Source organism: Chelonia mydas, chromosome 20, assembly GCF_015237465.2.
Source record: "Chelonia mydas isolate rCheMyd1 chromosome 20, rCheMyd1.pri.v2, whole genome shotgun sequence".
NCBI classification, from domain to species: Eukaryota; Metazoa; Chordata; order Testudines; family Cheloniidae; genus Chelonia; species Chelonia mydas.
In genome coordinates, this window is record NC_051260.2 from 10,591,382 (window position 1) to 10,724,883 (window position 133,502).

At 51.0% G+C, this 133,502-nt stretch overlaps 3 protein-coding genes across 23 annotated transcripts; 1 reads left to right on the forward strand and 2 right to left on the reverse strand.

The window, feature by feature from the left end:
• Nucleotides 1-26,224: 26,224 nt before the first annotated feature.
• CBX5 (chromobox 5) lies at nucleotides 26,225-86,880 on the reverse strand. Of its 3 annotated transcripts, none has more exons than XM_007065805.4 (5): nucleotides 86,520-86,880; nucleotides 50,701-50,879; nucleotides 49,354-49,540; nucleotides 44,906-45,003; nucleotides 26,225-35,745 (listed from the first exon to the last, which is right to left on the reverse strand). In XM_007065805.4, exons 1-5 carry the CDS (start codon nucleotides 86,658-86,660, stop codon nucleotides 35,595-35,597), a joined length of 756 nt encoding a protein of 251 aa, XP_007065867.1. In that variant the 5' UTR covers nucleotides 86,661-86,880; the 3' UTR covers nucleotides 26,225-35,594. The 3 variants fall into 3 exon arrangements, with proteins under 3 accessions (XP_007065867.1, XP_037740055.1, XP_037740056.1); XM_037884127.2 differs by lacking the exon at nucleotides 86,520-86,880 and adding an exon at nucleotides 86,020-86,157; XM_037884128.2 differs by lacking the exon at nucleotides 26,225-35,745 and adding an exon at nucleotides 39,972-40,364.
• HNRNPA1 (heterogeneous nuclear ribonucleoprotein A1) lies at nucleotides 86,724-97,055 on the forward strand. 15 transcript variants are annotated; one of them, XR_006286639.1, is made up of 12 exons: nucleotides 86,732-87,396; nucleotides 88,098-88,214; nucleotides 88,868-89,014; nucleotides 90,143-90,353; nucleotides 90,508-90,600; nucleotides 90,695-90,790; nucleotides 91,149-91,220; nucleotides 91,582-91,701; nucleotides 92,113-92,238; nucleotides 93,042-93,104; nucleotides 96,573-96,647; nucleotides 96,940-97,055. XR_006286639.1 is itself a non-coding variant. In XM_007065807.4 (11 exons), exons 1-10 carry the CDS (start codon nucleotides 87,382-87,384, stop codon nucleotides 93,095-93,097), a joined length of 1,053 nt encoding a protein of 350 aa, XP_007065869.2. In that variant the 5' UTR covers nucleotides 86,724-87,381; the 3' UTR covers nucleotides 93,098-93,104; nucleotides 93,335-93,663. The 15 variants fall into 15 exon arrangements, 10 of the variants coding, with proteins under 10 accessions (XP_007065869.2, XP_007065868.2, XP_043388427.1 ...); XR_005223126.2 differs by lacking the exon at nucleotides 86,732-87,396 and adding an exon at nucleotides 87,673-87,748; XR_003565577.2 differs by lacking the exon at nucleotides 86,732-87,396 and adding an exon at nucleotides 87,698-87,748 and having other exon boundaries at nucleotides 92,946-93,104.
• A 6,869-nt stretch (nucleotides 97,056-103,924) lies between these two features.
• NFE2 (nuclear factor, erythroid 2) lies at nucleotides 103,925-124,495 on the reverse strand. Of its 5 annotated transcripts, none has more exons than XM_037883987.2 (4): nucleotides 124,173-124,495; nucleotides 113,059-113,140; nucleotides 111,527-111,730; nucleotides 103,925-106,134 (listed from the first exon to the last, which is right to left on the reverse strand). In XM_037883987.2, the coding sequence occupies exons 2-4, from the start codon at nucleotides 113,107-113,109 to the stop codon at nucleotides 105,022-105,024; spliced, it is 1,368 nt and encodes a 455-aa protein (XP_037739915.1). In that variant the 5' UTR covers nucleotides 113,110-113,140; nucleotides 124,173-124,495; the 3' UTR covers nucleotides 103,925-105,021. The 5 variants fall into 5 exon arrangements, with proteins under 5 accessions (XP_037739915.1, XP_037739914.1, XP_037739916.1 ...); XM_037883986.2 differs by having other exon boundaries at nucleotides 124,169-124,492; XM_037883988.2 differs by lacking the exon at nucleotides 124,173-124,495 and adding an exon at nucleotides 113,578-113,704.
• Between the last annotated feature and the right edge of the window lie 9,007 nt (nucleotides 124,496-133,502).

Below are 133,502 nucleotides of genomic sequence, written 5' to 3' on the forward strand. Positions count from 1 at the left end.
TCTATTCCTAGCTCTGCCCCAAGCCTCTTAGGTGATATTCTCCTCTCCATGCCTCAGTTTCCCTCCCACCCTGGTCTGGTCAGACTGGGAGCTCTCTGGGGCAGGGACTGCCCCTCGGACCCCAGCTGCCTAGCAGGAGAGGGGTCTCAGCCCGGTTTCCCGTAAGGGAGCTACTCCATGGTGCCATTCGGCTCCTCCGACAGGGGCTAGGCACCGGCCGGGGACCCACTGAGTCCCCAAGGGTTTCCAGCTGCGCCTCAGCACCCAGGGCGGGACGGGGCCCTGTGAGAGGGACCCAGCAGGGGGCGCTGTGTCTGAGCACATGTCTCCCCCACAGGCTGCAGGGGAAGCTGGCTCTGGATGCACTCCGCAGGGTAGACGGGCCCCTCTAGGGCCAGATGGCGTCGGGACGCCGGCCAAGGGAGAGGCTGCAATGAAGCTGGGTGTGTCAAGCTGACGGTCTCTGGCCAGGTCTCTCTGTGGGGCAGACGTGGCCCCCGGGCCAGGCCCCAAAGTGCCCCCACGGCTCCGGGGACGGGGAGGGTCTGTGCCTGCATTCAGCCAGCTGGAATCAGTCACTGCAGGGTGGGGCCTGGGCGGGGAGGCTGGGGACTCGGCTGGGCCTGGGCTTGGGGCTGGAGAAAGGGGGCTGGAGTGGGGGAGCAGGGAGGGCAGCAGGGGAACCTGTCCCAGCCATGCACCCAGAGACGCACACACACACACACACCTACACACACCCGGAGTCTGGAGACACACATGCACATACACCCAGAGACACAGGTACCCTGAGACACACCCAGAGCTGCACACGTGTGCACACACAGGGCACCTGTACACCATCTCCCTCCAGCACATGCCTCCAAACACCCCCCCACACCCACCCGGTCCCCCCAAACACTCCCCCGCGGTCTCCCTTGTTGCACACCCTCCACTCCCTCTCATCCCCTCAGTGTCTTTCCCCGGCTTATGCCCTTCTCCCGCAGGCCTGCCCCCGGACGGCCCTGAGCTCGGTGCACTGTCTCTTTAACGGGAGAGGAGCCTGGGAGATGAACGGCTTCTCCAGTGGCTCCATTCATCTCATTTTAATTTTATGAGCAATATTTTGCATGGAGCGGCCTTTACCCGCGAATAGCAACATAATGTGGGCATCAATCACGCGCCCCGGCGGGATTGCTCTTTCAGCAAGGATGAGCTGCGGGTTGATGAGCTGCCCGGCCCTCACCCCTCCTGCCCGGAATCACCCTCAGCCCCAGGGAGAAGCTGAGCGCCTGCTCTGATCCAGGGGTCTCCCCCCCGCCCCGGAATCGCTGCATCTCTGCAAAGCCCCAGCAGGGCTGGGAACGGGCAGGGAGTTCAGGGGAGGGCAGCGCAGAAATGTCCCCACGTCCTGCCATTGGGTTGTGAGCCGGGTTAGTGCATGAACAGATGCAGGTGTGTGTGTGCACACACGCGTGTGGAGGGCGTATGTGAGTCTGTTTGTCAGGCAGTGTGGTTGTGTTGCTGTGTGTGTCCTGGAGGGAGTGGGATGATGACAGGAGAGGCTGGGGCCATGCATAGGGGCATGCACAAGAGAGCATGTGTGAGCAGACGGGCGTGTCGAAGTCTCTGAGTGTGGCAGGGGGGCAGCTGTGCATGTGAGAAGGGGGGGATGTGACTCATGAGGCTGGGTCCCTGCCAAGAGTTCAAACCACGGGGTGCTCGCGGCAGAACATACAGATTTTGCTCTGTGCTACCCAGACAGAGCCACCTGCCTCCGGCCGGCCCGAGGCCCCTCCCAGACTTGGGGTTGCCAACTTTCTGATAACATAAAACTGAACACCTTTGCCCCGCCCCCTGCCCTGAGGCCCTGCCCCTGACTTGCCCCTTCTCTGAGGCCCCGCCCCACTCACTCCATCCCCCCTCCCTCCGTCGCTCACTCTCCCCCATCCTCCCTCACTCATTTTCACCAGGCTGGGACAGGGATGGGGGAGGGGGTGAGGGCTCCAGCTGGGGGTGCGGGCTTTGGGGTGGGGCCAGGGATGAGGGGTGCAGGAGGGTGAGGGCTCTGGCTGGGAGTGTGGGCTCTGGGGTGGAACTTGAGATGAGGGGTTTTGGGTGCAGGAGAGGGGTCTGGGCTGGGGGGTGGAGCCGAGGGGTTCGGAGTGTGGGAGGGGGCTCCAGGCTAGGGCAGGGAGTTAGGATGCGGGAGGGGGCTCAGGGATGGGGGTTGAGGTGCAGGAGAGGGTGTGGGCTCTGGGAGGGAGTTTGGGTGTGGGAGGGGGCTCAGGGCTGGGGCAGTCGGTTGGGGTGGGGGGGGAGGGTTCTGGCTGGGGGTGAGGGCTGTGGTGTTGGGGTGCAGATGAGGGAGTTGGGATGGGGGGGGCTCTGGGTTGGGTCCGAGGGGTTCAGAGTGCTGAAGGGGGCTCAGGGATGGGGGTTGGGGTGTGGGAGGGGGTGCGGGCTTTGGAAGGGAGTTTGGGTGTGGGAGGGGGTTCACGGCTGGAGCAGGTGGATGGGGTGTGGGAGGGGGTGCGGGCTCCCGGAGGGGACTCAGCGCTGGGGCAGAGGGTTGGGGTGCAGGAGGGGGTGCAGTGTGGGCTCCAGGCAGTGCTTACCTGAGGCAGCTCCCGGGACCAGCGACATGTCCCTCTGGCCCCTAGGCCAATGAGAGCTGCAGAGCTGGGACTCGGGGCAGGGTCAGCGTGCGGAGCCTCCCTGGCTGTCCCTGCACCTAGGGGCCGCAGGGACACACCGGCCACTTCCAGGAGCCGCACTGAGCCAGGGCAGGCAGGGAGCCCTCCATGGGGAGGCCATGCGGATACAGCAGGGGGCGCTCTTCCTTCAGACAAGTTCCATGGCTAATCCCACCCTCAGACCTAATGCTACTTTTTGCCTCCCCAAATCCACCCCCAGATACAGCAGCCTTCTTTGGCTTCCTGTCCTGACCTGGTAGGTCGGACTGGGCACAATTATAAGTCAATGCAGCTCTAACCCTCGGGACTCACTGCCACTAGAAATTACTGAGAGCAAGAGTTTAGTACAGTAAAAAACAAGGATTCAGCACAGATGGCGCATCTTATCTCAGGACTGTATTTTCACCCCCCTGCTCCCACACAACATTCAGAGCAGAGATCGTCCCCTCCAGCAGGGGGCATCTCACACACACACACACACACACACACACACACACACACAGAGCAAGGCTCATCCCCTCCAGCAGGGGGCAGCAGGGACACAAACATACATACGTTTTACAGAGTTGCTTTAACAAAAACAACAAGGAGTCCAGTGGCACCTTAAAGACTAACAGATTTATTTGGGCCACTGGACTCCTTGTTGTTTTTGTGGATATAGACTAACACAGCTACCCCCTGATGCTTTAACAAAGGGAAGCTCCACCACCCCGGACGCCGTTCCTCCCATCCCCGCGTTGTTCTGAGCGGAGCTGAAACCCAGTGCCAGGTCTAGACGCTGTATCCCTGCAAAGGGGCATGACCCCAGATCCAAGACCCAAGCTCTCCCCAAGGGCAGGGTGTTCGGCTCAGCCCCTTCGGGAGCTGACTGTGGGTCCGAAGGCAGAGGGGAGGTTCTGGCTCTGGCCCCCTCTGCCATCACACCTCTTCTGTAGCTAACTCCCCCTTTGTGCCAGGTGTTGCAGACAAACCCCTTCCCCCACAGCCCTCCGCTGCTGGCCCACCGTGCCCCAAAGTTCCCCTTTAAACACCCTGTCCCCGGTAATTAGCAGGCAAGGCTAAAAGCCTCCGATGGGCCCTAGCCATCCCAGACGTACTGGAAAGGGCCTTTCTCTGCCAGGCTGGCAGCGCCGGGAGCTGCTGGCTGGGGCAGAAGGAGGCGGGGGGAGGAAGGCATGAATATAATGAATCCAGGTGCTGCAGACACCAAGCGTGACTAGCAGATAAATCACACCCAGGGAGCTCGGAGCAGAGCCTCGTCCAAAGTCACAGCCCTTAGCGCCTGGTGCGGGGTGGGGGGGAGCTGCGGTCACCATGGGAGGCACTACAGGGCTGCTGAGCCTGTCTCAGCTCACTCGCTAAAGGGTGACATGTCATGCACACGCACGTTCACACACAAGCATGCATGTTCACACAAGTACACATGAATTCACACGCATGCACACAACCCCACACACCTGCATGATCACACACACACACACCTGATTCTCCCCCATCCAAGCTCTGCAGCTCCTCCTCACTGACAAAGCAGGTCTCCTGCAGCTTTGCCCCCCCCCACCCCACCCACTTCCACTCCCACCCCACTCCCTGCCTCAGCCTAGCAGGAGGGAAGTTCACTCAGGCCGGGGAGCCCCTTCACTCAGCGCTGAGACCCCAGCAGCCTCCCCTCAGGGTGAGCCAGTCCCAGCTTCCATGCTGCTCAGTGCAAAGCCCCCCAGGTCCAAGCTGCTCTGGCCAGGTCCCCTCAGCAGGGAAAAGTCTTTGCTGAGGGCAGCGTCGCTGCTCCCGAAGGTTAGCGGAAGGTTAAAATGCTGGGGTGGCTCTATCTGAAGGGGCCTTTGTGTGTCCAGCATAGAGGGATCTGGGCTCCCGGGGGAGCCCAGGGCTGGGAGATCCGGGTTGGGATCGGGGCAGGGGTGAAATCTGCCTCCATGGCAATCCCTCCTGGCAACACTACAATGACCCCACGGCAATTGCCCCCAGCAATGCTGCAGTGACCGTGCGGATATCGCCCCAGCAAGGCTTCAATGGCTCTGTTGTAACTGACCCAGCAACACCACAGTGACACCACGGCAACCACCTCCAGCAACACTGCAGCAACAACATGACGATTGCCTACGCAACACCACAGCAGTCGCCCCTGACAACGCTGCAGTGACACCATGGCGATGGCCTTAGCTACGCTGCAGCGACACAATTGCCCCCAGCACTATTGCAATGATGCCATGGCAATCGCCCTGGCAACGCTGCAGTGACGCCATGGCAATCGCCCCAGCAACGCTGCAGTGACGCCATGGTGACACTGCAGCACAACTCTTCTCAGCGGCTTCGCTGGAGGCCCAGGCTCTGCAGTGCTCCTGCCGCCTCATTTATTCGTGCTGCAAAGAGAAAGAGATTCTCTCTACGAAACCAAGTCCCTGAGTCAATCAGACCCACCCCAGCCAGACAACCCGATGCCGGGGGGGGGTGCACAAAATCCTGACACAGCTACCCCCCAGGCAGTGTAAGCACCCCCTTCCCCCACTTCCAGCCCACCTCTCTTGCTAGTTAGCGCCAGTGCAGGGCGATAAACAGCCCCCTTGGCTGCCCAAGCCCCTGGCAATGTTTCTTTGTTAGGGTGAGTTTACACGCGGTTGAGCCCAGGGCGGGTGCCGGTGACTCCAGCCTTCGTTAGCACTAATGAAGCAGAGCCAAACATTCAAGCAAGGCCCGAAATGTTATTTGAAAATCTCTGACAGGGAAAGTAGCTTTTAACACAGCCAGACGCAGCTCCATGAAGCCCTGTGGAGGGAGCCCGGGCAACAAGAATTCCCTTGCAGAGGCGGCCCTGGGGCCTTGGTGTCAAGCAGCAACCCCCGGCAGGCTACCACAGCTGGGGCATGAGCCAGCCCCCACATGTGCGTACACACACACACACGCACTGTCAGCTCCCAGGGGCTGGGGCTTGTGCAGAAGGGCCCTGCTCACCAGGAGATGGGACTAAAGGGGACAGCTGGAGCTCCTCCACTCAAGCTCGGGCTCTACTTCCCCCCTCCCCTCATTCCCTCACTGCGGGGAGAGGAGTGGCAGCCTGGGCTCAGGCTCTTTCCCCCAGAATCCCTCACCTGGAGGCGGTGGGGCTCCGGCTGTCAGCCGCAGGGTGGCAGCACCAGTGCAGAAGTAAGGGTGGAAATGGGGCAACAAGTCTGCTGTGAAAAGTGATATTGACAAATATATTTCATGTTGCCTCCCTTACTTCAGAGCTGGGCGCCCGGCCAGCAGCCGCTGCTCTCCGCTCTGCCTTCAGACCTGGGCACCCAGCCAGCATCCACTGCTCTCCGCTCTGCCTTCAGACCTGGGCACCCAGCCAGCATCCACTGCTCTCCGTTCTGCCTTCGGAGCTGGGTGCCCAGAAAGCAGCCGCTGCTCTCCGCTCTGCCTTCGGAGCTGGGCGCCCGGCCATCAGCTGCTGCTCTCCTCTCTGCCTTCAGACCTGGGCACCCAGCCAGCATCCACTGCTCTCCTCTCTGCCTTCAGAGCTGGGTGCCCAGCCAGCATTCGCTGCTCTCCGCTCTGCCTTCAGAGCTGGGCGCCCGGCCATCAGCCACTGCTCTCTGCTCTGCCTTCAGAGCTGGGCGCCCGGCCATCAGCCACTGCTCTCTGCTCTGCCTTCAGAGCTGGGTGCCCGGCCAGCAGCCGCTGCTCTCCGCTCTGCCTTCAGACCTGGGTGCCCAGCCATCAGCCGCTGCTCTCCACTTTGCCTTCAGAGCTGGGTGCCCAGAAAGCAGCCGCTGCTCTCCGCTCTGCCTTCAGACCTCGGTGCCCAGAAAGCAGCCGCTGCTCTCCGCTCTGCCTTCGGAGCTGGGCACCCAGCCAGCATCCACTGCTCTCCGCTCTGCCTTCAGAGCTGGGCTGGACAAGATGACCTCCTGAGGTCTCTTCCAACCCTGATATTCTATAATTCTATGTGTACTTGGTGGGTGGGAGGCCTATGTGACTACAGACACAAAGAAGGGGCCCAGTCAAATAAGTTTGAGAACTACTGATCTAGTGGTCCCAGCTGAGCTCAGGGCCCTCAGCCCTGCCTAGACCCAGAGCGAGAGACAGTCCCTACCCCAGAGAGCTGACAGTCTGAACAAACACAGGGTTGGGGGAAATTGAGGCACAGAGAGGCAAAGGGACTTGCCCAATATCACTCAGGGTCCAGAGCAGGTCTCTTAGAGCCATGCATAGAACCCAGGGGTCCTGGCTCCCAGGCCCCTTGCCCTAACCACTAGCCCCCACTCCCATCCCAGAGCTACGAATAGAACCAGGTGGCCTAACCACCCCTCCCAGACTCCCATTCTAACCACTAGACTGAACTGCCGCTCCTTATCAGCAGGCATCTGAAGGTTCAATGAGGGCTATCTCTAGAAAACCCCTGTCATGGTGAGAGTCGGGGGCATGAGCTGCCAGGGAAGGGGGAAGATTGAATAATTTGGGGTGGTGACCCCACTTCCCCACTGAGAGATGGCATAGGCCCAGACCCTAGACCCTGCCATGGAGCTGGGTATAAACTTATGTCTTTCCCACCCCCCAGCCCCAACAAAGCATCAGGGGTGGGTGATTATCCATTGACAGGATCTGATACCAGCAGGCAAATGGGTTTCCCCTGATCCAGGGCTCCCCCCCAAATCCAGCCCCCCGATTCAGGGCCTCCAGTCCAGGCCTCTGCACTTCAGATGCTCATTATGGTGTCAGTGAAGAGGCTGCTGCTGACACCATTGTGCCCCCCGCCTCCCATCGAAGACCCCCCCCATTCAATAGCACCTCGCTCTATCATGACACTGCCAGACCCTCCCACGACACAGGGCGGGGATCTAGACCAAGGCCGTTTTGTCCCTGTATCAACACCCCCCACCCCCACCCCACATTGGTGCTAACAGCCTGGCAGCTTCAAGGGCTAGGTAATTTGCAGCCTATATAGCCCATTGCTTCCCTCCTCTCCCTTCTGAAGGGGGGGGGAATGAGATGCCAGCACAGGCAGCTTCCCTGCCCCCCTCCCCCCCCCGCCCCGCTGTCCCCCAGCCACAGCTGGGAGAGATGGACTCCAGAATCAGGACCAGGGCCCATCAGTCGCAGGGAGATTACTGTGCCAAGGGAGCCGTAGAGTTGGGTTAATGGGGCACCGGGGAGAGCAAGGAGTCCCCTCCCACCGACCCCACACCCTCCAGGCTCTGCCACTGTGGGGAGATACGGACAAAACCGAGAACAGCCCTTTCAAGTCGCTGCTCTCACCTAGTGCTAGGGAATCAGCTGGGCTCCGGGACTGGGGGATGGAAAGGCCACAGGGTGGGGGACTCTAGGGGTGGATAGAGGCATTGCAGGACTGGCCCTACATGTTCCCACCCTGGTACTGCAGCGTCTATGGGGGCGGGGGGAGGGGCACTGTATTTGTAGGGTTTTGTCGGAAACCCTCTCAGCGTTGCAGCCAACCTAGAAAACACTCTGCTTTGTCCCCCCATCAGAACCCCTGCAGCAGGGCCGGGAAGAGAACCCAGGTGTCCTGACCCCGCCTCCAGCACCCTAGCCATTAGGCTACCTGTCCTGTCCCCGATGGAATAAACAGGTGCCATGGCAAATTCCACACTCCCTGGCCACAAAACACCCTCAAACAGGGGCTTCAAATCCCCCGCCCGCCTCATCCCTTTCCTCCAAAGCTCTCAGGCAGCCCCAGATAATTGGCAACTGCAAAGAGAGGCTCCTTCCATGGGCAATATCCTGATCACGTCCCACCCCAGGCTCTGCTCCTCTGGGTCTGAGCACAAGCCCCCCCCCACAACACACACACACCCCTTTGCTGCTGCACAATGCTTCACTCGCCTCCCCCAGCTTTGCAAGCCCAGCTCATTCCTCTACAGCGGTCGGCTAACTCCTGCCGAAACAGTCACCACCGGGCTGGAGGGGGGCTGGGGCCACCACGGCTGGGGTGGAGACTCAAGGAGATAAATGTGGAGCACTCATCCAAGTGACGATGGGACAGATTGGTGGAGAAGGAGGCCACGGGGCAGGGAAGGATGGCACAGGGACCATTGGCATAAAGGGAAATTCACCTAGAATGGCAGGGGATGGGGAGAGCTCCTGGAATTATGCATTTTTGGGTTGCAGTAGGAGCCCCTGTCACAGACTAGGATCCCATTCTGCTGGGTGCTGTACATTGTGTATTACGGTAGTACCTAGGAGCCCCACTCATGGCCCAGCACCACAGTGTGCTAGGCAGTGTGCGTTATTTATTAGGTGTATTATGGTAGCACCTGGGAGCCCCAGTCACAGGCCAGGACCCCACAGTGGTAGGCGCTGTACAAACCCAGAACCAAATGACAGGCCCTGCCCCAAAGAGCTCCCCCCCACATCACGGAGCCGGCATGGGCTATGACACTGCAGGGGAATTAACTCTACCCCTTGTGGCCCGGCCAGCAGAACAGCAGAGGACACAAGCCCAGGGCACAAGTCCCGGTGCCCAGACACTGCTAAGATAGCACAATGCGGGACCCGACCGTATTTACCCCAAAGAGGAAGACAGGCCCGAGACGCCTTGGAGCCCACTGGGGATTTTGCTGTTACTGTGGATTTTACATGGGAGATGCCCAGATACTATGGTGATGGGCAGCAAAATGAACCCCTGAGATAAACAGGCAGAGGGGAGTGTGTGGGGACACGTAGCTAGAGACTTTCTTTCTGTGGGAATCCCCACCCGAGGATCAGGGCCTTAGTTCCTCCAGCCCGCTCAGCATCCTGGGCATCCATGGAGGAGTGGGAGGCACCCAGGGGAATACCTGAGAAGGAAATTTAATTAAAGGGGCCCAAACTCAGGCCCCTTTTCCCCCAGGGCAGAGGTGGGTGGGCACCTGTCAGCCACACAGACTCAGCTGTATAGGCGCCGACTTCCCCTCTGCCCGGTGGGTGCTTGGACCCCCCCTACCCCATCCCATCCCGCCCCTGCGTCGCCCTTGCCACGCCCCCATTCCACCCCTTCCCCAAAGTCCCCAAGCCCTGCCCCTTCTCCGCCTCCTCCCCTGAGCGTGCGGCGTCCCTGCTCCTCCCCCTCCCTCTGGGGAAGTCCCTAAGCCCCCACAAAAGCTGTTAGGGGCCGGGAAGCGCTGGGAGGAGGCGCGCTTGGGCAGGGAGAGCTTGGCTGCCACTGGGCGCCGAGCACCCGCTCATTTTCCCCCAGCCCCGGAGCACCCACAGGGTCGGCGCCTATGCTCAGTTGTGATTTTCAGGGTCAGACCAGAGCCCAAGAAGAGGGGGCAGCTCTGTCTCCACAGCCTGTTCGCACCCTGCTCAGCAGAGCTGCAGGGGCAACGAGGCATCTAAAGACCTTTGTGAATCTGGGGCGAAGGGACTTATGCAAGAAGCCTGTGGCAGAGCAGGGATTTGAACCCAGGTCCACCAATAGCTAGGCTAGCCCCCTCTCACTGGGCCTTCCTTCCTTCCCCTCAGCAGCAACAGGCTACAGATGCATCAGGCCGCAGCTGAGATCTCCACACCTGGGTGTGCAGCACCTTCCCCGCACCACTAAACCGACCCCCCTCACCTGCTGCCAGGCTCTGTGTCTGAGCCATGCCAGCGCAGGGTAATTAACGTAAACCAGAAGCAATTCATGGCTGGCGTTCCCAGAACATTAAGCCGGGGAAGGCTCCTGAGTTCTTGGCTCTGACATTTAATACCTTTTAGCCAGTTAAATACCAATTGCTTATTAAAAACTCATGCTGATGTTTAGTGCCCGTGCTGATGGATGGCTCGCCAGACGCAGCCGGTTGGTGGTTGGTTTTGGGACGGTGCCAAGCAGCAGCGCTCGTGTTTCCATCCCCCATCAAGCTGTCAGTCTGATGTGCTCACCACCTTTATCAGGGGGATAATTCCAGATCTGGTTACGGGGCGCAGCACCCGCCTCGTTAGGCCTTGGCTGGGACATTCAGGTCAGGGGAATGCTTTTGGGGAGCCAGCCAGGAGGTGTCCCTGGTTCGGAGAGAAACCTGGGGGTTTGGTGTGGGTGGATAGAGGGTCTGGTAGGGGATGGGTTGGAGTTTGCCATGGGAGTTCGGGGGGCTAGCCCCAGATCCTCAAAGGTATTTGGACTCCTAACGTCCATTGTAATCAATGGTTCTTGGCCTGGGTGGTTTGATAGGGGGCTGGGGGCTCCATGCTGGGTTCCTGCGCAGCCTGACGGGCCTTCCTGGGCTCTCAGACCCATGTCCACTCAAGTCACCAGCTTTTTCCTCCTAGGAACCCATTTCCCAGAATTCTTGGCATTGTCTCCCAGGATCCTTTGCACCTCTGCAACCTTGTTTGGAGGGGTTGTTACTAACTGGAAAGTTGGGATGAGCCCCCCCCCTCCCCCCCCAGAGTGTCACAAACCAGGGGGCTGGGGCAAGCCTGGGATCTGGCTTAAGGGCTTTTGAAAGAGCCTGGCTCTGACATTGGGGGTTTGCTCAGATGTGGGTGGGAATCCAGGGGATGGCCCAGATCTCACTGGAGGCAGCTGGGAGTCGGGACCACCTCAAAAGCCACCTCAAACCGTGGCCACACTGTGCCGTGGCTCTGTGAGCATGGATCAGGGCGTGCCCCACCACAGCAGCTGGGAATACCCAACCTGGTGGCAACTCTACCCAGAACCCTACTGGCCCAGTTCCCAGAATCCTTTGCTCCATTTTGGGGAGTCAAATGAAAAGAGGGAGGAGTGGGGAGTGCAGGGTGGAGTGGTGGGTAGGGCAGGAGGAGGTGGGGAGTCAGGGGGATGTGAGGGCTACAGGGCAGCGGGGGGGACTTTTATCTTGGAGACTTTTTTTATGCTCCCATCACCGGGGTATCAGGGCTGGAATGGTGAAAAGGAGCAGAGCAAACTCCCTGTTGAGTCCCTGCCACCACGCTGCCCCCTCCTGCTACCAGAAATGCTGCCCCAGCTGCCATTCCTGGTCAGAACCAGCCGGACCTAGATCGACATCCCTTTGGCAAAGGGAAAGCGGGGAGTGCTGGATCTGGGGCTCTGGTTCCATTTCTAGAGAAGCTGTGTCTATGGGGTGCTTCAGATGCCGGCCCGATACCCTCTTTGGTAGAAGTGAGAGATGCTTCTCTCCCTCCTCCCCCCCCCCCCCCCGCCCCCGAGAGCGGAGCTGGAAGCGATGCTATGACCTGGCACCACATCCTTAGTGCTAAATGAGAGTGTCAGACCCAGATGCTCACAAAGGTGATGGGAAAGGGGGTGAAATGGGGAGACTGAGGCACAGGGCGGTGAAGTGACCTGCTTATGGCAGCAAAGTAGCCAGGGATGTAACCCGGGGCTCCTGCCCGTCCACCTAAGCCCTAGCTGACCCTGCTAGGTGAGGGTGCTTCCCAGCGCTGGGAACGGAACGTAGCTACATACAGCTCTAACCATTAGACCCCTCTCCCCCTCTCTGAGCTAGGGCTAGAACTCAGGCGTCCTGATTCCCAGCCCCCCACTGATCCTCCCAGAGCTGGGAAGAGAACCCAGGAATGCTGATTCTCAGCCACCCCTCGCTGTCTAAAGCCAGAAATAAAACCCAGGAGTCCTGGCTCCTAGTCCCTGCCTGATCTTACCACTGGACTCCACTCCCTTCCCAGAGCCAGGGATCTAACCCAGGAGTCGTGTCCCAATCCGCCCTGCTCTAACCACTAGGTTCTCCTCTCAGGCCCTGGTAACTGGGGGCCCCAGGCCCTCCCCATCCCCTTCAGCCAGCAGCATGGTCCTGGGAGGGTTAACGGTGCCAGAGCAAACAACCCCAGAGAAAACTGGTTCCCCAAAGCAGGCCCTGGGCAGGAGGGATGATTTGTGGGAGCAATTCCTGCTCCCACTTCCCTCCGCCACCCACCCCCTCACCCATCTACCCAACGTTGCCATAGCAACGGCTGCCACCATCAAGTGCACTGAGCTTGTACAGATCAGGGCTGCAGATCAGGGTTGGCCCAGCTGATCTGAGAAATGCACCAAATCCCAGGGGTGATAAAAGCCTGCCGGTCCCATAGGGCACAGCGAGTGGGGCAGGTAGGCCAGGGGGCACGGGATGGAAGAGCTCTGAAGGGAGGAAAGGAAGGAGGGAAGGTGCAGGAAAGGGAGAGGGAGAGAGAAGCTGGGGCACATAGAGCAGCCGTGGGGGTAGGGGGTGGGAGGAATCTCACCTGGGCTCTGACCATCCCCCAGCCAGGACCAGGGCCCCGCCGGCTGGCCATGCTCCGCTGTGATCCTCAAACACCGTATTAAGGGGCAAAGCCAAGCCCTCAAAGCAGGGAATGGCCGTGTGAGGGGGGCTTCCAGCCTCGGCTCCAGCCCCTTGTGCAGCTCCATTAGACAGTCTTTAACGACAAGGCCCCCCCGCCTCCTCCTGGGGGGCCCACGCCTGGCTCTGGAGGGGCGTCGCGCTGGTGAACACCGACCCTTCTGCCCATCCCCCCAGGCGTGATCCAATCTCTCTCTTCTCCTCCACACCCCCCCCGTCCCCCTGCCCCTCCACACACACATTTCCCATCCCCCCTGGCTCCTGTCCAAATTTACCTCCCTAAACTCTTCATCCCCACCCACCTCTCTGTCATAGTCTCTTTGCTCAGGCTGGCTCAATTCTCCCTTTGCACCATCCCGCTCGGTCAGATCTCTCCCAGTCCCAGGCTCCGTATCCTCAACGTCCACTTTCCTTCCCCCTCTGCCAGCCTCCAGTCCCAGCCTTCACCCCCACCCAGGTTCCTTGGTCCGATCTCTTCCACTCCGTCCCCAGGTCCATCTCTTGTCCCCTCTGCATTCGAATCAGGCAGTTGCAGGGAAAGTCGTGCTCAGCTGGAGCATGCTCAGCGTGGATGGACTCTTCAGAGACTTCAGCTGCTAAAATCTAAGTCTCTACTGAGCATGTGCAAGCTGTGATTTTTTCAAAGGCTTACAGTTTAGCCAAATTTGGGTGGATTCTCCCAGGGATGGCAAAAGGCACATCCCTGATGGATTGGCCACCCCCCTGCCAAATTTCAAGTCCCTGCCCCAGCCCAGGGGGGCACTCAAGCTGTTCAAAGAAAAGGGCACCAGAATTGTTTTAACCTGGGCAAAACAGTGTCCGGTTCCCTAGTCTTATTCTCAGAACCCACGTTAGCTGAAATTCTCCAGACAAATCCCACCTGAAGCAGGCACCCAGTGTGGGAAAATCCAGCCTGAATGGCTAACGTGTGGCAAAGTTATAAGAGACTGAAAATAGGGTTGTGTAATGGGATTCATTGGGTAACCGTAATAGTTGGCAACGCCGCCAGCCCTGCCTATTGGTGGCCTCAGGGGTCAAACTGGAGACCCATGGATCTAAACACCTGAGTCTCTCCTGCCTGACCTAAAAGTCACCTTTGTGAGTCAGGGCTGCAGCTCACTCCCCAACTTCTACATATGGCCCAGCCACTACAGGGGGCCAAAGCAGCACCTTGAGTGGGTGCAGGGTACAGTAATATGTGAGAGGCCAGTCCTGCCCCATAGAGCTCACAGCTCAATGGGTGGGAGGGGAAACTGAGGCACGGGGGGAAGCAGGGACTTGTCCAAGTTCTCCCCTCAGGGCAGTGGCAAAGCAGAGAAGGCCAGGCCTCCTGAGTCCCGGTCCATGGCACAAGGCAACTAGCACTACACACTTCCCTCCTCTCACTCACTGCTCACGGGGGCTGGATTTGAACTGGTGCCCAAGGGTACAGGGGAAGGGTCCTTGATACACTTGCCCCACCGTCAATACCCTTGAGCACCTAAGTGCGAGCATCACAGGCAGAGTTCCAGCTGTGTGTGTGCATGTGTCTGGGTCTCTGCTGTCGTGTCTGGCTGTGTCCTCTCCTTTCGCCACACTCCAGCCCAGCAGCACCGGGGCTGGGAATGTGCTGCTCCGTGCGCCCATCAGGCTCTGCTTGTCCAGCTGTCCGGCCCTGCCTCAGCTTGTCCGTCTGTGCAGCCGTGGACACCTGTCCCTAGAAGGGAGGCCCGGCGCTGTGCATCAGGAAAGTGGCTGTTGCCTTTTCATTAAAATAGTTGTTGTGAGGTTTGTAAAGGGGAAGCCATGGGGGGGTAGGGTGAGGGGCCACCGTGCCACCCGCTCCCCCTCCAGCACCACACACAGACTCCACAGCAGGGGAGGCAGTGTGGCCTAGTGAATAGTGCACAGGCCTGGGACACTGGCCTGCTGGGCAACTTGGGCAAGTCCCCACCATGCACCTCAGTTTCCCCATCTCTATAGCAGGGAGAATGATACTGACCTCCTTTATAAGGCACACTTTAACTAGCCCCCTCCATGACCGGGAACCCAGCCCCAGGGTTCCTAGCCTGCACAGGAAAGCCACGTCTCTGCGAGATCCTGGCTGGACACCTCGGAGCGAAGCTGCCTTGTCCTCCACCCAACCTTGCAGCCAGCAGGGATGTGTGTGTGGGGGTCTGCTTCCCAGCCTGGCTACCTCCCCCCCAGAACTGGGCTCGCATGGAGGGTTGTGAGGCTTGCAGCCAGAGGCCAGTTCACGCCAAGGCCGCCGTGTCTCCGCGGGACACTGACAGGGACGTAGCTGGGATCTGTCCGGCTCACTGATGCGTTGATGGCAATAGAATCGGTATTCAGTGTGTAGACTCTTGTCACTGGATTCATCTCACGCGTCATGTCTGTGCTCCGCGTGGGGGTGTGGTATCGGAGCGGCTGTATTTGGAGCCTTTGTGACTGAGTCACGGTACAGAGGAGGGCCATTGACAGAAACTATCCTGCCCCACGCCAGGGGAGACCCAGCCAGGCCCTGCGTGGCCCTTACAGCTGGAAACACCCCACATCTGGATGGAGAATCCATTGGCAGAAGAGCTGAAGACTCCTGTTGTTGAGGTGAGTCGTGCACCGTGGATTCCTCCCGTCAGCTGAGTTTGCCGCTCAGGGCACATGGCAGGAGGGGGATCAAAACCTCAGCAAAGGAACTGAGCATCTCTACGCTGCTTAGACACGGCGGGGGGAGGGAGAGGCCAGGTGTTTCTAGGCACAAGCAAGAGATCCCCGGCTGCTTGGCCTGGGTTAGCTCTAACGGTTGAATAGGGCTTGCTGGTTAAAGAAGCCCCTGTTCCCTGGGAGGCGACCCAGCCCGGAGAGCCCAAGGTGACTGTCTGTGACTCTGGGCTAAGGCTGTTAAAGCACCTAAGGAGTTTGCACCCAGTGCAGTTGGCTGGTGAAAGCGATGTGGAGAAGTCACAGCTGACGTGGGGATGGACCCTGGGGTTTAACAGTCAGCCCTGGGGTTGGTACTCACGTCCCGGTGTCACCGTCACCATAGGGAGCGTTACCAGGATGATGACACATCGAGGTCAGGGGAGGGGCAGCTGGGGCAGCTGCTCTAAGGCCCCATCTGCCCCCACGGCAGCCTGCAGCCACGTCTGTATGCAGTGTCACAGCTAGTGACCCTGGCGGATGACAGCACTTGGCCCCTGGCAGAGACAAATCCCAAGGGAATCCCAGCTCCCTCCAATGAGCACAGGACACCTGGGTTCTAGACCCAGCTCTGGGAGGGGCGTGGGGCCTTACCGGTTAGAGCGGGGTCTGGGAGTCAGGGCTCCTAGGTTCTGTATTCAGCCCTTGGAGAGAGTAATGGCTCATTGTTAGATCAGTAGGACTGTGAATCAGGATTCCTGGGATTTAATCTCTGCCACTGACGCCCTGGATGACTCTGGGCCAATCCCTTCCCCGCTCTGTGCCTCAGTTTCCCCTTAGTAGACTGGGGGTGTTGCTATTTTCCTGGCCCACAGCAGGGGCAGGGGTTTTTGGAGACTCATGACTCAGCCTGTTACATGAACTCATTCTGGTGCTTCGAGACCCTTGGCCAAAACATGCCCAAGCTGGGGGAAGAGGGTCATTTTTCTGAGGGCCCATTGGCCCTGCCCAAACTCAGCTGAACAGTGAGTCTCTCTCACCTGGGAGGTACCCTGCCGCCCGGTTTTCCACTAGGGACCCCAGGCCTGGCTCGGCACTGGGGCAGGGGTCAGGGCTACACCCTCCCTGAAGGTTGTTCCCACCCACAGCAGCCTGGTGAGATGAGCTTGCTGGGTCTCAGTCTTCTGGTTATTATTATTCCCATGTGTGTTACAACAGCCCTGGGCCCTGTTGCACCAGGCACTGCGCAGACCCAGTGTGACAGTCCCTGCCCAAAGCACCCAGCCTGAAGAGACACAGGGCGGGAGGGGAAACTGAGGCACAGCACGGGGATGAGTTGCTCACAGTCACCCAGCAGGCCCTGGCAGAGCCGGGAATAGAGCTCAGGTGTCCCGAGGGCCAGTTCAGTGCTCTACCCACTAGAACATGCTACCTCCCTGCCACACAACCCCCCACGCCCCCAAGATGGCACTGACGGTGCCCTCATCAGCAGAGACCGAGGAGTGAATGAGCCATGGGGCCTGAGCACCACACGCAGCGGGGAGGAGGGTCTGGGGGATGGGGGGGAGCCCACAATGATGGGGCCATCCCTGGGGGGGGCCCTCAGGCCCATCGGGCTCCTGGAACAGTAAGACAGCGGCATTGGTTTGTGAATGAAAAAACGAAAGGCTCAGCTGTGTGTGCACAGCCCGGTCACGGATATACACTTGTGCACATACACCCCCGACTGCACACATCGACACATGCACACCCCAGGTGCACACGCGTGCCCCTTCCACACTGCAGACAGAATCTCCTTCTCTTTGTCCTTCCTCCTCTGCCTTCACCTTCCTTGGTGGTCTCTCCTACAAGGGACAGTGCCCCCTGATGGCCGACCACCCCTGGAGCCGGGCAGATCACGCCCTGCAACTGACAGGAGTGACAGATGCACCCGCTTTCTGGCCAGCGACGCGTCTGTGGCTGGATTCCCCCATCAGCCGCCCCCCTGCACACACCCCCCCAAATGCCACGAGTTACCAAACATGCAAAGGCTCTGCCGTGACGCTTCCTGCTCCATGACCGGACGACCACACGCACAATCCGAGGGCCGGGACCAGCGGCTGACGGCCGGAGCCTGAGGCCACGTCCGCCCTGCAGGGCTATAGCAGCAGGGCTAAGCTGGCCAAACCCCCCAGGGTAGTCACAGCCTCCGCCACCGGCCGGGTGGGGTTTCCCCTCACAGTAGGAACACCTTTGACCTCGCTGCGTCTCTGCGGGCAAGCCTGGTTTGCCCCACACCCCGACCCATGTACCCTGTGGACTGACGACCTTTTAAGTGTAGGCCAAGCCCGACAGTGCTTGAGTGGGTCAGCTGATCCAGAGGTGACTTGATCAGTGTCTAAGGCCCTTCCGGGGATGTCAGCCCCGCATACTAACGGGTGCTTTAATTCAGCAGCTAATGGCAGAATCAGAGCCAGCGGCTGGCAGCCAGACACTCTCAGCCGAGAAATACAGCACAGGGGGCTTCCAGGGAGGGGATTAATGAGGGGAACGAATGTCCGAGCGAAGCGGAGTCTCCATCCCTGGATGGCTCCCCGAGGCCCTTCCAGACAATGCTTTGGCCCAGGTAAGTTACGGGGCTCAGTACAAGGTAAGTGGGTGAAATCCTCAGGCCTGGGTTCTGCTGGGGGACAGACTAGACGATCTTCTGGCCTATGACGGCATGAACAAGGCCTGTTCTGGATGAACTGGCAGTGCTGAGATGGGAAGTGCTTGCACCAGTATTTTCACGAATCCTTGTGACTAGCAAATAACCCAGCCTCCGTGAGACACAGCCCGCGGAGCAGGGGGCTGCAGCTGGGGAAGTGGTTGCCGATCAGTTATTAATTATTTGTGTGACAACAGCATCTACAGATCCCAGCTGAACTTGGGGCAGGGTCGGTGGCAGGGCCAGAAACAGAACCCAGGTGTCCTGACGCTGGTCTCACCCACTCTTCTGGCTATTTGACCTGCTCTTCCCCAGGCCTTTCCCAAAAGGAAACTGGGTCCAATAGCTTTGCCGACAGGTTTGCGGCACCCGAGAGGATTCAGGAAGAATCAAGGCCCCGATCCCGGCGTGAGCTCTGGGCAAGAGGCCCCAGGCATTGGCCCCACCTGGATCCAGCAGCAGGGTCCTGGGCAATTCTCATGGACAGGACAGTTCTGTGTGTTCAGAATTCTGCCAAGGCCAATTACCACTGACTAACGAGCCCCGTTTAATTCCTAATAAATATACATATAAATAAAGAGATCGATGCACAAATTAGCTCCTATTTCATGAGCAGGAGGGACTCCCCCTCACAGGATGTGACTCTGTCTCGTTCGTAGACTGGACAAGATGTTTTCCTGCTAACGGACAATAGGAGGGGAGAGGCCATATCAGGGGGTGGTGGACGGGCCTGAGAGTCAGGACTCCTGGGTTCTCTCTCTGGCTGTAGGAGAGGAGTAGCGTCTAGTGGGATAGAATGGTGGGGCGGGGGTTGGGAGTCAGGACTCCTGGGTTCCAACTCCCTCTTGGGAAGGCAAAGTCTGTGACAGAAGCGGGTCTTGCACCTTCCTTCAAAGCAGCTGGTACTAGGGTGACCAGATGTCCCGATTTTATAGGGACAGTCCTGATTTTTGGAGCTTTTTCTTACATAGGCACCTATTAGCCCCCACCCCATCCCGATTTTCCACACTTGCTGTCTGGTCACCCTAGCTGGTACCAGAGACTGGGGGAATGGTGTGGACAGACCCCAGGGCTGATCAGTCACCAGGATGTCGGAATTGCTGGGCAGGGAGTGCGGGTGACCCGGCCTCTGGCTCTGTGAGGCTGCTTCGTGCATGCACATGGACTGTCCCCTGCACGCTCACACACAGTCCCCTGCATGCTCACACACAGACTGCTCCATGCACACTCCCCGCTCACACCAGGACTCTGTTCCTGTGGTGTATGTCACTAGGGCAGGCTCCTTTCAACCCCCTGGGAGCCCTCAAGTGGCAGTGGCCGAGGCGTCTTGTCTCTGATGCCAGCAGAGCGACCATGTAGGTGGAGCTGACCTGGTGTCTGTGGGTGCAGGCCGTGAATATGGATATCGGGCTGGGGCGGGAGAGGGTGTCTTTGTGGGGCCGTGAGCGCACAAGGCCGGGTGAGCGCCAATTGGAGCTCAGGTGACCCAGGGCCACGGACGCAGGGTATGAAACTGACTCGGTCTCACTGGAATGGGGAGAATCTCCAGAAGCCCCACTATCCTTCTGATAGGAAATACCCCAAATTCCCCCAGCCCCGCCCCAGATGGGTCTCAGCTCAGGGGCCACAGGGAGCTGCCAGCAGCTGGGACAAGGGACAAGCAATGGATCAAAGAGGGGGAAAGGGCTGTGATACTGAATTATCGATAATTAATGCATCATGGATCCTGATTAGTAAAGGGGTGTGGCCACGGGCAGAGCTGGGCAGTGCCCGATGGGGCTGGCCTGTCATCTCCATCCCAGCAGCTGCCTCCCTGGCCACGGTAAGGGATAGACGGGATCCGGAGCATCTCTCTGTAGCGTTCCCCGTGGACGGCAGACAGATGGCGGCCCTGGCTGCGCCCTGACGGGGTTTACAACGTGCCAGCAAGGGTCACGTCTCATAAACCCGCCCGGCGCTACAGATGTCTTCATAATATTTTATGATGCCGCTCGCTGTTTCCCATAATTCAACAGGGAGAGGAGAGGGGAGGGCCAGGGAGCGGTGGCCAGGGAGGTGCAAGGAGAGTGAGAGGACGGAAGAGAAGCGGGAGCTGATGGATAAAAGGGGGAGAGGTAGAGGAGAGGAGAAAGAATTGGGAGAACTGTTGGGTTCGAGTCCACAGCTGGGATAGCAGGGTGCTGCAGGTTGGGATTGAGGGACACTGGCAGAGCTGGGGCGGGGGGGGAGCCCAGGCTGGGACAATGCAGGGATGGGGGGGGCCCAATGCCAGTACAGCCCTTGCCCTCACTGTGCCATTGGGCTCCTACATGCACAGCTCTGCTAGTTCCCCTCAGTCCCGTTTGGGTGACTCCCTGCGGCCTGGCTGCATCTCTCGGGGGGGGGGACACGGCCTTGGATCCGCAGCTTCCCCACACTGGGTCGGAGCAGCGATCTGTTACCAACTGGTTCCTCTGCAGAGACAGGCCCTGGGAGGCTATAAAATCGCCCAGCCTCCAGCAGGGACAGGCGCCACCCAGTGGCCATTCTAGGGACAGCAATGCCAAAAACGCACAGCTATAAAAGGTCAGAGCAAATGGTTTAATTATAGTAAAATCAGTAAATCTAATAACTCCAATACATGTAGAGTATGACACAAGTAACAATTAAAATACCCTCTAAATATAAATTGCATTAAAATATCATATACAGAAATGTGGGCCTATATTCATGATTATTACTACATTATTTGATTATTAATATACTATTATTACTGCTAAATATGTAGACTACAATAGTACCTTAAATATGTAGAGTACAATAGCCACTTGGGCATTGTCCTGTATGAACACAGAGAGTCCTGTTCTAATAAGAAATATAAAATATCAATAATAAAAGAGGTGCTAAGAAATGAATGAATGAATCCAATAATGTGTAAATATTAAGTAAATCTTATGTAAAATATGAAATATCACAAAATCAGAACATATTTTCCCTGGGTACATGGGGGTGTTATTGATTATTTTCATGTGGTTATTCTACTATGTAATGAAACACCTCTTGCAGTCTGAGTGTGCAGGATAAAGGCCTTTTGATGGCTTTTGGCAGAGAAAGGGAACAGATGTGCGGGTTTTAGTTCAATGAAACTGTTTCAAAGTTCATTCAATTGTCAGTAAAACAACAACACACCAAGGTGGCTGTTCCCTGGCACCTCCCCCCTTTTTTGGGCCCCCTTTTTTCTTCCACGGCCTCTGAAGTAGATTGAGGTGCATTCAGAAGATGGGAAAACTGAGGCACAGAGAGAGGAGGGGATCTGTCCACAGTCACACAGCACAAGTCCATGGCAGAGCTCAGGATAGAGCACACTTGTCCCGACTCCCAGCCCGCCCTGCTCTGAGCCGCTGGATTAGTTGTTTTCAGCGTGGGGCCCACAGACCACTGGGGTCCACAGAGGGTGTCTGAGATTTCCAAAGGGGTCCCACCCCTCCATTCAAAATATTTTTTAGGGGCTCACAAATGAAAAGAGCTTGAAAATCACTGCACTAGACTCGCCTCCCCTCCCAGGGCTGGGGATAGAACCCAGGCGTTCAGGCCTGCACCAGCATTTGAACCAGGGCCTTGTAGGCCCCTTGGGGGGCACTGAACTGCACTGGCCACTGCCCTTTGCCAGCCCGCTCCGTTCCAACTCATGCCCAGGGCAGCACGGATGATGCCTGCTCCCTTCCCAAGCACAAGGCCCAGCTCGGCCACCAGGTGTCGCTGGAGGACAGGGTTAGGGAGCCACCTGGCCTGCGGACTGCACAGGGCTCTGGGATGACTCCTGTGTGCAGGAAAGTAGGGGGGAGGGTGGGGGTGGGATAATGGAGCCTCTACAGGAGCCCAGCAAGGGGGGGCTGGAGCCGGAGGGGCGAGGTGAGCTGAGGACCAAGTCCTGGCGAGCTAGCACACAGCTAATGAATGGATGGCAGGGGCAAGAAGAGAACCCAGGGGTCTTGGCTCCTAGCCACGCATCCCTTGAGCCCCCCCCCCCCCCCCCAAGCTGGGGTTAGAACCCAGGAATCCTGACTCTTAGACCCCTTGACCCCACTCCGCTCCCCGAGCCGGGGATAGACCCAGGAGTCCTGGCTCCCAGCCCCTGCAGTTAATGGTGTCGCAGCGTCTGTCTGTGCAAACTGCTCTGTGAAAGAAGCTCTGCCCCACCCCAATTTGCTTCAAACCCCACAGCCAATCACCCCCCCCACCCGCTTCCCTGAAGTCTCTCCCCTTCTCCACTCCAGTTCCCACCCCATGGCCTGCTGCCCCCTCCAATGCCCTGGCCCCGCTTCCCAGTCTGCCCCCTTCCTCCAAACAGCCCCACGAAGAAACCACAGAGCTGAACTCCGACAGCCTTCCATGTTCTGCCAGCCACCCTCGCGGCCCCATCATCCCCCTGGCACCAGCCACAGCACTGCCGGCCCCACAGCAAGGCAGGGGAGCAGCACGCAGACCTGTCTGAGCCCACGGGCAAGTCCTCGCCAAAGCCACTGCAGCCAGGGCCCACATGCCCACAGACACGCTCAGGGGTGCAGGCTGGTGCTCCAGGTTGGACTCCCAGATTCTCTCCCCAGCTCTGAGGGAGGAATGAGGTCAGGACTCCTGGGTCCCACTGCAGACTAAGCAAGCCATTCAGTGTCCGTGCTTGGGCAGGGGCCTGAGGGACAGAGGTGCTGGGACCTGCAACCCATGGGGTTTGGGTGCTGGGAGCAATCAGGCCACACACCCTCAAACTGGGCAGCCCCAGCAGAGGCCACTTGTGAAAGCTGCAGCTTGTCCCCTGAGTGGCTCCATTTGCTCCCCTGCAGCAGAGCCAATGTGAACTTGCCTTTGCAAAGCCCTGAGTGCCGCCAGCACAGCGTGCTCCTAGCTCCGCCACTGACCCGCTGGGCACAGCAGGAAGAAAAGAACCCAGGAATCCTGGCTCCCAGCCCCCGCTGCTCTAACCACTAGAGTCCACTCCATGCTCTGCACTAGGACTGGAACCCAGGAGTCCGGCCAGCCAGATGCCCCGAGGTAGGAAGTGTTGCATCAGATTTAGCACCCGTGGGACTAAGCCTGCATTGGGGGTCACATGGCTGCAGCCCCCTCTAGGGAACATGCCACCCCGAAGAATTGAAGCTTGCAGTGTAATCACCCTTTCAGGTTGCCCAGGGAACCACCCATCTGCAACCCCATGGGACTGACTGCCTGAGTCTACACTGCAAACTGGCATTGGCCAATAACTCCACCTCCGCGAGAGGCAGCGGGAGAAGCCCTACACAGGGAGTTAGTTGGTGTAACTGCTTCGCTTGGGGGAGTGGATTTTTCACAACCCTGAGCGATCTAATTACACCAAACTGCGTAGCACAGACCTGGCTGCTGCGTTGACACTGGAATTTAGTGACACCACTGACATTTTGAAGCATTAACTCCCACTGCTGACCATCTAGCAGTCACACCAGCCGGCTGTGCCGGGATTGTGGGGCCAGCATGGGCACAGGGGGGTGACTTGTCCATAGGCCCCTCTTGTGGGAGGAGCCTAAGGGAGCGGTGAAAGGAATCTCCATGGGAAGCCCCCAACGCAGGAGAGAGATCAGGTCAGAATGGGACACGGCAAAGGAAAGGGACAGTCCTGTTTGAGGGCAGGACTGAGGCACATGAGGGGGGGCCAGGTGTGTGGGAGATCACCCCATAACTGCCTGCCCCTTATATCCTCACAGGACATTAGTCTGCGGGGCTGAGAAACAGCAGCTTGCACCAGCCTTGACTTCACCGCAGGTTTAAGCGGGGGAATAGTCACGCTCTTGGGGGGAACTTTCCTGGCTTCTGCACTACCCCGGTGAAGTGGGCTAGTGAAAGGATCTGAGTCCTCACTCCCACACTTCCTTTACCCAGTGGCCTTTCTGCCCTTGAGGACTCCCCTTCCACTCTCCTGTCTGGCAGAGTCCTCGTAACCCCAACAAGGCTGGGCCCAGGATTCCTGGGGGGCTCGACCCCCAACCCTGCTGTGGTCATCTAGGACAGGGGCTAGGGTGTCCCCACTCCGGGGTACTCTCTCTGCACTGGGCACTCCTCTGACCCACTGACCATTACATACAAGTTAAAGCAAATGCAGGTTATTTAATCAACAATTAATTTTAAAAAGAATAAGGAAAACTGGGAAAGGTTAAAGGAAACACATCACCCCGCTCTGTGGCAGGGAACATCACAAACAGTGCCTCTGGAATGTCCGGGCAGATCACAGCCTGTTCCTTGGAAGTCCCAGGCCTCCTGCTCAGGCCCCGGCTGTGCTGCAGGGATGCTGTGGGTTGGACACTTGCTCTGGTGGTGGCCACACGCTCTCAGGCTCTAAGTGGTAGGACCCTTCTTCCCAGTGTCGCCCCCGCCCTGTCGGGGTTACGATCCAAGCCTGGCCTGCAGAGCCTCTTAACTGAGGCGTCTCCCTGTGCTGGGCCCACTGCCCAGGGTCCCCTTCGGTCTCCCCAGCTGCTCACCGCACCCAGCTCCGGACTGCTCCAGCCCCAGCTCCACCACTCGGTCTCTGCACTGCTGCTGCTGCTCTGCCTCCAGCACCCTGGGCTGCTTCTCTGGCCTCTCTGGCTCTGGTTGCTGCAGCTCTGCTCCCAGCACAGGTCTGCTCTGCAGCCTGTGACACTGCTCCCAGCACTGACCTGCTTCCTGGGCTGCTTTTCGGGCCCCTCTGGCTCTGGTTGCTGCAGCTCTGCTCCCAGGGCACGTCTGCTCTCTCTGGGCTGTGCCTCTGGCTTTGGGGCTGCAGCTCTGCTCCCAGGACAGGGTCTGCTCTCTCTGGGCTGCTTTTCTGGCCCCTCTGGATCTGGCCCAGCTCTGCTCCCCAGCTCAGCTTGGGCCCCTGCTTTCTCCTTAGCTCGGCCCCCCTCTGTCTGACCCAGGCAAATCCAGCTCACACGGAGGACGGGACCTCCCTGGCCTCCTGACTGCCTGATTAGCCTGCCTGCCCCATCATTCAGGCTGACCTGGAGCATTCACCTCTCCCCATTGTTCCTGGGGGCTGTCAGTCTCAGGGTCCTGATTCCCCATCGACCCTTCCCCCTTTTTAGTACTGGGAGCTAGCAACTAAAACACCCCCACTGAACGTTAGTAAGGGGGCAACAGTCCCCTTACACAGGGAAGAATTTCCCGCTCTGACTGTGCCTGAAAGGACGTTGGTTAAATCGGCGTAGCTTCCATGGCTCTATGACAGGGGTGGGCAAACTTTTTGGCCCAAGGGCTACATCGGGGTGCAAAACTGTATGTAGGGCTGGGTAGGGAAGGCTGTGCCTCCCCAAACAGTATGGCCCCTGCCCCCTATTTGCCCCCTCCCACTTCCGCCCCCTGACTGCCCCCCTCAGAACCCCCCACCCATCCAACACCCCCCTGCTCCTTGTCCCCTGACCGCCCCTTCCCGGGACCCCCCCCCATCTAATTCCCCCCCCCGTTCCCTTCCCTGTCCCCTGACCACCCCACCACAGAACCTCCACCCCATCCAACCGCCCCCTGTTCCCTGTCCCCTGACTGCCCCCTGGGACCTCCTGGCTCTTATTCAACCCCCCTTACCATGCCGCTCAGAGCAGCATGTCCAGAGCCACACCGCCCAGCCGGAGCCAGACACGCTGCTGCGCTGCCCTGCATGACCGGGCAGCCCTGCTGCCCAGAGCGCTGCCCGCGCAGCGGTGTGGCTACGGGGGAAGGAGGACAGGAGGGGAGGGGCCAGGGGCTAGCCTCCTGGGCCAGGAGCTCAGGGGCCGGGCAGGACAGTCCCATGGGCTGGATGTGGCCCGCGCGCCGTAGTTTGCCCACCTCTGCTCTAGGGTGCTTTGCACCAGCTTAGAATCTGGCCTGATGTGTCTGTTTCACCCACATGACTGAGTGATGCACCAAGAGCAGGGTGTGCGTGGTGGGGGTGTCTATGCAGGACAATTATATCCACACGCACAGAGACAAGAGCAGGGGAGGAAAAATCACACAGGATACTGTACTGAAAAGTAACCATTTATTAGAACCAATACAAGAGTATGAAAGAGTGCGAAGGGACAGGGGGCCTTTGTAACATGTCAGTCTCATGATGGGACAAAAATCCCTAGTTTAAAAACATCACTATTTAAAAAAAGCATAACATACATTAGCGGAGAGACGGGCTACGCTACTGAACATCACACGGGAGAGGGGAGAGCCGTGAGCCACACGCCGGCTCAGACAGACACTTTGTGCCACACAGTAGCACCTGGCTAAGGTCTGGAGGACAGAGTCCCACTCTTCCCTAGCAAGTCAGTTCTAACAGGGAGATGGGTTTGAATGCTGCCCACGGCCCCCACACTAACAGTGCTGTGCCACCTACTGCCTAGGCAACACAGCGGTGACACAGCAAGGAAACACACACACCTGGCACGTGGCGGGAGCAGCCATGGGTTTTTCTCAAGTCTCTTCCAATCGCGCTTCATCTTGCAGCCCTTACTCACGCCAAGCAGTGATTGGATGGCTGGCGGAAGCGGAGGTTGGGCCCATAGATTAAAGTAACACTGTCAAAATAATTTAGGACTAAAATGTGTCAGACCTTGAAATGATCCAGCCTGCTGAGCAATGGCTTCTGAACTCTCCAGGGGAAGAGTCTCATTTTGTCAGAGATGTACTTTTTTAAAAAACGGGGTTCACCCCCTGTTCAGGGGAGGGGGGAACATCAAAAATGTGGGAGCTGAACCCCTAAAAGCTCAGATTGGCTAGGAAGGAAAGATGCCCCCAAATGGAATGGCAGGACCTAGCCCCCTGGAATACCAGAAACTGACAAGTAGAAAGTAGCCCTGTATTTTGCTGATTCACCCTTATAGGAGCATGGACTCTACATTTGTTCGAAAGGAGGCATGTATGCTACAACAAAACAACTGCGCTAGGAGACTCAACACTAGGCTGAACTAAGGCTCTGTCTTGCCTCTACGTGTGGGATCAGAGCACGTTTTAATCATTAGCAAATCATGCCTCACCAATGGACTTTTAATCAGGGGGAGTCCAATTTATAAGAGGAGGAAGACAATCATCATGTTCCAGCTTAGAGAAGGCTCAGCTGTGATCCCTGATAAAATTAGAACATCTGTGACAAAAATTCATGTGTTTAATTAAAATGCAATTAATTTCCCCACTTCACTTGCAAGTTACCAGTCCTTGCAAGTGGCAATGTCCATGGAACAGACAGAGAGGACAGACTGGAACTAGACTCTCTAAAAGTTAATAGTTGTTTAAACGCAGGCCGGATCCAACCTTTAGCACAAAAGACTTGAAATCGTTGGCAATTGGCTTTGAGAACTGACTCGGCCTAAAAAGTGTCCACACAGAAGTGCTCAGTATATAAAAGAAAGATTTTTAAAAAAACACACTAGTTACAAAGTTGGCCAGAGACCACGCCCATATCTCAGAACGATCCCTCCCCAGATCCCTTCTATGTAACAACAACAAAAGAAATTTGACAAAAAATTAGCGTTCTGCTTTGCCATAAAAAAAAAAACCACCAACAACACCAGGAACAGCAACTTGACAGAGGGAGGAGATTGGCCAAGGGGACCGTTTCCCACAAAGGGGAGTGTGGATACGTATCGGAGGACTGCCCAGTGCAGCAGGGCTGGGGAGCGTTGAGTTGGCACAGGGAGTTCTAGCTGCCTTGACTGCACTGGGTTACAGCCACTTACAAGGGATTAAAATAAAGAGCAAGAGAGGTCAGAAAAGCATTTTACCCACCCACAGCCCTGGATTCTGGGTGTTCCTCCTTGGGAGAGTTGGAGATAAGAGTCCCCCTCAAAATGGCATTTTTAAACAGGTGCAACAGCTGTGGCCTGTCCCCCAGTTTTATTGAAAACGAGCCCCACACGACCAGTGTTTGAATGTGGGTCTTGTTCAGTGACAACTGCACGTCAGGAGACCAGGAGCCTCAACCTGGGTCTTGGCAGATATGGAAGAGTGACTTCCATCTGCAGTGCAGCTTCCTTATTGTGATGTGGGCATCCTGCACCCCCAGCCATTCCTTTGGGCGGGTTCTCACTCAGAGGCTCGCTCCTTTGCCTTTGGTCAGGTTTGTCTGAGCAGTGTGAGTGGGGAGGGGGGGCAGATTTAGGATCCAAGATTAAATGCTTTTCAGTTCCCCTTCCACGTGCCACATGCCAGCCCCGTCCCAGTCGCAGCCGACCCCGCTTTGTGTTTGAAAATTACCCTGGTCCCCCCACCACTACAAACCGAGCGCTGAAGTGGCAGCTGGCTGGGGAATCGCTTTGACCTCCCTAGCTAGCATCAGACTTCAACTTGAAAACTATGGTGCAACAAGAGGATCCCAATCCTGGTGTCCATCCCCCCCCAAAACGTAGCACACACAGGGGGGAATCAGACCGCATGTGACAACGGGAGGCATGCAGTACGTACTGCATTCTCGGGGCTTCCCTCAGTCTGGCTTTAGCCTTTCTCAATTTATTTTGCAGAACCAGTGTGAACACTTGTGTGGACAATTATCTCAGGTTGGCTTAAGCTAATTCTTAACAAGCTAAATAAGTGCAGCATCCACACAGCCTTTCACACTCGTTTAATTAGGTTAGTTTCAAACCGCGCCATTACGGGCAGCTTGTTCACAGACACTAAGCTGTTTTCTTGAGCAAGGGACAATTTGAGAGAGCTGTTTGCGATAAATGGGGCCAAGGAAAAGGGTTGAGTTTTGGTTCCCAATAGATGCCACAAGGAAAATGTCTCCTCTTTCAGATGGTACATGCCATTCCAGGAACTTAGTCTGGCACTTAACCTCCTGCCCCGAACACCCTGTGAGAAGAGGATTAGGACCAGGGTACTGCTCACAGCTAGACATGCAGGCTGGGACACAAAATAAACAATGCCCGGAGAGCTTTTCAGTCTAGCATTAAGTATTTGGTTTTGGCCACAAACACCGAAAACCTCCCCCGACCTACTCAGAGTTTGCTAAGGGGTTTCTGACATCACTTCTTTACCCACCCCCTTCCTCCCATGCCAGCTGCTGCATCTACTTTTCGAGCAACACTGATACCAGAAATTAGCAAAACAAAATCTAGCCAGAAGGGAAGGTGGCTGGCCAGCTGCAGAGAAGCTTCCTCTCTGCAATAGGAAAAGCAGCAGGACTGAGCATTCAAGAGCAGTTAAAAGGGAGCGACTGGGGAGGGATCTGGGGCAGACTCAATAGGCAGAGATCTGTCTGGCGCACGAGCTTGCAGGGAGGTCCAGGACAGCCCTATTGACAGGAGATGACACCACATACTACGCTGCCTGAGGCTGCAACCAACACAATCTATTACTCTGTCTAGAAGCCACTTTGAATGCTGAAGCAACTTAAGAACCATTTTGCATCTCCCAAAGGGGCATAATTCAGGCTGGAAGGGAGAAGACTAACAGCTACCCTCAAGACTGACTGCTGAAACAGCACCTGACATACCAAGCCTGCTGAGCCATGTGGCTCTAATCTGATTCATATCAGGCTTTTTATCCAGAGCCATTTTACTGCTTCTATTAGAACACGCAGCACAGCTAAAATGAGAGTCCAATAGGATCATGGGGAGTGTATTTGCAACCAGCTCTGGTCACAACCAGTGTTCCCTCTAATTTTTTCCACACGTGCAGAATGAATTTTGTTATGTGCACCAATATGTAAGTGATGTTGTACCATATTGGTGCACATAACAAAATTCATGTGGTGGGGGTGGGGCTGAGGGGTTCAGAGTGTGGGAGGGGGCTCAGGGCTGGGGCAGAGAGTTTAGAGTGTGCAGTCTCCGGCTAGGGGTGTGGGCTCTGGGGTGGGGCCAGAGATGAGGGGTTTGGGTGTAGGAGGGGGCTGGGGCAGGGGGGTGAGGGCTCCGGCTGGGGGTGCAGGCTTTGGGGTGGGCCAGAGATGAGGGGTTTGGGGTGTAAGGACTCCGGCTGGGGGTGCGGGCTGGGGATGAGGGGTTTGGGGTGCAGGCTGCCTCAGGGCTATGCAGGGAGAGAAGGTTTTGCAGGGTTTTGTTCAATATCTTCATTAACAATCTGGAGGATGGCGTGGATTGCACCCTCAGCAAGTTTGCAGATGACACTAAACTGGGAGGAGAGGTAGATACGCTGGCCGGTAAGGATAGGATACAGAGGGACCCCAGACAAATTAGAGGATTGTGCCAAAAGAAATCTGATGAGGTTCAACAAGGGGCTCTTAGGATGGAAGTATCCCATGCACCGCTACAGACTAGGGACCGAATGGCTAGGCAGCAGTTCTGCAGAAAAGGACCTAGGGGTGACAGTGGACGAGAAGCTGGATATGAGTCAGTGTGCCCTTGTTGCCAAGAAGGCTAACGGCATTTTGGGCTGTATAAGTAAGAGCATTGCCAGCAGATCGAGGGAAGTGATCATTCCCCTTTATCTGGTATTGGTGAAGCCTCATCTGGAGTACTGTGTCCAGTTTTGGGCCTCACACTACAAGAAGGATGTGGAAAAATGGGAAAGAGTCCAGCAAAGGGCAACAAAAATGATTAGGGGGCTGGAGCACATGACTTATGAGGAGAGGCTGAGGGAATTGGGGTTATTTAGTCTGCAGAAGAGAAGAATGAGGCGGGATTTGATAGCTGCTTTCAACTACCTGAAAGGAGGTTCCAAAGAGGATGGATCTAGACTGTTCTCAGCGGTACCAGATGACAGAACGAGGAGTAATGGTCTCAAGTTGCAGTGGGGGAGGTTTAGGCTGGGTACTAGGAAAAACTTTTTCACTAGGAGGGTGGTGAAGCACTGGAATGGATTACCTGGAAGGGAGGTGGTGGAATCTCCTTCCTTAAAGGTTTTTAAGGCCCAGCTTGACAAAGCCCTGGCTGGGATGATTTAGTTGGGGTTGGTCCTGCTTTGAGCAAGGGGTTGGACTAGATGACCTCCTGAGGTCCCTTCTAAGCCTGATATTCTATGATTCTATTAACTCCCCCCAGCTCTCTCTCCCCACAGCAGCACTTGGGCTGCGGGGGAGAGGCGCCTTTCCCCACCGCAGCAGCTCCGGGGCTGGGGCCATGGTATAGGCACCTCTTCCCTGTCCACAGCAGGTCCTTCCACAGTCCGGGCCGCCAGCGATGGTCCGCCGATTCGGGCTTCCCATCCCTCACCAGCGGCCTGGAGGAGCAGCAGTGGCTGTGGGCTCCTTTCTGCCTCCCGCCCCGTCACTGCCTGCTGGTGACGGAGGGCGGGGACGGAGAGAGAAGTCCTGGGATGGCAGGCGAGGCCCCTACTTAGCATGGGTCGGGCGCCATTATAAACCTGGTACTGTCTGGGCTGGGCTGGGTCGGGGCTAGGAGAGAGGCATCTCTCCCCACCACAGCCCCGAGCGTCTGTGCGGTGTTTAATAGGCTGCTGAGCAGCCACGCAGCTTAGAGGGAACTTAGGTCACAACACAATCAATGGTGGATTTCGCTTAGATTTGCTTCCAGAGAGCAAAGAGTTAAAGAGAGACAGTCTGTGCGGGAAGAAGGGGCCGGTCTCCTGTTAACAGTGCCTGTCCTCTGCGTGCTGCTCCATGTTCTATAGCATTTCACACTAGCTCAGAGATCGCCAGCAGGCTTATCCACTCCCATCTGCAGCAGACACAGAGGCACAGAAAGAGCATTAATCCATCTTTATTTGCAACTCCTGCAGTGGTTCTCAACCTTTCCAGATTACTGTACCCCTTTCAAGGATCTGCTTTCAGCCCAGGGAGGCGGGACTCATGCTTTGGCTTCAGCATGTACCTGTTTCGCAGCTCTCCTGCTTGCCACCCCCGTAATGACGGCCCTGCACTTGCAATCCCCCATAACCCATCCTGTCAGACCCAGGTTGAGAAACACTGATACAGTATATAGGGCAGTATAAACAAATGATTGTCTGTATGAAATTTTAGTTTGTACTGACGTGTACCCCTAATTGAGAAGCACTGCTGTACAGCAGCTGCCTTGCTCCCTCTGAGTTTGGTGCAAAGGGCTGTAGGAGGTTGGGGGCTGCGGGGGGGGGAAGAGGAAAACAGAGTTGGCAAAGATCAAGACTCCAGCAAATCACGGGAAGACTAGCTGACTCCCTTCAGAGAAAAGAAATCCATGCAGAGGCAGGGATAAAGCAACAGCAGCAAGTCTGCCTGCTGGAACGGCTGGAGAGGAAGGGGAAGAACAAGGAGCATGTGATGCTGGGAGAATGGGGGCCAGAGAAGAAGTGGAAGCCACAGGTTGACATGCCAGCAGCTTTTTCTATACCTGAGCTAATACCTGAAAGCAGCGCACCAAGTGGTACAGACTGCAGCCAGGCTATGCTCTTGCATCCCGCCCTGTAAAAGCTTCTTTCGATATCCCCACCTCCCCCCACATTACAGGTGGGGAAGCCCCTAAACTAATGCAGTTGGAAGGTAGCCAGCTGTTGCCATTACCTATTGTACCAACTACATCCTACAGCAATTCACATACTAGCATCAATGTTTGCTAACATGCTACACAGCAAGGAGCCCATGCTACCCAGCTCAGATCCAAATACAGATGCATCAGGCTTAGCCCTAAACCTACGCAAATCCTAACCAAGTGAGAATGACGGGAATCCCCAAACTCCTCCCAAAGCGTCATCACCACATGCCCTGGCTCTGGGAGCGCTCTCTGACTAGCCCAAGGTCACTCAAAGTAAATTAAAAAATGTCATAACCCCATAAAAACACACTCAATCTCTGTGGATTGTGCTTCTGCCAGAGGTACCTGTGCAAGCCCCACAGTTATTGGAACAAGAGGCTGTAAGACCACAGGCGCTTAATGATGAGCAAAGTCAGTTACAGAGATGCCCGGAACGCTGCTAAGCAGAAGCCTTGGAAGGGTGCCAGGGCCAGGAGCACTTCCCAGCACATATGAAAAAGTGTGCAGCATTAGGAACATCAGCATTTCTACTCTGTGTGCTGGCAGCTGCAGCTTGGCTGGCCTGTTTGGCAGTGTGGCTCAGAAGGCAGATTTTTTAATTTCAAATCACTCTCAACATCAGCCAGGACAATGCAACTAGAAATACTGACCGTACCAACGGGAACTTTCAAAAGTAAATGATGTATTGAGTATGCTGCTCTAAGCAATGGCCATGCTAACCCTTTGCCTGCACGCACCTCCAAAAGGCACAGAAGACGATGGCAGGTGCGTCAGTGAAGTGGAAATACTGCTTAGTGATATGTGCTCAACTAGAAGTTGTGTTAGAGACAGAGTGAAATCCTGGCCCCACGGAAGTCAATGAGAGCTCTGGCATTGATTTCCAGGGCGCCTGGATTTCCCCCACAGCATCTGAACCGCTTGCAAGCAGAATTCATCCAACAGTGTGAATATTATACTGAAAGGGCTTGTGCCCACAAGAGAGACAGACAGACACAAAGGCTGAGAACAAACTGCGTCACGTGCTCTAGAAAAGCAGAACAAGCAAAATTCTCTGTGCCCACAACAAAGACTAACCAGAGTTCAAGGGCCAGGAAGGGAGTCAGCACTGATAAAACTCCCTCTGTACCCAGTCTACAGGTATGCCCCAACGCCATTCAAGATTTCCAAGCTCACTATAAAGGGAGAGAATCGGGGTAGCAAAGGGGTGGGAATGACGGAAGATAAACAAGAACAGGACCAGGCCTTTGGACTGAGGAAAGTCAGGATGCAACAAGGATATTTTCATTCGAGAGAATAAACCCACAACCCCTTTCCAATTCATCCACTTGCAGGTCCCCACTTTATGCAATAAGCCTTTCCAAGCCACAGTGAAGGCCACAAAACCAACTAGCTCATTCTTGCAGAAGCTTTGCACAGGGAATGAGCCAACCAGAAACCAGTGTCGACACCGCAATACCATAATTTTATTACTTCTAGTCATCAAGGAGGACTCTGTTTGCAACATTAGGAGCAGGGAGCTTAAGACATCCATCAGCTCCTGCGGGCAAGGAGACTGCCACAGGCAAGAGAGCCCAAGTCCAGCTAAACTACACAGGACGTAGGAGCAGCATGAAGAGTGAACATGATGCTGGAAAGCAAAAGAGGGCTGTGCCGAGATGCTAAGGAGCAGATCTTGCAACCAGCCCTGGGTCAGTTCTCCACTCCGGCCTCACCATACTCAGGGAGGGAAAGAAAAAGGAACCCCCAAGAGCAGTGCCTAATGCTGTAGCGGCTCAGTTCTGCACCACCTTACTGTACTGCCAGCTCTCTTGGGCAGCAGAGCGACTGTCCCAGATACCCATGCCTTGCAAAACGAGCATTCATCCCCCTGGGAAACAGCAATGCCCTCTCTGCTCCACTGGCAGGTCCTACAGCCTGGGGCATATTTTCCAGGGAGAAGTGCTGTGCACACCAGACCAGATCAGCTGTCCACGTTTCCAAGGCAGAGCTCATGGGGGAGGGAAGGAGAGGTCCTCAAGGGGGAAGCCACTTTGGTAACACAATGCTTGTGGCCTTTGAAGCAACAGCCAATGACAGAAATGGATCAGGTGCCTTGGCACAAAGCCAGGCCACCTGATACGCTCACACTATGGAAATACACAGCCCAAATGAGAAACGAATATATACATACATACTGTATAAGATCATACAAAAGCAGTGGCAGGCCTCCACCTGCGCCTGACAGGGGATACACAATCGTATTTAAAGTTAAGAAGGCTCTGCTTTTCCTATCTCCCACACATTAGACTCCTCCTGGAGGAAGGGGGCTCGCTCTGCATCTGGGAACCAATACTAATGCAGGCTGGGCTTGCAAAGAGAACACAACTAGCCTGGAAACTATCCCAGGCACGAGACAGGCTGGAAGGCATCACAACCCAGGACAACTGGTGTCCCCCAGCATGGAGTCCAGATGCATAGTCCCAACAAGACTTTGCCAGTTATGTAACAACACACAAGCCAGCATACAAAGGCCACATTGACCATCTCAGGATGTTGCCCTGTGTAGCATTAGCAGGAGGGACAGGAGGGATTTCCCAAATGCAGACAGCTCCTATTGCTTTTCCAGCCAACAGCCATTTGTGCACCTGGACAGGATAACTCCACTTAGTTCTGTTTAGGAAGAGCATCGCTGCCATTCTCGGCATTTAAAGCGGCAAAAAGGGATGGAACCAAAGGGAACCAACAACTCTGTAAACCCCTGGAGGCTCTAAGAGGATGTGAGAAGTCAAAACCGTTTTCTGGAGGGTGGGGGGAAGAGAGAGGAGACACAGCACATAAATCTCGTGGGTTTCACTAGAGATGAAGCCGAACATGAAGCAAACCATTTATGTTATGACTGAACCAATAACAGGTTTCTCCTGGGAACACAGTAATAAGCACATTTCAATGGATGTGGTCGGGTCAGGTGGATGTGTATGTACAGCTAAGGATGGCCCAGGATGGCACTTTAGCTTTTCGCTGCTTCTCTCTCTTTGTTTTCCGTGTCCTCTGGATACGCGTGCCAGGTCAGTCTCTCCTCATAAAACGCTATCACAATCTGCGGGCATTTCACGTTGGCTTCCTTTGCTAGGACCAGGTCTGCTTCATCTGTGTCTTTCCTGAAGATTCAAAGAGAGAGTATTACTAGGTTCCTTGTTAGCTCTGGGCTCCCACTGGCCAGCTTTCAACATTACCTTAGAACCTCAGAGTTACAAACACCTTGGGAATGGAGGTTGTTCATAACTCTGAAATGTTCATAATTCTCAACAAAACATTATAATTGTTCTTTCAAAAGTTGACAAGTGAACACTGACTTAATACAGCTTTGAAATTTTACTATGCAGAAGAAAAATGCTTGATTTAACCATGTTGATTTAAATGAAACAAGCACAGAAACAGTTTCCTTATCTTGTCAAATATTTTTTTAAAACTTTCCTTTTATATTTTTAGTATAACACAGTACTGTACAGTGTTTGCTTTTATTTTCTGTCTCTACTGCTGCCTGATTGTGTGCTTCCGGTTCCAAAGGAGGTGTGCGGTTGACTAGTCAGTTTGTAACTCTGGTGTTCGTAACTCTGAGGTTCTACTGTAATAGGACTATAAAACTCTGCTGTGAGCAACAGCGTGAACATGCGCGCGGACACACACACACACACACTCACACTTCCCTCCTTCACAGGATGTGTGTCTGTCTCTTTATGTATACACATAGCTCTTCTCACCACAATCCCTGAGCACTTTCCAGACATTAATGGGTGTGATCTCCACAGCTCCCTTGTGAGGAAGGGAAGCATCGTACCCATTTCACAGATGGGAACCTGCGGGGCAGAGAGACTAAGTGACTTGCCCAAGGACACAAAGGGAGTCTGGGAGTAACTGAACCCAGGTCTCCTAAATTCCTGTCCACTAGATTATCCTTCTCACTCAGTGTGCAGATTAGTTTTGGACAGTGCCTTGAAAGCACATAGCACTGTGAATGCGGCTCACAGAAACAACTTTAGTCAGATGTCAATGCTAGACTATTAAGCAGCTTCAGTTTCTATGGAATGCTTTCCATTCCCAAAAATCACTTTAGCATGTGACTAAACACTGACCACCCCAGCTACCATTGGTGTTAGCGAGTTATAGCATTCCTTAGGAACTCTCCACAGACCTGCACTAGCTTGGGGACCAATACAGCGCCCTTTCAATTTCTTGTTTTGTGCAGCACAAGCAATCGTCTCTGGGGTGGAACAGCCAACACAACGATACCCATATACGTAAGGCAAGAAATTTCCTGTTAAACTGTACGTTCACCATAAACGTAAAAGAAGTTACTCATTTGTCCAGTAACAATGACTCTTTGAGATGTGTGTCCCTATGGGTGCTCCACTGTAGGTGTGCTTGTGTCCCTGCACTGCTGATCAGAGAACTTTGGTAGCAGTGTCTGCTGGGCCCACGCGTGCTGTTTCTCCTCATGCTGAGCCATGAGGCTAGTCAGCGTGCACGGGCTAAGCCCCCTCAGTTCCTTCTCTACCGCGGTCATTGACAAGAACTCTGAAGTAGAGGGGAGGAGGGCGGGTCATTACTGCACAGGTGAGTAACTTCTTCTTCAAGTAGTGTCCCTATGGGCATTCCACTGTAGGTGACTCCCGAGCAGTACCCGTTCTGGAGGGCTGGAACTTCAGAGTCGGGTCAGTTACAGATGACAGTATTATGGAGCTGAAGATGGCATTGGAGGCAGAGTCCCCAGTGATCGCATAATGTTCTGCGAAAGTGTGGACTGACGCCCATGTGACATTATCTGATTAGAGTATAATAATGCAAATCATTGTTGCTAGCACTGTTATATAATTGCAACAAATCTTATACAAAGTGTAATGCATGGCCAGAAAGGGTTAAGCAGCTCGCAGGCTAAATGACCCAGAGCCAACCTTTAGAGACATGTAGAAAAGTATGCGAATGGTAATTAGGGCCATTCCATGGTGGTTAGGCTAGAAATTTGAAATGCAAACCTATACAGTTAGAAATCAGAGGTGATACTAATTGTATGTGTGTACTCATATCGTTAGATGTTAGTTATGTAAACAGACAGTTCAAAGGGAAATATTAACATTTAAATGAACCGTAATCATTGTATTCATCTCTCTTTGAAATGTACAGCAAATCACCTGAGAATGGTGGAAAACGGGCAACTGCCTCATGATAATCTGTGTAGCTAATTACCGGTGATGCTTAGGAAGTAGGTCAACGTCAAAAGCTCCATAATTGCCTATTGTTTGCCTAAGGACTCCGAGTTGCCGAAGAAGACCTGGAACTGTATAAAAACCCTTTGGATCCTGATCCTTTTTATCTCAGATGTGCTTAATGCTTCATGAAGGGGAAGTTTAAGCCATAAGACTGAGATCTCCAGTCCTAATCTGGATCACCCTGAATATGAACATTGGACTATAACCTATGGACTAATTCTGAAAGAACTCTTTGCAACTACAAAACTCACTATCTATACTATGAATCTGATCTCACAACTGTATTCATGTCTTTTAACCAATACTCACTCTTTTCTTTTTTAATAAATTTTAGTTTAGTTAATAAGAATTGGCTGTAAGCGCATAATTCGGTAAGATCTGAAATATTCATTAACCTGGGAGGTAATGTGTCCTATCATTTGGGATTGGTAGAACTTTTTAATATGATGAATAAGATCCTCATCATATTTCACTTGGGTGTCTCGGTGCAGGCCTGAGGCTGGGTTGCTTTAAGTGAACTGTGTTGTTGGCTTCTGGGTAACCAGTGAGGTATTATAGAAGCTGTTTTGTGCTGGCTTGGTAAATCTAAGTACTGGAATATCCACCAGCTTTGGGGACTGTCTGCCCCATTCTTTGCAGTTCACCCTAACTGAGTAACTTCATCGTGACTCCCCAGGACTCCAGTCACAGCCCATGTCACACTTCTATAGATCTCTGAGATAGGAACATTCTTGAAAAAGGCGATATATGAGGAGATCAACCTTGTGGAGTGTGTAAGAGTAGTATCTGGAGGGGTCATACTGCGAACTTGGTAACATTGTCTGATGCAGTTCGAGACCCACTTGGAGAGTCTTTGGGCTGATACTGGTGAGCCCCTGGATCTGTCCACAATGGAAAGGAAAAGCTTGGGGAACTTTCTGAAAGCTTTCATCCTGCCCAGGTAGAAGGCTAGGGCTCTCCTGCCATTTGGAGTGTGTAATTTAGCCTCCCTGTTGTCTTGGTGAGGCTTGGGATAGAAGGTTGAAAGACGAATCAACCTTAGGTTATCTTTGGAATGAATTTTGGATGCAGCCTGAGCGTAACCTTGTCCTAAAAGGATACCATTGAAGGGGGGGATGTGCCAGCAGAGCCACTATTTCTCCTATTCTCCTGGCCGAGGTAATTGCTATCAAGAAGGCCGTTGTCACTGACAGGTATGTAAGCGAACAGGTGGCCCTGGGTTCGAAGGGAGGCCTAGTCAGTCCCTAGTCATATTTAAGTCCCATGTGGGAGTAGGAAGTTGAAGTTGTGGGAAAAGGTTCACTGTACCCTTGAGGATCCTTTGGTGGTTGGGTGTGACAGCACTGAGCACCCCTCTACTGGACAGTGGAAGGCTGTTAGCGCTGCTAGGTGGACTCAGAGAGAGCTCAGAGACAGCCCCAATATTTTTAGGGCCAGAACATAGTCTAAGATGCGTGGAATAGTCACGGATGTTGGGGAGATTTGTTGTGAAGTATACCAAATCCGAAACCTGGACCATTTTTGGAGTTAAGTACCTTGTGTTGAGGACTTTCTACTGTGTAATAATATCTCTTGCACATCGTTCAAACAGGAGCTTTCTAGGCGTTTGAACCAAGGATCCATGCCTTAAGGCAGAGAACCCCCAAGCCAGGATGTAGGTCCTGGGAGAGGAGGTACGGAGTGACAGGGAGAGGGATCGGCAGGCACGTTATGCATTGTGATAGCTAAGGGACCACGGTGTGTCTCAGCCAAGTAGGAGCAATCAGAATGACGTGTGCTCCATTTCTTTTTATTTTCAGCAGAACCTTCAATAGTAGGGGAAAAGGAGGAAAGGCATAAAGAAGGTCCCCATCCCAGGGGAGGAGGAGGAGAGCATCACCTTGGGAGTGTTGTCTTATCCCTGCTCTGGAGCAGCAGCATGTACATTTCGTGTACAGGTAAGTGGCAAACAAGACTGTGGTCGGTGTTCCCAGCGACCAAATAGACTGTGAAGTACTACTGGGTTTAGCTCTCACTTGTGGTCGTGTGGGTGTGACATTACACCCATATTCTTCATAGAAATATTGTTGTGATATGAATGTAGCATAACTAAGATATGTTCTATGCAAGATGGATCATGTGAGGCATCATTGAAAAGGTTATGATCTACTGAATGTGTTTATCCAATTTGCATACATGTATAATTTCTGTATCTGAAGTTAGGAATATTGACTATGTAACAATTACAACTGTGTGTACACGAGGGGGAACACCCACCAGACAGTAAGCAATCAGCCTGAATGAGCAATTTAAGGACAATAGAACTTTGAAGATACTAATCTCCCACCTTTCTGAGGAGCTTCCTGGGATGTTGCTTTGACATTGCAGGGTCATCTGATGAGGTCACCTGATATGGAGTACCACCGTGGACACTGCTGGTATTTTTCCAGTGGAAACAAAAGATTCCCGCCTTATGTAATTCTATTTATGGCTGGGAAGTAATGCCATCAGGACTCTTCTCCATTGCCTCCCTATCCAAGAAGGAAGATTGCTAAAAACACCTGAAGGGAAAGGCTGAGACAGGGGTCCAGTCTGTAAAGAAATAACTGGAACCCTAAGCTACAGAAACTCTGCAACCTGCCTAAAACAACATTTAGGGTGAAAAATTACATTTTGTAGCCTGTTTCTTGAGTGTGTTAAGCTTAGTTTGCATATTTTATTTGCTCAGTAATCTGCTTTGTTCTGTTTTCTATCCCTTATAAACCTTTTGTAGTTAATAAACTTATTTCTTGTTTATTTCAAAACCCAGTTTGTGCAGATCTTTCTATTCAGTACAAGACATTATTATTTTGGGTTTATATCCCAAAGGAGGTGTGCATGTGAGGGCTGGCCATTCTCCTAGCTACGTCCTCCCACATAGAGCGGATTTCAGTCTGTGTCTGCAGCAGGTTATGGCCTTACCTATGTGTGTGCTGGAGAAGGCTTGAGAGCCTAGCACAGCAAGAACAGGGTGAGGAAACCCAGGCTGGTGGAAAGGGCAGGCTCAGTGAGACCCCAGCACATCAGGTAGCACCCCAAAAGGGAGGTCCAACCTGTCACAGTGGGAATTTGCAACTAAGACTGTCCACTATTGAGTTTTATGTGCCCAGGAGGTAGGCTGCTGCCAGTGTGACGTTGCGGGAGTTCCACAGTCTCATTGCCTCCATGCAGAGGGAGGGTGACCAGGCTTCCCCTTGTCAATCTATGTAGTACATGCAGGCTACATTGTCTGTTAGGACTCATCCGTGGTCCTTTGATCAGCAGGAGGAAGTGGGCGCAGGCATTCCTGACTGCTCTTAGTTTGAGGAGGTTGATGTGAAGGGATATCTTTGTGAGTGACCATTTGCCTTGTGTCGTAAGGCTGGTGGAAAGGGCAGGCTCAGTGAGACCCCAGCACATCAGGTGGCAACATGCACCACCCTATGAGCAATGTGTTGGTGGTGAAAAGCAACACACTGTGGAGATGGACCTGGCCGCAGTGTCAGTTGTGTCAAAGGCAGATGATAGCGCTGTCTTTGCTTCTAGCTGTCCCTCCTGAACGATGACCTTAAATTGGTCACAATGTGACTCGGGCAGCTGTTCAATAAAATCATTCAGTTTTGAATAGTTTACGTAGTTGTATTTCACCATGAGGGCTTGGTAATTGGCGATTCAATTGGAGGGTGGCCAAGAAGTACTCCTTCCTCCCAAAAAGATCCAAACGCTTCCAGTCCGTCATAGGGAGTGGACCTCATCTGGTGTTGACAGCCATGGGAGTTAACAGTATCCACCACAATGGAGTTGAGTGGAGGGTGGGAAAAGAGGAATTCGGTCTCCCTTGCTAGGACATCTTGCTAGGTCCTGGAAGAGGAAAAATTGTATGCCAGAAACAGCGGGGGAGGCATAACGGCATCATCCGGGGAAGAGGAGGAAATGGTCCTCAGGGTCACTTCTTCGTTAATGCCACCCTCCTATTCCTCCACGATTTCTTCCAGTGGTTCTGAGGCCTGGGACATCGCGGCCGAAGGGGTGTAACTCATGGGTTCTCGAGTGGGGCTAGAGGTTCAAAAGGCATGGTGGTGATATGCAGCCCAACGGTCCCAGTATGGCCACTGGGTGGTGGCACAGACATCAGTGGTGGTGCTCATGGATTGCCATACCAAGGTGGTGGTGGTGGGGCCATCTGAGGGTATCCTTGAGGGCTCTTCTGATATTGGGCACCACAAGGAGCCTGTGAGGAGTATTGAGATGTCATCTCCTCAGCTTCACTGTCCGAGCCCTCACTGGAGAGCGGGGGAGCATGGCAGGACAGCGGGGAAGACTCCTGTGCCGAACGAAAACTCTGTGTGGCGGTACCGGCACTAAAGAGGAGACCACCTCAGCATGTCTATTACAGAGGTCCCTGGAGCGTCGGAATTCGGCAGTGCCGGGGGGGGGGGGACGGGACGGGACAGGGACGGGATCTAGGCAGTACCAGTCACTCTGGTGCTGGATGAAGCACCAAGTATGGTACCAATGCAGGATCGCGTACCAGTAACGCCTTTTTGGAGGAGTGCTTACTCCTGCATTTGTTCCTCGGTGCCACTGACTCAGCGCCCATGCCCATCGGGTCCAAAGGCTTATCAACGGTACCTGCCACTGAGGACTTCCATGAGCCATAGGAACAGGACTGAAAAGGTCTTGGTGCTAGCAGTACTGAGGATACTGAGTTTGCCAGAGAATGTTTACAGCTATCTCGGTGCTCACTGTGGGGACTTCTTACTCTCTTTTTTGATGATTTGTGAGAAGCAGCTTTTTTCTTTGATCCACAGTCTTTAAGTGTTAAGGGTTGTCGAGAAGACTCACATCTGCCAGGTGACTTGTGGTGCAGGTCTGGAGAGGGTCGGAGAGCTGACTCCATGCAGATAACCTGCCTGAGCTCTCTATTCTTAGAAGACGGGGGCCTGAGTTGCTGGCAAAGACCATGCTTTTGTTGGGGGTATCCTTCCCCAAGGCAGCGAATACATTGGGAGTGCTTGTCTGCGATAGGGACAGCCACTTTACAAAGGAGGGACTTCTTGAAGCCTGGTGAGCCGGGCACACCCCACTGGAGGAAGGGAGAGACAGTTCATGTGAAGTTCTCTGATCGGCAGCGCAGGGACGCAAGCACACCTACAGTGGAGCACGCGCCGGGACGCTACTTGAAGAAGAACTGAATAGTGGAGCAACAGCTGCCCCAGCGCTACCATCAAGTAAAACTGCCAGATAAATTCAATTCATGTACTGGATTATAGGAAACTTCATTTCCTGCTCCCCACGATCACCTTCCACCCCAATCAGTCTAACGCTGTCCACTTTGGTAATGTTAAGAACAACATTAGTTTAGTATCCACCCCTCACCAGGGAGCTCTCTCTCCCTGCCTCTCTCATCTACCAAGATTTTGCCATCTTCATCTTGTGGGATCACTTGCAGTTTCCACCTCTGTTCCATAAACATAGTCCATTTATATAGGATACTTTTATGCACACCTTCTTCCTGGAGTATCACCATTCCTACACCGGGTGTAATCTGTGCTGTGCAAGTGAGGTGGCAGGATGAGACCTGTCAATCACCATGTCAGGGGCTGGCTCTACCTTCAGGAACACAACCCAGTGAGAAGGTATCCAAACCTGAAAGCCCACTTAATTATTAACTTCCCCAATTAAATCCATCTGCAGAACACAGCAGTGTAACTCTTCTACTGATCTGACCCAAAACTTAGAAGGGTAACGGTGAATTAGGACAAGACTGAACAGTCAAAGTGCAGATGTTCTCCCCCCAGTGCAGAAAAGGCAGCAGCAAAACCCCCTGGCTGAGCTCAGAGTGAATGTTTTAGAGGCAAAACTTTTGTTTTCCATTTGTAAAGACAATATCCCAGGACCAGAGAGGCCTCTGCAGATGTTGCCTTCACTCCTTGTTTGCAGCATCTGGCAAAAGCCTGCAAGATGACCAAGTTGCTGCCTTACACATTTCTTCATACAGCACGTGAATTTACAATGTAGAAGTGTGCTCACTCTTAATAAGCTTTTATCGTTACACTCCTCTAATACAACATCTTTAGCCACCTGGTAATGTATGCGTAAGGTGCTTTTTCACCTTTAACTAGCGAGTACAGAACAAAGAGAACTATTGGATTTCTATATGCACAAGAGCCTACCAGAAGATAGGCTCAATTAACAACTGTAAGGGCAACACCCAGTGTGTGTCACTTTGTCCTTATAATGTTTAGATTTGGTGCATATTGCGGGCAGAGGACCCGGAGACCTGTGGGAAGTACAAGACTCTGCCTGCTGATGTGAGGGAATTGAGGGAATCTGCTTCTGTCCTGCTGGGTTTCAGGGAAGCCAAAGCAGAGCCAGGGCTCACTCTGTGCTGGACTCTGGGCCAACGAGGGCAGGTGCCACGAGCCAGGGAGCTATTTACGGCAGGGCTGGGAACTGGAGCAGGCAGGCCAAACAAAGCTGCAGCCTTCTCCTGCCTAGCAAAGCTGCAGGATTGCTGTGCCTGAAGCGCCCAGCTCTTTGTCTTTGCAGAGGGTGGGGGAGGGGCCACTAGCTGCCTGCTACATCGGCCCAGCAAGATACCAACCCAGCTGAGAAAAGCAAAGGAACCAAGAAAGCCAAATGGGAATCTCTTTCAAAGGATTTCCTGTGCGCTATCACTGGGGGGGGTGGGGGGTCGTCAGGAGGAGCAGAGTTGGAAACTGCCTAGTTGCTGGTTCCAGGAAGAAGCTTGAACTTGATTGTGTCCTGGGACAGGGGAGCGAGCCTCTGAACCAGTGAACACCAGGTCAGTGGCACAGCAGAGGTAAAACCTAAGACAGGAGGGGCAAGCCTGAATGAGAGAGAATGAAGCCACACAAAAGAAAGTAGAGCTACCTAGCTGCCCTAGTCCTGTTTACTACAGTGGCTCACTTGGGACCATTCCTTCCCTGGGTGTGTTAGACGAGAGCACAGACCAGAAAACCATCCAAGCTACTAATCTGAAAGAGGGGGAGGGTGGGGGGGGGGAAGATGACGACACTCCAGGACTTACCATTTCATTAAGAACATTAAATCTCCACAGGAGTCTGTGGCACCGATGATCTTTTCTGGCTCTAATCCTCTTTCAAAGCCCCTGGCAATATCGTTGCTCTGGCAAGGATAGAATGGGTTGAAAAAAAATTATAATGATTTACATTATCTTTGGCTGTTTCTTTACATCCTGACAATTTAGAATGAAGCAGGCTTAAAAGGGCACTGGCAACCCTCTGTAGAAATATGGTGAGGTTATAAAAAGATGGCTAGACTCCTTAACTTCTCCAACTCATTGTTTGGAATCTACAATTCATGAGTCAATAATAATGAACACGGAGACATGGGAAAACAAGGAAATCCATAAAGCCAAGCCCCTATTTTAGGGCAGTCAGTTTAAATTTACAGCTGGTGAGAGGTCCTGGATTGATAACAGACATCCCCAAAGATCAAAGTCTGCTCTCCCCAGAAGAGGTATAGCTCTGGCTGCAGGGACGCTAGCTTCTCGAGCCTACCACCAACTCCAAAGGAAGAGGGGAGTTTGATTCTGTCCATGAGGTCTCTGGGCTGAGGCCGCCAACAATGGGACAATTTGTACATTTTTACTAACAGTCTGAGATGGGGCTTGTGAGCGCGTGCGGGAGGCAGGGGTGATGCAGCTCCTTGCACATACCATCAGATGGCTGTTAGGTGGCCTGACAGCTTTCAGTCACCACAGGCCATAGTATCTGGGGCGAGGGTTCTCTCTTTCATTGCAGGAGCATGTTATTCTCAGATACGCATGTTTGCTGCTTGCCATGCTGTACAACAGATGCTGCTATGCAGATCAAGAGGCAAACAAAGAGGCAGCCAGTTTGGCTTTGGATGCACTAAAAACATTTGCCAAATGAAGAAACGCTCAGAGGGTAATGAGAGAATACAGACCCAAGCAAAATCTGGCTACTTCACTAGTGACTAGGAGACCCACTGGGAATGCACCAATTTCAGTAAATGAATAAAATACAAAAAACCTAAGCTACTGCATCACAATTTGCACTGCAATTTGGAGACAACAGGCGTTTAGTTTTTATATTAGAAATAGGTCTAAACCAAAGAACAGACCTGAACACTGTACAACTTTAGAAGAGTGTGGGTCTGGAGGAGAACTTCATGGCTGGAACTCATCACTATCTTCAGCTGCAATACTTCAGTGTTGGGGCTAAATTTTCAAAAGAGCTCAGCACCCAAACAACTGCCTTTGAGAACAATGGGAGCTGGGCGCATTTGAAAGTCTCTCCACTTCATTTAGGTGCCTACACAGCAGCTGAGCACATTCAAAAATATATGTTTGACCCCAAACAGGGGTACTCAGCGCTTTCTAAAAATCTAACCCTAAACATTCTGTGGTATATTTGGTTAAAACAGGGAAGTCTTATCAATGACAGCTCAGCTACTAGATCTAGCTGAGATGTGGAGGGTAGAGGAGCATTTTGGGGGTAAACAAAGATGTGTACCTCAAGGATGTTTTACTGCAGGTGCCACACAAGAGATCACATGGTGTAAGGGGCACAGCTTAACAAACAAATCATATTGCTGTTTGAAATAGTGGCCCTAGTATTGTTACATGCAATAACTGAGATTACCATCACTGAAAGATTAGAGGGGGGGAAATTTCCCAAGAGTATATTTTGTGCATTTCACAACACTTTGTGTATCATCAGTTTCACTGTTTCTCCTATAAATTACCCAGCTTCCCCTTTTGTCTTTACACAAGAAAGGAGAGGAAAAAAACATTTTTTAGAAAGTGTGACTAAACCACAGAAATTGACAGGGGACTTGGGGACAGGTACATTATCTCAAACTACTTTCAATTCTTTTTTTTTAAATTATCTAGATTTCAAAACAATGTCCCTTGTAACAATGATTAAGAAATATCTGCTATTCCTTTTTTGCCCCAAGAAGATGTATGCAAGTCTCCAGCCTTTTAATGTTCGATCATGGACTATCATGGCTGATGTAACACAGCAGGGGAGACTCCAGCTTCAGATACATGGCAATTGCCATGAAAAGTACTGGTGGATGCAAGCATGGCATGGATTTTTAAGACCCATACCAGTGTTTGTTGATATTTGCATCATCTCTTTGGGAAACTGTGCCAAGCTAGAACATTGGAATCAGAAGACAAGATGCTTCAGCTAAGCTGCAGAAATCAAACCGCTCATTTTACTGGTGGAAAGCTTTAGTTCCAAAACTTTAAATAGGATACATAATGGGTTATAAAACTGTAATCCCTACACACTAAGGGTAACCTTCTGGATATGAAATATATGACCTTATTACCCCTTATGATTTCATTACCGGCAGACAGTAGCAATGTGGGTTTGAATCTCCAATGACTTAGCCATAACTTTGTACAGACACAGCTGTAAAGGGCAGGGCATTTCTTCAAATAAGGTTGTAAAAAAAGCAACGAGAAGACAGTTCTGCAGGAGAGTTTCTTCAGGAAAGGAAAATCTGAGACATAAAATACTGCTCAACGGTTCCTCATTTATGTAAGATTCCATATATTAGTCTTTTCCACAAAGATGGGCTTTAATAACCCATCTTCTCATGCTTTGTGCATTGGACAGCGAATACTGCACATCTGGGAAACTTTTTTTTTTTTTTTTTTAAAAAGGGAGTCAACATTTTTATTTTATACTTCAGCCAACAAGCCCCCCTTGCCCTCATCATAATTGAGTATCAAGGTGCTTGCAATGCCAGTAATTTAACCAACAGGCATCATTACCTCCAGCATCCTGTCTGGATTTCCTACATTTTCAAAGCCACGTCTGGGGATTTACTTTCAATGCCCCATTGGCTTTTAATGGTGGTTAAAAGTCTGTGCAGCACTTTGAAACACAGAGCTCCTGTTCTAAGAGAAAGCACCATGTTTTTGCCGCTCTGTTGTATTCCTTGATTTCCTTTCCTCTCTTGACCATGAAAGGTCCACCCCACCACCTCTGCAGTCTGGGTAAGTAGGGCTACATGATACTCCCTCTATAGCTGCTTGACCTTCCCCAGTTTCCCTGGGAATTACTGTCCATCAGCCTATACTGTAGTTCTGGTCTCCAGAGTTTGAAAATTAAACGGCTGGGTTTCATTAAATATTTGCTAACAGATTAGAAAGGCCTGTCAGTCTTTTGTGATCTTCACAGCTGTGAATAGCGCTTTGTCTCAACGAGGCTAAGGCCATGACCTCCATAAAAGTTACTCCGGTTTCCCAGGTCTACTTTAAAGGTACAAGGTTCTGGAGTGATATCTAGGCCATATTGAAATCAATGGGAGTTTTGCCACTGATTGCAAGGAGGCCAGGATTTCACCTCTGACCTTTGAAGCCCTTACTAGCTAGGCCCATTTTGGAAAATGTATTTCATGGCAGCTATTGGCTGGTACAGATGACCAAGTCCATGGCCAAACACTCAGGAGCCAGAGCTGTCATAGTGGAAATCTGTACAACACCCAGCTGTGGGTGTCAGGAGGAGACCATGTCTTGTCAACTGCACAAAGAGATGCATCTTTCAGGAGATGCTGCAACAACTCTCCAAAGAGAAGAGCAGAAGTGCCCAGCAACATTCCAGTGGGAGGCAGCAATCAATAACAAAAGCAAGGGAAGGGCAGAGGAGATGGGTCCTACTTTGCACAGAAGTTGCTTGGAATCCTAACTATGCCAGACCTTCTAGATATTCAAATGCATTTGGGCTCAAGATAGTTAATGTAGCCTCTTAGTCACTGCACATAGTACAATATAAATACGAATTTTAAATTGAAATTACAACAGATAGAAATGTAAAAAAAAACCCACGATGAACTTTTCCCTAAAATCTGCTCCTAGATATGGCAGTGAATGAATGCTTGAGAAACACTTACGAGCAGCGAGAGCAGGCATTTTACTGATGCATCCTCCCTAGAGCCCCAAATGACTGTTGCAGACTGAGACATACAGGAAAGCCTCTTGCTTTAGGCACGTATTGTTTTAAGGCAAGGTCTACTTTAAAACACTTATGTCAAGCTTAAATCAGCATTTAAAGTCTCTTTCTTCAGTTAAGCAATAAGCTGTATTTCTTGTGTCCTAGCCTACTGCAGTTTGCTCCTTGTTTGTTTATTAATCTTTATTATATTTAAGACCCTAATTATTTTTAGTGATTCAATTTTTTGGAGTCAGCGGCAGCATTTAGTTCATCCTATTCTAGGGCAGCTTTCCTGAAAGTCGTACAAAGCTGGCAGACTGAAGCACAGCCAAACTGAGGTGTTGCTCTATGCCAGTTTGCCTAACAGAATACACCCTCTTGACTCTTTCGTTTTTATAATTCTCTCATGTAATTTTTAGGAGGTTACGGGTAGGAGATGGTTTCCACCAGCACAGATCAATATATTCTGTGCAGAACAGGGCTCGCTGCTTTGCTAGAAGCTTGTGGCAGAATGGGGTGAAGGAAAATCCTGCAAGCTCACCTCCCTCTTCTTTTTGGTTTTGATGTCCTCGGCACTGTTGGAGAGGCTGGATTTCCTCTTTGTGCTTTCGGATTTTTCTCTTGATTTGTTGTTCTCACCCTCCTTCATTTTTTTATATTTTTTCATAAACTCAGAAATCAGCTCAGGGCAGTCCAGATTCTTCTCGGGTTCCCAAGTGTTGTGTTCCCTGCCATGGAAAAGATGGGCAACAACAATCAAAACAGAGGTGGAGAAGTTTTAATGCTGCCATCCAAAGATCATAGACATTGACCTACTCTAAGGCAAAGTTAGTTAGTTGTTAGCAAAGGTTTTAAGCTGAGTTCCCCATTTCCTTTGGAATCCCAGACACCTGCAGTATCAATACTTTAGACACCCTTGCACTTCATGAACACAGATTGCCGTGTTGCTAAGTGACTCATAAGGTGAAGGTTTCAAAATGAAGCATAATCTCAGACTAACAGGAGACAGAGAATGCATTTGATTATTCTAGAATCACCTGGAAGTCTGCAGAGCTCTTCACTGCAGTGATAATGGAGGTCATTATCTTAAGTGAAGACATATGGATAAACCAGGTTTGACTAAACAAGGTTCTACCAGATTTTCTATACAAATACATACTTCCCATTCCCTCCCCCCAGAACCTTCCTTTCTGATCATCTGTGTTAAATGTTCTGCCCCACCCCCCCCAGTATAAAGCAGTGTGCATCCATTTAAACAACCCATGCCAAGATAAAAACCTTGCACATTTTCAGTCATGGCTGTGCTTCACGGTAGACTACTAGATTCCCCAATGGTCTGGCCAAAAGCCATGACAAACACACAGGACACACAACCTGCAAAAAGTTTCCCCATTGGGGCAGATTAAGAGGAAGTTAAGGGGGAGATTTTTTAAAAAGGCACTTGAAGTATCCCTCTTCTAAACAGCCATTTACCCAAGCTGCAGTTAATAGCATCTCCACAATAAGTCTAGACAATAACTGCTCAGGTGCACCTTCACCCGGGAGTCAGTCACTGATGCTCAAGTGAGGAGGAAGACTATAGACGAGAGTGCTGGTGAACAACTCAAGTGGAACTACCAACTCCATGAAGTGAGAGAGGGAACGCAGATGCCAAAGGGAAAGTAACTTTTGCCAGTGTTTCACAACCCACTCACAATCCCAGGCCCTCTCCTCGTGACCCACTCATTTAAATGGATGCACGCCACTCTTATCTGGAGTGAAGAAGGCAAGCTCCACCCTTGAAGGTGTTTAGGAAAGCTTGAATGAGGGCAGCGAAGGTCAAATTTGAAGCACTGCCTGGAGCGCTGCTAAAGAAGATAGCCCAAGTCAGAAGGAAAGTTGGACTTACTCAGAGAATCCTTTCCACTTGAGAAGATACTCCACTTGACCCTTCACAACACGCCTGTCTAGCACCTTCTCCACAACATACTCCTCCTCATCTTCAGAGGACGAACTATCTGCTGTCCTCTTGGTTTTCTTTCCCATAGCGCAGGAAGTTCCACCTAATGCACCAAGGCCACCCAATTCCTGCAAATCGGAAGTGAAATGTTGTTAATTGTTGGCACTGATGCAGGCTTCAGCACTGCTCCCAGCCAAGGTATCACCCACCCATTTGGGACCCTCTAAGGTTTCTCCAACTCTTGTCACTAAAGCGCCGACCCTGCAGAGAGATCCATGGTCAGAGCTCACTGCAGGATCAGGGCTTAAAAGGCCACTATAAACAGAAGGGGAAGAATGAGCGTGAACAAGACTATGGGCCTGTCATTTAAGGATTTGACAAAGTGACTTTGTCCAGAATTGCAAGATTCTTGAAGCGAGTTGGTATTTCCAGTTGAGCTGTTGATGATAGCTAAACTGATCCATTTTAATCTCTGGAAGGCCTGCCTACCCTGGGCTGGATGCAGAGTTTAGTAAATAAATATATTCTGTGGATTTGCCCAGCAGGAATGCCCCCATCTAAAACTACAAATACAGCCACATCTGGGGACCCAGTTACAACAACGGGGCCCTACCTACGCCAGGGACATTTTTATAGAAATTCTGAACACTAGTCCAGCACCACAAAGGTTAGCAATGTTGGAAGCCACAGCACGGATGAGCAAGGGTTATCATATGGCGTTAAATGCCAGTGGTCCGTCTACATTACGGCTTCCTGCAGCAGCGGAGCTGAACATTCGCAATGGTGCCATTTTTTTTTTTAAAAAACAGTTTCCTCTGTGTAGAGAGGGCTTGACTGTTCTTGAACCAATTCTACAACCATCGCCTTTACAGATACCAATGGATATAACCGCCCTATCCTCCTAGGAAGGCAAATATTATCTCTGTTTTACAGAGGAGAGAAAACGAGGCTCAGAGTTTGAAATCATGACTATGTTAAAAGACTAGACCATATCACCCTATATTGAAAGGTCCAGATGCAATTTAACTAGGTTGTATCCTGATGTAAGAGAAACGACTGGACTGGGGTAACACAGACAGGACCTTAAACTCTGAGCCTCAGTTTCTCCTCTCTGCAAACCAGGGATAATACTCAGCTATCTCCCAAGAGAGTAGTGAGGTTAAATTAATCAGGTTTGAGATCTTTAAATGAAAACTGCTATGCAAGTATTATTAAAAGATCTGAACAGATATCATCACTTTCCAAAACATACATGGGTCAGAAACAAGGGAAAGTTCAGCCCCAAACTAGAATTCAAGTAATTGAGAAATAAAAACGGGCTCTTTCAACCTTGACTATCACGTTACTACGTGACTATTGGGCTGTAGCCATTAAAGGCAGGTATTCATGGGACAATAGTTAAAGTTCTGTCAATGTTAGATATAAAATGGCATTTTTCCAGGAATTTATAACTTGGCAATAAAAACCATTCCAGACAAACATGGGGTTATGAGGTTTCGGTCCCAGAGTGAAGTTTTAGAGAAAAATTAATAAAGGCAGGGGGAATCAATTACACCATTTGACGCACAAGAGTGAAAAAAGTGGTTATAGCAGATTTGTGCTCCTATAACTTTACTCTGCTTCCAGTTTAACAAGTCTAACAAATTATTAGTCCATAAACCTTGTGTGGTCCAACTGCATTGGGTATTAAGTTTCATTTTATTTTTAAATTACAGATCCCCTCTAGTATAAAACTCGGCCATTGCACATATACAGAACAGTCATTGCTGCACGTGGTATAGCTAATTAGAAAAAGGGTCCCAGTTTAAAATATTGACTTTTCAACAGTATTTCTTAGTACACAGGCTTACCAAACTGGGAACCTTTCCAAGCTCCGAGGTAAATGCATATTTTTATAACCTCAGTTCTTGTTTCTTTAAAAGAGGAATTCAACAACCCACCCCCTGAACACGCAACATGTGATTTAGACAGAAACCAGGAAATTCCAAGTTAAAGCAGACTCCCAGTTCTTAACTTGGAATTTCCTGGCTTGTGTCAGTTTAGGCCACACAGCTAATGTTCATTAAACAGTTATGCATTTAGTCCTATGAGGCACTAGTATACTTCTGGCCCAGGAGTGGATGAATAAGCTGCCTGAGGGCAGAAAAAGCAAATGGACAGAGCTGGAAACAAGCCAACCACCAGCAGACCCAATTTAATTGCACTATTTCAGTGAACCTGGGAGCATGAACAGGAATCCTAACCTGGTTGCTGCATCAACAGAATTGCTAACTACAAACGCAGAATCTTTATTGATGGTGATGCATGGTCCACAATTAGCCTAATTTTCTTCACAGACCTCAACGGGAGTTTGCTGAGCCTTTTTACTTGTAAAACTGGCTCATGCGCCAGACACAAAAAAACAAACCTGGAAATCCATGGAATCATTCCACACAGTCTGTTTTCAAAGTAGAATCACACTTTAAAAGCATTTTTAATGGTGTTATGCCCCATTCACACAGCTCATTGTACATGTTTTACAACACTAAGGGCTTGTCTACACTTAAAATGTTACAGCAGCACAACCACAGTGTAAGTAATCCACCTCCCTGAGGTTGCAATATTGATGTAAGAATTCTTCGGTCGACCTAGCAATATCTACAAAAGGACTTAGGTTGTCTTAACAACGCCACTCCCCTGACCAATGTAGCTAAACCAACCTCATTTTCTAGTATATAGAATTAGGCCTCGTCTACACAAGGAAGTTCTAACACAAAGACAGAGCCTTGGAATAACTACTTTCACATATCAAAGTCTGGCCTTTCCTGGAGAGAAGGGGGGGGGGGGGAGAGATACAGGGACTTGGCTGGCTTAACTACATTGCTCAGGGATGTGGATTTTTCACATCCCTGAGCGACACAGTTTTCTAATTTAGGCCTTATTCTTTAACTTGCTTTACTTTAATTGCAACTAAACTGCTTTACAAACAATCCCTCCCCCAGGGTTATTCAAAAGCATGGTGATTTAATTAAGGGTTACAGCTCTGCACCGGTGAACCAGCACCACTGTAGTACTTCAGTAAAGGCGCTACTGCACCAATGGGAGAGCTTCTCCTGTCCACGTAGTTATCCACTTGTACGATCGGCAGTAGCTATGTCAGTGAAGAAGCCCTCTCGTCAACATAGTGCTGTTTACACTGCGGGTTAGGTTGGCGTAACTAGGTCGCTCAGCGGTGTGGATTTTTTCACACCCCTGAGCAATGTAGCTATACCAATGTAAGTTTGTAATGTAGACCTGACCTCAGTCTGTCCAGGTGGTGACCATATGTGGCTACAATCCTACACTCACCTTAAACTACCCTCTCTGCCGCAGCCTATAGTCATGTGCAACATCTGTCTTTTTGTCATGTTATCATTTGGCTGAGGCCATGTTAGCTAGCTGGTAAGCAGCCTGCTGCTCACCCCCACCTCAGCGTTAGCATGTGCTGCAGTCTAAGAGCTCAATTCTGCAAAATAACAAGCACCACAGAGTTAAAGGCGCTCTCAGCTCCTTGCAAGATAAGGCTCAGAAGAGAGTGCATTTATTAATTCCCTGAAAGAGATCACTGTTCTAGTGTTACCTGCCTGAAAACATAAGAACCACCCTACTGGGTCAGACCAAAGGTCCATCTATCCCAGTATCCTGTCTTCCGACAGTGGCCAGTGCCAGGTGACCCAGAGGGAATGAACAGAACAGGTAATCATCAAGTGATCCATCCCCTGTCGCTCATTCCCAGCTTCTGGCAAACAGAGGCTAGGGACGCCACTGATGGACCTATCTTCCATGAATTTATCTAGTTCTTTTTTGAACGCTGTTATGGTCTTGGCCTTCACAACATCCTCTGGCAAGGAGTTCCACAGATTGACTGTGTGTTGTGTGAAGAAATGCTTCCTTTTATTTGTTTGAAACCTCCTGCCTATTAATTTCATTTGGTGACCCCTATTTCAGAACCTCAGAAAGTTTGGGGATTACATGTTTTCAACATCTTATTTTAATCCAGAACGTAAAGAACCACAAAATTAGCAGACTCAATGTAGTTTGATTTTAAAACAAGTCACTTGTTAAACCTGTTTAAGATAGTTTTGTAGTAGAATAGCAAAGCCTATGTTATAGAAATGTATGCTAGAGTATTAAGAGGAAACAAATCTGTACTTAAACTTTAAAAGAACAAAGGTGAAGAGGGAAAAAAATGCCATAAAATTTAGTTGGTTGCACTATGATACCATGGTAATGGGCATCCTGAACATACCTAAGTGTGGGTAATTTATTAAGTTAATAACTTTGTGAAATCACATGTACAAGACCACCCCCTAAAGCCCCCTCTGCTAAAGTGCACTGCTCCAGGTTTTCAAAACAGCTCCACACCCAGTGTCTACCCAATGTGCTGAGCTCTTTTGAAAAATTGGCCATTTATTTTCATGCCTTAATGGGAGCTCTGAGCTCTTTTCAATAGCAGGCTCAGTTTCTTGTAAACATTATAGAACAGGAACAGGAGCTGCAGCAACTCAAATGTCAACTCCAGATGCAACCCAGATCCAAAGAGAGAAATAACTAGTGGGATTTTCCCTTGTATATGTCTACAGCAGCTGGACATCTTGTGAACTAACACAATCACTTTTCAATTTTGGAGTCTTAAGTACTGCTACTAGAGAATCCATTGGCAGTCTTTTTCTAAAGGCAGATATCTCTAATCTTCCTGGAAGGGAGGAAGATGGACAAAATTAAACAATTGGAAACCTGTAGGAGTTTTATGGAAGCCTATGTGGCATCTGCTATTACAGGCAATACAGGGACAGTATTTACAATACTTTGGTAATACTGCAAAATAAACTAGTAAAAAAGTGTTTGTAACACAAAGCTAAAGGTTAAGATATCCAAAACAAAATATACATTTCCTATGCCACTGTTGTCTATCAAGTTTGGTTACGTTGTTTCTGGTAGCACCCACAAAGTGCTAGATGCTGCACAACCACAAAACATGATATGGTCCCGGTAAGGATTTCAAAGCACGTAATAATCCTTAAATATTCCAATATCTCCAGGATAGAAGTGGTAATTATCCTGATAAATCACTCAACCTCCAAGAAACCCTAAAACTTCTCACTTCTAGCGGTGGAAAAAAAATCTAGTCTCTCTCTACACACTACAAGAGATGACCATTCTGGAAATGGCTTTCAAAACCTTGATCTGACAGTCATGTTCAGCAAGCATAGTTCATAGCTCCTAGTGGAATTGAGGTAGAATTTGGTTAAGAAAACCATTCAAGACTAGGTCACTGCACAGCCTCAAATGATTTTCAAGGAGAATCTGTTAACATGTTTCAGAGTAGCAGCCGTGTTAGTCTGTATTCGCAAAAAGAAAAGGAGGATTTGTGGCACCTTAGAGACTAACCAATTTATTTGAGCATAAGCTTTCGTGAGCTACAGCTCACTTCATCGGATGCATTCAGTGGAAAATACAGTGGGGAGATTTATATACACAGAGAACATGGTAACAATGGGTGTTACCATACACACTGTAACCAGAGTGATCACTTAAGGTGAGCTGTTACCAGAGAACCTTTTGTAGTGATAACCAAGGTGGGCCACTTCCAGCAGTTGACAAGAACCTCTGAGGAACAGTGGGGGGTGGGGAGGGGGATAAACATGGGGAAATAGTTTTACTTTGTGTAATGACCCATCCACTCCCAGTCTCTATTCAAGCCTAAGTTAATTGTATCCAGTTTGCAAATTAATTCTAATTCAGCAGTCTCTCGTTGGAGTCTGTTTTTGAAGTTTTTTGTTGAAGAATTGCCACTTTTAGGTCTCTAATCGAGTGACCAGAGAGACTGAAGTGTTCTCCAACTGGTTTTTGAATGTTATAATTCTTGACGTCTGATTTGTGTCCATTTATTCTTTTACGTAGAGACTGTCCAGTTTGACCAATGTACATGGCAGAGGGGCATTGCTGGCACATGATGGCATAGATCACATTGGTAGATGTGAACGTGAACGAGCCTCTGATATTGTGGCTGATGTGATTGGGCCCTATGATGGTGTCCCCTGAATAGATATGTGGACACAGTTGGCAACGGGCTTTGTTGCAAGGATAGGTTCCTGGGTTAGTGGTTCTGTTGTGTGGTGTGTGGTTGCTGGTGAGCATTTGCTTCAGGTTGGGGGGCTGTCTGTAAGCAAGGACTGGCCTGCCTCCCAAGATCTGTGAGAGCGATGGGTCGTCCTTCAGGATAGGTTGTAGATCCTTGATGATGCGTTGGAGAGGTTTCAGTTGGGGGCTGAAGGTGATGGCTAGTGGCGTTCTGTTATTTTCTTTGTTGGGCCTGTCCTGTAGTAGGCGACTTCTGGGTACTCTTCTGGCTCTGTCAATCTGTTTCTTCACTTCAGCAGGTGGGTATTGTAGTTGTAAGAATGCTTGATAGAGATCTTGTAGGCGTTTGTCTCTGCCTGCGGGGTTGGAGCAAATGCGGTTGTATCGTAGAGCTTGGCTGTAGACAATGGATCATGTGGTGTGGTCTGGATGAAAACTGGAGGCATGTAGGTAGGAATAGCGGTCAGTAGGTTTCCAGTATAGGGTGGTGCTTATGTGACCATCGCTTATTAGCACCGTAGTGTCCAGGAAGTGGATTTCTTGTGTGGACTGGTCCAGGCTGAGGTTGATGGTGGGATGGAAATTGTTGAAATCATGGTGGAATTCCTCAAGGGCTTCTTTTCCATGGGTCCAGATGATGAAGATGTCATCAGTGTAGCGCAAGTAGAGTAGGGGCATTAGGGGACAAGAGCTGAGCAAGCATTGTTCTAAGTCAGCCATAAAAATGTTGGCATACTGGAGTGGATGGGTCATTACACAAAGTAAAAGTATTTCCCCATGTTTATCCCACCTCCACCGTTCCTCAGACGTTCTTGTCAACTGCTGGAAATGGCCCACCTTGATTATCACTACAAAAGGTTCCCCCCGCCCACGTCCTGCTGGAAATAGCTCACCTCACCTGATCACTCTGGTTACAGTGTGTGTGGTAACACCCATTGTTTCATGTTCTCTATGCATATAAATCTCCCCACTGTATTTTCCACTGAATGCATCCGATGAAGTGAGCTGTAGCTCACGAAAGCTTATGCTCAAATAAATTGGTTAGTCTCTAAGGTGCCACAAGTACTTGTTAACATGTTAAAATTCTAGTGAAGACAACGCAGCTGTGCTTTTAACAGATTAGCTGGTCAAGGTAATCCCTAGGGATCACAGCTAATACGCATCCAGACAAGACCTATGTTATCTGTGTAGACTGTAAACTCTTGGGGCACAGACCTGTCTTCTTACAGTACATAAAGCACATAGTACATTTTGGACATAAAGGAATCTTTGCTAACTAGCTACAGTTTGAAAAAGTATTAAATACCACATGTTCCTTAACCCATGATCATTAAAGAGTTGCATGTTTAGAGAACTGGGACTTTTCATAATTATTCATAGATTCCAACACCCAAAGGGAACATTGTGATCATCTGGTCTGACCTCCTGTATAACACAAGCTATAAAACTTCCCCCAAAATAATTCGTAGAGCAGATCATTTAGAAAAACATCCAGTCTGGATTTAAAAACGGTCACGATGGAGAATCCACCACAACCCTTGGTTAGTTGCTCCAATCGTTAATTATTCTCTCTGTTAAAAGTGTATGCATTATTTCCAATCTGAATTAACTTCCAACTTCCAACCATTGGATTGTGTTATACTTTTCTGCTAGACTGAAGAGGCCATTATTAATTATTTGTTCTCCACATAGGTAATTACAGATTGTAATCAAGTCACCCATAACCTTCTCTTTGTTAAACTAAGTAGACTGAGCTTCTTGAGGCTATCACTATAAGGCAGGTTTTCTAATCCTTTAAATCATTCTTTTGGCTCTTCTCTGAACCTTCTCCATTTTATCAACATCCTTCTTGAATTGTGGACACTATAACTGGACACTGTATTCCAGAAGTTGTCACTCCAAAGCCAAATACAGAGGTAATATGGCCTAACCACCCCTACTTGAGATTCTCCTGTTTATACATCCATGGACTGCATTTAGCCCTTCTGGCGTCACACTGAGAGCTTGTGTTCAAGCTGCTTATCCATCATCCCCCCAAGTTTTTTTCAGTGTCACTGCTTCCCAGCATACATTCCCCCACTGTGTAAGTATGGGGTATGTTCTTTGTTCAAAGATTTACATTTAGCCATATTAAAACACACATCGTTTGCTTGCATCCAGCTTACCAAGCAACCCAGATCGCGCTGTATCAGTGACCTGTCCTCTTCGTTATTTACCTTCCCCCTATTTTTGTGTCATCTGCAAACTTTTATCAGTGACTATTTTATGTTTTCTTCAAGGTCATTATCAGAAACATTACACAGGGTAGGGCCAAGAACCAATCCCTGCGGGACACAGCTAGAAACACACACTGACCAAGAGACCCCTTGGTGCCAACTGGCAGAGGGCATAAGGGGTCCATGGGGAGTTTTTATGAGACCCCGGGGATCCCTATCTACATAATAGTTAGCCAAAGAGGGCATTTAAAGGCTCTACTGAGAGCCCATAGCCTGCTGGTCATCATAATCACTTTGAAATGTATGTAAGGATATTATTTAAAAAGTTATGTATCTACACTGAAAACTACGTTCTTAAGATATGTAAGGTAAGACAAGTAACTAGAAGGTGATAAACAGGAATTGTTCAAGCAAGAGGCAGTAGCATTTATCTCCCTGGCTGGTCATTGTAAGTCTATTTACATATAAGCCGCCAGCTAATCAAGACTGTGAAGTTGACAAGAGATCACAAAAATCTACAGGAGGGAACACACAGCAGAAAGGTGTCCTGTTGACGTCAAACATTAAAGAACTAGTCTGGTACAACAGGAGAATGCAAAGAGACATCACAAGATCCTTCACTAGAGAGAACAAGTTGAGAGTGTGGCTTGTTTCATGAAAAAAGGATCAGGGCCCACCTGGCTGAAAAACACTGTTGAACAATATTACAAGACATGACAGTGATACCAGAGAAATTCCCCAGACTCCATTTTGTACAAATTGTTTGTACATTATTTATTATATTAGTGTGTTGTTGAACCAAGAAAATGTATGTTAAATTACAAATAGTTCAAAAAAGATTGGAAATTGTAATGGGTTTATTAAAAGAAATTTAAAATTAACTTGTAAAACATGTATTAAAATTTAATGTGAGCAATTTACAGCCAACCATTTGTTTTTCTAAATATAACTCATAAATATGTCATGAAACAGTTTTACCCTAGTTTTGTTTAAACAATTGTGTGTGTGTAATATTATATTTGCAAGAACTTGTTATAAGAGTCAAAGCCAATATACACAGAGTTATGATCATTATATGTCACTTTACAAATAAAATGAAATTAAAATAAAACAAACAGGAATGCAAGCAATTTTGCATCTATTATAGTGATCTTAATGCTTCAGATACTGGTGGTGACTGAGATGCTTATTTTAATACATTGAATTAAAAGAAAGCTTAAACAGTTGGAGAGAGCTGAAATGATTACATCCTTCTAGTGAGGCTGAATTGGGGAAGTAAGGTATTGTGCCAATAAAAAGAAACATATACTCAGTCTCAAAAAGAGAGACTTGAGCCAACTTTGGACAAAGCCAAACACCCATCGAATTCACTAGTAGGTGATGGCTAGATATATAAATATCTTGAAACCATTAAGGAAGGGACTGATACCAGAGAAATTTCCCAGACTCCATTTTGTACCCCTGGCTTCCATTTTAAATAAGCAAGAGTCACTCCGCCATTAGAAGCTGCAGGTCACACAGCACTAAAAATAGAATTGGCAGGAAAACCAAAGTAGGGGAAAGGTCCTAACCCTGAGGTAATCAACAGTTGCAAGCTAAGAACAGACCTGGCAGTTTAGAATGTGGGCAGTTGTGCAAGAAAGATCTGACAGGAAGATATTAGCAGAAGTATCTAGAAAGTTCTGACAGGACAGTATAAAAGTCAGTGTGGCAGTGGGCAGCTGTAGGATTAGGAGCTGCCAGTAAAGAAGCAGCAGCAGCAGGATAGTAGCAGAGGAGTCCTGCCCTGCCACTGGAACGCAGAGACACAGACGGGGGACACAGAGGAAGGAAAGGTTTCAGAGTAGCAGCCATGTTGGTCTGTATTCGCAAAAAGAAAAGGACTACTTGTGGCACCTTAGAGACTAATAAATTTATTTGAGCATAAGCTTCCGTGAGCCAGAGCTCACTTCATCGGATGCACTCAGTGGAAAATACAGCGGGGAGATTTATATACATAGAGAACATGAAACAATGGGTGTTACCACACACACTGTAACCAGAGTGATCAGGTGAGGTGAACTATTACCAGCAGGAGAGCGGGGGGGAGGGGCGTGCGGCGGGGGGTGTGGGGGGGGGGGGGAGGAAACCGTTTGCAGTGATAATCAAGGTGGGCCATTTCCAGCAGTTGACAAGAACCTCTGAGGAACAGTGGGGGGTGGGGAGGGGGATAAACATGGGGAAATAGTTTTACTTTGTGTAATGACCCATCCACTCCCAGTCTCTATTCAAGCCTAAGTTAATTGTATCCAGTTTGCAAATTAATTCTAATTCAGCAGTCTCTCGTTGGAGTCTGTTTTTGAAGTTTTTCTGTTGAAGTATTGCCACTTTTGGGTCTCTAATCGAGTGACCAGAGAGACTGAAGTGTTTTCCAACTGGTTTTTGAATGTTATAATTCTTGACGTCTGATTTGTGTCCATTTATTCTTTTACGTAGAGACTGCCCAGTTTGACCAATGTACATGGCAGAGGGGCATTGCTGGCACATGATGGCATAGATCACATTGGTAGATGTGAACGTGAACGAGCCTCTGATATTGTGGCTGATGTAATTAGGCCCTATGATGGTGTCCCTTGAATAGAGGAAGGAAAGAGAGACCTGAGGAGAAGACAGCGAAGTTAGGAGACAGAGTAAGCTTGTCAACTATAATCGCACATAGTGCAGTATACTGTTAGTGTATATATGGGTGTGCTTCGGTTAATAAAGGTGTATGAATGTGTGTAAGCTGCAAAAGGAATGTATATATGTAAGATTTAAGAAACATTTAAGAGCTGCTGTCAGTGTCCTGCGGAAGACTGGCCATCTGAAGCAGGGCGCAGCCACTTAGAATGATCTCAAACTGTATGTTATTACGGTTTGGGGTGCTCTCTAACTTGCAAGGGATTTGTATTTTAGATTATTATTGTATTAGGGATTATTATTTGCACCAATAAAAAGGTTCCTTGTTTTAGTAAAAATACTGTTTTAGGTTAATCGTTTATTTATCAGAAGGCTGTATCCATGTCCTCTGGGAAATTCCTTAGCCACCCATACCTGAGGAAAACAGATTGAGAAGCACAGGTGGGTGGTTTTAAGGGAAAACCTTTAAAGAGATATTTAAATTCACCTCTCTTGAGGGAACCCTTGGTAAACCCAGGTGGGAGTAATAGGTTAGCTAGAAATCTGTTTTCAGGGTAACAACGGTAACTAGTTAAGTAAGTCTGGGTTCTAGAATGCCTGTTATGTTTTTATTTTACATGTAACCATTTGTATCCAATATTTCTACTTGCTATCATTTCAATCTCTACTCTTCGTTAAATACACTTTTACTTGTTTTCACTATAGACATGTAAGAGCTGTGTGTTAAACGGAGAGATGATCCTGAGGTGAAATTTGTAAGCTGGTGCATGTTGCTCCTTTAGGAGCAGCAGGTCTGTGAATTCTGTCAATGTCCAATAGACTAAGGGCTGGTCGCTCCAGGGGGATGCGTGGAAGGCTCGAAAGTTGGAGCATACTTATAGCTAATCTAGAGCGAGACAGCAAGGCCTGCCTGGGGAGTGCTTGTGTTGTCCGTGGCCAGTGGGGTTGGGGAGCTGACTCCTAGCAGGCACAGACAGCAGGCTTCCTCACACTATGAGCAGGTGGTAACGAGGTACCTCACAGCCTTGGGGAGCGTCACACCTTCCAGTTCAATGACAATTTGCCCTTTACAGTTACATTTTGAGACCTATCGGTTAGCCAGCTTTAGACCCACTTAATGTGTGCCATGTTCATTTTATATCTTCCTAGGTGTTTTTTTTTTTTTTTTTAATAAAAATGTCCAAGTCTAAGTATATTACAGCAATACTGTTACTTCTACCAGTCAAACCAGTAATCTTAGCAAAAAAAGCTATCCAGTTAGTTTGATAAGATCTATTTTCAATTAACACATGTTGATTAGCATTATTTATATTACCTTCCCTTAATTCTTTATTAATCGAGTGGTGTATTAGCCACTCCATTATCTTGCTCAGGATCGATGTCAGAGGGACAGGCCTATAATTACCTGCATCATCCTGTTTATCCTTTTTAATTATTGGCATAACACTAGCTTTCTTGCAATCTTCTGGAAATTCCCCGATGTTCCAAGACTTATTGAAAATCAAAATTAATGGTCCAGTGAGCTCTACAGAAAGCTCTTTTAAAACTCTTGGATGCAAGTTATCTGGACATGCTGATTTAAAAATGTCTAACTTTAGTAGACACTAGTTAACATCCTCCTAAGAAAGTTAACACATCTTCATCAGATCTACAAGCCAGAAGAATAATCAAAATCCAACAACCCTAAATCTTTGTCTAGATTCATGATGCTCTCAGACCTGTTGCTAGCCTCTGCAGAATGAGACTACCCCTAATGTTTCTTTAAAATTTTACTCAATTTCTCTCAGAATGTTAATTCTGAATTTCTGGATTTGCCAGCATAGAAGCTAACTGTATTTGTGCACATTTACCCACCCACGCCCTTACACAGATGTCAAGAATTTTTAATTCCCAAGTTTTCCATCACTCTAACATGGACTTTTTTTTTTTTTTTTTTTTTTTTAAGATGAAAAGTCACATGAAATCGCCAGACGTTAATTTAGAAATGAATCCAATTCCCTATGAAGTTAATGAAACATATTACACTAACTTTAATGGGAGTTGGATCAAGTCACTCAAGAGTTTCTTCTTATTTTTAAGATTATGATTGTTATTATTAAAAAGGAGCTTGCTTGCAGTGATAGTATACAGGGATAATTCACAAATGCAGAGCTCTGCAACCTGAGCAGCCGGTTCATCTATCAAATCATGGATGTTTATTAGTGTGGGATTCACAGCAAGGACTAGAGAAAGCTCAAACAACTATGACTAAAATTTAATCTCCTCTAAGGAGAGGCTTCCAAATGTTTATGAATCCCTTGACAATGTCCCTTTAATGCACAGTATAATTTTGTGTCCTGCTATCACTTCAGTGTATTTGTAATACAAATTATACTTAAGCTATATTGCCTAGAACTTAGATAAATAAAACCAAAATAGTATTAAACTGTTTCCACCCCATACAACAAGGTATCCTTGGCAGCTTCTTAACCATCCATTACAATCCAAAGCAATTTCTCTCTGTAGCAATTTAAGAGCTTGTAAAAAATATAATGGCCGATGATAGGCGAAACAAACCACAGAGTTATTGAACCTTGCGGGCCCTCTGAAGTATCTCTTTTGATGTTTAAGTGTGAGTTATTGTGTTACAATATCATAAAAGTATGCTCAGTGCTACAGATATATTGTTATTTAAATGACACCAAAAGAAGCCAGTTTCATACAAGAAAAGGCTACTTTTACAGAAATCGGAAGTTCCCATTTCAGATCTACAAGGCTATAAGAGATAGTTCATTTAGAGCAGTAGCTCTCAATCTTTTCAGACTACTGTACCCCTTTCAAGAGTCTGATTTGTCTTGTGATCCTCAAGTTTCACCTCACTTAAAAAATCAGACATAACAATACAACAGGTGTCACAGCAGACTAGTATTGAAAATTTCTTACTTTTTCATTTTATCATAGAATTATAAAATAAATCAATTGGAATATAAATATTGTACTTACATTTCAGTGTATAGTATATAGAGCAATATAAACAAATCATTACCTATGAAATTTTAGTTTGTACTGACTTCACTAGTGCTTTTTATATAGCCTATTGTAAAACTAGGCTAATATCTAGATGCGTAGATGTACCGTTGGGGGTATGCAGAGGTCTTCCAGGGGGGTACATGTACCCCTGGTTGAGAACCACTGATTTAGAGAAATGTAATACATTTTGTTCTTCCTATATTGTATACCACAGTTAATCACCAACCCTGAATCAGCCTACAAATATGGTTATTTCCCTCTTGCAGGGGTACTTTAGGTCCAATACAGGTTCTGAATAAAAAACATTTTACAAAACCCATTAATAGAAATATTTAACATATAAACATTCTCTTGCAGTGTGTGCAACCCAAAAACCAACAGCATTGGGCTAGGGCAGGAGAACCAGAAAATAAAACCAATTCATCTATTTTAATTGTCTAAACTAAATGAAACGGCAAATCTGCATCAATGAACATCAGTGGAAGATCCTAAGTCTTCACTGCAAAAAGATGTACTTTTAATATCAAGATAAAAACTACAGTTCCTTGTCTCCACTAGGATTTTAGCTATCTTTTTTGCAATTTTGAAAATTCTTTCCATGCTAATGTTCTAAAGTGTTCTCACCAACACAGGTAAGATATGCTGAACAAAGAAACAAAGCCAGGTTAAACATTAAAACACAGTAGACATCTTGCAAGATACTGAATCCTAATGAAGTTCAAGCACCTAATACAATCCAGCCCTAAATCCTTATCTGCCCTAGGAAAACAGATGTATTTAACATGTTAAAAAATGCTTTTTTCCCAGTGTAGATGTGGCCTTGAACAGTAACCCACAGATAGAGCCTTCTTCCCATGGCAAGAGTAGTGCAAGAACACACCATCACTATGACAGCAGCCACCCAGCCCCACCTGCATCTAAAACCTTAACATTTTGTGTTAAACATGCATTTCAGAGTTTTACAAGTTCACAGTGACGTTTACATTAAATGAATTACAGCCCCATTTTAGTGAATCAAGATGTGTGACTCTTCTATGAGCACTAACTTCCAAATGAGAACAACCAGACCTTGCCATTTCCACTAAATTGAGATAAATAAGGCGAATTCATACTTTTTATAGTGCTGTTTCACTGCTTATGACTAAAATTACCAGGCCTTGTCTACACATATGAATTGTACCGCTGCAGTTGAATTGTTACAGCCCCCCTAATGTAGATGCAGTTATACTGGTATGGATATTCTCCTTTGGCAGCATGCGGCACCTTTACACAAACACAAGTGGGTCTACACTAGGACCTGTACTGATCTAACTATTTCAGAAGGAAAACCATACTCCTAGCCAAAATAGTTAAAACTGGTACACTAATTGTATGTACCTTAGGGTATGTCTACACTAGAAACTTCAAAGCGCTGCAGTGGGAACGCTCCTGCGGCAGCGCTTTGAAGTGCGAGTGTGGTTGCGTGCGGGGGGGGGGGGGGGGGGGGGGGGGGGGGGGAATGATTTTTCACACCCCTGAGCCAGCAAGTTAGAGCGCTATACAATGTAAGTGTAGACATACCCTCAGGCCCCAGGGCCACTGTCCTTCTCCCACCAAAATATCTTCCTGCCATTGCTCAAACACCAGGTCAGCTCCCCATGGCAGAAGCAACAGTAGGACCACTAGTGCAAAGCAGCCACCTGCATTTTAGCTACTACAATGAACAAGACTAGACAACATGTTGGTTAAAATGCAACAGCTGACAGCATCTTTTTACAATAGCATTCTCGCTATTGCTTCCACATGTGGAGCTGTACCAGCACAGAATGATGGAAATGTTTTTGAAGGGAAGCCAGAGCAGAGATTGCAGTTATTCTAACTGGGACTAGCAGACACTATAATTATCAATGCTCCAAAACATTTTCCACTATAAACCCTGTTTTTCCCATACTTACAACTTCATAAAAATATTCACTGAAGTCTTCTGTGCTTGGTCTCTGCCCAGAGGAAATTTGCTAAAAAGTGGCCAGAGTCCCTTCAGCAGTATGAGACATGGTAGAGACAAAAATCACTTTTCCCATTGTAATACCACCTTAAAATAATACATAAAAGCTACAGCAAAAATAGGCTCAATTTGAAACTTGGAACAGATGTGGTTCTTGCTGAGAACGAGAGCTTCTACTTGGTTTGAAAAATATTTTTGATTTAACAAAAGTTGTTGGAAATTATTTTACTAAGAATGCTCAGAAGCAAATGTTGTGAAGTCCATAGGTATCCTTCGGCCCTGTCTTACACCTAGACCAACTCTACACTAGACTTTTGTCAACAGCTACGTTGTTCAGAGTGTGATCCCAGACAGATATAGCTATGCAAGCAAAAGCCCTTAGAGTATGCACAATATGCCAGCAAAAGCAGCTTATTTCACTGGGGGCGGGGGAACGACGACCTAGATAACTGTGCTTTTGCCAGGTTTCGCCAGTATAAGCTGCCCCTAGGGGCACTTTGATGGTATAGTCTACTGGTATACCTGCACTAGGAAAGCACAACTAGTGTGGACCAGGCCTTAGTTTTGAAACCAATATAGTAAAACGGTACAACCCCCTAGTGTGGACACTGCTGTATGTAAACAAGTTTATACCTGTATAACAGTTTCCACCCTAGGGGGCTACTTTATATCACTTTCTAAACTATGTGCAGACCAATTCCTAAATTAAGAAACAAGGTGCTTTTTAAAATCGACTGAGGTAACCTGCCTTATCTAACATGATTTCAAACACCATTTAGCATCCAGTGCAGACACAGCTTAAATCTTCACAATCATGTTAGCTAGTCCTATCATAACCTAGAAAATAGCCTAAAGTCCTGTTCTTGACGGCAAAAAAAGGTGTGTTTTTTAATCGAGTTAAAGGTAACACAACTGAAAAGCTCCATTAAGATACAGTATGTTTGAAGCCATGTTAGCTGTGCTTTAGCCTAGCCTCTCCCCTAACCTAAAACGTGGTAGGCTAATTCAGACCTGTTAGCCTGCATCGTAAGCCATGCCTGCACTAGAAAAGAGGTTTATTTTTAAAAATGTATTAAGAAACCCTACTGTAAATATGGCAAGTCGTAGTTTTAATTCATGTTTGCTAGTCAAAATAAACATCAAGTTGTCAATAAATAATGCAGAAGTGTACTATAAAAATAATTCTGATCTGTATTTGGGAACAAGCCAGGTGATATATACATATCATGATGATGAAATACTTTCTGTTCCAACAGTAACTAAGGAGGATATTAATCAGCAGCTACTAAAGTTAATATTTTTTATATCAGTATGCCCAGCTAACTTACATCCAAGAGTTTTACAAGAACTGGCCGAGGAGCTTGCTGGACTGTTTAATGTCGATTTTTTAAATAAGTCTTGGAGCACTGGAGCAATTCCATCAGACTGGAAGAAAGCCAATGTTGTGCCAATATTTAAGAAGGGTAAAACACGACGATATAGTAATTATAGGCCTGTCAGCCTGACATCCATCCGGGGCAAAATAATGGAATGACTGACCCATTCATTTAGATTATCAATTTGAGGACTTGTCATATATTGAGATGTCAATAAAGGAGGTTCTGGCGCAGACTGATAAATTAAACAGTAATAAGTCACTAGGACCAGATAGTATTCACACAAGAGTTCTAATGAAAATAAAATATGAAACTGCAGAACTACTAATTGTGGTACGTAACCTATTTAACATTTAAATCAGCTTCTATACCAAAAGACTGGAGGATAGCTAATGTGACACCAATTTTTAAAAGGCTCCAGAGACGATCTTGGCAACTACAGGCCAGTAATCCTTAATTCAGTGCCAAGCAAATTAGTTGAAACTATAGTACAGAACAGAATTCAGACACAGATGAACACAATTTGTTGGGGGACAGTCAATCTAGCTTTTGTAAAGGGAAATCATGACTCGCCAGTCTAATAGAATTCTTTGAGGGGGGTCAACAAACATGTGAACAAGGGTAATCCAGTGGATATAGTGTACCTGGAATTTTAGAAAGCCTTTGACAAGGTCTCTTATCAAAGGCTCTTAAGCCAAGTAAGCAGTCATGGGATAAGAGGGAAAGTGCTCTCTTGGATCATAACTGATGAAAAGACAGGAAACAAAGGGTAGGAATAAATGGTCAGTTTTCAGAATGTAGAGAGGTAAATAGCAGTGTCCCCCAAGGATCTGTACTGGGACCAGTGCTGTTCAACATATTCATAAATGATCTGGAAAAAGGGGTAAACAGTGAGGTGGCAAACTTTGCAGAGGATACAAAATTACCCAAGATAGTTAAATCCAAAACTGATTGTGTAGAGTTACAAAAGGATCTCACAAAACTGGTGACTGAGCAACAAAATGGCAGATGAAATTCAATGATGATAAATGCAAAGTAATGCACATCGGAAAACATAATCCCAACTATAGGTACAAAATGATGAATTCTAAATTAGCTAGTAGGGGTCTATTACATGAGTGGGTTCATGAGGTTCTGTGGCCTGCAGTGTGCAGGAGGCCAAACTAGAGGATTCTGATGGTCCCTCCTGACCTTAAAGTCCATGAGTCTATGAGAATCTTGGAGTAATGGTGGATAGTTCTCTGAAAACGTCAGCTCAATGTGCAGTGGCAGTCAAAAAAACTAACAATGTTAGGAACCATTAGGAAAGAGATAAGAAGACAGTAAATATCACAATGCCACGATATAAATCCATGGTACACCCACACCTTGAATACTGCGTGCAGTTCTGGTCATCCCATTTAAAAAAAAAACATTGAAAATGGAAAAGATACAGAGGACAACAAAAATGATTACGGAACAACTTCCATATGCGGAGAGATTAAAAAGACTGGGACTATTCATCTTAGAAAAAGAGGCAATTTAGTAGGGACATGATAGAGGTCTACAAAATTACAAATGGTGTGCGGGAAGTGTTATTTTCTCTTTCACATAACACAAGAACCAGGGGTCACGCAATGAAATTAAATAGACAGCAGATTTAAAACAAACAAAAGGAAGTACTTCTTCACACAAAGCACAGTCAACCTGTGGAACTCGTTGCCAGGGGATTTTGTGAAGGCCAAAACTATAAAAGGATTCAACACAGAATTAGATAAGTTTCTGGAGGATAGGTCCATCAATGGCTATCAGGCAAGATGGTCAGGGATGCAACTGGTTTCCCCTAAGCCTCTAACTGGGACCTGAACACAGGCAATGGATCATTTGATAACTGTTCTGTACCGTTCATTCCTTCACAGCAGTTCTACAACTTTATTGGACAGCAATAAACTATTCTGACAACAAAAATTACTACACAACCCCAGGAGGGGGGACCAAAGCCTGAGCCCATCCAAGCCCTGCCGCCCCAGGTGGGGGGGCCAAAGCCCAAGCCCCACCACCCTGGGTTGGGATGCAAAAGCCCAAGAGCTTCAGCCCCAGGCAGGGGGCCTGTAACTTGATCCCCACTGTCCAGGGCTGAAGCCCTCAGGCTTGGGCTTCGGCCCCTGGCCCCAGCAAGTGTAACGTCAACCCTGGTGACCTCATTAAAACGGGGTCATGACCCACAGTTTGAGAACCACTGCAAGCATCTGCCATTGGCCACTGCGGGAAGGCAGGATACTGGCCTGAATGAACCACTGGTCTGAGCCAGTATGGCCATTCTTATGACTGATACAAGACTCGGTTAAAAAAAAATTAAAAGAGGATAATATAATTAATTGTACTAGGGTCCTGAAGGGATCAGTCCTTGACCGTATGTTATTTAATATTCTATCAGTGACCTGAAGAGAAAACATCATTACTGATAAACAGTTGCAGATGACACAAAGATTGGGGGAGCTGTAAATAACCAAGAGGATAGATCACTGACAGAGTGATCTGGGTTACTTGGTAAGCTGGGCGCGTCAATCAATGTGTGTTTCAATAAGGCCAAATGTAAGGTAAAAACAACACAGGCTTAGGAACTAAAATCTAGAAACGCAGGCTATCCTTACAGGATGGGGTACTCTACCCTGGGAAGCAGCAAAGATGAAAATGACTTGGGAGTCATAGTGGATAATCGGCTGAACATAAGCTTCCAGTAAAACCGCTTAAAACCGCTAATGCAATTCTTGGATGCATCAATAGAGGACTGACTCAGAGTAGGGAGGTTTATTTACTTCTATATTTGGCTATTGGAATCCTGCGTCCAGTTCTGGTTTTCACACTTCAAGAAAGATGCTGATAAATTGCAGAGGTTTCAGAGAAGAGCCACAAGAACGATTAAAGGATTGGAGAAGATGCATTACAGTGAGAGACTCAATGAGCTCGATCTATTTAGTTTAGCAAAAAGAAGGTTAAAGCATGACTTAATCACAGTGTATAAGTACCTATTTGCAGTAAAGTGCTCTTCAATCTAGCAGACAAAGGTATAACAAAATTAAATGCCTGGAAGTTGAAACTAAGTACATTCCAACTAGAGATAAGGCACACATTTTTAACACTCAGCCCTGGTCTATACTACAGGGTTAGGTCGAATTTAGCCGCGTTAGGTTGATTTTACAATGAATGTGTCTACACAAGCAACCCCGTTCCGTCAACCTAAAGGGCTCTTAAAATCGACTTCTGTACTCCTCCCCGGCAAGGTGAGTAGTGCTAAAATCGACCTTGCTGGGTCAAATTTGGGGTAGTGAGGACGCAAATTGACGTTATTGGCCTCCGGGAGCTATCCCAGAGTGCTCCAATGTGACCGGTCTGGACAGCACTTTCAACTCTGATGCACTAGCCAGGTACACAGGAAAAGCCCCGGAAACTTTTGAATTTCATTTCCTGTTTGGTCAGCGCGGCAAGCTCAGCAGCACAGATGACCATGCAGTCCTCCCAGAATCGTAAACGAGCTCCAGCATGGAGCGAATGGGAGACACTGGATCTGACTGCTGTATGGAGAGAAGAATCTGTGCAGACAGAACTCCGATCAAAAAAGACATGCTAATATATATACCAAAAATCGCACAGGGCATGATGGACAGAGGCTACAACAGGGACACACAGCAGTGCTGCGTGAAAGTCAAAGAGCTCAGGCAAGCCTACCAAAAGACAAAGGAGGCAAACGATTGCTCTCGGTCAGAGCCCCATACATGCTGCTTCTATGATCAGCTGCATGGCATTCTGGGGGGTGACCCTACCACTACCCCACCACTGTCAATGGACACCTGCAAGGGGGGAGTCTCACACAACTTGGAGGAGGATTCTGTGGAGGAGAATGTACAGCAGGAAAGCCGTGAATCCATTCTCCCCGGCAGCCAGGACCCTTTCATCACCCTGGAGCCAATACCCTCCCAAGGCGGGATCCCCAACCCTGAAGGCGGAGAAGGCACCTCTGGTGAGTGCACATTTGTAACTACAGTACAGGGTTTAAAAGCAATAGTGTTTAATGTCTGATTTGCCCTGAAGACTTGGGATGCATCTGTGGCCAGTACAGCTACTGGAAAAGTCTGTTAACGTGTCTGGGGATGGAGCAGGAATCCTCCAGGGACATCTCCATGAAGCCTTTGCAGAAGGTTTCTGGGGAGGGCTGCCTTATTTCATCCTCCACGGTAGAACACTTTACCACGCCAAGCCAGTAGCACGTAGTCTGGAATCACTGCAGCACAAAGCATGGCAGTGAACGGTCCTGGGTTTTGGTCGCATTCAAGCAACATTCGGTCTTTATCTTTCTGTGTTAGCCTCAGGAGAGTGATATCATTCATGGTCACCTAGTTGAAATAGGGGAATTTTTGTAAGGGAACAGTAAAAGGACCTCATTCATGCTGGGCTGTTTGCACTTAGCTAAAAGGGATCATCCCACAGCCACGCGGTGCGGGGAGGGGTGAAGGGATCATCCCAAATAGCCACGCGGAGAGGTGGGAGGAGGTGTGTGCTGCACATCCACCTGAAAACCACAGCCCCTCCTTTTAAATGGCAAACCCAACTGGCATTGCTTGCTATGGGAAAGGAGGACGCTGCAGTCTGAAAACATTCCCACGTTATGAAGCCGTGAGAAGCCAAACCTGCGTACCCTTTGGCTTACCATGGCTGCCTGGAAACCGAATTCTGTTGCCCAGCCATGTGTGATGTGTCACCATACAAGCAGGCGCTCAATATAAAAGGCAAAATGCGACCTTGTACCTAAAGCACATGTGCTGTCTGCTGTGAATTGCTTGATTCGCTGTGAAAGAGTCTCCCTTTTGTTCTCAGAAATGTATCATCTTAAATTTTACTCTCCCTTTTTATCCCCCTGCAGGTGCCAATGTTTCTATGCTCCCCCTATCATCTCCATCCCTGAGGTTATCGCAGATTAGAAGGCAAAAAAAATGCACTCGCGATTACATGTTTTCCGAGCTCATGCAGTCCTCCAGCACTGATAGGACACAGCTGAATGCATAGAGGCATTCAGTGGAAGAGTCCAGGAAAGCATTAAGTAAGCACAATGAGAAGAGGCAGGATGCAATGCTGAGGCTAATGGGGGAGCAAACAGACATGCTCAGGCATCTGGTGCAGCTGCAGGAAAGCCAACAAGAGCACAGACCGCCACTGCATCCACTGTACAACCGCCTGCCCTCCTCTCCAAGTTCCATATCTTCCCCACCCAGACGCCTAAGAAAGGGGCGGGTGTGGCTCCGGGCACTCAGCCACTCCACTCCAGAAGATGGCCCAAGCAACAGAAGGCTGTCATTCAAACAGTTTTGATTTGTAGCGTGGCTACAATAAGCCACGTACCCTTGTCCTTCCCTCCTCCCCCACCCCACCCTACCCCACCCGGGCTACCTTATCAGTTATCTCCCCCTTTTTTTTTTTTTTTTTTAATTAATAAAGAAAGAATACATGGTTTCAAAACCATAGTGACTTTATATTCTTTGCCAGCTGTGATCGAAGTGGGGAGGGTGGTTGGCTTACAGAGGATTAAAATTGACAAAGGGGGCAGGTTTGCATCAAGGAGAAACACACACAACCGTCACACCGTAGCCTGGCCAGTCATGAAACTGGTTTTCAAAGCCTCTCTGATGCACAGCGCACCTACCTGGTGCTCTTCTAATCACCCTGGTGTCTGGCTGTTCAAAACTGGCAGCCAGGTGATTTGCCTCAACTTCCCACCCCGCCATAAATGTCTCCCCCTTACTCTCACAGATATTATGGAGCACACAGCAAGCAGTAATAACAATGGGAATATGGGTTGCGCTGAGGTCTAACCTAGTCAGCAACCAGAGCCAGCGAGCTTTTAAACGTCCAAAGGCACATTCTACACTTGCTCAGCCTATAACTGAACTGCTCCTTATTGCTGTCCAGGCTGCCTGTGTATGGCTTCATGAGCCATGGGAGCAAGGGGTAGGCTGGGTCTCCAAGGATAACTATTGGCATTTCAACATCCCCAACAGTAATTTTCTGGTCTGGGAAGTAAGTCCCTAATGCATCTAAAGTAAGTCCCTTCTTGCAGCCGCTCAAACAGCCCAGAGTTCCTAAAGATGCGAGTGTCATGCACCTTTCCCGGCCATCCCACGTTGATGTGGGTGAAACATCCCTTGTGATCCACCAGTGCTTGCAGCACCATTGAGAAGTACCCCTTGCGTTTTATGTACTAGTTGGCAAGGTGGTCCGGTGCCAAGATGGGGATATGCGTTCCGTCTATCGACCCACCACAGTTAGGGAAACCCATTGCAGAAAAGCCATCCACTATGACCTGCACATTTCCCAGAGTCACTACCCTTGATAGCAGAACGTCAGTGATTGCATTGGCTACTTGAATCACAACAGTCCCCACAGTAGATTTGCCCACTCCAAATTGATTCCTGATTGTCAGGCGTTGCAAGCTTCCTCAGGGCTATCGCCACTTGCTTCTCAACTGTCATTAGAGCCCCACTGCTGCCGTGATGTCCCAATTGCCACATCCTGTGCTTTCAGGAATGTCTGTGTCCATGTCCTCCTCACAATCGTCCTCGTGCTGCTGTCTCTTAGCCAGGTTCTGCACATACTGCAGTATAATGCATGAGGTTTACAATGCTCGCAAAAGCAGCGGTGAGCTGAGCGGGCTCCATGCTTACCGTGCTACGGCATCTACACGGGTAACCCAGGAAAAAAGGCGCGAAAGGATTGTCTGCAAATGCTTTCATGGAGGGAGGGAAGGGAGACTGACGACATGTACCCAAAACCACCCGCAACAACGTTTTTGCCCCATCAGGCATTGGGAGCTTAACCCAGAATTCCAATGGGCAGCAGAGACTGCAGAAACTGTGGGATAGCTTCCCACAGTGCACCGCTCCGTGAGTCGATGCTAGCCACAGTAGTGAGGACGCACTCCGCTGACTTAATGTGCTTAGTGGGGACATACACAATGGACTGTATAAGACTGATTTCTAAAAATTGACTTCTATAAAATCGACCTAATTTTGTAGTGTAGACATACACTCAGAGCAATTAACAACTTTTGGTAACAACTTACCAAAAGTCATGGTGCATTCTCCAGCACTGGAAATTTTTAAATCAAAATTAGATGTTTTTCTAAAGGTTATGTTCAACTTCAACCACAGCTCTTGGACTGGAAGCAAGATTTAATTTGGGGAAGTCCTACTGCCTGTCTCATGCAGGAGATCAGACTAAATGATTATAATGATCCCTTCTGATCTTAAAATATAAGAATCTAAGGGGGAGTCTTAGGGCTTGCCTTCACCAGCTAACATGCTAAAACTACATCATGCCTCATCTATACTAGAATTTTAACGTGTTAGCTAACATGTTAAATACACATCCTTATTCCTAGGCCTTGTCCGTCTTCACTCTGAAAAGAGATGTGTTCTTAACTCACGCCAGCAGATCCAGGAAAACCCTAGTTCTTCAAGTCTTCAACTCAACCATCTAATGCATGGGAAAACACAGCTTTCTCCTCACTAGGATTTACCTCATCGTTAGTTAATTCAAATTAAAAATACATCTTTTTCCTAATGAAGAGCTGAAGGTGTGATGTTAGGTACTCAAATGGGGGAGTCTATGCTTTAATTTGGCCAGTCTAGCATGTGTTAAAGGCATTGTCTAAACCAGAGACGGGCAAAGTTTTTGGCCCTCGGGCCACATCTGGGAATAGAAATTGTATGGTGGGCCATGAATGCTCACAAAATTGGGGTTGGGGTGCGGGAGGGGGTGAGGGCTCTGGTTGGGGGTGCAGGCTCTGGGTTGGGACCAGAAATGAGGAGTTCAGGGTGTAGGAGGGGGCTCCGGGCTGGGGGTGGGCTCTGGCTGGGGGTGCAGGCTCTGGGGGGGGGGGCTGGGGATGAGGGATTTGGGGTGCAGGAGGGTGCTCCAGGCTGGGATCGAGGGGTTTGGAGGGTGGGAGAGGGATCAGGGCTGGGGCAGGTAGTTGGGGCACAGGGAGAGGCGCAGGGGTGCAGGCTCCAGGTGGCGCTTACCTCAAGCAGCTCCCAGAAGCAGCGGCATGTCCCCACTCCAGCTCCTATGCGGAGCCACGGCCAGGCGGCTGTGCGTGCTGCCCCGTCCGCAGGTGCTGCCCCTGCAGCAACCATTGGCCACAGTTCCCGGCCAATGGGAGCTGTGGGGGTGGCACTTGGGGCGGGAGCAGCATGCAGAGCAGAACCCCCTGGCTGCCCCTACGTGTAGGAGCCAGAGTGGGACCATGCTGCTTCTTCCGGGAGCCGCATGCAGTGGCCCCCAACCCTGGTCCGTGGCTGAAGCACCGGAGCGGGGCAAGCCCCAAACCCCACTCCCCAGCAGGAGCTCAAGTGCTGGATTAAAACGGCTGGCGGGCCAGATCCAGGCCGCGGGCCATAGTTTGCCTATCCCTGGTCTAAATAGCACTTTTCAAATGCGTTACATAGCACATTAGCTAACACATACTAACATCACACCTCCTAAACTAGACAAGGTCCAAGGCATAGCCTAGGAGTTTTCTAATTCAATTTTTGAAAAGAACTGGTTTTCCTAATATAGAGATACCCTAGGAGATAAATGAACTCGCATTTCTGTGCAACAGGGCCTTGATCCGGCAAACCCTTGTTTACAAGTCTTGGTTACACTCAGAAAATGCACTGTATTTGAAAACAAGTTAACATAATCTTAAATATGATTCTGCCCTTAGTGTGAACAAGAGCAGGCAGCCCTGCTTAAAGAGGCATTAGCTGTGCATGGTTAACCATAAAGCCAGTGTCTATAGCTTTATTTTCAGTGAAGTTAGCTCAACTGAGTACTTTAACTCCATTGAAAATCCCCCTTAGCCCTGGACTACACTACAGAGTTAGGTTGACACAAGGCATATTATGTCAACCTAACTCTGTAAGCGTCTACGCTAAAATATCGCTCCGGCCAATGTAACTTGTGCGCTATGCCAACTTAATTCCACCTCCGCAAGAGGTGTAGTGCTTAGGTCAACATAGTTCGATCAACACAGTGTCAGTATAGACACTGCTTGCTTACATCAACTGTTACTGGCTTTCAGAAGCCATCCCACAATGCCCAATGCTGAGAGTTAAATCACTGTAAGTGCTCCTGGTGAGGGGGCACACTGCCAACACAAGGAGCACAGTGTGGACATGCAAAAGCGATTTAATGAGTGTGGTGGCCGTACGTCGACATTACAGAATTATGTCAACCTAAGTTATGTCCACATACCCTCAATGGTGCAGCAGATACAGATTAACACCTTGAAGAATGTCTGAATTTAACTCCTTTGAAAAATACCACAATAATCAGCATGGCCTATGGGATAATTTGTGGGAGTACGGGATTGTAGGATCAGGGCCTTACTGGATTCAAGGATCCAATAAACTTCTCCAGGTTAATTCTATTCCTCTCCCTATCTTCCCTTTCTGTTTTTTTTTTTTTTTTTTTTTTTAAATGGAAATTAAATGTGTAAAACTGTGCTACAACAACATTATGTGCAACTGTCACAATATTAAGTCAGGAAATGCAAGAGTTAAAGTGTTAACAACATTAACTTGACTCATTGCACAAATGTATTTTGCATTTCTGTTTCAGGTGTAGCGTGGTAGGTTAATATTTTGCTCACCTGTATAAAATGTATAGAATGCACAATGCAACAAAGTTAATGTTCCTGATGGAAAGTTGATGTTTGCATTTCCTGGGCTTTTAATCGTGCTACCAACATTAAATGTCTCATTAGTAAAAATGTTTTGCATTTAAACATAGTATATACTGCTGAAAGAAAGCAAGTTCCAGCAAGTTGTAGTAATGGACTGTTAATTCTGAAGAGACTTAACAGTAGCTGCAGCTACGTGTTCCACTAACAAAAACATTTTAAGTTGCCATAGATACAGCTATGGAGCCAAATTCAGCTACAGAATAAGCAGATGCAACTCCACTGATGTTCACAGAGTTGCACCTTCTTACATCAGCGTCAAAATTTAGCCCCCGATAACCTCTGCCATCCCTTGATCATACCTTTATTATTGGTATTGCTAGCACCTCGAAACACCAGTCAAGATTAATGCCTCACTGGGCCAGGCACTGTACACACATACTAGGATCTGAAGATGTTAGCTAATACGTGTTAAGAGTCAAGGTAGTGTGCCTCTAATACATGTCAACCTGTTTGAGTTAAAGTCTCGGTTGCTGAGGGGACCCTAGGCTTCAGCTTAGCACTGTAAAAGTCAACTCTGCGTTGTCCACAATTGAGTGTTAGAGCATGTCAAGTGAACATTTTCTAACACACCTTTAAAGCCTGACAAGACCAATCCCAAGTCATCTGAAACCTACTTTGTGTAGGGTTAGACAACAGTGCTTAAGGCCACGTCTACGCTATTTTGGGCATGGCTACACCGGAAACTTCAAATAACTGAGGCAGGAACGCTCCAGCGGCAGCGCTTTGAAGTGTGAGTTGGGTCTTTTCTAAGCTGAACTGTCCTGGTTTTTTTAATCTCGCCTCACGTGAAAGCTGTTCCATACTCCTGATAATTTTTGTTGCCCTCCTCTGTCCCTTTTCCAATTCTAATATATCTTTTTTGAGATGGAGCGATCAGAACTGCACACAGAATTCAAGACGTGGGTATACCACGGATGTATTTAGCGGCATTATGATATTTATTGTCTTATTATCTATCCCTTTTCTCATGGTTCTTAACATTCTGTTCACTTTTTTGACTGCTGCTGCACACTGAGCGGATGTTTTCAGAGAACCATCCGCAATGACTCCAAGATCTCTTTCTTGAATGGTAAAAGCTAATTTAGAGCCCATTATTCTGTATGTATAGCTGGGATTATATTTTCCAATGTGAATCACTTTGTATTTATCAACATTGAATTTTATCTACCATTTTCTAGCCTAGTCACCCAGTTCTGAGAGATCCCTTTGTAACTCTTCACAGTCAGGTTTGGATTTAACTATCTTGGGTAATTTTGTATCCTCCACAAACTTTTCCATCTCACTGTTTACCTCTTTTTCCAGATCATTTATGAATATGTTGAACAGCACCTGTCCCAATTCAGGACCCTGGGCTTCTCTGCTATTTATCTCTCTCCACTGTGAAAACTGATTATTTATTCCTACCTTTTATTCCCTATATTTTAATCAGTTACTGATCCATGAAAGGACCTTCCCTCTTATCCCAGGACTGCTTATTTGTCTTAAGAGCCTTTGGTGAGACACCTTGTCAAAGGCTTTCTGAAGGTCCAAGTACACTATATCTATTGGATCATCCTGGTCCACATGTTTGCTGACACCTTCAAATAATTCTAATGGATTGGTGAAGCATGATTTTCCTTTACAAAAGCCATGTTGACTCTTCCCCAACATATTGTGGCGTGTGTGTGTCTGATAATTCTGTTCTTTACTATAGTTTCATCCTATTTGCTTGGTACTGAACTTTGGCTTACTGGCCTATAATTGCCAGGATCACCTAGAAACTTTTTAAAAATTCAGCAGTACATTAGCTATCCGCCAGTCATCGGATATAAATCTGCCAGTTTAATCTCAATGGTGTTTTAACAGGACAATTTAAAATATAGGTAACCATGATTAATTATTTGAACTGATCAAGTTAGCAAAAAACATCCAATCAGTGAACTAATTTTGCATGTCATTTCATTTGAAAGGCATAAGTTTTGGAGATATAAATACAGTGCACTCCTTTTATATGAATCACATCTGTACTGGATGATTTGATTCTTATAAGCAGTTGATTCTTACAAGTGGAGTATTTTATGTTCTTATAGGAATGATTTTGTCCCACTGGTTTTGATCACTATATGCGGTTGATTCTTATTTCAGCGATTCTTCTAAATGGAATGCACTTTATCAGAATTTTATCAAGTATTAGATTCGTTAAAACTGAAAGATTCTAAAAATCCAGTCTACTTTTTGCTCTTCTCTCAGGTTGAACAATAAAAATCCAGGAAGTCAGTTTTGGAGGGGTGGGGGTGGCCAATTTTCCTTTTAGCTTCTAAGTGTGGCATATTGAAATAACACTCTTATGCAATGTTTGTATCCCAATCACTTGTTTCCAGTAGCATAATTATTGTTTAAAAATCATGAAAACATTTCTATTGTTTTAGGACTTATGAGGACTTTGTTTTGGCAAAATTGAGAGCCAGGTTGGTGGTATTCTGAAAACAAAAGTGTGGAGAGCGGGGTGAGGGGTAGCATTATAACAACAACAACAAAAAGTTACCTGGCTCCTCCTTAGTTTGGCTTTTAGATTTGCTTTAATAGCGTCGCCAGTTTAAAAGATCTGGCTGTCTGGTTCATGTCTTTTTTTAAGTGAATGGAATGGCAAAGAATAGAGTCCACATTTTTAAGCCAATAGGACAAAGTAGCAAGGTCCTACCTTTCTTGCTCCTGTTTGGTTGAAGCATTTTAATTATGCTTAAGGAACTGAGAATTATGCTGAGGGACCTGGTCTTATTTAGTCTGCAGAAGAGAAGAGTGAGGGGGGATTTGATAGCAGCCTTCAACTACCTGAAGAGGGGTTCCAAAAAGGATGGAGCTTGGCTGTTCTCAGTGGTGGCAGATGACAGAACAAGGAGCAATGGTCTCAAGTGGCAGTGGGGGAGGTCTACGGTGGATATGAGGAAACACTATTTCACTAGGAGGGTGGTGAAGCACTGGAATGGGTTACCTAGGGAGGTGGTGCAATCTCCATCCTTAGAGGTTTTTAAGGCCCGGCTTTACAAAGCCCTGGCTGGGATGATTTAGTTGGGGTTGGTCCTGCTTTGAGCAGGGGATTGGACTAGATGACCTCCTGAGGTCTCTTCCAAGCCTGATATTCTATGATTTTCAGCATTTGCAAACACCATCTATCGATTCTGGGTTGACATTTATGCAGAAAGCCCCAATAATATGGATGCACAGCTGGAGAAACCACGCAATGTTTCAGAGTAGCAGCCGGGTTAGACTGTATTCGCAAAAAGAAAAGGAGTACTTGTGGCACCTTAGAGACTAACAAATGTTGCCTCTGCAACCTCTACGTTCTGAGGCAATGAGCCTAAATACACTTGGGCCAGAGCACAAGAGGACTATTGTATTCCTACTTCCACAGATCCAATGGCTCAAAAAGCTCATGTGGAGGAAGCAAAGGGGCAATGGTTGCTCTTCCAACCCAAAGTTTTTAATGGAGGAGTTACATTCAGCAGTACTGTCCCAGTTTAGAGAGAATTCCCTTCCTCCCAAGCTCGCTCCTCGCCCAACTTGATCTAGTAACACAATGAAAGGGCTTCATATTAAGGATCTTTCTACCCAAGAAGTATAACCATGCCAGGAGACCCAGTTAGGTCAATTTTATATTTTGGACCAGAACATTAAGAGTCCCCGCATCATACTAAAGCCTTGAAGGAACACTGGTAAGGTCCCATCTGCACTACAAATGAAATGGTGTTCCATTGTGTCAGGCAAACTTGGTTGCATTTGCAGTACTAGAACTCCCTTAATGTAAAATTTAACATTGCAATGATGTAGATTTTGTGAGTGATTGGTACAAGATAAGGGCCAGAACTTTATTTCTATCGTAATTTCTCCACTCATGAAGACTGCTAACTTTGCCCTTAGTTACAAGCAATGAAAAACATCCAAGTGTGTGTCTGGTAAAGAAACATTTGCGGCACATGGTAACAACACCAGCTCTATAGAGATGAGTGCATGTTGTTGCAATATCCATTATAGTTCCCTTTGGATAAACATAAAAATCAGAATTATCTATACATTTCTAAAGTAGCTGCTTTATTCTAAGGAGGATCGTTGGAGCTCTGATGCACAAAAGTAGCCCCACTTCCAACATTCTGAAGCTAACATGTATCTCCAAAAGCTTTATGGAGCTACTGTCTCATTTTACGGAACAGTAATTACAACACATACAAACAAATGCTATTAGGATTAGGAGATCAATTGGAGAAGAATGCCTCCTTTCTGAGTTCAAAGATCCTAGCCCCTTCCCCAAAATCACTGCTCTGACTGTTCGTCAACTGGGTTTAAATCTGAAGTAAAAATTGCCATTTCTGAAACTCAAGCTGGTAGCAACTATCTTGCTGAGAAGTTACTGACATGGAAGCCTTATAGAAGATGGTTAAACCAATATTAAGAGGATGAAAACTAGTTACAGATCAAACAGAAACAAGCAAGTGGCTTAACATTTGGAACAGTAACACGTTTAGTCTCGTCATTATACCAAGCAGACTATTAAATAAAACCACCACTATCAATCTGTAGCTCAGGCGTTTTAAATTACAAGGGCTCTCTCTGCTTCAGGATATACAACTAACACACAGTGCAGGGATACAAACATATTTAGTAATATGTTTTAAAATAGCATTGGACAAATATTAAAACAAGCAAATCTGTCTGTTATTGTATTAAAGAAGTGCTCAGATACCAGGGTGATGAGAGCCATACAAGTACTTAGGCATACAGAAATTAAAGTTACACAAGGGTAAGTTCTGAAGCATAGGCTCCAATTACCTGGTCTAATTTAACTTGTGCGTGTGTATATAACTTGGTTTCCAAACATCATGGTAACTAGACAGTGGGGGTAAGAAATAAACCTAGTATTTCAGTAAGGAATACCACTCCCACCATTAAATTCTCATTGCCTCTTGTTCTGAAATAGGTGGGCAGAATACAGTCTCCTCAAAGGAAACCCTCAAGCATAGGATTTGCCTAACAAAAGCAGGTAACTGGTTCATCAAGTTCTGAAATCCTGCCTTCCTTTAGAGGGGGAAAAGGCTCTCTGAGTCCCTCATTAGACACCTGGACAATTTTGCCACATAGACCAATTCTGGAGGCAATGGCAAAGGAAGAGTTAATAAGAATTCAGACAATCAGTATGAAATTAGATTACCTTTGCTTTATTATACAGTTACAAGAGTGGTAAAAATCAGTCAAAGACATCCAGATACTTTTTCTTTACATACAGGATTAAAGCTTGGTTCTATCTTGCTACATATAGAGCAGTAACATGTATCTGAGTGCCCGAGCATGGTAACTGCTACAGCAGTGGTTTTCAACTGCTGGTCCACGGACCCCCGGGGGTCTGCAGGCTATGTCTAAGGGACCCACAAAAGGTTGTTATAACCATAGAACAGTGTTTTTCAACCTGGGGTCCGCAGACTATGTCTAAGATTTCCAAAGGGGTCCACACCTCCATTCAAAATTTAGGGGCCCACAAAGGAAAAAAAGTTTAAAACCACTGTCCTATGGCATACAACAGACAAAGATCCAAATCCCATCTGCCCCTTCTGTTGCTACTAGCTTTGCATCCATACATGAAAATTAATCCAGAATAAGGTAGCGTGTGTGTGAATTTACAGTGGATTACCTCTCTACATAGATATACTTATTCCAGAATAAGCATGCCTTTTTCCATGTTTAAACTAATTCAGAACAAGGTACGCTTATTCTGGAATAAATGCATCTAGACATGGAGTTAATCAGAAACAGTTAACCCACAGTAAATTGCAGTGTTGTTGTAGCCATATTGATCCCAGGATATTAGACAGGCAAGATGGGTGAGGTAATCTCTTTTATTGGATCAACTTCTGCTGATGAAAAAGACAATCTTTCAAGTTTACACAGAGCTCTTCTTCAGGTCTGGGAAAGGTACTGAGGGTGTTATAGCTAAATACAAGGGTGGAACAGATAAGGAGTTAACACATGTTGCAAGAGACCACTCAAAGTGAAGTAGGCAGTTAACACCACTACAGTATTAGTGGGTTTCAGATAGTTATAATGAGCCACTGTAACTTCACATTCTATCTTATTCCAGATTAATTTTCACATGTGCAAACACAAATACCGTAACAATGTACAAGACCATGTCCCAGGACACTTTAGTGCACTTGGAGTCATGGTGTCTACAAAACCAAGAATGTTGTGAACATGTCTGGAAACTACTACAGTAGAACCTCATAGTTACGTACACCTTAGGAATGGAGATTGTTCATAACTCAAATGTTCGTAACTCAGAACAAAACATTATAGTTGTTCTTTCAATAGTTTACAACTGAACATTGACTTAATACAGCTTTGAGACTTTACTATGACAGAAGAAAAATGCTCCTTTCCTTCTTTTTTAGTTTACATTTAACACTGTATTGTATTTGCCTTTTTTTTTCTCCTGTCTCTGCTGCTGCCTGGTTGTGTACTTCCAGTTCCAAATGAGGTGTGCTGCTGACTGGTCAGTTTGTAACTCTGAGGTTCTCCTGTATTCCCAAGAATGTAGATGGGCCAATAGCGGTGCATACAATATTTAACCTAGAGTTGCAGTGAGGGGGGAAGCGCTTGGTTAGGAGGAACCCTGAATGAATGTGGCAGAGTTTGGGCTCATAAGACAAGATCACTGCTCTGAAGACGTAACAACAAACTGGATCTGGATGTGAAATGAAGGCATGCAACATGGGGGGGTATAACTACAAATAAAGAGAGCACTGGGAGGAAGAGGGGTGTCTACAGGGATTTGCAGGGCTGGGAGGTCACACAGGCACAAGAGAAGCTGCAGGATATGCAGGGCTGGGAGCAATATGGGGTTTTCAGGTGAAATCCTGGGAACATCAGGGTTTTGGTATGAAAAATGAGAGTGGGGGAGATGTTCACAAAGGATCTCAAGCAGAGCTACAGAGGGATTTGCAAGGCTAGAAGCAGGCCTACTGTGAGGGTTCTAGAGATAGGGGATGTGTTGGGAGGTTGCAGGGCTTAGAACATCCATGAGGTTTGCAAAGAATAGTGGGGAGGGCTAAAAAGCTAAGTGGTGTTTGCAGGGGGCTGCTGGAGATCATGCAGGGGGCTGCAGTGCAGAGTATGATTTGTAGCCCCCCTAATCAGGAGGCTGTAGGTGAGCAGTTGCAGTGGATCCTGAGAGGAGAGGAACGACTGTGAGGTGCATTCAGGGAGAGGAGAAGGGCTGCAGGAGAGAGAGATGGGAGATCCTTGGGAAGAGGAGGAGGTCTACAGGGGGGTGGTTTTGCAGGGGATAAGGGAGATGGGCTGCGGGGGTATGTTTGCAGGAGATCTGGGGGGTGGGACAGGTGGGACAAGGAGGGCTGTAGGGGAGGGTAGCAGGGGAGATGGAGTTGCAGGGAATGGGGACGTTGCAAGAAATCCCAGGGAGGAGTGACAAGCATGAGAGTGTGTGGCAGGTGATGGGGGGGGTGGGGGGCGGAGGAGAGATACAGGAGATCTGTGGTGGGCAACTGGTGGGGGAAGCTGTAGAGAGGCGGGAGGCCTGTTCCAGGGGATCTTGGGAGGGGATGTTTGCAGGACAGGGCAGTGCAGGGGATCCAAGAGGTTGACGGGGGAGGCTACAGGGGATGTTGGGGTTGGGGGTGCATGTGGGAGGTTTACAGGAGATTGGGAGTAGGAGGAATTTTGGAGAGAGGGATTTACAGGGGATCTAGGAGGAACTAAGCAGTAGGAAGCAGGATGTTGTGGGGAACCCAGCGGGGGGAGGGAGGGTTACAGAAGGTTGGGCGGGGTGGGGGGGGATTTAGGATCCCAGGGAGGTTACAGGACAGGGCAGCACAGAGGATCCAGGGGCTGTTGCAAAGAGTCGAAGAGACAGTGGGGAAGGAGATTTACAGGACAAGTCTGTGCAAGGGATGGGGGGGGGGGGAAGCAGGGGATTCGGGGGCAGGGGAGGGTTACAGGACAAGTCTGTGCAAGGGATCGGGGGGGGGGGGGAGCAGGAGGGGCTGCAAAACACAGCGGTATACGGGATCCAACCAGGGAGAAGCAGCAGGGTCGCTTCCAGGGGGAGCAGCGGGGGTGTTGAAGGACAGCACAGTGCACGGGGCAAGAACCCAGGACGATGTGGCCAGGGACCCCTACCTTTCCCAGGTCCCCTTCTGCACTTTGGGGGTGCACCCCATTTCCCAACCCCCATCTCATCGGGTCCAGAGGCGGGCACTGCGACGTAGGGCCCCGATTGGCCCGCTGCCCCGCCCATCAGGCTGAAGCACCACCCTAATGCGCTTCAGGAGCACTCCCCGAGACACCGCGCGCCCATTAGCCCGCCGCGCCATCAGTCTCAGGGGAAAGCACCGCCCCTTCCCTAATGCGGCTGCCTCATTGGCGGAGAAGGCTGTCGCTCCCAGCTACTGCGCCCGCCCTCTTCCGCGCAGTTGGCACTGGTGCCTCGTGCTGCCAATCATGCTACATTAGCCCCGCTCCCGCCCCTCCATTGGCCAGCTAGCCTGTACATCAGGCGTCGCGGGCCCGCCCCCTAACCCCTTTCATTCCATACAATGAGCCCCTGCCCCCCCCCGCCCGGGTCTCCTGCCCGAACAAACCGATGCCCTAACTCAGCAAACCTCCCGCCCACCGGGTACCTGGGTACGAAGCGGGTCCGGCACGGCACCGACTCCCCCTTCTCGCAGGCCCTCAGAGCCGAGGCTGCTTCTGCGCAACGCCCGCCGCCCGCCAAAACAGCCCCCCCAGCGCGCAGGCGCCTGGTTCCCCGCATTGCGCATGCGCAGCCAATGCACTTCCCTCCTCCGTTTGTACACATATGGGAGCGCCCTTAGGTTAATCTCAGCGCATGCGCAGATGAGCACTTTCTGGCTGGTGCGTTTTTATTCCCTTTTCCGTGATGCTGCCAGGCAGAAGCCCAGGTCCGGTCTGTTTCACAGGGCTAATGCTCGCGGTCTAGTGCCAGTGACATAAAACAGGTAATTTAATTCTTCCACCACAATAATTGACACCCTGCCTCATCGAATGATTGACAAGACAGCCCACCAGTCAAACTCAACGCTTGGCAGCAACGGCCAAACATTGGGCAGTTTAGAGTGTGATTGTCCATCAGCAAACCAATCAGAGGTAAGATACAATCTCTCGAGAGTGGAGCGGGAAAGACAGATGGGGGGGGAAAGGCATGGACTCCCAATGAGATAGGTTAATGGGCGGGGCTTAGGCTGCCTTAGCCAGTAGACTGCCGCAGTGGGGTAGGTCAAGGATTTCCACCACCAATGAGATGTGTCTTTCGTTCGTGGCTATCCAATCGGATGTGAGGGGATGTGACCCGACCCCCATCATCCAATGGGAGCACGCGGCGGGCGGAGCCCTAAGGGGGGCGGTGGAGTGAGGCGGCGACGCACTCGTCATTCAGCCCTTTCTGTATCGGCGCCTCACGGAGGAAGCATCGCGCGCGCAGCAGTCTGAGACGGAGGCCTGCACCCCCCCCCACCCGCCGCCATGTCCAAGTCCGAGGTGAGCCAAGCCCCAGGACTCCGGCCGCCATCTTCTCCACGCGGCCCTCCCCTGGCCCTGCTGCTCCGGTGACTCTTTTCTGATTTCGAGGCCTCTTAGGCTTCGGTCTACCCTGCGAGGCCCCTGCTTGCGCCCGGGGCGGTCCGCATGCTGCGCGTGCGCTCCCGAGGGCGGGGAGGCCCCCCAGCTTTCGCGCGTGCGCGGCCCTCCTCTCGCCCCCTGTGGGCGGCCCTTTCGCGCATGCGTGGCGGAGACCAGTCTCTGGGTGTGGGCCCTCGTGCCTGCGCCCGTCTTTGTGCAGAACCAGATCCGAGCTATGGCGGCCGGCCGGGCGGCGCGTGGCGGACATCGTGTGCGTGTCTGCTCGGCTCGCCCTTCTCCCGCGCTAGGCGCCTGGGCTGTGCAGGATGCAAGGCCTCGTGGGGGGGTAGGCCCGGTGATCAGTGCACGGGGAGGCTGGCCCCCTCTTTCTCAGTGCTCAGCAGCCTGAGGGGCCAGAGCTGTGGTTAGCCTGGAAGGCACTGTGTAATGGGGGTGGCTTTCCCCCCCACTGCCAGGCTATTCTGATCCCCTTGTGGGGAAGGGAATTCCTGCTCCCCTAGCCTAGATCAGTGCTCCCTTGGGTGGGGGAGAACGGGTATTGTTAGCTCCAGGAGGCTGTTTATCTTGTTCCCATCTCATGGCTTGTTCTTTCTTTCTAGTCCCCTAAGGAACCCGAGCAGCTGCGCAAGCTCTTCATCGGTGGCCTGAGCTTCGAGACAACAGATGAGAGCCTCCGTGGCCACTTCGAGCAGTGGGGCACGCTCACTGATTGTGTGGTGAGTGTCCTGGTCCCAGCGCCATAGCTGAAGCACTCTAGGGCTTTTCTTGGGCAGGGCAGCTGTGTTACAGTAACTTAGCAGCCTTCCAAAATACTTTTTGTCAAACGGAGTAAAAACATTTCCTTGCAGGGAGTAGGAAGGGAGCAAATAAACTTATATGTATTTGATATTAAAACTCAGAAATGGGTGAAGGAATCTCATTCTGTGGCATTACTGGTTTTTGATGCAATGGGGAGAAATGAAGAATTTTGTTTTTACTTACCAGTTAAGAGTCCTTAAATCACTATTCCTAGATAGTGGAATAGTACGGAATTGGTCTAGTTGCATACTTAGTGTTGCTCTGAAGGGTTCACTGTACATAAGGATGGCCATATTGTGTCAGAACAGTGGTCCATCTAGCCCAGTATCCTGTCTTCCAACAGTGGCTGATGTCAAATGCTAGTTTAGAGGGAATTAACAGAAGTGGGCAATTGTTAAATAATCCATTTTGTCATCCAGTCCCAGCTTCTGGCAGTCAAAGGTTTTCAGTAACTTGTAGGACAAAACCAATGCTAGATAATAACCTTAGATGTTCCTTTGTTCTCATCTGTATGCCACTTTGCTTGTTTCACATTATCTACTTCGGTCACTAATAGAGATGTCATTTCTAGGTAATGAGAGATCCAAATACCAAGCGCTCCAGGGGCTTTGGGTTTGTTACATACTCTACAGTAGAAGAGGTTGATGCTGCCATGAATGCTAGACCACACAAAGTTGACGGCAGAGTTGTTGAACCAAAGAGGGCTGTATCCAGAGAGGTATGAATTAATGTTTAATCTAATCATGACGTTTTTGTAGCCTTAAATTGGCTGTTCACGCACTGGTGATAGTGTTAAATGGTCCTGTGTGGATGTGTAGGGAGTGGGATGAGGTTATTGTGATTATGGTGTGGATATAATCAAGGGTTTAAACTGAGAAGAATAGCTCCTGTCCTCTTCATGGGTTGGGGAAGCAGCCACTCCCCACACACAGAACTCCCCCTACATTAATCACGCTGGCTGTAACTGCCAATGCACTAGTGCCAGCAAGAATATGTGCTGCCCCTCCCGCCCCCCAAAAAAGGACATTAGTCAATGGCATAGATCGGGGTGGGCTGATTTAATCCGGCCCTCGAGCTCCAGCTGGGAGGCGGGGTCGAGGGCCTCTCCGTGTGCGAGTGCTGCAGCTCCTGGGCGCAGTGGCATGTCCCCCCTCCAATTCATATGTGCAGGAGCAGCCAGGGGGCTCTGCTCTGTCCCCGCAGCTCCCATTGACTGCAAACTGGCCAATGGGAGCTGCAGGGCAGGGCTGCTGTGCCTCCACGGATAAGTGGGAGTGGAGACATGCCGCTGCTTCCAGGAGCTGCTTGAGATAAGGGCTGCCCGGAGCCTGCACCCCTGAGTCCTTCCCATGCCCCAGCCCTGATCCCCCTCTGATCCTCTCAATCCCAGCCCGGAGCACCCTCCTGCATGCCCCACCCTGGAGCCCACATACCCCCAGCCCAGAGCCCCCTCCCACACCCTGAACTCCTCATTTCTGGCCCCACCCCAGAGCCTGCACCCCAGCCCCAATTTCTTGAGCATTCGTGGCCCGCCAGTTTCCATACCCAGATGTGGCCCTCGGGCCAAAATGTTTGTCCAACTTTGGCATAGATGGTACTGAAATTCTTAAAGCAGAACCATGCCATTAGTCATTCACTACAATTGATTATGAAGGGGGACAAAATTTCAGCTGTGCACTAGCCTTTAACTTCTGTTCACAGTCATAGTGTACAACTACCACAATTTTGAGTGTTGGCTTTCTTTGTTTGAGCTATCGGAGCCTTGCTGTTCAGACCAGTGTTTGTGGTGTCCTAAATTCGTACATCTCAGATAATACTTCATATTGCTCTATTCTGTCCTGCATAGGACTCTCAGAGGCCTGGAGCTCACCTTACAGTGAAGAAAATCTTCGTTGGTGGGATTAAGGAAGACACAGAGGAGCACCACCTGAGAGACTACTTTGAACAGTATGGCAAAATCGAAGTGATTGAGATCATGACAGACCGTGGCAGTGGCAAGAAGAGAGGTTTTGCGTTTGTCACCTTTGATGACCACGACTCTGTGGACAAGATTGTTAGTAAGTATCCCAGCGAGTCTATTACACAAAACTCTGCAAACCAGTGAAGAATTTATAGTATTTGAAGGGGAATTGTCCTTGGCTTAAAATCAGGACGCAATTGTGGATGTAACAGTTAATAACAACCTAGTAATGTCTGATTCTTCCCTTTCAGTTCAGAAGTATCACACTGTGAATGGCCACAACTGCGAAGTGAGGAAAGCACTTTCAAAGCAAGAAATGGCCAGCGCTTCATCCAGCCAAAGAGGTGAGTGCCAGTTTCTGTAAATCAGTTTGAAATTAATCCAAATGGCCCCTTGATAATTAGCTGTGCCATTCACAAACACTACTCTCTCTTCTAGGTCGCAGTGGCTCTGGGAACTTCAGTGGTGGCGGCCGTGGAGGTGGATTTGGTGGAAATGACAACTTTAACCGTGGCAGCAACTTTAGTGGTCGTGGTAAGTGACTTGAGGGGTCATTCTGACTAAAATTAAAAGGATACTGTCAGGCTAACAAAACTAAAGTTTTAGCCCATAGGTTAACACACCTGCTGCTGCAGTTCTGGTTATTGATTTTACTTGTTGATTTGGACGTTGGACTAAGTGCAATTCTCTTTTCTTGGCTCTTGCATTCTAACATAGTACAAGGGCTCATTCAGGCAGACCTTGGAATCCCTGATTCCTTGCAACAGTCTCCATCAATTTATACAGCTGCTTCATTCTGTAAAACTGGCTTACAAAACCGTGTGCCCTGGGCGCCATCACCTGACAGTTTCCCTTCCCGGATAGACTGAACACAAAGGTTTGTTCTTTTCAGGTGGGTTTGGTGGCAGCCGCGGTGGTGGCTATGGAGGCAGTGGAGACGGCTATAATGGATTTAGCAATGAGGGTAAGGCCAAAGCATAACTTTACTGACATGTCAGCGGCCAGGTTGCCTTGTTTCCAGGCTCAAAGGTGCTACGCCCATGAAGAAGCACTGGTGACATGAGGAAAGTGACTAAACTACAATCCCTTGGCCTGGCGGATGGCTGATACAAACTGACTACAGCATGGACCCAACTGGATCCATCCAGACAGAATAATTATTGTGTTAAGCATGTCACATTGATTGGTCACAAATTTTCTGTACAAATATATTGATTTACCAAAGTGCATGCTGTGATCAGTTCTTTGGGGAGTTTCTAATTCCATCAGTGGACTGTGGGTTGTGAAATGCTGGAATTCAGCAGTCTTGTGTTTTTATTTTGTAGGTTATGGTGGTGGCGGCGGTGGGCCTAGCTACTCTGGAGGAAGCAGAGGCTATGGTGGCAGTGGCAACTATGACGGCTATAACAACGGAGGTGGTGGCGGCTTTGGCAGCGGCAGTGGAGGTAAGTATCCCCCCACTGTCAGTAGGGGACCTTGCCCAGAAGTGGACTATTTGGCTTTCAAACAGCAGTGCCGGTTCTTTCTGCTCTGCTACAGTTTCATGACAAAAGCCTTCATTACTAGTAGACTGACATGGGGCATAACTTCCTACACTAGGTGAGCCTCCCCATTATCACATGGTATGTTGTACCTCCTGTTTCCCAAAATTCCGTTCTGTGTCGTCTCCAGCCTTGGGCCTCCTCTCCCCTGCCATGTTGCAGAGGTAAGAGAACGTCCTCACTCTTGAGGCTGCCTTTGAGTTCTCAAAATCAAGCTGCAAAAACTGCCCTGCAGTCGGATGCCCTGCAAAGTGTACTGTTGCTGAGAAAGGCATTACAGATCACAGCCTTCCCATTGCTTGTTCCACTCCTTAGGAAGCAGTTTTGGAGGTGGTGGAAACTACAATGACTTTGGCAGTTACAACAACCAATCTTCAAACTTTGGCCCTATGAAAGGAGGGAACTTCGGAGGCAGGAGCTCTGGTCCGTACAGCAGTGGTGGTGAGTCTCAGAATGAGGGGTCCGTCCTTGTAAAGGGGAGTAGGCGTGAGAGAAGCCTAAGCCAATATCACGATGCCACACTTGTGGTACAAGCTTAAAATCTACCTGCCTAGTTGTCCGCCGCAATTCATTGAGATCCCGGACTTTGTGGATCCTCCCCTTAGGCTGGGGGAGGTCCTTTAGCAGTGGGCAGGCTTCCACCCTCCCACTTGCAGGTTCCCAAGAGGGCCTACAATTATCTAGCTTTAACCACAGGAACAGTCACTAGCCCACAGTTAAAAAGCTTTTCTCCTGACATGAAAATATGCTTGTCCATTTAACCTCACACAGACTTAACTTGCTATAATCGTAATAAATCAAATGTAATTCTAGCTGAGTATTACAACTTGAATATCCAACAGGAACAAACTCATGCTTCAGAAAATGCTTATATTGCAGACATTCAAACATACAATTGGGATCAAAAGCAGTCCTTCGCAATTTTGGCTTACCTGAATCTAATCCACTGCCCTACCTTACAGTCAGGTTTGCCAAACCCTCAGTCTTTGTGTTTGCTATAACACAGGGGTTCTCAAACTGGGGGTCGAGATCCCTCAGGGGGTCGCGAGATTATTACATCGCAAACTGTCAGCCTCTACCCCAAACCCTGCTTTGCCTCCAGCATTTATAATGGTGTTAAATATATAAAAAGTGTTTTTAATTTATAGGGGGGGTCGCACTCGGAGGCTTGCTATCTGACAGGGGTCACCAGAACAAAAGTTTGAAAACCACTGCTATAACGCCGTCTCCAATTGCTCTCTCAGGTGGCTATGGTGGCTCCAGTAGTGGCGGTAGTTATGGCGGTGGGAGACGGTTTTAACTACCAGGTAAGCATCTGGACGTTGCACCTCTCAGTCAAACGTATCATGCTAGTGAATCAGTAATAGTAACTAATGTAGCTGAGCAAGTACACAGTAAAAAGACTTAATTTCAGTAAAATGTGGTTGTTTAAGCTAATATTCCGATCAGCTATCTGTGGGAACGAACTTGCTATTGGATTGTAGCCTTGAGTCTCAATGTGTTTAGATTAACAACTTTATTCCATATTATTCAACAGGAAACAAAGCTTAGCAGGAGAGGAGAGCCAGAGAAGGGACAGGGAAGCTACAGGTTACAACAGTTGTGAACTCAGCCAAACACAGTTGTGGCAGGGTGTAGCTGCTACATGAAGACATGTGTTAGACAAACTCTCCTTTGCAAACATAAGGACTGTATTTGTGACTAATTGTATAACAGGTTATTTTAGTTTCTGTTCTGTGGAAAGTGCAAAGCATTCCAATAAGGGTTTTTATGTAGAATTTATTTTATTTTTTTCCGCACCCATGCTGTTGATTGCTAATTGTAATAGACTGATCATGACGCTGAATAAATGTGTCTTTTTTTAAATGTGCTGTGTAAGTTAGTCTGATATAAGTCAATTGAATGCCATCCTAGCTATATGAATGCAGCAGTACCTGCATGTAACTAGACCAGGTATAGCTCAGCAATAGTCCACTGCAGTATCACTGGGCAGGAACAGTCATTTGTGGGCCTTTTCAGGCCTCCTGAGCTGGGTCCTGAATACTAATGCCAGAGGATGTGTGCATTAGCAAACTTCACAGCTGTAACCACCAATGGAATCTGTAGATTTCGGTGTGCTGTCTCTGTGTAACCCTTGTAGACAGAATTTGGGTATCCTGTGCTCCAGCTGCCGCAGATGCAGCTGTTGGTGAATTACAGCTGCAAAGTCTGCTAGTGTAGATGGGTCCAGAGACTGTCTTACAGCAACCAAAAGGGGCTAATTCTTTGCATGGTGTATATGCCCATGTAAACCCTTTCTCACCAAACAAGATTAACTTGCCTGAACAAAGTATATCAGGATCCTGCTCTATACAAGAACAAAAGTCAGTTGATGTTGAGTAGCTTAGGCTGTAAATTGAAGTGTAATGGACCAGTCCCTGCCAGCCAAAACTTCCCATAAAACTGTCCCTGGGTTATCTCACAAAGTTAGGGGCATTAACTCTCATTGGTATGGATCTTCTGTCCAGTTAACCAAACCCTAATGGCTGACAGAGGTGGGAACTAAAACTCCTTTCCTACTTTTGGAAAAGGAAGAGCAATTCTAAAACCCAGTTCTAGCAGTGGGGGGGGGGGGGGGTGTAGTTCTGCTGAGAAGCACACCCCGAATTCACAGCAAGCAGCAGGAGATACTAATGGAGGCCAGTCTAGTGGCCGTGAAATCTTACCTATGTAATGATAAAGGAAAGCTGAGTGCATCCAGGGTTACTTTGAAAGCAAGCTGCACTTTTGTTTCTCGCAAAGCTATCCAGCTCAGATGCCTATGTTAAATGTTTCCACCAGCTAGACAGTGGTATCGTGACCATAGGTAGATCAGCTTGGGCCTCATGCTGGGAAAGTTGCATTGCATTTTTCTTTAACACAAGTGCTCAGCAAAGGGGTTGATTCTCAAATACAGCTTCCAGCTTTGAGAAACAGTTGCAGTTTCTCAGACTGCTGAAACCAAACTCTAATCTCTGCCTCTTCTAAGCACTGAGTGGGTTCTGCAGAAGTTGTCTGAATGGTAGCCTCTTGATATCTGAGGCATTTTCTGACTGATGCAGTGTGTTTCCATTGCAGTTTTAAACCTGTGTATAAACATAGCCATTCAACTGCTGTAACTGAATCTCCCTTTTTTTTGTTTTTAAACTGGTTGGTAACTAACTGTGCCTCAGCCTGTTTTAAAGGGGAACTGCAGAGGAAGAAACTGACCTTAGGGGATAGCCCCAAAATGTAAACCAGCTTCTTCTGCTCCTCATTAGGAATATCAGATCTTTGCTGGCGTGTACGAGAGGGCTGGAGATGAGGTGGGATGAACAATCTTCCCCAGCCCTGTAATTTGAGGAACATTAAAATCTTACTGCCTATGTTTTAGAGGTTTAAATTCCAACTGCTGAAGTAGTTGGGATAAAAACTCTGAACTTGCACGCCTTCTTCCGTTCTAAGCTTCCAGCGCAGTGAAGACCTGAGCTTTCTGATGTAAATGAGTATAAAATCTACATTTTGCAGTTCCCCTCTTATGCAAACTGCTGCTTCCTCCAGCTGCCTTAAAGCATAGCTTTAGTTTCCTTCTGTTTGCTGCATTGCAGAACATGGGAGTCATTGCAGAGCTCTCAGTTCTTCTACTGGTATTTCAAATCAGAAGGCATTCACTGGTGATCTCAATCCTTTGATAAAGAGCAACTTAGCCCCATGGTAACTGTTTGAAGCAGGCCTCTGTCTAAATCGTGTTGGCATATTTCTAACCGATCTCTTCAGTTGAATGATTATGAAGTGTATTAATGTGGAATGCAAAAAAAAAAAAAAGTTTTAGTTCCATTGGGTTTTATGTGGCTGAGTTTGCAATAGCAGGTGGATCCTAAACTTATAGAGGGAGACGAGACCTCAGGATTCATGGAGTATACTCTTGGCATGGCTTGATAACGTTGAGGACATGGTAGCATACCACAACAGAGGAAGGCACTCCAAGAGCCAAGAACTAAGTAGCTTAAAGATCCAGGAGACATGCAGATGTTGAGCTACTAGGAGCTGCTAGCAAGCATAGCACGAATGGCTTCGAGTTCAGACACTTCTGCAGCTGAGAGAGAGTAGACACTTGTGTGTGGAGTCCAGTGTACACAGATAAGCCAGGTGCAGGCTCTGCACTCTAGGAGGGAGTGGAGTATCAGTGACCATCGAAGGAGGCAGACAAGAGTAAAGATCCTTGCTCTTAGGACTAGCAGTCAGATCCAGAAGGCAAGGTTTTATTACTGTGCTTGTAGGTAAGAACAGATTTTACTTATGTCCGTATGGTTTTGCCTGAAATTAATTTGTCGAGTACTTTTTGCTAAAGCTTTGTGTAATGAACCCAAGTAGTCAGGCTAGCTGTCTTGAAATCTACAAGATGGGCTGCTTTTTTAAACTCGCCCAGTGCTGTAAGCGCAAGCACCAGATGGCTGGAATATAGTGACTTTAAACTACTTGGTCACTGGCCTGAAAGTAATGCTCGCCCACCTATTTTGGCACGTTCATTCTCAAGTCACCGCCTCTCATTCTATTGCCATTATTATTGGAGCTGCTTAATGTTTACCCACTTGCTTAGCACTGCAGTCCAGGTGCTATAAACTGCCTTAGTGCGCTGTCTGTGCCTTTCAGAGGGCACTCAAATTGGCCAGCAGTTAACTCTTTAAATTGCAATGGGGTGGTCATGCAGGGTAGCTTTTAAATGTACTGGAAAGCAGCTATGCTGGAGAATCTAATGTGTGCCTTCACTTTTGTAGGAGGAAATGCCCAGTGCTAAGCCTGCCCTCTAAACTAGAGGACTCCATGTACGTCTGCAGTGGCTGCTTTAAAAGGTGAGAACTGTTGTGGGGGTTTCTCATTGTAGGCCACTCTGTTTATGACTGCTGTTAATGCCTGGTGTCTTCTCTTCATGGCTGTAGTATGCTTTGTTGGGAAAACTACCTCTGTTGGGCCTGGGGTAGATTTCAACCCTCAAACAGGAATAAGGGATGCTTTGTCTAATGTGAAGCAATTTAGAAGCCCACGCAAGAAGCAGACCTACTAGTGATCCCAAATGACTTGTGGTAATGTCTGCCCTCTACTCATGTGCTCTCTCACTTCCTTGCAATACTTTTTCTTATCTAGCCGGAAGCCCAGTTGATGTCTCCATGGAGAGTCGCAGAGCTGCTGTGTAGCTGTGTTCACTCGTTCATATTTGAACGCATCTTTTTAAATAAAGATTTTATTTTTTTTACAATAAAGCTAGTGTGGCTGAAAGTTTTATTGTATTGCAGTAACACCCCAAGCCTCTGTCTTGAGTTAGTACTCCATTGTGCAAGGTGTTGTACGGATGCACAACAAAAACCGTCCCTGCCCCAACAAGCTTACGTTCTAAGTATGAAACAAGACAAGGTCAATACAGAAAAGAGGAAGCAGTGGGGCAGTACTGGTCAACATGAGACAATGGATTTAGCACAGTAGCTGCTTCGCTACTGTCAAGGGAAAGGGAACAACAAGGGAAAGACTGAGCGCCCCTCCCAAGCAGGATGGGCAGCATGGGGGGGATGGGGGAAGCATGGCTTGGCTGAAATTGACACATGGGTGATGAAAGGCTGCCATCATTAGGCAGTCAGAGGTGGAAGCTGTCATCTCCATATTGAATGAGATGATGGCCAGAGAGGTAGGCTGTGAGTGGCCATGGAAGTGAAGGCAAGTAGTTTGATGTGAGAGAAAATGGGGAGCTACTGGAAGGATGCAGAGGTGAGATACGGTCAAAGCAACAAGCTACGACAATGACTTTTATAGCAGCATTTTGAATGGATGTGAGCAGGCTGAGATTGCATTCATCAAGGCCGCATAAAAGGATGTTGCAGTAATTGAGGTGCAAGTCAAGAACTTGGATATGAATTTTGCTGTGTGGATGGAGAGGAAAGTTCTTCTCTTACACAGCAAGAATCAGCAGAATGTGAGGCTCTAGAGAGGGCTGAGGTGAAGATGATACCCAGGTTATGGGCTTGGGTGATGAGGAGGTCTGTCTTGCTCTCGCTAACCTTAGGCCTTGCGGGACACCCATGAGATCTTGGACATGTTAGTTTGGACAGCAGACATCTGGCGTAGAGAGGTAGGTCTGCGAATCATCCATATGGAGGTGTTACTTGTGGATGAGATTGTGTGGAGCAGGAAGAGAGGGGCACCAAGAATGCTGCCTTAGGAACCCCCATAGAAAGCTGAGGGGGGTGAGGAGAATCCTCCAAACCTTCTGAAGGAGTGATTAGAGAAGTAGGAGAAGACTGTCACAAAAGCCAAGGGAAGACAAGATATTGAGAAGAGCACAGTCAGTGTCGATGAGGCCGGGGCATTGGTTCTCAGTTTAGGCTTGGAAGAGGTCATGTTACCTTTGACAGGTAAGAAGCCTTGTAGATAGGGGGGACGTGGCAGATGTGGTATATCTTGACTTTAGTAAGGCTTTTGGTACTGTCTCGCATGACATAAACTAGGGAAATACAACCTAGATGGAGCTACTATAAGGTGGGTGCATAACTGGTTGGAAAATCATAGACTATCAGGGTTGGAAGGGACCTCAGGAGGTCATCTAGTCCAACCCCCTGCTCAAAGCAGGACCAATCCCCAACTAAATCATCCCAGCCAGGGCTTTGTCAAGCCTGACCTTAAAAACTTATAAGGAAGGACATTCCACCACCTCCCTAGGTAACCCATTCCAGTGCTTTACCACCCTCCTAGTGAAAAGGTTTTTCCTAATATCCAACCTAAACCTCCCCCACTGCAATTTGAGACTATTACTCAATCATTCCCAGAGAGTAGTTATCGGTGGTTCACACTCTTGCTGGAAGGGCATAACGAGCGTGGTCCCTCAGGGAGTCAGTTCTGGAGCTGATTTCATTCAATATCTTCATCAATGATTTAGATAATGGCACAGAGAGTACACTTTCAAAGTTTCAGAGTAACAGCCGTGTTAGTCTCTATTCGCAAAAAGAAAAGGAGTACTTGTGGCACCTTAGAGACTAACCAATTTCTTTGAGCATAAGCTTTCGTGAGCTACAGCTCACTTCATCGGATGCATACTGTGGAAAATACAGAAGATGTTTTTATACACACAGACCATGAAAAAATGGGTGTTTGTCACTACAAAAGGTTTTCTTGCGGACGATACCAAGCTGGGAAGGGTTGCAAGTGCTTTGAAGGGTAGGATTAAAATTCAAGATGATCTGGACAAACTGGAGAAATGGCCTGAAGTAAATAGGGATGAAATTCAATAAGGACAAATGCAAAGTACTCCACTTAGGAAGGAACAATCAGTTGCACAAATACAAAATGGGAAATGACTGCCTAGGAAGGAGTACTGTGGAAAGGGATCTGTGGGTCATGCTGGATCACAAGCTAAATATGAGTCAACCGTGTAACACTGTTGCAAAAAAAGCAGACATCATTCTGGGATGTATTAGCAGGAGTATTGTAAGCAAGACACAAGAAGTAATTCTTCTGCTCTACTGCACACAGATACAGCCTCAACTGGAATATTGTGTCCAGTTCTTGGTGCCACATTTCAGGAAGCATGTGGACAAATTGGAGAAAGTCCAGAGAAGAGCAACAAAGATGTTTAAAGGTCTAGGAAACATGGGGGAAGATTGAAAAAAATTGGGTTTGTTTAGTCTGGAGAAGAGAAGACTGAGAGGGGACATAACAATTTTCAAGTACGTAAAAGGTTGTTACAAGGAGGAAGGAGAAAAAAATATTGTTTTTAACCTCTGAGGATAGGACAAGAAACTTAAATTGCAGCAAGGGCGGTTTAGGTTGGACATTAGGAAAAACTTCCTAACTGTCAGGGTGGCTAAGCACTGGTATACATTGCCTGGGGGGGGGGGGGGGTGGAATCTCCATCATTGGGGATTTTTAAGAGCAGGTTAGACAAACACCTGTCAGGGATGGTCTAGATAATACTTAGTCCTGCCTTGAGTGCAGGGGACAGGACTAGACGACCTCTCGAGGTCCCTTCCAGTTCTGTGATTCTATGAGAGCTTTGAGTGGCTGTGGGTTTGGAGAGATTCTAGGATGTGATTGGAACCCCAGAGAACGTGTTGGATGTAGTCAGAGAAGCAAGGGGAGTTAAGAGGTGGACTCACTAACATGGGAGATGCGAAGAGAAGAGCTTGTCTGGTTAACATACGTGTCCCAGCTCACTATTAATGACAAATTGCTTCCTTTCTCATTTTACCATATAATTATAAAATCAATTGAAATATAAATATTGTACTTGTATTTCAGTGCATGGTATTCAGAGCACTATAAACAATTCACGGTGTAAAATTTTAGTCTGTACTGACTTCACTAGTGTTTTTCACGTAGCCTGTTGTAAAACTAAGCAACTATCTAGATGGGTTGATGTACTCCCTGGAAGACCTTTGTGTACCCCCAGGGCTAAGTGTCCCCCTGGTTGAGAACCACAGCCCTAAAACTTGTCTGTATCAGGAGGGGAGTAAAGCAGAGGTGTAGGCGAAGGGTGGGGCAAAAGGTGGGACAGCAGCGGGTCGGATGAGCTGGCTGGGCCAAGTGGAGGAGGGGACAGAAACCTATAACATGCGTGTTGTTCCAGTCTACATGGTGAGTCTCTCTTCTCAAAGGTTCTGTGCGATTTCGGCAGCGTCTGAGTCATACCACAGCTGCTCTCCAGTCCCATGCGCCGTCACTGGCTTCTCAGGCAGACACGGCGTGATTTTAAACACCCCAAATTTAGAGAGACTAAGGGACAAGCTTCTGAAAAGCTTTGATTGTCCCATGTTACTGACTAAATACATTGGTGACTAGGCCGAGCAGCAGCCTGTGCTGGCTCTGTAAGAAAAGACCCCACAAAGCCATGCTTACAGCCCCTCTTTCAGCAAGGGCTGCGGTAAATGTTGTTTTCCTAATCTGTTGCCCTGTGATGCCAGCAGAGGAATCTGCTCTATTCAGCTGCTGTGACGAGTCATGCACCCCAACTGGATGTGGGTCAATGCAGCCCTGGAGCCTTCCTCCCAATGAATGAACAATTGGCATTTGAATCAACTGCACCATGAGTGGCAAGGGCAGCTGCTGCACAGGGCTCAGCTGAGCCCGCCCCCGCCTGGCCACCGCAAGCTGTTGCACCACTTCCTGCGGTGCGTCAGCTGGGACTGTGACCGGAGTGTGAGTGTGTAACACTCCCTCAGTGGGAAGGGAGCGCCGGATGCTCGGAGTACAACATCGGAAACAGCAAGGGCCTCCGCCCACAGGCTGTACTGGGCTTGAAACATCCCTTGCTGGGCAATCACCTCCGCGTTCCGTCCCACACAGCCCCTGACCCATCAGAGGGGCTGCAAGGAACATCTAGTCTAACCCCCTGCCAAGACACAGGACTTGTGTCTAACCATCCAGGACAGATGGCTATCCAGCCTCTTTTCAAAACCCTGTGAAGGAGGCACCATGACTTCCCAGGGTGTCTGTTCCATTATCCTGCTCACACAGTTCGGAAGTTTTTCCTGAGATTCAATCTAAATCTGCTATGCTGTAGTTTGAGTCCATTGCCTCTTGTCCTGCCCTCTGTGGCAAGAGAGAGAAAAATTTCTCCATCTTTATTATGGCAGCCTTTCAAGTATTTGAAGACCGTCATCATGTCCCCTCCTCCTTAATCTCTCTTTTCAAACTAAAGAGTTCCTTCAGCCTTTGCCCATATGGCTGGCATTCAATCCCTTTGATCATCTTTGTTGCTCACCTCTGGATCCTTTCCAGTTTCTCCACATCCTGTCTATACTTTGGTGACCAGAACTGGACACAGTACTCCAGCTGAGGCCTCACCAGGGCCGAGTAGCGCGGTATTATCACCTCCCGAGATTTGCGTGCTCTGCCTCTGTTAATGCAACCCAAAACTGCATTTGCTTTTTTTGCAACAGCAGCGCATTCCTGACTCATGTTGAGGTTGTGATCCAGCACAACTCCCAGATCTTTCTCCGCAGTGTTGCTGCCAAGCCAGTTATCCCCCATTCTGTGTTTGTGCATTGGGTTTTTCTTCTCTAGGTGCAGCACCTTCCATTTCTCTTAGTTGAATTTCATTTTGTCGGCTATAGCCCAATTCTCCAATTTGTCAAGATCCCTTTGAATTTAGCTCTATTCTCTGAAGTGTTTGCAACCCTCCCCCCCCGCAATGTGTTGTGTCACCTGCAGATTTGATCAGCAGGCTCTCTGTTCTTATATCCAGGTCATTAATAAAGATGTTAACTAACACAGGACCCAGAACAGATCCCTGTGGAACCCACCTTGAGACGACCTCCCAATCTGACCATCCTTCCTAACTGTCAGGGTGGTGAAGCACTGGAATAAAATGCCTAGGGAGGTGGTGGAATCTCCATCATTGGGGATTTTTAAGAGCAGGTTGGACAAACCCCTGTCAGGGATGGTCTAGATAATACTTAGTCCTGCCATGAGTGCAGGGGATTGGACTAGACGACCTCTCAAGGTCCCCTCCAGTCCTGTGATTCTATATTCAAACAGTGGGGTGGGGATAAAAGCTTTATAAGTGGGTTCAATTCTGGTGGGAGAGGGCGGTGTAAAGAGTTGGTTGCATGGTGGCCGTCAGTCCAAGCCATTGTGGGGATGGAGAAGCCCCTGAATGCACTGCTTGCACTATAGAGATCCCGCAGTCCTCCAAGCTGATGTGCTGTCTCCTCTCGCCCCTGGGCTGGGCTGGGTGCTCCACTGCGAGTTTGGGGAGGGGGTCTTGTTCCATGTTAGTTATCCCAGTTACGGTACCATGCAGAGAGCTGGAACTGGTTCACCCGCTGCGGCAGCCATGTGGACATCTGAAACGCAATGCACCCACACTACATAATGCACCCCCACCACACCACACCCACACAACAACACACAACACCCACCCTTCCCTACAATACACGTGTGACACCTCCACACAACACACACACCTCATACCCACACCGCACAAACATCACACCATACAATATGGGCAAGCAACACACTTATCGTACAACACCGCACCACAGAATGCACCCCCCTGCACAATGTACACATAATGTACATACCATACAACATGCAACATACACAACGCACTATATGTAACCACAGAATGCAGACAACACCCACCCATTCCACACAGTGAACACCACACAATGTGCACACACCACACCCCCATTCTGGGGCCATCAGTAATTGTGATCTTCATTAATTATACACCCAGAACCAAAGCCCAACAGCCAGGGCTGGGCAGCAAAGTGTCTGAGAGCCCCGTGGATCAGGGACAGGTGGATGGACAGGGGGCTCTGCAGTGTTTTATGGGGAGGCCCAAGCAGGGCACAGTCAGATCATTCCTCCCCGCCCCCCCCCCCCCCCCCCGACTTTGCTTTATGAGCTCAACACATCTTGGAGATTTATATTTGCAAAAAGCAGAACCCAGGAATGGGCCGCAAATGCCCCCGGTGGGAATGGGATCAGCCAGAAATGGTGCAAGGACAAGTGACGTAGAAGGGGGGGAGCAGAGATCCTGACCCTGAAAGTTGCCCCACCCCACAGCCTGTTCATACTGCCCCACGCACACCCCCACTCCCTGTCCATACTGTCCCACGTGCTCTCCCCACGCCTTGCCCCACTCCCTGTCCACACCACATGACCTGCCCAGCAACACTGCCTCAAGTCCCACTTTTCCCAGCTCCGATCCAGTTTCCATGTGTGTGGGCAGCGCAGGGCAGCTCTGCTTGGCACTGGCCTGTGCTGCCGGCCCACTGAGGCCAGGCGTGCTGCGGGGAGGCTGAGCGGGCTTCTGTGCAGAGCCATGACCCAGGGCGAGCCAGGAGGAGCAACCTGGGCCCATGGAGTTACAGCGCTGGGAAGTGGGTCAGCGTCCCTCGCCCAAGCCCCGGGCTGTATACAGACTCCCCACCAATGCAGGTGCTGGCTGTGTTACACAGCCAGAGACTCCCACCACGTACACACACACATACAACCCCTTCACTGCCCGCACACACAACCCCCCCCCCACCCCCCTGCACTGTTCACACACACGCATGCCCTCCCATATCACACAGGCTGCAGCCTGTTCCCACCGTCCGCCTCCCCCTCCCACCCCAGTGACGGGCACGGAGACGCGGGCTCCCAGCAGGTCCCTCCGGGCGCTGTTTATTGCGGGACAGTTGGCAGCTGCGGGCCAGGTCTCTATTTACAACAGTCCAAATGGGGAAAATGCTGCCGGGGGCACCTTGCACCAGGGCAGTTGGGGCCACGGCTCCCCACATTTAACCCTCTGAGCTCTGGGGTCCTCTGGCCGGCCTCCGGGCCACAGGATCTCAGCTGCTGCGCTCAGCTCCTGCTCATATGGCCCACCATGATGGTGGATTGGCCCCGTTCCCAGCCACACGGGCTCAGTGCCACGAGCCAGAGGCCCCAAGGCTGGCCTCTCCCTGCCCAGCATCACCCTGAAGAAAGGCTCTTCTGCTCCCCCTCAGGGACCCCCTCCTATCCCCTCCCTCATGGGCCTGCACAGCCCCCTGCCCTTCACGCCCTGTACTCAGGGACCCCCTCCTGTCCCTGTCCCTCTTGACCCTGCACAGCCCTGCCCTCAAGGACCCCCTCCTGTCCCCGGCTGCCCCGTCCCCAGCCCCTCTAGCCCTGCCCTCAGGGACCTTGGGCTCCTGTTGCTCTCAGTGACTTTGCAAAGGGGCATCTGACAAACAAGCTTATGGATGCACAGGAAGGAAGAGACTCTGGTTCTGTCAGCGGTGTGGGGCTCGCGCCACCCCGCCTCCCCCGCCATGGCTGGGCCAGCTCCTTGGGGCTCATGGGGCACCCAAACACCCCCTAGGACAGAGATCAGGGAGTAGGGGGCAAGGGACTCAGCGCCCCTGGTCTCTGCAGGGGAGTGAAGGGGGCTGGGGCAATCATCACAGAAACTAACAGTGTCACGTCTGGGACGTGGGCGCATAACACACTACAGGGTCCCCCCATCCCCGTATGACACCTCTAGGGTTCACTTGGGCGTGTAATGCTCTGGCAGGCCCCTCTATTACCATATGACACCTCCAGGGTTCGGTGTGTAAGGCAGTGACAGGCCCCCCCACGCCCTTATGATGCCTCCAGGTGTGTAATGCACTAAAAGGCCCCCCCACAAGCAGGTTTGGTTGCTGGGAAAGAACACAGACCCCACCCCACACACAGGCAGGGCCTAGCTGTGGGGCCCCAGGGCCGCCCTGCTCAGTCCCCGCTGTCCAGCTTCTTGCTGCGCGGCACCAGAAAGATGCCGCCGTCTGCGGTGAGCTGCAGGGAGAACTCGTCAGGCGAGTAGGGGTTCCCCGCATCGTCCCGCAGCATGAGGAAGACCTCGCGGTACAGCTGGCCCAGCTTCTGCTTCATGAGGCCCAGGGTCTTGTCCACCTCGCAGCGGTCCCGCAGCAGCTGCTGCCGCTCCCGCCCCAGCTGCTCCAGCTCCTGCTCCAGCTGTACGATGTTCTCCAGCTTGCGCTTGCGGCAGTTCTGGGCCGCCACCTTGTTCTTGCCGCGGCGCCGGATGTCGCGGATCAGCACCAGCTGCGGCTCCGTCAGCTGGTACTTGGACACCAGCTCGTTGAAGTCGTCCACCGGCAGGTTGACGATCTTCTCGGTGGGGAAGGGGATCTTCATGGCCAAGGCGCGGCGCTCGTCCCGGCTGCAGGCCAGCTCGGCCCGCGGGGGCGCCCGGCCCTTCTCCAGCTGGGGCTTGAACGGCTCCGGGGGCTGCATGGCGAAGGGAGACGCTTCCTGCAAGGTGGGCAGCAAGGGGTAGTGCGGGCCATAGTCCACAGGGTACATCTCCGCGTAGTCGGGCCGTAGCCTGCTGGACTCCAGCCCCTCGGTCTCCATGGAGTCGGCGTCGCTGTAGTTGAGCGACAGGCCCGAATCTGATTCCAAGTCCTCCTGGGCATTGCAGGGTGGCGGGGGTCCGTAGCCCTCAGCCCGGCCCCCCTCAGCCCGCCCGCTGGCCTCCCCCTGGGACTCGCTTAGCAGCCCAGACAGGGACGGAGTCTTGTTGGTGCCCATCTGGCCCAGGGCGGTGGTTCCTGGCCCCGGGTCAAGGCTGGAGGAGATCAGCATCCCAGTGTAACCATAAGGGGGGTCCATAGGGGGCACGGGGCCCATCCCTAGCCGGGGGCATGGGGCCGCCATGACATCCAGATAGTGGCGGTCATAGACTGGGGCAGGCTGGCTGCAGCTGGGCACCAGGCCATCCCCCAGCGCTGGGCAGTGCCCGTAGTTGGCAGCGGGCGCCATTTGGTGCATGAGGGTGTAGACTGCAGGGTCGTAGGGGGTCTCATTCGGCACATCCAGGCCCTGTGGGGTTGAGAGACACAGGCTGGTTAGTGGCTGCTAGGAGCTTCCCCCGAGGCATCGCTGGGCCAGGCCTCCCATGCCTGAGGGATCTGGGGTGTTGTCCCCATAGTACAGGGTAGGGAAACTGAGGCACAGGGAGGGTAAGCGGCTTGCTCATGTTCAGAGCCAGGGTCAGTGGCAGACTGAGGAATAGAATCCAGAAGTCCTTACTCCCAATTCCCTCCCATAGCCCCACAGTCACACTCCCCACCACCCCCTAGGCCCAAAATACGGGTGCAAAAGCAACACAGGGATCCAGACTGGACCAGTGTCCCCTTCCCTCCCTCGACACATGTTCCCCCAACCTCCTTCTGCAAACTCCTATCCCGTCTCCCACCTCATGCTCCCCAACACCCTCCCCTCCCGCAACTCACTCTCCACCAACCACCTCCCCTCCCCTCCCCCAACTCACTCTCCCCTCCCCCAACTCACACTCCTCCAACCACCTCCCCTCCCCCAACCCACTCTCCCCTCCCCCAACCCACACTCCTCCAACCACCTCCCCTCCCGTCCCCCAACTCAAGCTCCCCTCCCCCAACTCAAGCTCCCCAACCCCTCCCCCAACCCACACTCCTCCAACCACCTCCCCTCCCTCAACTCATGTTCCCCCAACCGCCTTCTGCAAACTCCTGTCCCCTCTCCCCCCTCATGCTCCCTAACCCACTCTCCCCTCCCCAACTCACTCACCACCAACCCCTCCCCCAACTTACACTGCTCCAACCACCCCCTCACTTATCTTTGTTGCCCTTCTCTGAAACTTTTCCAGTCCCGCTGTATCCTTTTTGCGACAGGGTGACCAGAACTGCCCCCATTGTTCAAGGCCTGGGCGTACCAGGGATTTATATTGTGGCATTATGATGTTTTCTGTCTCATTATCAATGGATCCTTACATCCTCTTCGCTTTTTTGACTGCTGCTGCCCACTGAGCTGACATTTTCCATGGTGATGCCAAGCTCACTGTCTTGAGTGGTGACAGCTAATTTAGACCCATCATTATATATGTGTAGTTGGGATTATGTTTTCTAGCGTGCATTACATTTATCTACAACATTGGATTTCATCTGCCATTTTGTTGCCCAGCCACCGAGTTCTGAGATCCCTTTGTAGCTCTTCACAATCAGCTTTGGACTTAACTAGGGGTGATTGTGTATCCTCTGCAAACTTTGCCACTTCACTGTTTACCCCCTTTTCCAGATCATTTATGAATATGTTGAACAGCAGAGGTCCCAGTACAGATCCCTGGGGGACCCTGCTATTTACCTCTCCCCACTGTGAAAATTGACCATTTATTCCTACTCTTTGTTTCCTGTCTTTTAAGCATTTACTGACCCATGAGAGCACCTTCCCTCTTATCCCATGACTGCTTACTTGGCTTAAGAGCCTTCTGTGTGGGCCCTTTTCAAAGGCTTTCTGAAGCTCCAAGTTCACTATGTCCCTGGATCACCCTGGTCCACGTATTTAGTTGCGTCCACGTTGCATCTGAAGAAGTAGTTTTTTACCCACGAAAGCTTATGCCCAAATAAATCTGTTAGTCTTTAAGGTGCCACCGGACTCCTTGTTGTTTTCACGTATTTATTGACTCCCTCAAGGAATTCTAATAGATTGGTGAGGCATGATTGCCCTTTACAAAAGCCATGTTGATTCTTCCCCAACAAATCGTGTTTATCTGTGTGTCTGATAAATCTGTTCTTCACTTAGTTTCTATCAATTTGCCCAGCACTGAAGTTAGGCTCACCGGCCTGTAATTGCCAGGATCACCTCTGGAGCCCTTTTTAAAAATTAGTGTTACATTAGCTACCCTCCAGTCAGCTGGGTCAAAGGCTTATCTCAGTGGTAGGTTACATACCACAGTTAGTAGTTCTGCAATGTCATATCTGAGTTCCTTCAGAACTCTTGGGTGAATCCCATCTGGTCCTGGTGACTAATTACCAGGGGTGAAAGTAGGCTGGTACAGGCCGGTACGGTCAGTACCTGCCCTTACGCAGCCGATGTTAAACACTGCGGCAGGGCCGCCGACAAGGTGGGCAAAAGAGGCAGCTGCCCCGGGGCTGGCAATTTAAAAGGGGCCGGGGCTCCCAGCCGGTGCAAGCTGGGCGGCGCAAGCCAGGCAGCATGGATGGGCTGGCTGGGGGAAACTGACCCCCCAGCCCCGCCCCTTCCGCCCAAGGCCCTGCACCTTCTGGGGGCCAGGAGCTGGGCCCCCATACCGGTAAGAGTTTAATATTACTTTCACCCCTGCTTATTACTGCTTAATTTACCAATTTGTTCCAAAAACCTCTCTACTGACACCTCAGTCTGGGACAGCTCCTCAGATCGGTCACTAAAAAAGAACGGCTCAGGTGTGGGAATCTCCCTCACATCCTCTGCAGCAAAGACCAATGCAAAGGATTCATTTAGCTTCTCCTCAACGGCCTTGTCTTCCTTGAGTGCTCCTTTAGCACCTTGATCGCCCACTGGCTGGCTGGCAGGCTTCCTGCTTCTGATGTATTTAAAAGCAGCCTTACTGCTAGTTTTTGCGTCCTTAGCAAGCAGCTTCTCAAATTCTTTCTTGACCACCCTTATTTTAGTTTTATGCTTAATCTGCCAGAGTTTGGGCGGCTTCTTATTACCCTCACTGGGACCTGATTTCCAGGTTTTAAAGGATGCCTTTTTGCCTCGTACTGTACTGCTTAGCCCTGGTGGCATTCTTTTGGTCCTCTGATTGTCTCTCCTGGCTTGGGGTATCTGTTTAGTTGGAGCCTTTGCTATGGTGGTTTTGAACCGTCCCCATGCTGCTTGCAGGCATTTCACCCGTGTGACAGCTCCTTTCAATGTCCAGCAAATGGCATCCTCCTTGGTGTGTTGTTCACCTTTTTAAAGTTAAATGTCACCGTGGTGGGCTTTCTTGTGTTATCCCCCTACAAGGATTACACAGTGGTTGCTATTCCCAAGCAGGTCAGCTGTATTCACCTCTTGGACCAGATCCTCTGTGCCACTTAGAACTAATCAAGCACTGCCTCTCCCCTCATGACTAGCTCCCAGGACTAGCTGCTCCAAGAAGCAGTGGTGGAAGTTAGTGGTGTCGAGGAATTTTATCTCTGCATCTTGCCCTGGGGGGACATTCATAGATACTAAGGTCAGAAGGGACCATTATAATCATCTAGTCTGACGTCCTGCACAACACAGGCCACAGAATTTCACCCACCCACTCCTGCAAAAAACCTCTCACCTGTGTCTGAGCTATTGAAGTCCTCAAATTGTGGTTTAAAGACTTCAAGGAGCAGAGAATCCTCCAGGAAGTGACCCGTGCCCCATGCTACAGAGGAAGGCGAAAAACCTCCAGGGCCTCGTCCAATCTGCCCTGGAGGAAAATTCCTTCCCGACCCCAAATATGGCGATCAGCTAAACCCTGAGCATATGGGCAAGATTCACCAGCCAGATACTACAGAAAATTCTTTCGGCTTTTGTAGCCTCTCTAATCTTCCTGAGCATTTACAGGCACCCTTGCCAGGCTGGTCAGGGCGCCAGCATTGCCTGCCCCTCTACCCACACTCTGCAGCACTGCCCGTCCTAGAAAGGGGTCAGAAACGCCTAAGGCTGTGGGGATGGGGAATGCAGCATGCTGGGAACTCACCACCCCTTGGAGGTAGAATGGGAGGCCCAGAGCATGCTGGGAATATGCCACTTCTTGGGTTGGAGGAATGGAGCATGCTGGGAATACCTTGCCCCTTGGGGTGGGATGAGCGGCCCCAGAGCCTGCTGGGAACATCCTGCCCCTTGGGTGGGATAGGAGGGCCCAGAGCATGCTGGGAATGTGCCAGTCCTTGGTCTGGGATGGGAAGGCCCAGAGCCCTCCCCCTTGGGGTAGGATGGGGGGGCCCAGAGCATGCTGGGAACACGCTGTCCTTGTGGTGGGATAGGGGACCCAGAAATGCTGGGATTGCCCCACTACTTGGGGTGGGATGGGGGACCCAGAACATGCTTGGAACATGTCATTCCTGCAGTTGGAGGGGGAATGGAGCATGCTGGGATCACCCTGCCCCTCGGGGAGGGGGTTGCAGGCCCAAAGCATGATGGGAAGACGCCCAGCCCTGCACCAGGTGCCTGCCCGACAGAGATGGACAGCGCGATATCGTCCCTACCAGAACAATGGAGCCAATTCATCTCATCAGACAGACGCCCCATTGTGCGGCCGGCCCCCCCGCCCTACCCCCACCAGCTGAACACCACAGCAAGGGCCTTGCAGTGAATGGGGCAGTGTTGGTGCAGGGGCAGGTGAGCGGCTCCATCCCACTGGGAAGATTAAAGAGGCGGTTGCATGTAATTAATACCTGCAGCTCTGCCGGGGCCTTGGGAGGACAGGGTGCTGGGCGGGGGGCTGTGTGTCCCCAGAGCCCAGGCTGCCTCCCCACACTGAGCAGGTCACCTGTGCCTGGGGGAATGGATCCAGGGGGCTGCAAAGAGTCTCAGGGAGGTGGGGCTAGAACTCACCAGCAGGAGGCGCGCTCCCTTGGCCCGCACATCTAGCAGCTCCCTTATCCTCTTGGTGGGCCCAGCCACTAAGGGGCAGCATTTCTCCCTCGCTCAGGGATCCCCACTATGGGGACGGGGATTCGGTCAGCGCTGGGGGCCGGTTAGCGCCACTGGGAACTGGGCTGAGGCCAAAGGAGGGGGAGCAGTTGGGAGAAATTAGACCCAAACATCAGGTCTGGGGTGAGCTCTGTGTTTCCAGCCAGGGCCAGATTGGCTGGGGCAGCTGGTCCATCGCAGGGGCGCCCCACTAGTCCAGCCTTGACTTATCAAGGCCAGGCCAAGAGCCAGCCAGTGCACTCCCCTCCTTGAGCTGGCAGTGTCCGTGCCAAGGTGGGGTGGGGGCTGAGCCATGAGTCCCCTCCCTGTGCCAGGCTCAAGGGAACCCGCGTGACTTTCGACCCAGATCAGAATTTCACCTCTCTAGATGCTGGGAGCAAGTCGCCCGCTAGGGTCTGGGCTCTGAACCTGCCCAACCTCGTGTCACTTGTGCGAGCCTAGAGCAGGCAGCCGCCCAGGAACAAGGCCCCATTGCAAGGGGAGATGCCAAGCAAACTCCCTGGGAGACAGGCAGCCAGGTGGGTGGCAGTAGCCCAATGGGGACAGGGACCTGGCAACACAGCGCCTTGGGACCCCAGCATAGCTTCTACAATAACTGCCCCTCCAGCTTCTCTAGCTCCCAGGAGATTGCAGGGCTCCGCGCTGGATGCAGCGACCGGCTCGGCCAGCAGGAAGGAGAAGGGGGCTAACAGCACCAGGCACTGCCGCTGCTGCAAGCAAGGAGGCTGGGATCCAAAGCTGGCCTGGCTGGGGGAGGGAAGCAGAGGCTCTGTTCGGGGCTCACCTGCAGCTCCGCGATGGACATGATCTCCTGCCAGGTCAGCTCCATCTCCCCCTGCTGGCCAGGCTCACTCACCGGTGGTGCAGGCAGGAGCGTTGTCCGGGCCCGGCCCTGCTGGGGAGGGCAAGGGGGCATCTTGCCGGCCCAGGCCCTGCCCAGCGTCTGCTCCAGAAGGGCCACCCCAAAACCGGCCGTGGCAGCGAAATTCTGTGGCACAAGGAAAGAAAGAATTTGATTGGATAAAGGCCCAGCCTTCCCACTTGCTGACTGGTAGAGACAGGATCCACCCTAGCCTTCCTGGCTGCTGATTGGTAGAGAGGATCCATCCCAACCTTCCTGCCTTCTGATTGGTTGGGACTGGATCCATCCCAGCCTTCCCACCTACCAATTGGTAGAGACAGAATCCACCCCAACCTTCCTGCCTGCTGATTGGTACAGATAGGATCCATCTCACCCTTCCTGCCTTCTGATTGATAGGGACTGGATCCACCCCAAACTTCCCCACCTGCTGATTGGTAGAGAAAGGATCCACCCCATCCTTCCTGCCGGCTGATTGGTACAGACAGGATCCGTTCCAGCCTTCCAGCCTGGGGATTGGTGGAGACAGGATTCACCCCAGCCTTTCTGCCTGCTGATTGGTAGAGATAGGATTCCGCCCCCACCCCTCCCCCAGCCTTCCCATCTGCTGATTGATGATTTGAGCTATTTCTCTCTCTTGGGAGCTGGAGAGCTCTCTCTGACATGAGGCACCCTAAGGAGCTCTTTGCAGCTCCCAGGTTCCCTAGAGGCCTGAGGCTTGTTCTATCCAGCATGGCCTGGGCGTGGCCGGGGAAGTGGGGACGCCCAGGATCACCCTGCTCTGTGCATCTCCCTCGGGCCTGCTGGACCAAGTGTATGGAGGGGCCAGGCTCCCCTTGGGCCCCGCTGTGGAGACCGGCTCCAGCTCCCAACTCCCCCAAGTCTGAGGGGTTGGGTCGGGGGTCACAGTCTGGAGCTGGGTGGCCTGAGGGGTTCTGGCTCTAACTCCTTGCACAGAATTGGGCTGGGGGGTACCCCCTTCCTGAAGTTCAGTGGGGACTGGATCCAGGCCTGGCTATAGCGGGGGGGGAGGGGGGGGGCATTCATAGAAAAGACTCCAGTACCTGATTCCAACGGAGCTCTTGGCAATCTCCCAACCCAGCCGGGGATGTGGGGTGAGCTCAGGACCGTGCCCACCAGCCTCCACATCCCCACTCGCCCCGCTGCTACCCTCTTACCCTCCCCCAGCCTCATGCCTCCTCATTTCTCTTCCCCCTCTGCCTGGGGCGATCTCTCCACCCCCTCCACCCCTTCCTGAGCTCCCTCCAGAGTCTCCCACCCTCCGTGGTGTCCCACCGCATCTGGGGGGGCTGGGGGGAGAGGCTGCAGTCCGGGGCCCTTTCCCGAGCACCACGTTTCCTTCTGCAGCCCGGTGGGATGTTCCCCACGGCGACCCCAGGCGTGGCCACTCTGTCTGGTGCACCGATAAGCCTCCCCTCCCTGGTCGCTCCCCTCACCTCTGAGCTGGTTCTGTGAATTTGCAGCCCGCAGCTGGCAAAATCAGACATTCACGAAGCCGCGAGGAGGCCTGCTTTGCTCCTGCAACACACAGATAAGGGCCCTTATCACCCGCAGCTGCGTGGCCCTGGCATGCACCCCGGCCAGCGGCTGTCACGCTCATGCCCAGCCAGCTCCCTGAACCCCACTGTGCTCTACCTACCCCCTCCCAGCCCTGACCGTCCCCAGTCTCTCTCCAGGGCCAGACACACCCGTGAAACTGCCCAAAGCACAAAGGATGCAGTGTGATCTAGTAGGCAGTGTACTGCGCTAGAACACAGGACGCCGGGGTTCTCTGGCCTGCTGCATGACCTCGGGCAAGTTGCTGCCCTGCTCAGTGCCTCAGTTTCCCCTCCTTGTCTCTGTTCAGCCTGGGAGCTCTTTGGGGCAGGGTCCATTTCTCACTCTGTGTCTGCGCAGCACCTGGTGCTGCAGCGCCCTGATCTCTGTCCGGGTCTCTAGGTGCTGCTGATACGCACAGAATAATCCTGTTTTGCAGCAGGAGCCGATGGTGGGTCATGGAGGGGGGCCCAGTGAACCGACTTAGATTGGCCATGGTGCTGGGACTCACGCTTCCGCCCCGAGAGACTGCGCCACGCTAATGACCATGAACGGCCAGGGCTTGGATTTACATTGCACCCTCCTGGAGCACAGCGCCCCCTAGCACGACCCTTGGGCAATGGGGCCGGCGCTGACTGCCAAGGGAGAGCGCACCCTATTGAGCCCCTCACTTTGCTCCCTGCAGCACAGCGCCCCCTAGAGCCACAGTGAGGCAATAGGGCCAGGGCTGACTGCCAGGGGAGAGCGCCCCCCTGCTAAGCCCCAGCCCCGCTCCCTGGGTCCCCAGCCCTCCCTAGTGCCAGCGCCTGAGCGTGCGGGCAGGGCTGCCTCCCTCCAGCGATTTCACAAGAGGCTCCTTGCGGCAGGGGAGGCCCCGGGCTGCCGGGAAGAGAAGCAGAAACGGCCCCGTCACTTGCGAGCCCCGCCCAGCGCCCATGTTACCCCCTCCCTGCAGGCAGTGCCCTCCCAGGGGAACTTCCCTGCCACTCCATTCAGCTCTGCCAAGCAATGACCCCTATGACTCACCCCCCCCACACCGATACTGAGGTTGCCTGTACGGGCGGGTCAGTGTCTTAAACCCCACAATGGAGCTGAGTCCCACTGGGCTTGTGCCACCCCAGGAACTAACAAATGACATGGCCAGGACGGCTCCATGGGGCACAAAGGCACAGATCTCGGCTCTTCCCCATAGCCAGACTAACTCTGTGGGCCCCAAAGGCAAAGATCTCGGCTCCCCCCATAGCTGGGCTGGTTTTCTGGGGCCCAAAGGGAGAGACCCCAGCTCCCCCACCCCCCCATGGCCAGGCTGGCTCCATGGGGCCCAAATGGACAGATCCCAAGTCCTGCCCTTGGCCCAACTGGTTCCGTGGGTCTTGCAGGGACAGACTGTGGCAGATCGACGCTCCCCTGCCCCACACCCCCTTCTCATTCCCCTCTAAGCCCACCCCAGCGCCAAGGCTAAGGCTTATGAGGAGAGGCTGAGGGAGCTGGGATTGTTTAGTCTGCAGAAGAGAAGAATGAGGGGGGATTTGATAGCTGCTTTCAACTACCTGAAAGGGGGCTCAAAAGAGGATGGATTTAGACTGTTCTCAGTGGTAGCAGATGACGGAACGAGGAATAATGGTCTCAAGTTGCAGTGGGGGAGGTTTAGGTTGGATATTAGGAAAAACTTTTTCACTAGGAGGGTGGTGAAGCACTGGAATGGGTTACCTAGGGAGGTGGTGCAATCTCCATCCTTAGAGGTTTTTAAGGTCAGGCTTGACAAAGCCCTGGCTGGGATGATTTAGTTGGGGTTGGTCCTGCTTTGAGCAGGGGGTTGGACTAGATGACCTCCTGAGGTCCCTTCCTACCTTGATAGTCTATGATTCTATGATAAGGCCGGCCTTCACAGGGTGGGCACCCAGTCAGAGCCAGATTCTCAGTAGAGATGGTCCTGCCAGGGGCACGCTGGGCAGCAGCTCCTTGGAAAGTCCAGCCTGGCTCCCCATGTCCTGGGGGTTCAGCTGGGCCTGAAGTGGTAATTTGCGTCCCGAGTGCAGAATGGCCGTGAAACCAGATCCGAAAGCGCCTGCCTCCCCCTCCGTGCACTGGGGAAGCCTGAGGGGCAATTCACAGGAAAGACGTGGGGGAAGGGGAATCAGCCCAGCCCCGAACCTACAGACACGATTGGGGCAAGAAACCAAGGAGACGACGCAAGGGTGAGAAACAAAGGCACACCCTGCTCAGGCCACCTGCTGTCCTTCCCTCCATCCACCCATCACCAACCAGGGGAGTGTTTGAGTACTTCATCTACGGGAATCCCACCAGAATCCAGGCACAAAGCCCCCCTCTACCAGTGCAGTCCCCTCTCACCCGCCCCCCGTTTCGCAATGCAGCATCACCCACATCGACAACCCAGCTGGGATCATATGGCCCCCCCCCAGGCCCTATTTCTGCGATGCTGTTCTGCAGGGCTGGGCTCTGGGTATCCCCAGACAGCACCTGCCAGGTGCCACCCAGACGCGAGGGGTGGGTCTAACCAGTGATGAGCTCTGAGGCCAGGGGGATGCTGGGTATGGTCAGATCAGGATGGGGGGGCAGAGCATAGGCACGGGAAGTAGAGGTGCAGGGAGGTGTGGCAGCATCCCGGCTGCCGGCCCTGCGCCCCTGTTGCCCGGGGTCCCGGCTGCTGGTCCCGCTGCTGTCCAGGGTCTTGGCCACTGGCCCCAGGTCCCGCTCGGCCTCTGGCCCCGGGGGCTCCACTGCTGGCCCCAGGGTCCCGGCCACCGGCCCCGCATGCGAGATCCTGGCTGCCGACCCCACTCCCGTGGCTCTACACTCACCCCTAGCTGTGTTCCCCCCACCTTACCCCTGTCCATGTCCCCCCCCCTGGAGATAGCTCTGCTCCTGGCCCTAGCTCTAGGGGGCAGTGATAGACGCGGACAGGGATAAGAGGGGTACAGCTCAGTACCCCCACTCCAAAAACTTCCAGCGCCACTGGCCCAGAGATGGGCACTGCCAAGGGCCATCCAGGTGGGTCCCATGTAACTGACCAGGCAGGTCGGAGACTGTTTTACAGCTGATTGGTACCAAGTGGGCCACACCCATTGCTGTACCAGAGAGCCAGCTGTTGGATAACGGGGCACGGCGTCTTCCCCCATGACCACCCATCCAAACCCAGCAGACAGTGCCAGCAGCTACCACCTTGCGGCTGTTTCCACGTCTGCGAAACGAGTTTGCCGGGACTCAGGCCAGTCCCTGGATCACAGAGATACCTGCCCCCCAGCCATCCCTAAAAGATCCCCTGGTCCAGTCTCAGCTGAGTTCCCCCAGGCTGACAGGCTCTGGCAACTGAGCTGCCGTGGGGGCACGGCGGGGCTCGCAAGCCCCGCTGGGAAGCTAGTGAGGTGGTTCTGAGCATAAATAGATTTCTTGGCGATAAAAGCAGAAGGGCCCATTCAGATCCCTGCATCCAGCCTGGTAACTGATGGGCACGGATCATTTAGACACACGTCCATCCTCAACCAAAAGCCTCCACATGATGGAGAATCCACCAGTCCCCTGGGAAGCTGCTCCCAGGACTAATTCCCCTCCCGGTTACAGACTCATGTCTCAGCTCCTCTTTGAACTGGGAGGGATCCAGCGTCCGGGGTAGGGCATTCCGGAGGCTCCTACTCTCTGTAGTTATTTGTTAGGTGTATTACGGTAGCATCTTGGAGCCTTACTCATGGACCAGGACGCCAGCGTGCCAGGCGCTGTATAAACACAACAGACAGATGGTCCCTGTGCCAGAGAGCTTACAGTCCAATGCAGCCACCTCTGGGGTGGGATGCAGCAGCTTCCAGCTGGAGGCCTGGACAACGCTTAAAACATTGGTCGACAGCTATGGGATTCAGGGGTGTGAAAAATCCACCCCCGACACCCGGCCTCGGTTCTCAGTTCGGACTTTCACTGGATCATCTCTGTCCTGCTGCATTTCCAAAGGGGCCAATTCAGCTCCAAAAAAATTCTCCAAATCTGCTAGGTTTCTTGGTTTGCTTTTCCCCCCTTCGCTTTTGTCTCCATCCCTGGCAACTTTGAAAGGCTGTTTTCCTCCAAGGCCTGCTCTGGTTCAGGGAGGGATTGGTGGGGGAAGGTTTCTGGCTAGTGCTACATGGGACGGCGGACGAGACGCTCCCAACGGCCCCTTCAAAGCTATTACAAACATTTCGTAATTTTCCAAAAATATATATAATAAAAAACAACGGAATGTGGAAAGAGGAAACAACCCCTTTGATCCCAGAAATGTGGGGGTTGGTGGTTTTTCTCTGAAAATCCCCCCCACACCCACCATACGCACACATGTGACTTAAGTAACCAATCAGAACTGGCCATGGGGAGCCTGTCCCCACTCCCAAATCCTTGAGGTGGGCCCTGACCCTGGCGCTGCCCTTGTGTTCCCTGCTCTCAACCTGCTGCCTTTGGGCATTGCGGGTGCACTGGGCCGGGCCCTGGAGGGGCTGGAGAGCAAGTGGCAGTTCCCTGTGGGGGCAGGTTGGCAGAGTGCCCTGTGCTGTCTCCTGCGGATGCCCTGTGGATGCCCCCAGCTGTCTCATCCCTCTTGCCCTGGGACAATAAACACTCCCCGGCCGCAGGAACGCCCAGCCAGACCGCCCGCTGCGCTCACTTCTGCTTTCAGGTGCTTTCCAGCAAGCGGGAAGAGCAGCTGGCCGCAGCATCATCCCACCGGGACCAGCAGGCCAGGCTGGGGGGAGCAGAGGGGGCCTCAGCTCTGCCGCCTTCTGCCACCAGTGCTTGGTTTCCACCGAAGCCAGCGTGGACGGGGTTAATGGGCCTGTTCACCAGCGGGGTGAGGCAGTGGAGAAGCTGTGGGTGTGGGGTGGGGAGTGCTGTCCTGCGGGCGTGCTGGGGACTTCCTGTTGAGCAGCCCAGGTGGTGCCTGGATGCAGGACTCTGTCCGTCTCTCCCATCCGTCCGTTTGTCTGGTTTTGACCCAGCTCCCCTCCATGTGGATCAGAGCCTCCGGGTCAGGGGCAGCTCCCCACAGGGCTGAGCCCGATGCCAGCTGGGGGCAGATTTGCACCGAAGCAGCATGAGATTCACTCTCCCTCCGCTGGCGTCAGATCCCAAACCCGAGTCCCCCCTTCAACGCCACCAGTGGGGGCATTTTGCCAGGCCTAAATGTCAGACCCCTCCCGTTCCAAGCCACGTTCTCCATATGGGTTAGAGCCCAAGGGAGTGGAAACCAGGACTCCTGGGTTCTCTTTTTTGGCTCTGGCAGGGGAGTCGGGTCTGGGGGGTTAGAGCCATGGGGCTGGGAGCCAGGACTCCTGGGTTCTCTCCTTTGACTCCTGCAGGGGAGTGGGGTCTGGGGGGTTAGAGCCATGGGGCAGAGAGACAGGACTCCTGGGTTCTAGCCCCAGCTCTGCCCGTGAGCCCTTTGTTAGAGCAGTTTTGCCACCTGATGCTAGGGCCTATAGGGAGCAGGGCGCTTTTATTGCAGGGAGATGCAGGGATCAGAGGGTTAAGGCACTGAGTGGCTCCCTCCCCACCGCAGCCTGTGGGCCGTTATCACCTTCTGGGGCCCCTGGTTTCCCGCCTGTGTTTCGACACAGGCCCCCTACGATTTCCCAAGGCCCCGGCGGGATGTTGCACAAGGCAAAACCCTCTCTTGGTTAACACTGTGCCTGGCTCCCGCAAGGCATGTCCCCCTCCCCTGCTCCTGGGCCCAGGGTGTGGGACGGGGCGGGGGGGAGGACGTTTCCTTAGGAGGCGCCTCCCCATCAGCCCCGGCCACTGCCCAGCCCTCTCAGCTCATCAGGGTGGCCCTGCCCAGCACCCTTGGCCCCGGCCTCCCTGCCATGGGATCAGCACCATGCACTGTGCTGGGCTCACAGAGCAGGACCCTTGGTGCAGACGTTGCAGCACCCCCCAGCCATCCACCCAGCGCAGCCACTTGCAAACACTGGTCACTGCCCTTGTAGCATCAAAGGCAGCGTGGCCTCGCGGGTAGTGCACTGGATTGGGACTCAGGAGAGCTGGGGTCTGTCCCTGGCTCTGGCCTGCTGGGTGACCTTAGGCAAGCTGTGCCTCAGTTTACCCATCTGTACAATAGGGATCACAGCGCTGGCCTGCTCCATGAAGCGCTTTGAGATTGATAGAGAAGAGCCTGGCAGGATTGTTACCATGGCACTGAGAGCTGGCAGTTTGCTCCAGACCCTGCAACGGCTCTGACAGCTGAGATTCCACCCCCGCCCCCGCCAGCAGTGCTCACCCCTGCCTGCTCCCTCAGTCAAGTGTCTCACCCTGTCCTGCCTTCCAGCTGCTGGGTCTCACATACTCCCCCACCAGGTGAGACCCACATCCCCTCCCCCACCCATTCCAGATGTCACCGAGTGGAGCAGGATGGGGATACTTTCCCTCCGGACCCCTGTGCCTCCCAGCTGGTGTCCTGCAACCTTAGCATTAGCAGGAGCCAGCGAGCATGTGTGCACCACTGCCCTCTGCTAGGCAGGATAAGGACTGCTCAGCTGTCAGAGGCCCTGCACTGCTGACGGGGATTCTCCTTTAGTGCAGGTGGCTTTGACACCAGTAGGATCCGAGTTCTATGTCTCATGCAGCTACGACATGCAGCGTGGAGCTGGGCGTGGAGTTCCCAGTGCCCACGGCTTTGCTACAAGATTCTGCCCAGCTCCTGTACCTGTTGTGGGAAGACCCTACAATAACAAACCAGCCTATGTGGCACAGTGCTCAGGGAGATCCGCAGAATAACAAACGAGCGTGCGCAGCCCAGTACTCAGGGAGACCCTACAATAACAAACCAGCATGCACAGCAGCGTGCTCGGTGGGCTTTTCAAGCTCCCAGTGACGTTCAGGTTCAGGCTGGAGTCAGTGCTGGGATGGGGCTGCCTGGGGCTTGAACCCAGAGCTGCGTAGGGGCAGGCTAGACAGACAAAGGCGAGAGACAGGCAGAGACTCTCAGTGGTCGGGGGCAGGGGGTTCCCCCAGGACCATTGCTTGTTCTGCCACTTAGCCTGAGACGTAGCTTGTACCAAGCATGTGAAACGCTGACGCCCTGCGTGGGTTATCAGCAGTGGGGATCAAACCTGCAACCGGATCTTCGTCCCTAAGCGTAAAACATCAGCTCTTAGGCAAGGCCGTACTAGGCCTATCAAGCCATACCTGGCCTAGGCACCACAAGAAGGGGACAGAGCGCCACACTGAGTGGGCGTGGCTTATACACGGGCAGGTGGGTGTTGTGTGCACATGCGTCAGTGTGTGAGCTCCACTGTCCTCTACTGGATGGAATCCACACCACTGCACTCTGTGTCATAGCCCCAGTACTGCTCCCAGGGAATCTCTTTTCACATGGGTGTCCATCCGGGAGGGAGTGCCTCTGGAGGCATCTGTCCCATCCTGCTACCATGAGGTTCTGGGGGGTCTAGGATGTGACTCCTGTGATGCCCTGGGGGGCTTGTCTCAGGGCCCCTCTTCCAACCCAGGCAGGGCCGAGCCCTGCTCTGAGCCAATGGCCCCTGCCCAGGAGGATTGGCCTTCAGTCTCACTCCACTGGCTTGGAGCCTTGGGGCCAGCCCAGGGGCTCCAGAGGGAGGGACCTGATGGGGATCATGGTTAGTGTGTGTGGGGGGGTGGAGCCGGCCGCAGATTCCCACCCTGGTTTTGGCAGTGCAGCCCCAGGGGCGCATCCAGCCCCATCTCTGCTCCTAGCAAAGGGGTTCAATCCAGCCCCCCTTCTGGGTTGTTTCTCTGCAGTCACCAATGGAGATGATGCAGAAGTCTGGCTAGAATCTGGCTTGCATGCCCCTGGCCGGAGCAGCTGGCTGGGGGTGGGAGCCTGTGTGGGTTTGGATTGGGAAGGAAGCTTTGGGACTTGCAGAGGCAGCTGCTCCTCGGTGACGCTGGGGTAAATCCAGAGTCACACCATGCACCTGAGTGAGGCGAGTCCAGCTTCACACCGGCCTAGCTAAGTGCCGAGTTTGGCTTAGAGGGGGCGGAAGCGGGCACAGTTCTTCCAACCCTGTGTGCCAAATCAGCACTCAAAGCCATGAGCCAGAGCTGGGGCAGGGAGAGGGCTTGGATCCCCCAGGAAGGCAGGCCTCTGCCCCCAGAGCTGAAGGAGAATCCCCACTAGCTGTTAGCAGTATAAGGTGTATGACACACAGCTCAGCCGTTATGCTGCACGTGTTGCTCTGCTGAGGCTAAGAGAGAAGGGACGCCTGCTCCGGTGTGACACGCCCTTGGAGACAGGAGTGAGCTGAGACTCTGCGGGGAGATATTTCCTTTGCTGTTTCTCTTTGTTACCAGACTGAGGACAAAGCTGCCACAAGGCTCAGATCCTCAGAAAGAGAGAGAGCTTCAGGAACCCCCTTATCGCCCCTCAGCGCGAGGCCCAGGGCCCACCCCCTCAAAGGGCAGCCAGCAAAGCTTGGCTCGGCTGGCCCCTAGTCAGGTACATGGCTACCCAGCCAGGGCCTGGGCACATCCAGTAAGCCAGTGCCGCAGAGCTGCCGATGGCCTGTCTGGCAGGGGGGCATCACCCCCACTGCTAGATTGTAACTTGGTACCTCCAACAGCCTCCTCACCCAGCTCTCAGGCATCCCCAGCACTGGCACATCCCCGGGCGCCTCCACCAAGCCAGCCGCCCCTCTGCCTGGGAGTGTGGGGCTCTGGCAACACCTCCAATCTGAAAAGCAAACAGAGCCCAACCCCCCTGAGCTCTGCCTAGTTTCCAGTTCATGCTAAACGGCTGTGGGTGGCTCTGCACCCCAGAAGTGGCTGCTTTTGGGCAGTGGGGAAAAGGTTCCTGTGTCAGCAGGAAACCCTCTGGGACCCTTCAGGGATAGAATCCAGCCCCTGCTGCTCTAAGCGTGCAGCCCCAGCCACTTGAACTGAAGGGGAATCGCTGTTGGCGGTGAGGGGGTTATGACACTCAGTGAAGCAGACCTGCAGCCATCCAGGAGAGGGCAGTGGTGAGCGCTAACTGGCTGGTCACAGGTTTCCAGGAAAAGGCGGGGAAGAGACAGGCTTGGAGCAGGGTCCCTGGGGCAGCAGAAACAGCCCCAGGGAAGGGCAAGGCCAATGGGCTATTAAGTCCAGGACCTGGCTCCGCTGTGAGACCCCTTCCCCGCAGTGTGTCCAGCCGACCACACTGTCCCTGGAGCCTAGGCCTGGTTCTGCTGCACAGCCCAGCAGCCCAAGGGGCTGGATCAACTCAGCCCTACAGCCCCAGCCTCTCTATTTATTACCAGTTATTGCAGCCGCAGGTGCCATGCCCATTTCCCTGTGTCTCTGTGATATCATGTGGCAGGGAGTTCTGCTGGTTCACACTCTCTCCCGCACATGGTCAAGCCCCGCCCTGCTGACTTCAATAGAAAACACTGTAATGAAGCCAGGGCCTCATGAACCATACGGCAGCTGCAGGGAGCGAGTTTAGCACTCTGCCCCAAGAACCCAAACCCCGACACAAGCTAAAGGAAAATCTCCTGCAACTCTTCACACTACAGGGTCTATGGGCCATGGGTAGCAGTGCTGGGTGCACCCAGGAGAGGGCAGTGGTGCACGTGTGTGACACACACACACACCCCCACCACAGCCTGGCCATTTAAATTGTCCTTTTCCACCAAGGTCCCACCCAAGCCACAGACCTGGGTTCAACCTTCAGAGCAAACGCTCGACTCTCAGCAACCTGCCAGGAGCAGAAACCTGCTGCATGCATCACAGAAACAAACGCTAGAGCCACAGGGCCACGAGCCCTGGGGGAAGAAGAGCTGCCAGTGACCCCACCCCCATCCCACTCACCCCACACCGAGGGGAAAGTGCAAATGCCCGTGAGCTCCCCCATGAGAGCTGCTTCTCACCTAGCTGGTGGGAGAATTTGCTGACCTCTGCACTGGCTCCGTGCGTGTGTGTGTGTGTGTGTGTGTGCGTGTGCACTCTGTGTGTAGGGGTATGTGTGTGCAGTGTGTGTGTCTAGGATGTGTGTATGTGTGTGTGCATACAGTGTGTCCGTGTGCGTGTGCACTCTGTGTGTAGGGGTGGGTGTATGCACTGTGCATGTGTGTAGGATGTGTGGATGTGTGTTGCGCACCAGAAGGTGATGCGGGGGGAGGAGGGCTGTGTTTTCCACTCACCTCCAGCGAGTCACTAACTCACACCCAGAGACACAAGGGCACAGACGGGAGAAGGCGGCCCCCAGGCTGAGTCCCCCCCCAATCACCCTCCTGACCTGCTGTCTCTCTCCTGCCCTCTCAGACACAAACCCTACCCCCGCCGAAGCCCCAGGATGGGCAGTGGGGGCAAGTCTCCGTAGGACCCCCCAGCGCAACTACTGCCCCACAGGCCACTGAGCGCAGACCCCCAAACCCAGCAGGGTGGAGCCCGTCTGATCAGAACCCCCAGGGGCTGCAGCATCTCCGCCCCACATGCCCAGGGCTTCATACCCCCAGCTTCTTTGTGGGCCCCACACCCTCCCCACGTCTGCCCCCAGACCCATGTGTCCTCAGCCAGCTCACAGAGACGGGCCCGAGCAGCAGGTTTCCGACCGGGGTCTGGGTCGGACCCTCCCCACAGCTCGGGCGGCCGGATAGAGATGGGGATCTGGGGGAGGGGAGCGGGGGTGTTGGACAGGGACAGGGATCCTGGTCAGGGGGTTGGATGCGGGCCCCGATTGAGGGGCTGAACAGGGCTGGGGATTCGTGCCGTGGGGGGTGGCATTGGAATCCGGGGGTTGGTACCCTGCCTTGCTCCAGAGCCTGGGGCCCCAATCCTGGTGCATTGGGGGTGGGGGGCTCCTGAACCACCCCAGCGAGCAGTTCCATGGAGGCAGGACAGGGCTCATCTCCACCACCCCACCCCCCGCCCCGCGGTGACCCATCTGCCTTGGGAAAATCTCCCACCCCCAGCTGGGATCTCGGGTTCCCAGCACCTGCCGGAGCGGCACAGCCGCGGGGACCTGAACAAAGTCTCCTTTGAGAGGCCGTGGCTGGGCCGGGCATCACTGCTGGCTCCTACCTGCCTGGGATCCCCAGCCGGGGAGTGCGCGGGGGTCTCACTCTTTTCCCTGTCTCCGTCACGGTGGCTCCTTCCCGCCGGACCCCAAGGTGCTGGGGAAGCAGAGCGTGGTCCCTGCTGCGAGCTGGGGCGCCTTCTCAAGGCACCTCCATCCTGGGCAGCCCTGGGGGGCCCTTGCTGGGCTGTGGGGCACACCGAGGGCAGGGCTCTCGTCCGTGTTCTCCTCTGTGAGGCTCTGCGCCTCTCCCTGGGGTTGCCTGTTATTACATAAGCGGGGCCAGCCCTGCCCCGCCGTCTAACGGCCTCCCGCCCCCCCTGCGAGGTGCGGAGGGGAAGCCACAGAGAGCAGTGTCCCTAGGGGACGCTCCCCCCCCCGGCCTCCGGGGGCTGCGCTGCAGGGAAACAGGAGCCCTCGCTCCATGGCACACGGTGATAACACAGACACGCACCACAACATGCCACAATCCCCAACAACACACAGACACGCAGACTCCTGCACACAGCGCCACGCACACACAGCCACACACACACGCTTGTGCGTATGCACAAACACAGCCACACGAGCATGCACAGAGCCCCTTCCCCTGCACACAGAGTCTCACACACACACCCAGTGGCACATGCACTCACACACAGACACACATACAGCCACACGCCCAAAACGGAGCCCCACAAACACCCACCCAGCCACACACACACGCTTGTGCATATGCACAAACACAGCCACAAGCATGTGCACACAGAGCTTGCCTCCCCCACATAAAAAGCCACAGACACACACAGAGAGAGCCCCACAAACACACACACAGCCACACATGCGCACACCCACAGCTCCATACACAAAGACAACTTTAAAAGGGATTGTTGAGCCCTGAGAAAGACAAACACAAACCCACAGACGCAGCCCCCAACTCAGCTGAAATGTTACATGGGTTCATCCACAGGGGTGTGTTCTTTCTTTCTTTCTTTCTTTCTTTCTTTCTTTTCCCCCCATTGGAGTCCAAGAATTTTTATGTAAAGTCTCAAATATACCCAGGTGGGTGTTCAATGCAAATTCATTTTAGTCAATAAAACAGCTTGAGTTTGTCTCACAGGAACCGGTGGCAGGGAGGGAGAGAGGTGCCTGTGGCCGGGGGTGCTGGGTGACCAAAGGGGGCACAGCAATCCTGGGGTTAGCTGGGGGGCAGCAGGGTGACCACGGGGTGCAGGAGGGCATGATGAGGGGGGCACCAGCATCATCCATTGTGTCTTTTATGTGAGAATCTTGCACATTTGTTAACCCCCCTGCCAGCCATTACCCAATTGTACTGATGGGGAAACTGAGGCACAGAGAGGGGCTGGAACTGGCTGAAAGTCAGATAGAAAAGCTGAGGCAGATATGGGGAGTGGAACCCAGGTGTCCTGACTCCCAGCTCCCTCTGTTCTAACCAACTCCACTCCACCATGCAAGCCACTTGGGTTCTACAAACAACAGGCCCTTAAAGTCTCAGTGGGGCAGCCAAGGGCTGAGTGGGCCACTTCTGGGACGACAGTGGGGTCTTGTGGTTCGAGCAGTGGAGACTGGGAGTCAGGACCCCTGAGTTCTATCCCCAGCCATGGGAGGGGTGTGGGGTCTGGTGATCAGAGAGGGGTTGTGTGGGGGAGGCAGGAGGAAAGGGCATCAGGACTCCTGGGTTCTATTCCCAGCTCTGGGAGGGGAGTGAGGTCGGGGAGAGGAACCGCCAGGCCATTGCCAGAAGGGGAGGCTGCAGCCGCCTGGCCAAGGCCCGAGAGAAGGAACCAAAACTGGCCGATTGCACAATGAGTCAGACACATTGTCTCCGAGGCGGGGGCTTTCCATGGAGAACCGTCCCCATGGGTAGGGGGCCCATTCCCTGGGCCGGATGGTGAGTGAACCCCCTCACCCCTGGGAGTTCCCTGCCGTTGGCCCCAGAGCTGGTGCCATGGATGTGGGTTGCCATGGAGACTCAGAGCTCATGGGCCAGGACACAGGGGAAACAGGGCTCTTGCCAACAAGAGGAGGCTACAGGGCCTAAGCCAATGGCAGCCTGGCTGGGGCTGCCATGTGGGCCTGGGGCTCAGGACACCTGGGTTCTATTCCCAGTTGGGTGACTCTGGATAAATCTCCTTCCCTGCTTGTGCCTCAGTTTCCCCTCCCACCTTTTATCTAGTCAGACTTGTGAGCTTTTTGGGGCGGGGGCTGTGTCTCACTCTGGGTCTGTGCAGAGCTAGGGGAGCCCGGAATATAAATAATAAAAATGGTTTACACTCTTTGAGTATTTCTGATTGATTTTTCCCGTAGCACTCGTGGGTCTAAGCAGAGAACAGGATCCCACCACACCAGGCGCTGTACACACCAAGTGAGTCTCTGTCCCAAAGAGCTCACAGACAGCCCTGCATAGGGGTCTAGTGGGTTACAGCGCAGGACCCGGGAGTCAGGACTCCTGGGTTCTGTTCCTATCTCTGGGTAGGGAGTGGAGGTCAGTGCTTAGAGCAGGGGTGACTAGGAGCCAGGACTCCTGGGTTCTATTCCTGGCTCTGGGAGAGGAGTGGGATCTAGGAAAGGAAACTGATGCATAGAGAGGGGCTGTGACTCCCCCTGGATCACATCAGCCACCTGGCTGGAAACACAGGCATTAGCGCTCATGGATATTTCTTACTGCACCTTGTGCTAGGTGCTGTATATTCATGGCCCATGATTCCTGGGTTCTAATCCAGCTCTGAGACAGGAATGAGGTGCAGTGAGTTACCTCGGATTGCCTGGAAGCCAGGATGCCCGGGTTCTATCTCCAGCTCAAGGAAGGGAGGGTGACTAGTGGTTAGAGCAGGGGGCCTGGGAGCCAGGACTCCTGAGTTCTGCCCCTGGTGCTGGGAGGGGAGCGACTGCTGCCGGGTTGAGCTTGAATCACATTGGCCATCGAGGAGCAAACGGCCCCATTGCTTGTCGCAGAGAGCCATCCCCACCCCCCTCCCAGAACCAGCGATAGAACTCAGGAGTCCTGGCTCCCCCACCAAACCACTAGACCCTGCTCCCAGAGCCAGGGATAGAACCCAAGAGTCCTGGCTCCTAGGCACCGCCAGTGAGTGGGTGCAGGCTGTGAGTCCACGTGTCCTGCAGTTTTGGGGGGGGGCCGTGGAAGGCTGGCGGAGCGCTTAGGGAGTGCATCCTAGCAGGAAGTGCACCCCCTGCACCCCAGGGCATGGCAGGGGGCGGGGGAGGGATCTGATACCTGAACAGTCCCAGGGCAGTGGGGGCTCCAGGGCTGAGGCTGGGGGAGGGTTGCCTGAATCTGGCCCTTTCATTCTCCTGGGCTCCCCCTCCCCCAGGGCTGGCCCAGGCCAAGGCAGAGACAAAGGCCCTTTTATGGGCCCAGGTAACCAGGCATCCCCACGCACCTGTCTTAAAGGCGCAGGCAGTCTTTCTGCGGCACACGCCGCGCCCGGGCTGTGAGCCCTGGCGTGTGCCCTGTCTTCACTCAGTGCATGCGTGTGCGTATCATGGGTATGACCTGAGGCATCCGTCTGTACCGGGGCTCACATGGAACGATCCCAGCAGCACGTGTCTGTGGCGTGCATGGTGCAGGCATGCTAGTTCAGTGCATACCTGCCCCCATGTAAATAACATGCAACACCCCCCAACATGGCTTAATAGGGGATCGTGCAGCCGCACACGCCTGCAACATGCAACCAATGTGAATACTAGAGCAGCATCTGTCTGCACAGGCAGTACACGTCAATGCTCGATCATCATGACTGCAACACGTAATATTCACGAATGTTAGAGCAGCATATATCTTCAATAGGTATACATGTGACTGCTCGGTCATGGTCCTGATTCTTCTCACACTGGTGTAAACCAGGAATCTCTCTGTTAAAGTCAGTGAAGTTATATGGGTGTCAAGCTCTGGTATGAGGAGATTCAGGAGTAGCAGAGCTGCATAGAACTGCAGCAAACAGAACATAGGAATATCACACCACACGTTTGCCGCATGCCTTACACATGAACCCTGGCGGCATGAGCTAGTAGTTACACAGCTGTGACATGTATGGTGTGGAGATGCTCTAACAGCACATAACTGTGACTTGCTTCCTATAGCAATAATACAGATCACAGGACACACCTGCAACATGCTTAAGGATGAATCCTGGGTCAGCATCTAGCTGTAATGGGCACCACACAGAAATACCATGTGTGTAATGTATTATGCAGCGCACATAACATAGGAATCCCATGTTAGCACATGTCTGTAACATGTCCACAGTAATACCACGGCAGCACGTCTGTAACACGCCGCACGCAGGGATGCCACGGCAGCGCACGCCTGTAACACGCCGCACGCAGGGATGCCATGGCAGTGCACGCCTGTAACACGCAGCACATAGGGATGCCATGGCAGCACATGCCTGTAACACGCAACACACAGGGATGCCACGGCGGTGCACGCCTGTAACACGCAGGGCACAGGGATGCCACGGCAGCGCATGCCTGTAACAAGCGGCACACAGGGATGCCACGGCAGCGCACGCCTGTAACACGCAGCGCACAGGGATGCCACGGCAGCGCATGCCTGTAACACGCAACGCACAGGGATGCCACGGCGGTGCATGCCTGTAACACGCAGCGCACAGGGATGCCATGGCAGCGCATGCCTGTAACGCGCGGCACACAAGGATGCAATGGCAGCGCACACCTGTAACATGCGGCGCACAGGGATACCACGGCGGTGCACGCCTGTAACATGCGGCACACAGGGATGCCACGGCAGCGCACACCTGTAACATGCGGCGCACAGGGATACCACGGCGGTGCACGCCTGTAACACGTGGCACACAGGGATGCCACGGCAGCGCACATCTCTGACACGCGGCGCACACGGGTGCCACGGCAGCCCATCTGGCGCATGCCACACTATGGTATCAGAGCCAGGGTATCACAGGCTCTGGATGTTTTTCCTCCCTTGTGCGACCCCCTCCCCCGCACACACAGGAAGGCCGTTACTGTGGTTTCTGTGCCACCTCCTGTGTATTGTGCCATATGGACAATTTATAACCCCCAGGGCCTGAGCCTATTTCTGGGGCTTCCCTCTCGCCTGCCCAGGGGATCCTGGGACTCGTAGTCTGAGGAGGGGGCCGGGAGCACCAGATGCAGCAGCCGGGGAGCTGCTCAGCTCCCTAGGCCCAGAGACGCTTGGCCGAGCCAGTGCTGGGCTGGGGCTGCAGGGCGTGGCGACCCCACCAGGACAAAGTCAGGCCCTTTTGTTCAGTGCCTTGAAGCAGCCACCCCACCCACCCCAGAGGTGGCTGCATTTCACTGCTGGAGAACAGGTTTCTGAATAAGAATCTGCCAGGCTTGGCAGCAATGTGGGGCTGGGGCTGGGTGCAGGTGAGCCAGTGCGGCATCCCCCTGCCCCCCTCCCACTTACTCTAGCCCCAGTCACTCCCGCTGTCACCCCAGACATATGCCAGGTTCAAGTCCTGGGGATGCTCACTGCCCAGGCTCCCCCTGGGATTGGACCCTGCCCCATGGAGCAGCACCCTGGACCCAGACTCTGGAGCAGCTCAGCCCGAAAGGTGGGTGGGGGGCCAGTTGGGTGAGTGGCTCTGGGGGGCACAGACTTGACGGGACCCCCCCCTTCAGCTTCAGGGGGGACCCAGCACAGCTGTCCCACACCCCGCCTGGCCCCATTGCTAAAGAGCCCAGGCAACGTTATGTAACTGGTCTCGCGGCGGGGTGGCTGCCTCGTCTAACGCAACCTTTATCAGCGCGGCCCAGCGTATCCGCCCCTGGCAGCGCCCGGCCCAGCTTCCTCTGCAACCGGCCGGGGAGGCTGCAGGACTGGTATCCCTGACACCCAGCGCTTCCCCTCCGCAACCAGAGCCCCCACCCCGACCCACGGCTCCAGCAGCCCCCGCCACTGAGAGCTGTGGGGACCTCGCTGTGGTTACGGAGCAGGGCTGGAAATAGAACCCAGGTCCTGGCTTCCTGCCCTGCCTCCCCACAACCACTAGATCCCTCCCCTTTCCCAGAGCCAGGGATAGAACCCAGGAGCCCTGGCTCCCCAGCCCCACTGTAACCTCTACACCCCCCCTTCCCAGAGCCAGGGATAGAACCCAGGAGCCCTGGCTCCCCACCCCCACTGTAACCTCTACACCCCCCCCTTCCCAGAGCCAGGGATAGAACCCAGGAGCCCTGGCTCCCCACCCCCACTGTAACCTCTACACCCCCCCTTCCCAGAGTCAGGGATAGAACCCAGGAGCCCTGGCTCCCAGCTCCTGCCACTCTAACCACTAGATACCACTGTCCCAGGGGCTCAGCTCCTCTGTGCCAGGGGATTGTGCAAGCAAAGAGCACCCCCTGCAGTCAGAAGGCAGCTGGATTCCCAGGGCCACCCTGCAGCCATCTCGGTTTTGGGCTGATCCATGCAGGGGAGGGGGGCAGTGCTGGGTTTTCTCTGCTGCGGTTTGAGGTTAGCACCCCCACGCCAAGCCCCAGGACATGGGATTAGCTGCTCTCATCCACAGCCTATGTGCACCGGGGAAAAAAGAGGGACAGTTCAACCAGTAGAGACTGTCAATAGGGTAGGAAGGGGCTGTGGGTCGGGATTGAGGGGCACCAGCAGAGCTGGGGGCTGGAAGCCCAGGACTGGGGTAGCAGGGGCTGTGGGTCAGAACTCAGGGGCGTTGCCTTAGTTGATGCCGGGGTCTGTGTGGGTCCAAGCACTGGCTGCAGAGCCAGATGCCAAGTCCCACAGAGTGCAGGGGGTGGGGGACTGGTCCTATTTCAGTATGTGGGGGAGGGGGGAATTTTCCATCGCTCAACAAGGGGCGGCTGGGCCTGTGATGCCCACTCTGCTCCCCTGGTGGTTCTGGTTTTGGCGACACATGGGCACCAGGTTGAGCCCCCACAAACTCATCTCACCCAGAGTCCTGAGACAGGAGCACCTTCCTGTGATGGCCCATCACTCCCCCACCAGCCCTGTTTGGTCCCCAAGCCCCCCTCATGCTGTCCCTACCATGAACCCCCATGTCAGCCCTGCCGCACCCCCCACACCAGGTCAGCCCTGCCCCCACTCCCATGCTGTCCCTGCCATGCCCCCTACATGATGCTGGCCCTGCTGCACCCTCATTCCAGCCCAGCCACACACCCAACCCCATGCCAGCCCTGTCCCCCAATGCCAGCCCTGCCGTGCCTCTGCTGTGGTTCAGTCTTTAATGATAGGGTTGTGGGGTGTTTCCCAGAAGGACTCTGGCCTTGTGTCCAGCCTCTTCCATGGGCCCCGATGGCAGGACAGTAGGAGGAGGGGCGTGAGACCTATGACCCCACCCTAAGCAAGGCCCACAGATGCTCCCAGGCCTGGGAGGTGTTACCTGTCAGCTCTGTGATGTTGGGGAACCAGGGCACAGTACCCAGCCTGTCTGATTCACGAAAGACCTTACCCCCAGACTCTGCTTGAACCAAAACTGATCAGAAGAAAGACTTACAAAAGGCAACGAAAAGGCCGTGGGAAACACCCCTAAACCCCTCCGACAAGGGTGACAGGAGTAAAGAAACTCCCCTGGCCTCATTTGCATCGAAGATGGGACAGGGAGGCACCTCCATTAGCATACAGAACAGAGAACAGAGATTCCAAGGCAAGAACCGCGCTGAACTCTGGGACCAGAAAAGCAGGGAAGCCCTGCATGATGGGGGATCTCTGCTCCAGATGTTAATGAACCCACGCCTGCACACACCCAGCTCAGGAGTGATTCTAGTAATAAATCCTTTATTGGTATCCAAAACAGTGAAGCTTCCTAATTGCATTGTCAGCTCCCTCCAAGGAACACAGCCCATAGCCAGGAATGATCAGCTCCCATTGTCTAGCTTCAACAAAACAACTCTGGTATACTCCCTTGTTTACATACAAACAAATCTAGTGTTCTCCCTTGAACCATGTTGTTTCTCTACAAAAACCCTACCCATGCTCAAGTAAGTGTTCTGATGCCTGTATCCAAAATCTGCATCAGTTCCACTGGGGCTTCATCTTCTCCTGACTGATTGTGCTGGGGGCTCTGCCTGTCTCCAGCACTCTGGACCCTCAGCTACCACCATCACCTGGGAACCCCAACCGATTCAAGCTTCACAGAGTGGTGAGATCCCAGCTTTCTCTCTCTCTCAGTGTAGCCTTCTGACCCTGGCTTGTGTGATCAGTTATAGTTTAGTAAACCTGATTTTTATTCTCAAATTTAAGTTAGATTTAATATTATAACTGTTACGTTCGTTTGGCTCCCCTATGGTTATTACCCACCAATAAATAACTTTCATGATGAAGCTGGTTGCTTCTCCCTCTCCCCCCTCGTGAGTGTTTTTTGGTTTCCTCATTCGCTCTGCAGCAACGCTCCTTGTACCTAAGCTAAAAGATCCCTGCAGCGCCCAAAAATCCTGTGGGGTTTGCTCATCAAGTGGGTCACTACCAGTACAATTGTAACATGAAAGTGGGGCTAGAGACGTGCTGAACCTGGGACATAGAATCATAGAATCATTGAACTGGAAAGTACCTCGAGAGGTCGTCTAGTCCAGTCCCCTGCACTCAAGGCAGGACTAAGTATTATCTAGACCATCCCTGACAGGTGTTTGTCCAACCTGCTCTTAAAAATCCCCAGTGATGGAGATTCCTCCACCTCCCTAGGCAATTTATTCCAGTGCTTCACCACCCTGACAGTTAGGAAGTTTTTCCTAATGTCCAACCTAAACCGCCCTTGCTGCAATTTAAGCCCATGGCTTCTTGTCCCATCCTCAGAGGTTAAGAACAACAATTTTTCTCCCTCCTCCTTGTAATAACCTTTTACATACTTGAAAACTGTTATTATGTCCCCTCTCAGTCTTCTCTTCTCCAGACTAAATAAACCCAATTTTTTTCAATCTTCCCCCATAGGTCATGTTTCCTAGATCTTTAAACATCTTTGTTGCTCTTCTCTGGACTTTCTCCAATTTGTCCACATCTTTCCTGAAATGTGGCACCAAGAACTGGACACAATATTCCAGTTGAGGCTGTATCAGTGTGCAGTAGAGCGGAAGAATTACTTCTCGTGTCTTGCTTACAATACTCCTGCTAATACATCCCAGAATGATGTTTGCTTTTTTTGCAACAGCGTTACATGGTTGACTCATATTTAGCTTGTGATCCAGCATGACCCACAGATCCCTTTCCACAGTACTCCTTCCTAGGCAGTCATTTCCCATTTTGTATGTGTGTGCAACTGATTGTTCCTTCCTAAGTGGAGTACTTTGCATTTGAATTTCATCCCTATTTACTTCAGACCATTTCTCCAGTTTGTCCAGATCATCTTGAATTTT

Coding starts and splice junctions, on each gene's coding strand:
- CBX5 (XM_007065805.4), bottom strand. CDS start 86,660: ATGCGCAATGCGGGGAACCAGGCGCCTGCGCGCTGGGGGGGCTGTTTT. Junction 49,541..50,700: donor AAGTGGAAAGGATTCTCTGA/GTAAGTCCAACT, acceptor TTTCCATGGCAG/GGAACACAACACTTGGGAAC. Junction 35,746..44,905: donor TTAATGTTCTTAATGAAATG/GTAAGTCCTGGA, acceptor TTGAATCTTCAG/GAAAGACACAGATGAAGCAG.
- NFE2 (XM_037883987.2), bottom strand. CDS start 113,109: ATGTCTGATTTTGCCAGCTGCGGGCTGCAAATTCACAGAACCAGCTCA. Junction 111,731..113,058: donor TTCACAGAACCAGCTCAGAG/GTGAGGGGAGCG, acceptor CTTGTGCCACAG/AATTTCGCTGCCACGGCCGG. Junction 106,135..111,526: donor TGTCCATCGCGGAGCTGCAG/GTGAGCCCCGAA, acceptor TCAACCCCACAG/GGCCTGGATGTGCCGAATGA.
- HNRNPA1 (XM_027828090.3), top strand. CDS start 87,713: ATGGCGGCCGGCCGGGCGGCGCGTGGCGGACATCGT. Junction 88,215..88,867: donor GCACGCTCACTGATTGTGTG/GTGAGTGTCCTG, acceptor TGTCATTTCTAG/GTAATGAGAGATCCAAATAC. Junction 90,354..90,507: donor CTCTGTGGACAAGATTGTTA/GTAAGTATCCCA, acceptor CTTCCCTTTCAG/TTCAGAAGTATCACACTGTG.